The sequence below is a fragment of the Ranitomeya imitator genome, chromosome 2 (assembly GCF_032444005.1).
Source record: "Ranitomeya imitator isolate aRanImi1 chromosome 2, aRanImi1.pri, whole genome shotgun sequence".
In the NCBI taxonomy this organism is placed as follows: domain Eukaryota; kingdom Metazoa; phylum Chordata; class Amphibia; order Anura; family Dendrobatidae; genus Ranitomeya; species Ranitomeya imitator.
In genome coordinates, this window is record NC_091283.1 from 802,058,130 (window position 1) to 802,202,308 (window position 144,179).

General features: G+C 44.1%; 1 protein-coding gene and 1 long non-coding RNA gene across 2 annotated transcripts; both read right to left on the reverse strand.

The window, feature by feature from the left end:
- Positions 1-9,293: 9,293 nt before the first annotated feature.
- On the reverse strand, positions 9,294-67,938 carry LOC138665858 (alpha-tectorin-like). The gene is made up of 7 exons (XM_069753761.1): positions 67,777-67,938; positions 24,390-24,637; positions 22,395-22,678; positions 22,002-22,279; positions 18,593-18,760; positions 17,460-17,549; positions 9,294-9,565 (listed from the first exon to the last, which is right to left on the reverse strand). Exons 2-7 carry the CDS (start codon positions 24,567-24,569, stop codon positions 9,540-9,542), a joined length of 1,026 nt encoding a protein of 341 aa, XP_069609862.1. The 5' UTR covers positions 24,570-24,637; positions 67,777-67,938; the 3' UTR covers positions 9,294-9,539.
- A 57,183-nt stretch (positions 67,939-125,121) lies between these two features.
- On the reverse strand, positions 125,122-125,702 carry LOC138665859 (uncharacterized). Its single transcript, XR_011318532.1, has 2 exons — positions 125,541-125,702; positions 125,122-125,425 (listed from the first exon to the last, which is right to left on the reverse strand). It is a non-coding gene; the product is annotated as an uncharacterized lncRNA (long non-coding RNA).
- Between the last annotated feature and the right edge of the window lie 18,477 nt (positions 125,703-144,179).

Genomic DNA, 144,179 nt, shown 5'->3' on the forward strand with positions numbered 1-144,179 from the left:
CCAGGCCATGAAACGCCGCAGCCATCTTTGTTGTGGTCGTGCAATGATTTCTTTGGCCGCACAGCATCATCCCGAGTATAAGAGACCTGGCGCCGCCCTGCTCGCCGCATTCTGCTCCGGCTTCAGCGAGAGTAGGGAGAGCTGCTGCCGAGAGGGTCAGAATCATGGTTTTCATAGTTCGTGTAGGTCTTCAACTGTAAATTCCACAACTCCGGAGAAACCAACAGTCCTTTTTAGGGCTAATCCGTGGGTCCTGATATTGCAGTGATAGGTAGGCAGGGGACAGCATATCCACATCAGTGCAAGGCCTGCAGGCACTGTATGGGAGTCCATTGCTCCCACTGCATCCCTCCCAAAGCTCCATAACTGTCTGCTGCTGCTTATTTACTTTTTACCTAGTTGCAGTTCTCTTTTTTTTTTTTTTCCAAAAATTCACAACCCCCAAAAAATATACAGTCTGTTATATTAGACTGAGGCCTGGTGCATCTGTTTAAAAATCATAGTTTGTCAGGCATTCGTAGCATTGTTGTGTGTGTTAGGCTAGGGTCACATTGCTTTATGTGACCGCATTTAACGGACTACATTACAGCATAACGCGGTGTAACGTAGTCCGTTAACACCGCCATAGCCTGTAATCGCGAATGCATCGCTAGCGCACGCCCACATTGGGCGTGCGCTAGAGATGTGCCATCATTTGAGTGACGGACCGCAAACGCTGCTTGCAGCATTCGCGGTCTATTCCTCACTAGCGCATATCGGTAGATCTGCGCTAGCGGTATCAGCTAACGTGATCCCTTTTGGAACATTGCGTTAGCGCTGTCCGTAGTGCTATGCGCTAAACGGACTGCCCTAACGCAATGTGCCCCTAGCCTAAGCCTTGTTCTACTATTTTTTTTTTTTTTTAATATAAATTCACCCAAAAGCCGAAAAAAAAAATTAATACAGTCTGGTATGTCAGGACGAGGGCTAGTGTTTCATTTGCTGAAAAATCGTATTTCCTCAGGCATACGTATTTGAAGGGAAGAAGGGAGACACAAAGCGCAAATATGGTCTTATCTCACAAAAGAATGGAGGAATCACCAAGAAAATCACTCACCTGGTGAAGCTAAAAGCAGGCATGTAAAGATTTCGGCTGCCGCAGATCCACAAGCCGGTCACCGACCATATGAAGCAGTGTACTATGGGAAGTGTGGATTAAATCCGCACTGCCGTAAATAATGATGAGGTTTCAGTTGGTAGTAGACTTAAAACAGTGGTTTATTCAACGCGTTTCAGGGCTCTTGTACTTGGACAATGTACTGGCAATGTTTACGTATATGTCAGATTCAAAAAACGGCGCCAAGCAATCAAATGACGTCTAATGTCAAAGTTCATGGAAAACAGACGATTAACAAATTTTTACACCAGGGAAATTCACCTATAATCAATCATATATTAAAAATTACTACATTAGTTACAAATCGGTTCTTCTTTTTCAGGGATTTAAGAAAAAGAAAACAATATAGAAATAAAAAATGAACAAAAAACAACTAGAGCTGAAAGAATTTCGTCAAGAACCTATGGAGCAGAGTGTTCATATACCAGAGTCGGCTACGAAGAGCTCAGGCTATTGGGTCCAACCATACATTTTCTGGGATTTGTTAGGTGATTAGTGTTTCCTTGTTAGGTTGAACTACCACTGTGAACTATAATTAAAATATCCTTTTTATTATTTGTCTTAAAAAATATATTATTAAAATGTTATTAAATGATTTAATTGTGTGCATTATTTAATTAACCAGTTCAACAAATTTAAAACACTATTATACCTATCAGGGGTGAGGAAGGGTGGACTTATTCCATTCATTACTGAAAGTCGAGGCATGATAACCCACCAGTATAATCTCTCAGCTGAAAAACCAGCAACACAGTGGAAACGAGTAGGGTTGAGCGAAACGGGTCGAAAATTTTCAAAAGTTGCCGACTTTTGGCAAGGTCGGGTTTCATGAAACCCGACCCGACCCCTGTGTGGGGTCGGCCATGAAGTCGGCGATCTTTTGAATCTAGAATCGGAATTCCGATACCGATTCCCGATATGTTTAAGATATCGGGAATTGGTATCGGAATTCAGATTTAAGTGTAAAATAAAGAATTAAAATAAAAAATATCGCAATACTTACCCTCTGACGCGCCCTGGTACTAACCGGGAACCTTCCTTCCTTAGAATCAGCCTTCCAGGACCTTGCGGTGATGTCACGAGACATCGCGGCTTGTGATTGGCCGCGCGGCCGCCCATGTGACCGCTGGCGCGACGAATCACAAGCCGCGACGTCACCGCGACGTCACCGAAGGTCCTGGAAGGGCTGATTCTTAGGAAGGAAGGCTGCCGGAAAGAAGCAGGGCGCGTCCGAGGGTGAGTATATACCTAATAGGAATACACTCACCCTCGGACGCGCCCTGCTTCTTTCCGGCAGCCTTCCTTCCTAAGAATCAGCCCTTCCAGGGCTGCGCGGCCGCCCATGTGACCGCTCGCGCGACCAATCACAAGCCGCGACGTCACCGAAGGTCCTGGAAGGGCTGATTCTTAGGAAGGAAGGCTGCCGAAAAGAAGCAGGGCGCGACCGAGGGTGAGTATATACCTAATAGGAATACACTCACCCTCGGACGCGCCCTGCTTCTTTCCGGCAGCCTTCCTTCCTAAGAATCAGCCCTTCCAGGACCTTCGGTGACGTCGCGGTGACGTCGCGGCTTGTGATTGGTCTCGCGAGCGGTCACATGGGCGACCGCGCGGCCAATCACAAGCCGCGACGTCACCGCAAGGTCCTGGAAGGCTGATTCTAAGGAAGGAAGGTTCCCGGTTAGTACCAGGGCGCGTCAGAGGGTAAGTATTGTGATATTTTTTATTTTAATTCTTTATTTTACACTAAAATATGGATCGCAGGGCCTGAAGGAGAGTTTCCGCTCCTTCAGACCCTGGGAACCATGGAAACCCAATGCACTGCATTGGGTTTCAGGTTTCGGCCGACCCCGACTTTTTTATAGGATCGGCCGATTTCACTCGACCCGACTTTTGAAAAAGTCGGGTTTCGTGAAACCCGACCCGATCCTATAAAAGTAAAGGTCGCTCAACACTAGAAACGAGTTCCGAAATGAGCACATTGCCACTCAGTGCAGAAAAAAGGCAAACCAGAGGGGAGGAAAAAAGGAAAGATAATTTATCCATAGTAAATACCCACATATACAGAGAACAATCTATATGGGGACATCATTCATAGATCACATCACTCTCCTGTTTTTTGAGATTAAAATATTTCGGATGGAATTTTACACCCTGAAAGAAAATATTTATTTATATACATATATATGCATATACATACACTCATATACACATATATATATATATATATATACACCCACGCATACATTTGCACCTTCGCTGTAGAAGTCAATAATTAATAAACAATAAGCCATCAAAAGTATTAATTTAGAGGAAAAAACAAGGGAAAAAGGTATATTCTTTTACCTTTCAGTGATTGAGGATCCAAAACAGCGTTTAAAACTGTAGTAACTTAAAATCAGTTTGTTTTTTTTAAACGAGAAAAAAGAAGATCCATCTATCTACGGAAAAGACAGAAGCATTTCTGTCTGCAAGAGGAAGAGCCAAAGCCGAAAGCCGACACACCGCTCAAAGAAGGCAGCCTCAGAAGAAAGGCAGGTTCGTAACCAGGGCAGGCAAGGGGTGACGGCCCGGGGAGAGAATAAATCAGCACTTACAAAAATAAATTCAAAGCTTAATCCTCAGTAGTATCTGAAAGGAGTGGGGCAGATGTCAAATAAATCCCAATAGCAGAGTTTTTTAGGGTTTTTTTCGTGTTTTTTCACGATAAAAACGCTATAAAAACTCATTAAAAACGCATACGTTATATGCATCCTATCATTTAGAATGCATTCTGCTATTTTTTTGTGCACATGATGCGTTTTTTTCCGCAAAAAAAGATGCATCGCGGTAAAAAAAAAAAGCAACATGTTCATTAATTTTGCGGGGTTTTTCGCGTTTTTCCCGCTATTCTATGCATTTGGAAAAAACACAAAAAAGCGCAAAAAAACGCATCAAAACCATAAAAAAAAAACGCATGCGGATTTCTGGCAGAAATGTCCGTTTCTTTGTCAGCAAAATTTCTGCCAGAAATCCTGACGTGTGTGCTAGACTTCAGCCGGCCCAGATAGACATTTACACATCATATGAAGCAAGACTTTTAGTATTCTTATTAAAAACAAAGTACAGTAATAAGATGTATTAAAATGTAGATCTATGAATATATAAATAAATAAAAATATCAATATGTAGCTATTTAGCACTTTTCGTGAAGGGACTGCACACATTAAATTCAGTGAATTCATAAATATAAGGATACCAGAATATAAAATAATTCTATACAGAGAAACTGCCAAGTTTAAATAAATACTTCGGTGATTTCATTCAGACCTTGCGGTTTCCGACTCCCTAATTTATATATCCAATACACCTCTTTTCTATTCAATTTCATGGATCTATTAGGAACCTTAGCTGATCGGTAAGGCTAATTTTTAGAGAACTGAAACATTTGTTATGTACTAAAGTATAGTGTCCAGATAAACCATGAGTTAGAAGTCCTTTTTTAATATTGTGTTGATGTGCGTTTAGTCGTAAATGTAATGGCTGGGTCGTTCTTTCAACGTACTGCTTACCACACGGACATTCAATAACGTAGATCACATAATCAGAATTGCAGTTCAGAAAAAAAGGAATCAAACATTTTTCTTTAGTAGAAAATGATGTGATGCTGTCTGCTCTATGATTTATGCTTTGACAGCAAAGACAATTTCTTGAGCCGCATTTATAAATGCCTTTGACTGAATTAGTGACATGGTTGTTAATTAAATTTGTACAGGGCTTCAATCGACTAGGAGCTATCAAGTTTCTAATGGTAGGGGCTCTCCGGAAAGTAAGCGCAGGGTTTCTGGGCAGAATTTTACTCAATACAGGATCATTCAGCAAAATGTGCCAGTTCTTCTGCAAAATATCCCGTATCTCTCTGTGCTCATTACTGAACTGTGTTATAAAGTTCAACATGGATTTTTTATCAGCAGGAGTTTTGATTCTACTTTCTAATAATGTCTTCTGATTTAATGACATAGAGTTTTTGAAGGCTTGTCTGACTAAATACAGGTCCTTTTCAAAAAATTAGCATATAGTGTTAAACTTCATTATTTACCATAATGTAATGATTACAATTAAACTTTCATATATTATAGATTCATTATCCACCAACTGAAATTTGTCAGGTCTTTTATTGTTTTAATACTGATGATTTTGGCATACAACTCCTGATAACCCAAAAAACCTGTCTCAATAAATTAGCATATTTCACCCATCCAATCAAATAAAAGTGTTTTTTAATAACAAACAAAAAAACCAACAAATAATAATGTTCAGTTATGCACTCAATACTTGGTCGGGAATCCTTTGGCAGAAATGACTGCTTCAATGCGGCGTGGCATGGAGGCAATCAGCCTGTGACACTGCTGAGATGTTATGGAGGCCCAGGATGCTTCAATAGCGGCCTTAAGCTCATCCAGAGTGTTGGGTCTTGCGTCTCTCAACTTTCTCTTCACAATATCCCACAGATTCTCTATGGGGTTCAGGTCAGGAGAGTTGGCAGGCCAATTGAGCACAGTAATACCATGGTCAGTAAACCATTTACCAGTGGTTTTGGCACTGTGAGCAGGTGCCAGGTCGTGCTGAAAAATGAAATCTTCATCTCCATAAAGCATTTCAGCCGATGGAAGCATGAAGTGCTCCAAAATCTCCTGATAGCTAGCTGCATTGACCCTGCCCTTGATGAAACACAGTGGACCAACACCAGCAGCTGACATGGCACCCCACACCATCACTGACTGTGGGTACTTGACACTGGACTTCAGGCATTTTGGCATTTCCTTCTCCCCAGTCTTCCTCCAGACTCTGGCACCTTGATTTCCGAATGACATGCAAAATTTGCTTTCATCAGAAAAAAGTACTTGGGACCACTTAGCAACAGTCCAGTGCTGCTTCTCTGTAGCCCAGGTCAGGCGCCTCTGCTGCTGTTTATGGTTCAAAAGTGGCTTTACCTGGGGAATGCGGCACCTGTAGCCCATTTCCTGCACACGCCTGTGCACGGTGGCTCTGGATGTTTCCACACCAGACTCAGTCCACTGCTTCCTCAGGTTCCCCAAGGTCTGGAATCGGTCCTTCTCCACAATCTTCCTCAGGGTCCGGTCTCCTCTTCTCGTTGTACAGCGTTTTCTGCCACATTGTTTCCTTCCAACAGACTTACCATTGAGGTGCCTTGATACAGCACTCTGGGAACAGCCTATTTGTTGAGAAATTTCTTTCTGGGTCTTACCCTCTTGCTTGAGGGTGTCAATGATGGCATTCTTGACATCTGTCAGGTCGCTAGTCTTACCCATGATGGGGGTTTTGAGTAATGAACCAGGCAGGGAGTTTATAAAAGCCTCAGGTATCTTTTGCATGTGTTTAGAGTTAATTAGTTGATTCAGAAGATTAGGGTAATAGGTCGTTTAGAGAACCTTTTCTTGATATGCTAATTTATTGAGACAGGTTTTTTGGGTTATCAGGAGTTGTATGCCAAAATCATCAGTATTAAAACAATAAAAGACCTGACAAATTTCAGTTGGTGGATAATGAATCTATAATATATGAAAGTTTAATTGTAATCATTACATTATGGTAAATAATGAAATTTAACACTATATGCTAATTTTTTGAGAAGGACCTGTAGGTGAGATAATTTTGGGCAGAAAACTTTTTTTCTTAAAACATCAGATTGTTCTTTATAATCGGAATCAGTTGTACAATTTTTTCTGATGCGACGAAATTGGTTATTAGGAATGTTTTTTAACCATTTTGAACAATGTCCACTGCTATAAAGTATATAGCCATTAGTGTTGACTTCTTTAAAAAATGTTTTACTGGAAATGTTTTCGTTTTTAATATATAGAGTAACATCCAACAAATTAATAGAAGTTTCATTATAAAGGATGTAAAAGGAAAGACCCCAGTTGTTAGAATTTAACTGTTGGATAAAATTCTCAATATTGTGGTCAGTATTGTCCCATATGAAAATCAGATCATCTATAAATCTTCTATAAAAAATAATATATTTCTGCCAATTATCATCACAACAAATGGGTAGAATCCCGCAGATGACTGTTTAGGTCAAAAACATGTGTTAGGCTAGGGCCACATTGCATTCGGGCAGTCCGTTTAGCGCATAGCGCTACGGACTGCGCTAACGCAATGTCCCAAAAGGATCGCATTAACCGATCCCGCTAGCGCAGATCCCCAATCTGCGCTAGCGAGGAACGGACCGCGAACGCTGCAAGAAAGCACTCAAATGGCGGCACATCGCTAACACACGCCCAATGTGGGCGTGCACTAGCGATGCGTTCGCCATTACAGGCAATGGCGGCATTAACAGACTATGTTACACCGCGTTATGCCGCGGTGTAACGTAGTCCGTTAAACGCGGTCACATAACGCAATGTGACCCTAGCCTAAGCATAATTCTGTCAATATATTGTGCCAGATTAGAAGTCAGTGAATTAACACCCGCAATAATGGCTCTGCCCGGAGGGTTCTGAATATGTTTATGTATTTTCGGGAGATGGTAGAAAAATGGAATACTGGGATTTTTTATACTCCAAAAGTTTTTTTCTTTATTATTAAAAATATTTGAGGCCAAGCCTTCTGCAATCCAGTCCCTTCACGAAAAGTGATAAATAACTACATATTGATATTTATAATTATTTATAAATTTATAGATCTACATTTTAATACATCTTATTACTGTACTTTTTTTTAATAAGAATACTAAAAGTCTTGCTTCAAATGATGTTTAAATGTCTATCTGGGCCAGCTGAAGTCTAAAAAACTCCGCTATAGTGATTTATTTGACATCTGCCCGACTCCTTTCAAATACTACTGAGGATTAGGCTTTGAATTTATTTTTGTAAGTGCTGTGTTTATTTTTATATGCAAATTGCCTCTTCTGAGAAAAAGAGGACTCTATAGCGCCACCTGTTGGAAGTAGCGATCCTGCAAGTCACAATCAACCCTTTAACGAGTCGTGCAATATGACTTAGGATTAAAGCCAAATCAGAATCTCAATTCCCAGACAGTGTTTCGGGCTGTTGGCCCTCATCAGTGCGAAGCATGAGAACTGATTTGGCTAGGTGAGAGGCTCTGGACTGGGGTCTAAGGGGTATCATTTCTCCTTATGGAGAGTGACATACCATCTCTGGCTTGTCAAGGTAAGGAGGCTTATTCGCCATGCAATGCTCCTCTGGGAAATATAATATGCAAATTGCCTCTTCTGAGAAAAAGAGGACTTAACTCTATAGCGCCACCTGTTGGAAGTAGCGATCCTACAAGTCACAATCAACCCTTTAACGAGTCGTGCAATATGACTTAGTGTTTATTTTTGTAAGTGCTGATTTATTCTCTCCCCGTCACCCCTTGCCTGCCCTGGTTACGAACCTGCCTTTCTTCTGAGGCTGCCTTCTTTGAGCGGTGTGTCGGCTTTCGGCTTCGGCTCTTCCTCTTGCAGACAGAAATGCTTCTGTCTTTTCCGTAGATAGATGGATCTTCTTTTTTCGTGTTTAAAAAAAAACTGATTTTAAGTTACTACAGTTTTAAACGCTGTTTTGGATCTTCAATCACTGAAAGGTAAAAGAATATACCTTTTTCCCTTGTTTTTTCCTCTAAATTAATACTTTTGATGGCTTATTGTTTATTAATTATTGACTTCTACAGCGAAGGCGCAAATGTATGCGTGGGTGTATGTATATATATGTGTATATGAGTGTATGTATATGCATATATATATGTATATAAATAGATATTTTCTTTCAGGGTGTAAAATTCCACTTGAATTATGTTAATCTCAAAAAACAGGAAAGTGATGTGATCTATGAATGATGTCCCCACATAGATTGTTCTCTGTATATGTGGGTATTTACTATGGATAAATTATCTTTCCTTTTTTCCTCCCCTCTGGTTTGCCTTTTTTTCTGCACTGAGTGGCAATGTGCTCATTTCGGAACTCGTTTCCACTGTGTTGCTGGTTTTTCAGCTGAGAGATTGGTACTGGTGGGTTATCATGCCTCGACTTTCAGTAATGAATGGAATAAGTCCACCCTTCCTCACCCCTGATAGGTATAATAGTGTTTTAAATTTGTTGAACTGATTAATTAAATGATGCACACAATTTAATCATTTAATAACATTTTAATAATATATTTTCTAAGACGATTAATTAAAAGGATATTTTAATTATAGTTCACAGTGGTAGTTCAACCTAACAAGGAAACACTAATCACCTAACAAATCCCAGAAAACTTATGGTTGGACCCAGTAGCCTGAGCTCTTCGTAGCCGACTCTGGTATATGAACACTCTGCTCCATAGGTTCTTGACGAAATTCTTTCAGCTCTAGTTGTTTTTTTGTTCACTTTTTATTTCTATATTGTTTTCTTTTTCTTAAATCCTGAAAAAGAAGAACAGATTTGTAACTAATGTAGTAATTTTTAATATATGATTGATTATATGTGAATTTCCCTGGTGTAAAGATTTGTTAATCGTCTGTTTTCCATGAACTTTGACATTAGACGTCATTTGATTGCTTGGCGCTGTTTTTTGAATCTGACATATACTTAAACATTGCCAGTACATTGTCCAAGTACAAGAGCCCTGAAACGCGTTGAATGAACCACTGTTTTAAGTCTACTACCAAATGAAACCTCATCATTATTTACGGCAGCGCGGATTTAATCCACACTTCCTATAGTACACTGCCTCAGGCATACGTAGCATAGTTCTCTGTGCCAGCCTTGGTCAAATTTTGTTCGTTTGCATTCACCAAAAAGCAAAAAACACATTAATACAGTCTGTTAGGTCAGACTGAGTCCTGGTGTATCTGTTTTTGGAAAATCAAATTTCCGCAGTAGCATAGTTCTGTGTGGTAGCCTTGTGCCACTCTTTTTTTGGGGGGGTTTAAATTCATCAAAAAAAAAAGCTTCATATATCTGCGTGCTCCAAATTTGGGCATTTTCGGCCGATTTTCCACTGTTTTGGTGTCTGTTACTCTACTTATATATAGCACTATTTTGCATAAAAAAATACAGGCCATATATTTGGCAGTGTGGTATTTCTGTGACAGGCCTCATATATCCGCGTGCTCCAAGTTTGGGCATTTTAGGGCATTAGTCCATTTTTTTCCTTTCTGTGACTACTTATATACAGCACTATTTTGCATTTAAAAAAAATACAGGCCATATATTTGGCAGTGTGGTATTTCCGTGACAGGCCTCATATATCCGCGTGCTCCAAGTTTGGGCATTTTAGGGCATTAGTCCATTTTTTTCCTGTCTGTGACTACTTATATACAGCACTATTTTGCATTTAAAAAAAATACAGGCCACATATTTGGCAGTGTGGTATTTCTGTGACAGGCCTCATATATCTGCGTGCTCCAAGTTTGGACATTTTAGGGCGGTTTTCCACTGTTTTTGCTATCTGTAACTCTACTTATATACAGCACTACTTTGCATTTAAAAAATACAGGCCACATACTTGTCAGTGTGGTATTTCCGTGACTGGCCTCATATATCTGCGTGCTCCACGTTTGGGCATTTTAGGCCAGTTTTCCAATGCTTTTGCTGTCTGTTACTCTACTTATATGCAGCACTATTTTGCATAAAAAAATAAAAAATACAGGCCACATATGGAACAGTGTGGTATTTCTGGAAAAATACTTCTCTTTCAAGTTGCTATGGCTGCTTCATGACTGTCTTAAATGCTCCAATTACTGCTACCACCATCATCATCTTCTGCCTAGAGGCAATCACCACTCACATAGAAAGTCTGGGGAGCAGAGTGTGAATGCTTGGGCAGTGTTGTACTCTGTCTCTGTATTATGAAGGCTTTTCTCCTGTCAATAAAAGCGGTACTGCCATAAAGCGAGGAGCCATGTGCCCAATGACCGCCAGAGAGCGAGTCACCGTGCGCTCCATGAACGTGAGTACAGCGCACGTGCACATTAGAGATAGACAGTTCATGCTCCGTGTTCAGCTTTGCTAAACAATTATTAAGGGGAACAGAGGAAGTTGGTACGGTCAGCAAGGTACTCTCTCTGAATTTTCCCAAACTTTGCACTCTTTGCCCTTTAGACAGACATGCATCTTTGGCAACATATTTTTGACAGGCTATTTTTAGGCCGAGTCTAACACTCACATCTGTTACACAGATCTTCTGACACGCATGAAACACATTCTGGTAATTGGTGGTGTCTAAATGACTAATCATTGCAGGCTGTATCCTGGATCTCATACCTCCCATAGCCACCGCTGTTATTAATCATGTACGTTCCCCTTCCTGTCATCACCATGCCCCTTTTCCTGATCACTTCATCCAACGATTCGTCCACCATATTTTTAGTAAAATCCGGCACCTTCCCAGCAGCAACTGTGCAGGAAACCACTTTACAGTTTTGCAAGGTGTTTATGATGCCCAATAACAATTTTTTTTTAAAAATGAACCCCCCCATGGGGAAATGTTTGACGGCCCATGCACTTAGTGTATGGGCATTACAAGTGTAGGAGACCCGCTCCTTTAAATTGGGAATACATTTTAATGAGGCCTTCCTGCACCTCTCATCGTTCTCCACCACTAGATCACCAGGGTTCACGTGTTCCATGCAGCTACAGACAGTCAATTTTTGGGCAAGGGTGTCTATGATCACCATGAAATAGGTTTTAAAAATTAACCCCCCATGAGCAAATGCTTGTCAGGCCATGCCCTCCATTTCAAGTCTCAGAGACCCACACCCCTACATTGGGCCTACTTCTTATCTCGGTTTCCTGCAATATCTCTTCCTGATCTCCAACTACATGACCTGGGTGAACGTGTTCTGTACTTACATAGGCCGGTGAATGTTGGGCAAGAGGGGCTGTAATGGCAATAGTATATTTTTAAAAAAGGTACCCCCATTGGGGAATTGTTTGTCAGCTCATGCCCTCCATTACAAGTCTCAGAGACCCACACCCCTACATTGGGCCTACTTCTTAACTCTGTTTCCTACAATGTCTCTTCCTTATCTCCGACGACATGACCTGGGTGAACGTGTTCTGTACTGTTATAGGCCACAGAGTTTTGAGCAAGGGGGGCTGTGATGGCAATAGTATATTTTTAAAAAAGGTACTCCCCATTGGTGAAACCACATCTTTGTTGGCAAAGACTTCATAACATTTGTGTACCTTAAAGAGCTCACTTGAAAAGCTCCTTTTTGTGTTGCCTGGTTGCTCGCATTTGTCAAAATAAACTTTATATAAATTTGATAAAGCAATGCCGTTAGTTTGGCTCAGTAGTTCATTACAAATATTTCTTTGTCCACTATATTAGTTTCTCTCCTTGAGAGCCATAATTTTGGCTGCATCAAATGTACAAATGGTGAATATACAAATGGCGATTTGGAATCCAGAAAAATACTGTATACCGAATGCATTCAAACAATTACATAGCCGCATTTGTTGTAAAACATTTACATAGTGACACAATCTTGAGAAATGTTTGTTTATTCACTTCACAAACAGTTCTAAGCCTCTGTATGTTTGCTGTCATTGTAAAATATTAAAGTTTACTGAAACTCTGCCTGTAGTGGTTTGATCTAAATCCTTGTGGCTTTTAACTTCTAGGGGTTTATGGCCCCTCGTCTGATGACTCCATGATATCTCAGTTTCATAAAACCTTGAAAGCTGGCCACTTGAAGGGCTGGGTGCGCTTGCGCGGGGCGAAGGGGCGGAGCGCCCAGGGACAGACGGCGGAAGGTGGGTATGTAGTGTTTGTTTTTTTTTACTTTTACGCTGGTAATCAGGGTGAACATCGGGTTGCTAAGCGCGGCCCTGCGCTTGGTGGCCCGATGTTTACCCTGGTTACCAGTGAAGACATCGCTGAATCGATGTCACACACGCTGATTCAGCGATGTCTGCAGGGAGTCCAGCGACGAAATAAAGTGCTGGACTTTCTGCTCCGACCAACGACATCACAGCAGGATTCTGATCGCTGCTGCCTGTCAAACTAAGCGATATCGCTAGCCAGGACGCTGCAACGTCACGGATCGCTAGCGATATCGTTCAGTGTAAAGGTACCTTTACACTATGGCTGGTCCGAATAACTATAGCAATTGTTACCATCCACCTCTCGTGGTGTCTCCCCTTTTCCTCATAGTTTGTAAGCTTGCGAGCAGGGCCCTCATTCCTCCTGGTATCTGTTTTGAACTGTATTTCTGTTATGTTGTAACGTCTATTGTCTGTGCAAGTCCCCTCTATAATTTGTAAAGCGCTGCGGAATATGTTGGCGCTATATAAATAAAAATTATTATTATTTATTATTATAGAGTTGCTACATAGTGTAAATCACTACATAAGACCAGAGAAACATGACTAAGACAGATGCCAAAACTGAAGTACCTGTACACGTACGGTGTGTTCATACGTGCATAATTGGGGACGCCCATGCAGTGTAGGTAATCTCCCAGGGGTCCTCTGTCTTGGTGTTGCTTCTCTGATATTCCAGATGGATGATGTTAAAAAGACTATTGTTGATGATTTAAGTATACTGTATGTAGTTAATCATACAGTAATCATTATATGTATTTAATCCTTTGTATGTTAAGTACATATTCAAAAGTGTACGCACTCATACTATTCAATCATACTATTCCTTGAATTTTGTACATTGCAAAAAAATTGCGTAGTATTGCAAGTATTAGCCTTCTTTAAAGCTGTATCTGAACTTTAGTCTTAAAAATATGGCAAATAAAATAGCCAAATTCTCCTGTAAATAATTCTGCAAAGAGGGAACCATCATACCATCAAAAAATACAATTGGATTTTCATGGGTCCATCCAGTATGTGCGTTCAAAGGCATAATGGGGTGCATATGACTGACTATGCAGCAGGACTGGCCTTCCTGCCAATGTGTAAAACAAAGGAGTTTGGGCATATGGATCGCCCCCAGTGTAGGGCAATGGGGTACTCGGCACGGGTCCTGTGGTTCTGGGGATGTCACTGTGGCTGACCCGGTCCGTGGCCCTAGGGGTGCGTCTGTTGATAATTTGGGGAAAGGTCTTTAAAGGGATAGTGTTCATGACGCCACCTGTGGTATTCGGTCAGGGTGACCGACGCTGCTTAGGGGTCCGCTGGGGTGATGTTATGGCAGCTAGATGGTATACCTTCCCACAGGTGAAGTGTATCCCCAGGGCTTCCCAGAGTGTAGTTGGTAGATGGTTGATGTTGTAAGACGCAGTGAATAACGAGGACACAAGGTTGCAATCTCTTTACCTTTACTGAAGACTTCAACATCCACAGTCCAGGGCACCAGACCACAGGGTAGGCAGAGTCCGGCCGGCCTGAAGGCACATCCAGAGTCCCCTTATCCAGGTGGAATTCAGTAGCCTTCCTACTAGCGCCTGGGTGTTGTAGTACCTCCCTGCTGAGCAACTCGGTAAGGTCTTCACAATTGTTGTGGGTGTTCTAGATGTTATTTCTTTCTCTCTTTCCCTCAGATGGTGTGGATAGGACAACCCATATGACTGATGGCCTGAGGCTTGTTTATAAGGACCGAGATATGCCCCGACCCCCACAAATTGCCACCGTGTCTTCTTAGGTATTAAGGTCGGGCAGCCAACTTGGAATTGACTGTCCTGCCGGTCTCTGAAGTAAAGCGTAGAGCATATTTCTCCCTCGGTGTTCTGACCACCGGCTACGCACCTCAGAAGGAGGCAGCCTCTCTCAGGGCAGAACTCCTTTTGGTTTTCGTCTCCTTGTGCTATGACTTCGCGTCTCACTTTCTACAATACAATTCTCTTCATGTCCTTTCTTAGGATGCTGCCGCACGTGGGGCAGGCGCAGCTCCGTGTCTTTCTTTTTCCCTCTGTCTGCCTGACAGGTGTTGCCTGGGCAAAGCCCAGTCAGCTTCTCTCTAACTTTCTATCCAACCCACCAGTTTTACCCTAATGTGAGGAGTGGCCTAATAGATAAAACCTTTTGCTCCCCCTGGGGGACTGGAGTGTGAAGTGTAGTGTATGGTTTGTGATAGCTGGCAGGGTGGACTCCTTTAGTGCCATCAGACGTAATATCACTCCCCCTGGTGGAAGAACAACATTACTGCAACGAACCAGGACTCTGGGGCGCTGCACAAACAAAATGCATATCGTGAAGTGGATTTTCATGGGCCCATCCAGTATGTGGGTTCCAAGGTGTAATAGGGTGCATATGACTATGCAGCAGGGCTAGCCTTGTGGCCAATGTGTAAAACAAAGTAGTACGGGAATAAAAAATGAATATTGTGAAGTGGATTTGCATGGACCCATCCACTATGTGGGTTCAAAGGTTTAAGTGGTGCACATGAATTGGTAGCAGGTCAGGCCTTGCATTCAATGCAACATTTTTTCAGGAGGCCCTCCTGGACATCTTATGACAGGGGTATTGTGGTGCATTGTAATTCTTGGCAGCCCATCCACTCGCAGCGGGGGCTACAACAGTTTAGGAGACCCACAGTTTAATAATGCCCCTTTAAGAAGATTAATGCCGCCTGATGCACCAGTAAAAATAGGCTCTGTGACTGTAAGAGTCCCTCCTTCATAAATGAAACAAGATGGGTCTGCTTATGTGTCACACACCACATGGCCAGCTAGGGTTGTTAAATATTACAATGATATTTCCCAGTGAATGCATTTGTAGTGGTTGAAAGCAATGTTAAAGTTGAAAAACGCTGCGTCTGAACTAAGCCCAAGCGGGGGAGTAAATTTTCGGTCTGGGGTTAATTATTTGGCCTTACAGGCAAGTCACTAACCTGCAAAGGATGTGCCTTAACATATTTCCCAGCAAAATCCATTTTGGTTTTGTTTTAGTGTGCTTTTTGTGGCACCGGGAAAAATGACATGAATCTCGGAAAAAATTGTTTAAAGCTGTGAACTAGGAATCAGGAATGCTTCCAGGGGCGATCCCCATGATGTTCCTTTGTCATTAGAGCAGTGTTTCCATCGTTTTCAGAAGTTTTTAGACCTTAAAAGGACCCCCGGGATATAAAAATACTCGGGTCTCCCATAGACTTACATTGGGCTCGTTGCTCGGGTCAAATACCCGAGCATTCCAATCTGCTCGACCTGAGCAACGAGCACCCAAGCATTTTATTGTTCGCTCATCACTATTAACATGTCTATCGATCCTGTGATTTCCATTACACCACAAATTTACCCTCTTAGTTTTGCAGTTTGAAAGTTGATGAGTGCATAAGTACATTTTAAATTTTATAATAGCTCTTTAAACCATGAAGTACAAGTGAACACAATAATAAAACAATACAAGGTTCCTTACGAAAGATGAGCATATCTTTTAAATTCAAATTTGTCAGCTTTGTCAAATTTTTCAAAAAATTGTGTTTTCCAGCCAAACAATTTTCAGTAAATTACACATTTTGCAAAGCCTACAATTCCCTGTAGTTACATGTGTAGCACTCTGAAGTCTCCTGATACTGTATTAGACTATTTTTAAGCTATTTATCACATTCATAGCCTTAGTAAAGTCAAAGTGACCTCAACATATATGGTTATGGGTAAGTGGAAGCCAACCACTCGTACACAATGACCTGTTTAATATCACTGCGCACCATCAGACTTTTTATGCTTTTTAAAATGTTAAAAGGGGAGTGAAGAAGACTGCCATGCCAGAATTTATACACAGGTGATATATATATGGAGGAAGCCATGGGTGTTTTAATAGTTAAGGTCCAAATGTAATCCCTCTTTGGGGAATAGCAACAGGTTTGTTGCTTTGAAAATGAAAACGCTATAGATTTTCAACAAATCACCCTAAAATTACTACTTTTTGTTTGCTTGAATAGCTTTGCTGTTTGGAAAGTGAGCGGTCAATGGCTTTTTAAAAACATTTTTTTTTTCAGAGCTGCTTCATGTTTATAAACCCTGTGCAAGGTAGAGATGCCAAAAGAAATAGAGTAAAACTGTAGAGCTCAATAGAAAGTCAATATCTTGGACATGTCTCTCAGTGTGGGACCAGCACTGGCAATCTCAACAGCAGCAACAAAGTCATTGATAGCCCTTCCTGATTGGCTGTTCTATACTATGCAAAGTGATAGCTGCAAGGCATTATGGGGCAGCCTGAATGGTTGCATCTGATGTCATATGAAACTTCATTTGCTGATGTTAGTCTTCTACTTTGTGTTAAACAGTAGAAGGCATTTTTGGGGGCATTTCAAATATTCTGAATTGAAAATTGTTGGAATTCTTCGTATCCAGCAAATTTTCTAAAATTAAACATAAATTTGATTAACAAAAAATTGACTTGCTCATCTCTATTCCTTACCAGAAGATGACTGTGGAGGTGTTGTGCCTGGTGTTTGTGGCACTGAGGTTCCTGCAGTGTGCTTAGAAGTTGGAAACACGACGGTAGAACCTGGTGAAGTAATTGACGTGTTTTGTTAGATAATTTTCAAAATGCCAAAACTGTTTTCTTTTTTGTTGCACTTTCAATGTCGAGGAGGGTATAAGTATGTGTTTTATATTATAATAGCTCTTTAACCAAAGAGAACACAAAAACAAAAATAGTAATAAACAATTAAAGGTTCCTTACTAGTGTTGAGCGATACCGTCCGATACTTGAAAGTACCGGTATCGGATAGTATCGGCCAATACCCGAAAAGTATCGGATATCGCCGATACCGATACCCGATACCAATACAAGTCAATGGGACTCCAAGTATCGGAAGGTATCCTGATGGTTCCCAGGGTCTGAAGGAGAGGAAACTCTCCTTCAGGCCCTGGGATCCATATTAATGTGTAAAGCCGTGACGTCATTCTCAGGTCCTAAATTCCTAGAATGAGGAGTTTAGGTCCTGAGAATGACATCGCGGCTTGTGATTGGTCGCGTGGCGGTCACATGAGCGGCACGCGACCATCAGAAGCCGTGACGTCATGGAAGGCCCTAAACGCGCTCATTTTAAGCAAAGAAGGCTGCCGGTTACCAGCGGTGATGTCCAGGGGCCTCCGGAGAGGTGAGCATATCAATATTTTTTATTTTAATTTTTTATTTTACACATTAATATGGATCCGATACCGATTCCCGATACCACAAAAGTATCGGAACTCGGTATCGGAATTCTGATACCGCAAGTATCGGCCGATACCCGATACTTGCGGTATCGGACTGCTCAACACTATTCCTTACTAAAGATCAGCAGATCTTTTAAATACAAATTTGTCAGCGTTGTCGAATTTTTTAAAAACTTTATCAGCCAATCAGTTTGCCATAAATTGCAAATTTCACAAAGCCTCCAATTGACTGGAATTAAATGTGTAATGCTCAAAGGGTTCCTAAGACTATAATAAACTCATTTAAAGTTCTTTTACACATTCATGGAGTTAGTAAAGTCAGGGACCTAAACTTATATGACTATGGGTCAGGTAAATGGATGATAACGTCATCATCCCAGTACGTACATTTGTCTTCTGGAACACACTTATTGCCATATAGGACATAACCTTCATCACATATGCAGGATTCAGTACAGGGAAGAGAGCAGGTGACTGGGGCCCATGGGTTGACACAGGTAGCTGGACAGGCAGTTCCACAATGCTGAAAGTGACTGTTTGGAGGACACTTTGGTGCTGCAACCAATAAAGAATGTAGTTTATAAAACAAATTAAATCTTTAAAAATTCTAAAATAATTTACATACTTTTCATTGAACCAATAAACAGTTTCACTACTGACTCCTGAATTACTGAAGATAAATGTAGCAATTTAGAAGTTACTAACATCTTCATAGATGGACATTGTTGGATAGTGCTTGTAAAACCAGGCCATTTTACAATAATAATAGTTTTCAGCTGTTTTTGAGATATTAACATTGTTCTTTTTTATTGTTTACAGTTCGTTGTGTAGTAACATAGTAACATAGTAACATAGTTAGTAAGGCCGAAAAAAGACATTTGTCCATCCAGTTCAGCCTATATTCCATCATAATAAATACCCAGATCTACGTCCTTCTACAGAACCTAATAATTGTATGATACAATATTGTTCTGCTCCAGGAAGACATCCAGGCCTCTCTTGAACCCCTCGACTGAGTTCGCCATCACCACCTCCTCAGGCAAGCAATTCCAGATTCTCACTGCCCTAACAGTAAAGAATCCTCTTCTGTGTTGGTGGAAAAACCTTCTCTCCTCCAGACGCAAAGAATGCCCCCTTGTGCCCGTCACCTTCCTTGGTATAAACAGATCCTCAGCGAGATATTTGTATTGTCCCCTTATATACTTATACATGGTTATTAGATCGCCCCTCAGTCGTCTTTTTTCTAGACTAAATAATCCTAATTTCGCTAATCTATCTGGGTATTGTAGTTCTCCCATCCCCTTTATTAATTTTGTTGCCCTCCTTTGTACTCTCTCTAGTTCCATTATATCCTTCCTGAGCACCGGTGCCCAAAACTGGACACAGTACTCCATGTGCGGTCTAACTAGGGATTTGTACAGAGGCAGTATAATGCTCTCATCATGTGTATCCAGACCTCTTTTAATGCACCCCATGATCCTGTTTGCCTTGGCAGCTGCTGCCTGGCACTGGCTGCTCCAGGTAAGTTTATCATTAACTAGGATCCCCAAGTCCTTCTCCCTGTCAGATTTACCCAGTGGTTTCCCATTCAGTGTGTAATGGTGATATTGATTCCCTCTTCCCATGTGTATAACCTTACATTTATCATTGTTAAACCTCATCTGCCACCTTTCAGCCCAAGTTTCCAACTTATCCAGATCCATCTGTAGCAGAATACTATCTTCTCTTGTATTAACTGCTTTACATAGTTTTGTATCATCTGCAAATATCGATATTTTACTGTGTAAACCTTCTACCAGATCATTAATGAATATGTTGAAGAGAACAGGTCCCAATACTGACCCCTGCGGTACCCCACTGGTCACAGCGACCCAGTTAGAGACTATACCATTTATAACCACCCTCTGCTTTCTATCACTAAGCCAGTTACTAACCCATTTACACACATTTTCCCCCAGACCAAGCATTCTCATTTTGTGTACCAACCATTTTGTAAACCAACCATCACTCCTGCACAGCTTATAAGCATTGCGCTGAAGTAAGAAGGTAACCCCACAGTCCAGGGATCCAGGGCAGATTCACTACAGTGCAATAGAAAAGAACTTCTAAGCACTGCGCTTGTTCTGCTGCTTGGCAGGAGTACTCAGTCTCCCTGGCGAAAAATATTATACAAAAAGAGATGAAAATTATTTCAATCTCAAAAATGGCAGAAAGTGTCAATAAGCTAAAAAATGCAAATATGCTTGTGTTTACAAGCACTGTCCAAGAATACCCATTTATGAAGACAGGGTCAACCCTTTAAGTACTGGAGTAGCCATTTATCACAGATTAAATAAGAACTGAACCTTCCACTCAATTATTTAAGGATTTTTTTTATCTGTTAATCACTCATTAGATCACACTGCAAACACCATGATTTCATCATAACCATCAAGTACTGAAAAAAATCTTCAAACCGAGAAAATTCATTTTGTAGACTGTCACCAGATTTTCATAGGTATACAATGTTGGACTTCAATAAGCACACATATCGTGTGAGAGTAAAGACAATAATTATCTGTCTATTTAGCAGAAAAATCAGAATGCCTTTGGCTACCAATAAGCACTGGGAATATTTTAACCCCTTATCGACATCCGCCTACTATTACTGCGGAGGTCGGTACTCCCCACTTTGATGCGGGCTCCGGCAGTGAGCCCCCATCAAAGCCTGGACATGTCAGCTGTTTTGAACAGCTGACATGTGCCCGCAATAGCGACGGGTGAAATTGCGATTCACCCACCGCTATTAACCAGTTAAATGCCACTGTCAAATGCTGACAGCGGCATTTAACCAGCGCTTCCAGCCGCGCGGCTGGAAATGCTAGCATCGCCGACCCCGTGACATGATTGGAGGTCAGCGATGCGTCGTCATAGTAACCAGAGGTCTCCTTGAGACCTCTATGGTTACTGATGCCGGACTGCTATGAGCGCCACCCTGTGGTCGGCGCTCATAGCAAGCCTGCATCTCAGCTACATAGCAGCGATCTGATGATCGCTGCTATGTAGCAGAGCCAATCAGGCTATGCCACCTTCTAGCCTCCCATGAAGGCTATTGAAGCATGGCAAAAGTTAAAAAAAAAGTTTAAAAAAATATGAAAAATATAAAAAAAATCTAAAAGTTTTAATCACCCCCCTTTCGCCCCATTCAAAATAAAACAGTTAAAAAAATCAAACCTACACATATTTTGTATCGCCGTGTTCAGAATTGCCCGATCTATCAATAAAAAAAAGGATTAACCTGATCGCTTAACAAAGTAGTGAGAAAAAAATTCAAAAAGCCAGAATTACGTTTTTTTGGTCGACGCGACATTGCATTAAAATGCAATAACGGGCGATCAAAAGATCACCAAAATGGTATCATTAAAAATGTCAGCTCAGCACACAAAAATAATCCCTCACCCGACCCCAGATCACAAAAAGTGGAGACGCTACGGGTATCGGAAAATTTCGCAATTTTTTTTAGTTGATTTACTGACATATGAAGATTATAATAATATGTGTCCCCAAGACTTTTAGTAGTGGATGAATACTTTACCACATAGTGTGTATTTAATAATAATGGGAGTGCACATGAAGAGGTTTAAATGGGTAATAGACAGAATCTCCCCTCTCCTCTCCCCTCTGTACCGGTCTGTCACTGTAAATTTGTTTACTGTAAACGATATCTATAACTCTATATGTAACCCCTTTCTCATGTACAGCACCATGGAATTAATGGTGCTCTATAAATAAATAATAATAATAATAATCTACTTACGACAGAAAGTGTCATTTCTCCACGCTTCAATATTAACATTTTTAGACTGACAAGACACAGCATAGGATTGTAGATTATCACACAGGATCTCCCCATCCAGGTTGGTTTCACACAAATCGTATGCACAGTTATCAAAGTAAACTAGAGGATTGATAGCTTTGTGACAGTTTTTGAATGGTCCATTCTTGTCTGTAATGATTCCACAGAAGCTGTTACTGGCAATGGTTTCTTTTTCTTCATCAGTACAACTGGATGGGTGGTCAACTCCTGGAGAACAGCTTTAAAAGAAACCAATAAATTCATATCACTCATCAACACAATTAGACATAAAAAGACAGAAATGAATTTATAAGAAAAAATATACACTCAAATCAAGGATAAAAAATATGTTACCTTGTATCATTATCAACCTGCCAACTGTTTCCAAGACTATATGAGTCTGGTTCTAGTACACCATCCGGATTCAGGAAATCATCAGCAGGGTTTCCATTGAAGTTTCCACAAAGTCCACACACTTTACCAGAGTAGTATCCTGGGATAGTGACTTGGACTCTCTGGTTTCCGTCAAACCAGACTTGCAGTCCAAAGCCTGTTGTCACCAAAACATTCCAACCACTGATGCCAACATCAACATCAGGTGCCAGATGAATCGGCAGTGTCACTGTCTGTCCATCAACCTGTAAAATATCAATGTTTTAGTGAATTGTTAAAAATAATTAAATAAAAACAAGGTGAACATATTTAATTTGCCTTGGTGGCTAGTCTTTAGCTTTGACCTTTTAGAAAAATAAGACCTTTTTTAACCATTAGCAAAGCTTATCTATAGAGAGATAATTTTTTTGTATTATTCTGTTTTAACATTGCATCTCATATATGTAGCATGACTTTTTGAAACAATAGGAATAATATCTGACCACAGGTCAATAGTGATTACTTAGCTCTTCTCCTGTTTAGACTTCACCGTGCTCTCTTCAAGCAAAATGCATATAAGGGGTTGTGAGTCCCTGAAACCTTGCATGACAGAGGGTCTTGGTGTATGGTACATTCGTGATTCAAATTGCTATGAACGTTGGATATTGAATGAAAATAAATGTAGGAAAAAGTCCATCAATTTGACTGCAAGGAGTAAGTTGTAAAGTTGTAAATAATTCGGACCCAAAAAGTGTCCTGCGGACAATTTTGAGTGTTCCTGATTAATTTTTTCATGCTAATTTCAGAAATTACTTCAGAATTTTCCTCTCACGTAAGGTTTTTGAGAAATGATACGAAACATTATAATATTCTGTTATAATTCTAAAAACTCATATATGAACTTTTTCTTAAACAGTATATTCTGAATTTTCCACTGAAATAACATAACTCGCTGATCTACACATATGCAAGCATTTATTATGTGCCATGTGCCCGCAATAGGCGCGGGTGGAATTGCGATCTGCCCACGCCTATTAACTAGCTAAGTGACGCTGTCAAACTCTGACCGGCATTTAACAAGCGATTCCGGCCATCTGGCAGGAAATGCGCAAACCGGTGACCCCATCATATGATCGGGGGCCAGGGGTGCGCTGGCATAACAACCAGAGATCTCCTTGAGACCTCTATGGTTGTTGATGCCAGATTACTGTGAGCACCACCCTGTGGACGGTGCTCATAGCAATGCTGTAATTCTACTACATAGGGGCGATCTGAGCATCGCATCTATGTAGCAGAGGCAATCTAGTTGTGCCAGCTTCTAGCCTCCCATGGAGGCTAATGAAGCATGGCAAAAAAAAAGTTTTTAAAAATATGTAAAAAATATATAAAAGTTCAACCCCCCCCCCTTTTGCCCCATTCAAAATAAAACTATAAAAAGACAAACCTAAACATATTTAGTATCACCGCAATCAGAATAGCCTGATCTATCAATAAAAAAAGGACTAACCTGATCGCTAAACGGCGTAGCGAGAAAAAAAATTCAAAACGCCAGAATTACTTTTTTTGGTCGCTGCGACATTGAATTAAAATGCAATAATGGGCGATCAAAAAAAAGTATCTGCACAAAAGTGGTATCATTAAAAACATCAGCTCGTCCCGCAAAACATAAGCCCTCACACGGCCAAAATTTTCTCAGGGGGACAAGAACTTCCCTGAAATTTGTTGCACAGTGTAGGTTAGCCTTGTCCCATAAATGTTGTAAACGTTGAACTATCTATGGGATGTATTATTCCTAAAAATGTATTAATGTTATGATCTTGTATCATTTAGTCCTAAATACATTTAGGATACATTATCATACTCTATTAAGTTATACTAAAAGAACTACTATAGAAATTATTACTAAAAAACAAGCATAAAAAATAGATTGTAATAACATTACGTAACACATTAGTTAGCAAATTGTTAGGAACTGACCATAACAGCTCCATTTTTTTCCAGTGTGATGTTGTATCCATAGACATACACATTTACAGATTTGACATAGGACACTCCGGTGTTGTCTCCCCTGTGCTCATTTGCCGCTTCCACATTGAAGTATGTAAGGTATCCTTCATCTTTGCAGAGTATGGATAAGGTGTAGGTGCATGTTCCCATAAAGTGGTGAACCTGATTATCAAATGTGTAATAATGGGGATCACCACTAACTTCACAATTAGCAGAACCTGAAAGATACAACATATATTATTTATTTTCAATTCATATACTGTATGAATATTAAATGATTTATGAAATCAAACATGCAAGTAAGGTAGTTTTAGAATAAACATATAGCAAGTTCAGTAGTTCGGGAAAGTTTAGATTTTTTTAATTTCAGTTCACATTAACAATAGGCATAAGCTAAAATTTAAGGCAATGTAAGGCAAACAACAGGAATTAAAAAATAACTACTGTAAGTGAGGCAGGAATATTGACTTTGCATTTCTTAAAGCGTTTGTTTCATATTCAGGAACACAATAATAAAAGTGATTAAAAACAATGCAAAGTTCCTTATTAAAGATGAGCATATCTTTTAAATTCAAATTTGTCAGCTGTGTCGAATTTTTCAAAAAACTATGTTTACCAGACAATCAATTTACAGAAAATTGCAAATTTTGCAGGGTCTAGAATTCCCTTGAATTGCATGGGTAATACTCCGAGATCTCCTAGGACTGTTTTAAACTCTTTTTAAGCTGTTTTACACATTCACAGCTTTAGTAAAGTTAAAGTAATGTCAATACATATGGCTATAGGTAAATGGATGCTAACCTCTGGTAACCAATAAACTTTTTAATATCTCTCTGTACCATCAAACTTTTTATGCTTTTTAAAATGCTACAAGGGACAGTACTCCTTGTGGGTCATTTGCACCAAAGCTGTTCCATCCAGCATGTCCACATGGATATTCCCTCTCTGAACTCTGCTTATACAGGTACTATACAGATGATTAGGTTTTTAAATACATCAGATAGGGATTATATACATTAGTTAGGACTGCTTTATATGGGTAACATACATAGTAACATAGTTAGTAAGGCCGAAAAAAGACATTTGTCCATCCAGTTCAGCCTATATTCCATCATAATAAATACCCAGATCTACGTCCTTCTACAGAACCTAATAATTGTATGATACAATATTGTTCTGCTCCAGGAAGACATCCAGGCCTCTCTTGAACCCCTCGACTGAGTTCGCCATCACCACCTCCTCAGGCAAGCAATTCCAGATTCTCACTGCCCTAACAGTAAAGAATCCTCTTCTATGTTGGTGGAAAAACCTTCTCTCCTCCAGACGCAAAGAATGCCCCCTTGTGCCCGTCACCTTCCTTGGTATAAACAGATCCTCAGCGAGATATTTGTATTGTCCCCTTATATACTTATACATGGTTATTAGATCGCCCCTCAGTCGTCTTTTTTCTAGACTAAATAATCCTAATTTCGCTAATCTATCTGGGTATTGTAGTTCTCCCATCCCCTTTATTAATTTTGTTGCCCTCCTTTGTACTCTCTCTAGTTCCATTATATCCTTCCTGAGCACCGGTGCCCAAAACTGGACACAGTACTCCATGTGCGGTCTAACTAGGGATTTGTACAGAGGCAGTATAATGCTCTCATCATGTGTATCCAGACCTCTTTTAATGCACCCCATGATCCTGTTTGCCTTGGCAGCTGCTGCCTGGCACTGGCTGCTCCAGGTAAGTTTATCATTAACTAGGATCCCCAAGTCCTTCTCCCTGTCAGATTTACCCAGTGGTTTCCCGTTCAGTGTGTAATGGTGATATTGATTCCCTCTTCCCATGTGTATAACCTTACATTTATCATTGTTAAACCTCATCTGCCACCTTTCAGCCCAAGTTTCCAACTTATCCAGATCCATCTGTAGCAGAATACTATCTTCTCTTGTATTAACTGCTTTACATAGTTTTGTATCATCTGCAAATATCGATATTTTACTGTGTAAACCTTCTACCAGATCATTAATGAATATGTTGAAGAGAACAGGTCCCAATACTGACCCCTGCGGTACCCCACTGGTCACAGCGACCCAGTTAGAGACTATACCATTTATAACCACCCTCTGCTTTCTATCACTAAGCCAGTTACTAACCCATTTACACACATTTTCCCCCAGACCAAGCATTCTCATTTTGTGTACCAACCTCTTGTGCGGCACGGTATCAAACGCTTTGGAAAAATCGAGATATACCACGTCCAATGACTCACCGTGGTCCAGCCTATAGCTTACCTCTTCATAAAAACTGATTAGATTGGTTTGACAGGAGCGATTTCTCATAAACCCATGCTGATATGGAGTTAAACAGTTATTCTCATTGAGATAATCCAGAATAACATCCCTCAGAAACCCTTCAAATATTTTACCAACAATAGAGGTTAGACTTACTGGCCTATAATTTCCAGGTTCACTTTTAGAGCCCTTTTTGAATATTGGCACCACATTTGCTATGCGCCAATCCTGCGGAACAGACCCCGTCGCTATAGAGTCCCTAAAAATAAGAAATAATGGTTTATCTATTACATTACTTAGTTCTCTTAGTACTCGTGGGTGTATGCCATCCGGACCCGGAGATTTATCTATTTTAATCTTATTTAGCCGGTTTCGCACCTCTTCTTGGGTTAGATTGGTGACTCTTAATATAGGGTTTTCATTGTTTCTTGGGATTTCACCTAGCATTTCATTTTCCACCGTGAATACCGTGGAGAAGAAGGTGTTTAATATGTTAGCTTTTTCCTCGTCATCTACAACCATTCTTTCCTCACTATTTTTTAAGGGGCCTACATTTTCAGTTTTTATTCTTTTGCTATTGATATAGTTGAAGAACAGTTTACCTTGACGATTGGTGGAGCAGCTTAGTATACATTTTTTTTGCAAAAGAAATATCAACTAAATACCCTGTTTTTTCCATCTTTTGACTAGCACTTGCTTATTACTGTGATTTTTTTTTACAACAGAGTATTTTTGACCTCGTGCTCTTTTGTGTTTTCTAGTTTCTTGGTGGTGTGTGAACAGGTTCCTACAGACTTGTTCAATGTGCAAGTAGCCCATATGTTTCTGGTTCTATAATTGTTCTCTTGTTTCTACAAGACTGAGGAGTCCACCACTCCTTGTGGGTCATTTGCACCAAAGCTGTTCCATCCAGCATGTCCACATGGATATTCCCTCTCTGAATCCTGCTTATACAGGTACTATACAGATGATTAGGTTTTTAAATACATCAGATAGGGATGATATACATTAGTTAGGACTGCTCTATATGGGTATACCTTGACGATTGGTGGAGCAGCTTAGTATACATTTTTTTTGCAAAAAAAGTATCAACTAAATACCCTGTTTTTTCCATCTTTTGACTAGCACTTGCTTATTACTGTGATTTTTTACAACAGAGTATTTTTGACTTCATTGTGCTCTTTTGTGTCTTCAAGGGACAGTACAAGACTGCCATACCAGAATTTATACACAAGCAAACTACATGGAGGAAGCCTCGGGTGATTGCATGGCAAAGATATAAATATGATACTTGTTTGGTGGAAGAACCAAATGGTTTGTTGTTTGTTAAAAAGCTATGGCTTTTTCATTTTCCAAACCATCTAAAAATGACTACTTTTTGTGCATAGCAAGAGCTTTACAGTATGGAAAGTAAAAAAAAAAATTGGGAGCAATTTCATGTTTATAAGCTCTGCGCAGAGCAGAAATCTCAACAGAAATATAGTAAATCTGTAGAACTCAAATGACAGGCTAGCAATGTGTTGCTGCCTATTGTCAGTGGTTGCTGCATCAACTACAAAGTATACATTATTATGGGACAGACAAGCAGATCAGTCAGTGTGGGACTAGAGCTGGCAGTCTCAAAAGCAGCAAAGAAGGCTTTGATAAGTTTTATAGATTGGCTATCCTATACTATGTCAGGTGATAGCTGCCAGGCATCATGGGGAATCCTGCACTGTCACATCTGTTCTCATATAAGACTTAATTTGCTGATGTAATTTATGTTTAGTGTAAAACATTAGCAGCCTTTTTTTGACAATCCAATAATTACAAATTGAAGATTGTTGGAATTCGCCGTATCCACAAAATTTCCTGAAATTTTACACAAATTTGATTAATCAAGAATCAATTCGCTCATCTCTATTTCCTACCAGAAGATGATTGTGGAAGTGTTGTGCCTGGAGTTTGTGGTACTGAGATTTTGGCAGTGTGTTTAGTAGGTGGAAACAAAGTTGTAGAACCTGGTGAAGTAATTGACATGTTTAGATTATTTCCATAATGCCACAAATTTTCCCTTCTGTTGTTTCACTTTCAATGTTGAGGAGTGTATAAGTAAATGTTTTACTTTACAATAGCTCATAAACCATGGAATAAAAGGGAATACGATAATAAAAATAAAACAAATAATTTAACGTGCTCGCCACTACTCGTTACTAGGGTTGAGCGAAACGGGTCGAACATTTTCAAAAGTCGCCGACTTTTGACAAAGTCGGGTTTCATGAAACCCGATCCGACCCCTGTGCGGGGTCGGCCATGCGGTACGCGACTTTCGCGCCAAAGTCGCGTTTCAATGATGCGAAAAGCGCCATTTCTCAGCCAATGAAGGTAAACGCAGAGTGTGGGCAGCGTGATGACATAGGTCCTGGTCCCCACCATCTTAGAGAAGGGCATTGCAGTGATTGGCTTGCTGTCCGCGGCATCACAGGGGCTATAAAGGGGCGTTCCCGCCGACCGCCATGTTACTGCTGCTGATCTGAGCTTAGGGAGAGGTTGCTGCCACTTCGTCAGAAGCAGGGATAGCGTTAGGCAGGGTCCATTAACCACCAAACCGCTTGTGCTGTAGCGATTTCCACTGCCCAACACCACCTTCGGTGTGCAGGGACAGTGGAAGCTACATTTTTTTTTTTTTCCCCTCAGCGCTGTAGCTCATTGGGCTGCCCTAGAAGGCTCCCTGATAGCTGCATTGCTGTGTGTACGCCGCTGTGCAAACCAACTGCTTTTTTCAAAGCACAAATCCTCTTGTTCCTTCCTTTCTGCACAGCTATCTTGTTTGTTTGTCCACACTTTTTATTTAATTTGTGCATCAGTCCACTCCTTATTGCTGCCTGCCATACATGGCTGAGATTACTGCAGGGAGATAGTAATTGAAGGACAGTTCCTTTTTTTTTTTTTTTTTTTGTGGGAGATTAAGATTGGCATTTCTGCTAGAGTGCCATCCCTGTCTGTGTCATCTCTCACTCAGTGGGCCATAGAAAGCCTATTTATTTTTTTGCTTGATTTGGGTTCTAAAATCTACCTGAAAAAATCACTACATCAATCAGTGGGAGAAAAATATTGGCCTCAGGGCTTGTGTGCCACTCCTTACTCCTGTGTGTGCCATCTCTCACTCAGTGGGCCATAGAAAGCCTATTAATTTTTTTGCTTGATTTGGGTTCTAAATTCTACCTGAAAAAATCAATAAATCAATCAGTGGGAGATTAATATTGGCCTTTGGGCTTGTGTGCCAGTCCTAAGCGTGCCATCTCTCTCTCTCTCAGATAGTGGGCCATAGAAAGCCTATTTATTATTTTTTTTATTGGGTTTATAAATTTTCCTTGGAAAAAAAAAAAAAAGTGGGAGATTAATATTGGCCTCTGGGCTTGTGTGCCAGTCCTGAGCGTGCCATCTCTCTCACAAATAGTGGGCCATAGAAAGCCTATTTATTTTTTTGGTTGATTTGGGTTCTAAATTCTACCTGAAAAAATCAATAAATCAATCAGTGGGAGATAAATATTGGCCTCTGGGCTTGTGTGCCACTCCTGACTCCTGTGTGCGTCATCTCTCACTCAGTGGGCCCTAGAAAGCCTATTTTTTGTTTTATTTGTTTTCTAAAGTCTCCCTGAAAAAAAAAAAAAAAAAATCAAATCAGTGGGAGATTAATATTGCCCTTTCTGCTTGTGTGCCAGTCTTGACTCCTGGGTGTGCCATCTCTCTCTCCAATTGTGGGCCATAGAAAGCCTATTAATTTTTTTGCTTGATTTGGGTTCCAAAATCTACCTGAAAAAATCACTAAATCAATCAGTGGGAGATAAATATTGGCCTCTGGGCTTGTGTGCCACTCCTGACTCCTGTGTGCGTCCTCTCTCACTCAGTGGGCCCTACAAAGCCTATTTTTTGTTTGTTTTCTAAATTCTCCCTGAAACAATCATTTTATTTTATTTTGTTTCTAAATTCTTCCTGAAAAATTCATTTTTTTGTATTTTTTTTTCTAAAGTCTCCCTTTTAAAAAAAAAACACAAATCAGTGGGAGATTAATATTTACATTTGGGCTTCAGTGACAGTCCTGCGTGTGTGGCATCTCTCTCATTTGTTGCCACCAACAACAGAGTGTGTAACATTGTGCCTGATTTTCGTTGTGGTCTCACCCACCTGTAAAGGGGTAGCTAAATCATACTGAAGTTATAGCTCACCGTGTAAGTTGTGTGACAGCAACAAATACCGTTAGTTTGGTAACGTTTTTAAAACAATGAGGAAGTCTGGTGGAAGAGGTCGTGGCCGGGGGCGTTCATTGTCAGCTGGTAATGAGGGTAGTGGTAGTGGTGGAGCATCAGGTGGTCGTGGGAAAAAAAATATTGCACCTAAGTCTGGAGCTGTGGAGCCAGGTTCGTCGTCTGGCTACACAAGGCCTCGAACGCTCCCTTTTCTGGGAGTAGGAAAACCGCTTTTAAAGCCGGAGCAGCAAGAGCAAGTTTTGGCTTATCTTGCTGACTCAGCCTCTAGCTCTTTTGCCTCCTCTCGTGAAACTGGTAAAAGTAAAAGCAGCGCGTCGTTAGTGGATGTTCACGGTCAGGGACAAGTCGCTTCCTTGTCCTCTTCAGCAAAAACAACAACAGAGAAGAATGCAGCAGGCGACACAACGGGTTACTCCATGGAGCTCTTTACACATACCGTCCCTGGCTTAGAAAGTGAAGCAGTTAACAGTCCATGCCCATTACAAGTTGAATCTGACATGGAGTGCACTGATGCACAGCCACAGCCAGACTACTATGCTGGTCCTTTGACTCAGACCACAACATTGCCCTCGCAGGGTGCTAATCAAGAATCAGACCCTGATGAGACTATGTTGCCCCATCACGAACGCTATACCACCGACCGACACGGTGACACAGACGAAGTTGCACACGAGCTACAAGAAGAGGTAATAGATGACCCAGTTCTTGACCCCGATTGGCAGCCATTGGGGGAACAGGGTGCAGGCGGCAGCAGTTCTGAAGCGGAGGAGGAGGGGCCGCAGCAGGCATCAACATCGCAACAGGTTCCATCTGCCGGGCCCGTATCTTGCCCAAAACGCGTGGCAAAGTCAAAACCTGTTGGAGGACAGCGTGGCCATCCGGTTAAAGCTCAGTCTGCAATGCCTGAAAAGGTATCCGATGCTAGAAAGAGTGCAGTCTGGCATTTTTTTAAACAACATCCAATTGATCAGCGCAAAGTCATCTGTCAAAAATGTTCAACTACCTTAAGCAGAGGGCAGAATCTGAAAAGTCTCAATACAAGTTGCATGCATAGACATTTAACCACCATGCATTTGCAAGCTTGGACTAACTACCAAACGTCCCTTAAGGTTGTAGCACCCTCGGCCAATGAAGCTAGTCATCAACGCAACATCCCTTCCGGCAGTGTAGGGCCACCATTTTCTGCACCACCTGCAGTATCTGTGCAGGTTTCTTTGCCAGGCCAAAGAAGTCAGGGTCAGGGAATCACCAGTTTCGTAGTAGGAAACACTGCATCTAGGGCACCGGCGGCAACAATACCATCTCCCACCGTCTCTCAGTCTGCCATGTCCACCGTCACCCCCGCTAGTTCCACGATCTCCAGCTCTCCAGTCCAGCTCACCCTACATGAGACTATGGTTAGAAAAAGGAAGTACTTAGCCTCGCATCCGCGTACACAGGGTTTGAACGCCCACATAGCTAGACTAATCTCGTTAGAGATGATGCCCTACCGGTTAGTTGAAAGCGAAGCTTTCAAAGCCCTGATGGACTACGCTGTACCACGCTACGAGCTACCCAGTCGACACTTTTTTTCCAGAAAAGCCATCCCAGCCCTCCACCAGCATGTTAAAGAACGCATCGTCCATGCACTCAGGCAATCTGTGAGCACAAAGGTGCACCTGACAACAGATGCATGGACCAGTAGGCATGGCCAGGGACGTTACGTGTCCATCACGGCACACTGGGTAAATGTGGTGGATGCAGGGTCCACAGGGGACAGCAAGTTTGGGACAGTTCTGCCTAGCCCACGGTCTAGGAAACAGTTGGCTGTAGCCGTTCGCACCCCCTCCTCCTCCTCTTCGTCCTCCTGCAGAAGCGAGACCTCGTCCACAGACCGCAGTCGCACAACCACTCCATCCGCAGCTGCCACTGTTGCACACCAGGTCTCCCATTATGGGGCAGCTACTGGCAAACGTCAGCAGGCTGTATTGGCTATGAAGTGTTTGGGCGACAACAGACACACCGCTGAAGTTCTGTCCGAGTTCTTGCAGAAAGAAACGCAGTCGTGGCTGGGCACTGTAGATCTTGAGGCAGGCAAGGTAGTGAGTGATAACGGAAGGAATTTCATGGCTGCCATCTCCCTTTCCCAACTGAAACACATTCCTTGCCTGGCTCACACCTTAAACCTGGTGGTGCAGTGCTTCCTGAAAAGTTATCCGGGGTTATCCGACCTGCTCCTCAAAGTGCGTGGACTTTGCTCACATATCCGCCGTTCGCCCGTACACTCCAGCCGTATGCAGACCTATCAGCGTTCTTTGAACCTTCCCCAGCATCGCCTAATCATAGACGTTGCAACAAGGTGGAACTCAACACTGCACAAGCTTCAGAGACTGTGTGAACAGAGGCGGGCTGTTATGTTTTTGTGGGAGGATACACATACACGGGCAGGCAGTAGGATGGCAGACATGGAGTTGTCAGGTGTGCAGTGGTCGAAGATTCAAGACATGTGTCAAGTCCTTCAGTGTTTTGAGGAATGCACACGGCTGGTTAGTGCAGACAACGCCATAATAAGCATGAGCATCCCCCTAATGCGTCTGCTGATGCAAAGTTTGACGCACATAAATGATCAGGCGTCTGCAGCTGAGGAAGAGGAAAGCCTTGATGACAGTCAGCCATTGTCTGGCCAGGGCAGTGTACAGGACGAGGTAGCGGGCGAAGAGGAGGAGGAGTGTTATGGCTGGCAATCAGGCAACACAGCGTGCAGTAATCAGCGCACATACAGAGATCTGGCAATAACCAAAAACAATAAGACGAGCTCTGAGACGTGGAATCTCTGTAGACTGCAGTACCTGATCTATCCTCACACAACTATAAGCAGCAGTGGATTGCGCCTATCACTACCTATGCAACTCGGCACTGCCTGAGGAGCTGACTAGCCTGAAGATAGAAATACAAGCCTGACTTACCTCAGAGAAATACCCCAAAGGAATAGGCAGCCCCCCACATATAATGACTGTTAGCAAGATGAAAAGACAAACGTAGGAATGAAATAGATTCAGCAAAGTGAGGCCCGATATTCTAGACAGAGCGAGGATAGCAAAGAGAACTATGCAGTCTACAAAAAACCCTAAAACGAAAACCACGCAAAGGGGCAAAAAGACCCACCGTGCCGAACTAACAGCACGGCGGTGCACCCCTTTGCTTCTCAGAGCTTCCAGCAAAAGTTAATAGCAAGCTGGACAGAAAAAACAGAAAACAAACTAGAAGCACTTATCTAGCAGAGCAGCAGGCCCAAGGAAAGATGCAGTAGCTCAGATCCAACACTGGAACATTGACAAGGAGCAAGGAAGACAGACTCAGGTGGAGCTAAATAGCAAGGCAGCCAACGAGCTCACCAAAACACCTGAGGGAGGAAGCCCAGAGACTGCAATACCACTTGTGACCACAGAAGTGAACTCAGCCACAGAATTCACAACAGAGGAGGACGAGGAGGATGATGGGGATGATTATATTTTTAATGAGGAAGCTTTTCCGGGGCCAGTGGAAATTGTTGGCGCGGCAAGGCCGGGTTCTGGTTTTTGGAGGGACACAAGTGACGTGGATTTGCCTGAAACTGCCCCTCAACCAAGCACAACCACAGATTTGAGAACTGGAACTTTGGCCCACATGGCGGATTATGCCTTACGTATCCTCAAAAGGGACACACGCATAACAAAAATGATGAACGATGACGATTACTGGTTGGCCTGCCTCCTTGATCCTCGCTATAAAGGCAAATTGCAAAATATAATGCCACATGAGAACTTGGAACTAATATTAGCAACCAAACAATCAACTCTTATTGACCGTTTGCTTCTGGCATTCCCTGCACACAGCGCCCGTGATCGTTCTAACACGAGCTGCAGGGGTCAGCAGACCAGAGGAGTTAGAGGGGCAGAAATCAGAAGTGGCGTTGGCCAGAGGGGTTTTCTGACCAGGTTGTGGAGTGATTTTGCTATGACCGCAGACAGGACAGGTACTGCAGCATCAATTCAAAGTGACAGGAGACAACATTTGTCCAGTATGGTTACTAACTATTTTTCATCCCTTATCGACGTTCTCCCTCAACCGTCATTCCCATTTGATTACTGGGCATCAAAATTAGACACCTGGCCAGAATTGGCAGAATATGCATTGCAGGAGCTTGCTTGCCCGGCAGCTAGTGTCCTATCAGAAAGAGTATTCAGTGCTGCAGGTTCAATACTAACAGAAAAAAGGACTCGTCTGGCTACCCAAAATGTAGATGATCTAACCTTCAATAAAATGAACCACAACTGGATTTCGAAATCTTTTGCCCCACCTTGCCCGGCTGACACCTAGCTTTCCTATGTAAAGGTCTTGCCTGTGGACTATTCTGAACGACTTTTCCAATCTCGTAATTTGCAGCACCTGATTGTCCAGCATCCGACATGTTAACACCTCCCTAAATGGCCAAAGTCCCCACACGGGCCGTGGTATCGCCACTTGGCGCCAGCACCCGTGAGAGTACTGTTTGTCTGAAGAGGTGGGTGTGCCCGCTTTTGGTCGACGGCACTGCCACTAGGTCCCTCATAGTACAATAAAGTGTCTGGCGGTGGTGGTGCGCACCCAAGCACCCAACGTCAGACACACCGTTGTAATATGAGGGGCCCTGGGCCTGTACCGCCGGCCACAAGACAATCCCCCCCCCAGCTCAAACAGTACTCTACCACTTGCAAAATTTTCTCTCACAGCTCCACCAATGTTTAGTCTATGCGCTGACATCCTTCAATGCCTGGCACTGTCAATACCATTGTATTGACATTTTTGTTATGTTAGGCCTTCGAAGCCTGTCTGCGGCCTGTTCTTTCCACTACTACTACACTGACCAGGCCACTGCTGCCCGTGTTCCCCTGGAACCAATTTTAAATTGCCTACAGCCAGCCCAATTTATTATGTTAGGGCTTCGCAGCCTGTCTGCGGTCCCTCCTTCCACTAGGCCTCCACTGACCTGTCTACTGCTGCCCGTGTTCCCCTGGAACCAATTTTAAATTGCCTACAGCCCAATTTTTGTTTTGTTATGTTAGGCCTTTGAAGCCTGTCTGCGGCCCGTTCTTTCCACTACTACTACACTGACCAGGCCACTGCTGCCCGTGTTCCCCTGGAACCAATTTTAACCCTCCGTCACATACAATATTCGGACTAACGAGTTCACATACAATGTGCCTGTCAGGCGCCTGCTGGAAAAATACCTATAATATCTAATGTTTGCAATTTCAGTGCTCTAAAAGTGATCAGTGACCTTCATAGGGATGTAATAAAAGAGACTACACATAATCAGTTGCAAAAAAAAAACATTTACTTAACATAAAACTAATAACTATGAAATACAAACTTTTCAAAACTCCCGCCAAATAGTCCCCAGTTCGACTCTCTCAAAAAAATGTACAAAGAAAATTTTTGAACACAAACTTAATTTTAAGGTACCTTAAGTACTATTAAAAACATATTCAATCAGAAGTAGATGCTGAGGTTTCCCCAGAAAAGTCACACTTGCAGAGCAAATAGCAAGAATTACACACCATTTTTGCATGTGTCAGGCAAATTGCTTTATGACATTTGAGACATTCATAATTTGAAAGCCTTCTGGTTCCGCTTTCCGATTGGCAGGTGGTGCATCTCCTTCTTTTGTGAGGTGGTGCAGATGGTGACTTTTCACCATCATCTTCTGGGCGGAACCTTTTGAGCTGAACTTGAACCTTTATAATGTCTATATATTGGTTGGTATATGTGACAATAGAGTCCAGAATGTCATCTGTAAATATACTGTTCCAGCATTCAACTGCAGTTTTTGCATTACGTGCAGTTCCTATTACTGCAGGAAGGTGAGTAATAATGTTTAGAGGTTCCCTACGTTTTTTCTGGAATGGCTTCTTGTTCCATTTAGTATTTTTATCTTTTCCAATATAATATGATCCAACTTCTTCATCCTCACCACTGTCACCATCTTGCTCTGTTTCAGAATCCAGGACACATTCTTCCACCTCATCATGAGAATCAATCTCACTTTCCTCTCCTAAATCCTCATTCAGTGTGAGGTCTCTATCATCTAACAGCATGTTTGTTACTTCCTCAACATCAAGTTGTTTGGATAAATTGTACATTTTCCTCTCCATTTCAGCAGATAATCTGAAGCAAGAGAAGGAATATGTTAGGGAACTACTGTATATGCTTGAGCAGCACACTTTCTTTTATAAAATCTCCCTTATTTCTATGAAATATCCTCACATTTTGTGCTATACATTCATAAAACAAGCTAAATAAACTATTGTGATGAATAAAAACATAAAATACCAACCTTACTGAATGTGACGTATTCACATACAATGAGCCTGAGAGATCTGTGCAGCTATATCCTCTCCCCTGAAGCTCTGAAATCCAACTGTGAAATCAGGTTTCACAGACCTTCAAGAGACAGGAGACTACCTGGAGGGAGGGGGTTTCCTCACACTCTGGTGAGGAAGGAGAAATGAAAGTAAAAGAGAAGCGCCTGTCAGATCAGTTGTATGTGACGGAGGGTTAAATTGCCTACAGCCAGCCCAATTTATTATGTTAGGGCTTCGAAGCCTGTCTGCGGTCCCTCCTTCCACTAGGCCTCCACTGACCTGTCTACTGCTACCCGTGTTCCCCTGGAACCAATTTTAAATTGCCTACAGCCCAATTTTTGTTATGTTAGGCCTTCGAAGCCTGTCTGCGGCCCGTTCTTTCCACTACTACTACTACACTGACCAGGCCACTGCTGCCCGTGTTCCCCTGGAACCAATTTTAAATTGCCTACAGCCAGCCCAATTTATTATGTTAGGCCTTCGAAGCCTGTCTGCGGTCCCTCCTTCCACTAGGCCTCCACTGACCTGTCTACTGCTGCCCGTGTACCCCTTGAACCAACATCAGAAAATATAAAAATAAGTATTTTGCTTATAAAAAAGAAAATACTGGAGAGATATCAAATGCAGACATTTTAACATTAAAAACAAACACATACAACAAAAAACTGGTACAGTACTAAAAATGGCCACCAGCTACAATAACTTTCTCCTGCAAGTAGTTAACTGAAAGTTTTTTTCAACTTAAAACACAGATATGGCATCCACCGAGTGTTGTCCTGTCGCGTCTTCTTTATATTATTGCCAAGAAGATGCAAAACAATGAAAATAATAAAATCATTATTTACCAAAAAAATAGAGTAAGTCAAAACCACATTGCAAATAAACATTCATTACAAATAAAGAAGCAGGGCGCGTCCGAGGGTGAGTATATACCTAATAAGAATATAATCACCCTCGGACGCGCCCTGCTTCTTTCCGACAGCCTTCCTTCCTAAGAATCAGCCCTTCCGTGGTGTAGAGAGAGGGTGTGTTACACTCCAAGGTGTTCCCCAGGTTGCCTTTCCTGAGCTTCGATCTTCATGCTCTCGTTTAGTAGATGTCGGAAAGTAGGCTGCATTAGGCCTACAAATTGGGTATGGGGTGGAGAGAGATGGTGTGTTACACTCCAAGGTGTTCCCCAGGTTTCCTTGCCATTGCTTCGGTCTTCCGACTCTCGTTTAGTAGTTGTAGAAAACTACACTGCATTAGGCCTACAAAATGGGTATGGGGTGGAGAGAGATGGTGTGTTACACTCCAAGGTGTTCTCCAGGTTTCCTCGCCATTGCTTCGATCTTCCGACTCTCGTTTAGTAGTTGTAGAAAACTACACTGCATTAGGCCTACAAAATGGGTATCGGGTGGAGAGAGATGGTGTGTTACACTCCAAGGTGTTCCCCAGGTTTCCTTGCCATTGCTTCGGTCTTCAGACTCTCGTTTAGTAGTTGTAGAAAACTACACTGCATTAGGCCTACAAAATGGGTATCAGGTGGAGAGAGATGGTGTGTTACACTCCAAGGTGTTCCCCAGGTTTCCTTGCCATTGCTTCGGTCTTCAGACTCTCATTTAGTAGTTGTAGAAAACTACACTGCATTAGGCCTACAAAATGGGTATCGGGTGGAGAGAGATGGTGTGTTACACTCCAAGGTGTTCTCCAGGTTGCCTTTCCAGAGCTTCGATCTTAATACTCTCGTTTAGTAGTTGTTGGAAACTACACTGCATTAGGCCTCCAAATTGGCTATGGGGTGGAGAGAGATGGTGTGTTACACTCCAAGGTGTTCTCCAGGTTTCCTCGCCATTGCTTCGATCTTCCGACTCTCGTTTAGTAGTTGTAGAAAACTACACTGCATTAGGCCTACAAAATGGGTATCGGGTGGAGAGAGATGGTGTGTTCCACTCCAAGGTGTTCTCCAGGTTGCCTTTCCTGAGCTTCTATCTTCAGGCTCTCGTTAAATTGTGGTTAAATGGAACAACTGCATTTGGCGTACTAGTTGGTTTGGGGCCTACTAACAGTGTCTGCCGCTCCTTGCTGTTCTCCTGGTTTCCTGTCCTGAAATTCCGTTTTCAGGCGCTCGTTAAGTAGTTGTTAATGTTAGACTGCATTTGGCCTACTAGTTGGGTTGGGGCCTACTATCGGTGTCTGCCACTCCTTGCTGTTCTCCTCCACTGAACAAAGCTGTGCCGCCTGTTTACTACGGTTGCCAATTTTGAACTGCATTTCGACTACTTACTGATTTGGGCCTACTCTCTGTGTCAGCCTCTCATTCCAGTTGTCCTCCACTGCAATGCCCCCTGGTTATTCCTGTGTTACCAATTTTGAACTGCATTTAGCCCACTTTATTCTTTGGGCCTATATCTGTGTTTCCTCCTCATCCTGCCCATTGCCCAGCCAGTGATAGATGAGTCTGCTGGTACATTGACCCATAACGCAACATTCCCCGTGCACGCTACACAACAACATTGTGACCCTGCTGAAAGTCAGGTTGCTCTTCCCGCATACCATACCACCTTACACGGGGACAAAGAGGAAGGTGCAGATGAAAGTGCAGGTTCCTTCATCAGGTGGGGGGAGGAATACTAGTTGGCGACGTCACTGGCACAGGGCCTCTCATAGTACGCAAAAGTGTTGCTGCCGGTGGGAGGCGCCCCCGCCGTGCAAACACACCGCTGTACTTTGAGGGGCCCTGTGCCAGTGCCAATGCCAACGAGTGGGCCCCCCCTGCTTGCTCAGGTTCACAGCACTTGCAAAGTTGAAATACTTACCTCTCCCTGCTCCACTGCCGTGACGTGGTCCAGATTTCCTGGGCCCACTAATTACTTGAACCAGCCCTACCCACCACAACTTTAGCCAAATGACCCCCAATTTCAAATGCCTTCCAATTATTATAAGGTAAATTACGCTTGACAAGCTTCATTAAGAAGAATGGATGGTTTTGACATTAAAATGGGCACTCTAGGTGTTTTCCTGGCCCCCACTCACTGCCGACTATGCTGCCCCATTGACTTGCATTGGGTTTCGTGTTTCGGTCGATCCCGACTTTACGTCATAATCGGCCGATTTCACTCGACCCGACTTTTGAGATAGTCGGGTTTCGCGAAACCCGGCTCGACTCTAAAAAGGTCAAGGTCGCTCAACTCTACTCGTTACTAGTGTTGAGCATTCCGATACCGCAAGTATCGGGTATCGGCCGATACTTGCGGTATCGGAATTCCGATACCGAATTCCGATACTTCCCGCGTATCGGATACCGGAATCGGAAGTTCCCGGAATTCAAACTGCACGCAGCAGCCAATGAGGAATGAATGGAAGTGTGGGCATATCCTGTTTAGCATGGTGGGCATGTAACTACTGGCAAGGCTGTGATTGGATGCTGAACTGATGTCATCATGCACTATAAAAAAACCCTGCCGCCATATTGCGCTCACTCTGCTGTGATTTCAGTTAGGGACAGGACGCTGTGTTCTAACTGAGGGCCAGTTGAGATAGCTAATTGCTTTATTTTCTTTTCCCAAGGCTAATTTAGCAAAACACTGTGTTCTTCACTGTTCACCTTGCTCTTGCCTTGCAGCGCTGTTTTAACAGCGTTCTGCAAGGTCTCTCTGTGTGTGTGTGTGTGTGCAGCTCAATCTGTAGTCTGTGTGCAGCCATATACCCGGTTGTATTCAGCTCAGGGGGGGTTCACACTGCCTCACACAGTTGTCCTTTTTTGCTCATAGTGCAGCCTGCTGCACATTTTTTCTCAAATTTCCTATTAGTGTTTTTCCACCCGTCTCCAGCTAAATTGTGGAAAAACACTACATAGGATAACCTAGAGGGGGGTTTTTGGGCCTTGCAGCGCTGTTTACGGCTGTCTGCACGGTCTCGGTGTGAGCGCAGCTCGCCCTGTAGTCTGTGTGCAGCCATAGCCGGTTGGATTCAGCTCAGGGTTCGTTACTGCCTCATACCTTGAAAAATTTTTTCCTGTTTTTCAAATAGAGCAGCCTGTTTAAAATTTAAAAAAATATTTCCTATTAGTGTCTTTCCACCCGTCTCCAGCTAAATAGTGGAAAAACACTACATAGGATAACCTAGAGGGGTGTTTTTGGGCCTTGCAGCGCCGTTTACGGCTGTCTGCACGGTCTCCGTGTGAGCGCAGCTCGCCCTGTAGTCTGTGTGCAGCCATAGCCGTTTGGATTCAGCTCAGGGTTCGTTACTGCCTCATACCTTGAAAAAAATTTTCCTTTTTTTCAAATAGAGCAGCCTGTTTAAAATTTAAAAAAAAATTTCCTATTAGTGTCTTTCCACCCGTCTCCAGCTAAATAGTGGAAAAACACTACATAGGATAACCTAGAGGAGGGTTTTTGGGCCTTGCAGCGCCGTTTACGGCTGTCTGCACGGTCCCCGTGTGAGTTAAACTTGCTCTGTAGTCCGATTTGCAGAAAAAAAAAAAAGTAAAGTTCACCAAACACAACTTAACACTTGTGTAGGCCACATTTGAAAAATAATAAAGTTTAGTCCACACTTTACAACATTAGTGTTTCTTACACCTGTTAGGAGGAGCATTTCAGGAATAAGCACACTAAGGCCTTAGTACTTTTCTGCTTATCTTTATCTGTCAACCAAGATGAAGAGGGCAGGGAGCAAGGCACGTGGGCGTGGGCGCGGAGCAGGGAGAGGAGCAGGGAGAGGACGTGGTGATTCTGTGCCTGCTGCGGGCACCGGTGACCCGTCGTCACTCAGTTTCAGCAGGGAACAGTCCTTCATGCGCAGCTTTGTCGGAGAGCGCCATGCACCGCTGCTGCGTGAAGATCAAATTGAAGCCGTTGTCGGGTGGATGGCAGCTAACGCCTCGGCATCGACTTCAGTTAGTGCCACATCCTCTCAGGCACAGAGCACTGGAGAGCAGCCATCTGTCTCTTCACCACCTGCCAAATTGGCCAGGCAGTCAGAGAGCCCAGGACAGGAGCCGTCTCTACTTCTGTTCTCTGAATCTCTTGGCTTGGAAACAGGGGGCCAGCCAAGCAGCATTGGAGAAATGGAAGAAGAGGCAGTGTGCAGTGATGCCCAACAGCTTTGTCTCTCTGACTCTGAAGAGGCGGGTGGGCCAGTGCCTGCGGTGACCACAGCGCAGTACGCATCTGATGATGAAACTCAGGTGCCGCTTTCTGGTGCGTAGTGTGCTGCCGAGACTACCCAGGAGGAGCAGTTGGTGGCAGAGGGTAGTGGAGATGATGAGGTCCTTGACCCATCGTGGCGTGAGGAACAGGAAGGTGGTGGGAGCAGCTCAGAGGAAGAGATTCCCCTTACGGGCCAAAGAGGGAGAGGGAGGGGGAAGACTGCGGAGCCTGTAGCCTCCATTTTTGCACCCGTTAGGAGCCTGTCTCTTTCCAAAGCCAAAAAGGGCGCTCCCAAGACTTGCAGTGCCTGGTCCTTTTTTGACACAGTTGCAGATGACATTTGTTTTGTCAAATGCAAGCTGTGTCATCAGAAAGTCAAAAGAGGTAAAAGTGTCAGCAACCTCAATACCACAAATATGTGGAAACATGTGCGGACCAGGCACGCGGTGGAGTTACAGAAACACACTGAAGATGTAGGCCAACCAACAGTGGCAGCTACCACCTCTTCAGCTCGTGTTGCCTCTTCCTCCAGCTCACGCACAGCTGGTTTGGCTTCCTCCCAGGATCGCCATGGAAGAACCTCTGGCACTGTTGTCCAGAGACCTTGTGTAATTCCACCCACAGCACCACCTTCCCAGTCATCCTCACACTCCCAGCCTAGTCTACAGCCATCGGTAGTACAGGCATGGGAGAAAAGGCGGGCATTCTCGGCCAACCACCCCCGAGCACAGGCTCTGAATGCAGGCATTGCCAAACTGTTGTCCCTGGAAATGCTCTCATTCAGGCTGGTGGAGACTGACAGCTTCCGTGACTTGATGGCATTGGCAGTCCCACAGTACAAGGTGCCCAGCCGCTTTTACTTCAGCAGGCAAGCTGTCCCTGCCCTGCACAGGCATGTTGAGGGAAACATAAAACATGCGCTACTGAACGCCGTCAGTAGCAAGGTCCACCTCACCACCGATGCGTGGACCAGTCAGCATGGACAGGGGCGATACGTTTCCCTCACTGCCCATTGGGTTAATGTTGTTGAGCCAGGTACAGATCGTGCGAGTGGCGCAGGACGTGTCCTGCCCACTCCAAGGATTGCAGGAATCCAGTCTGTACGCATTGACTCCTCCTCTTACACAAGTTCCTCAGAATCATCTCTGCAGGAGCCGTCACAGTCCACCTCCACATGGACCCGTGAACGTTTACCTATGACCGACATGAGCACAGCCGTGGCCAAACGTCAGCAGGCCGTCTTGAAACTAGTTTCATTGGGGAATCGAAGCCACACAGCGCAGGAGCTCTGGAATGCCATCAAGCAGGAGAGCGATGTGTGGTTACTGCCAGCGAATCTCCAGCCAGGCATGGTAGTGTGTGACAATGGCCGGAATCTGGTGGCAGCTTTGGCCCTTGGCAACCTCACTCACATCCCATGTCTGGCACATGTGCTCAATTTGGTTGTGCAGAGTTTTCTGAGGGACTATCCGGATCTTGATGCACTGCTGCACAAGGTCCGCCTAGAGTGTGCTCACTTGCGGCGTTCCAGCTTGGCAAGATCCCGCATTGCTGCTCTGCAGCGCCGATTCTGCCTTCCGGAACACCGCATCATATGTGACCTACCTACCAGGTGGAATTCCACGTTACATATGTTGGAGCGGTTGTGTGAGCAGCAGCAAGCAGTTATGGAGTACCAGCTGCATCAGGCGCAAAGAAGTCGCAGTCAGTGCCGATCAGACTTCACAACCACAGAGTGGGCCACTATGAAGGACGTCTGCCTGGTTTTGCGTCCTTTTGATTATTCCACGCGGATGGCAAGTGCAGATGATGCACTAGTCAGCATGACTGTCCCCTTTATCTGCCTGCTTCAGCAAACTTTGCAAGGGTTAAGGGATGATGTTGTGGAAGAGGTGGAGGATGAGGAGTCACCTTTTCCATCAGCTTCTGGAGAGTCAGCGCCACGTGGTTCCTCACAAAGGGGTACGTAGGGGCCACTTTGTGAGGAGGATGAGGAGGAGTCAATGGAGGAGGAAGAGCTCCGTCCAGAGGAGGGAGCGACACAATTGTCCAGTGGTCAGTGTGTACAGCGAGGGTGGGGTGATGACGAGCGGGCAGAGATCATGTCTCAAGCAGGGGACAGCGTTTCTGGGCCAGTTGGCAGTCTGCAGCACATGGTGGATTTCATGCTGCAGTGCCTGAGAAACGACCGCCGCATCGACCACATTCTCAACATGCCTGATTATTGGGTGTTCACCCTCCTCGATCCTCGCTACCGGGACAACGTCCAAAACCTCATCCCAGCGTTGACCCGGGAGCGTAAATTGCGGGAGTACCACGACACACTGGTGAATTCCATCATCTTCTCCAGTCCAACTGAGAGGAGTGCTGCTAGTGCTTTACAAAGCAGCTCAGTGCGTCGAGGCAGTGGGGGAGGCTCTGCCCAAAGAGGGAGCAGAAGCAGTGCCTCTGCCCAAGGCAAGCCCAGTATGGCACAACTCTGGCACACTTTTGTGTGCCCGCCCCAAATGTCTGCACCATCACCGGCGGCTCCAGTCAGCAGGAGGCAACGGTTCCGTCAGATGGTGACAGACTACATGGCTTGCCCTCTTACTGTACTTCCAGACGGCTCTTCCCCGTTCAAGTTTTGGGTCTCTAAGCTGGATACATGGCCAGAGCTAAGCCAGTATGCATTGGAGGTGCTGGCTTGCCCTGCGGCTAGTGTCTTATCGGAACGTGTCTTTAGTGCCGCAGGTGGTGTACTAACAGACCGTCGCATGCGACTATCCTCCGATAACGTTGACCGGCTTCCTTTCCTGAAAATGAACCAGGCCTGGATCTCGCAGGAATTTGCCACTCCTCTGCCTGATTAAGTAATTGGGTGTCATCCAGGTCTCCTGCTGTGTTCATCTTTCTACCACCTGAACTGCTATTCCTGGGCTCCAACACCGCCAGTTGTGGCTCAGAAGTGCAGGCTGCACAGTAAAAACATACGACCCAGTGTTATTGGGTTTCAGTAACGTCAGCTGATCCCCAGCTGTGTAGCCGGCAATGTGTCCTGCGACCGCCACGCTGGCACAACAACCTAAATGTAAGGGAACCTGTCCCCCCTCCCCGTCGTTTGTTACTGAAAGAGCCACCTTGTGCAGCAGTAATGCTGCACAAGGAAAAGGTAGCTCTTTTAGTTTAGCTCCTTGCACACGCAGAACTTAACACTTATAAAATGTGTTCACTGATACCATTATACTGTCCCGGAGCTGGGACTTTCCTTCGTAATGTGACGCAGCACAGCCGTCATTCCTACCCCCATGCTGCCATGCGCTGCCTCCTCAGCGTTGTTTTAAGCTGTCACGGAGCCTGCGCTGTTCTGTTATCCCTTGGCCATGCCCTATTTGCACTGCCTGTCTTCTGACATAATTTGGTGTCAGGCTGGCTGCGCCTGTGCGGCCGCGCTGCCCGAGATCCCGCCTCGCAGTGTCTTCTGATTGAATCACACTGCGGGCCTGGGATCCATGGGCATGCGCAGTGCATATCTTCCCCTCGGGCTCTCGCTCATCTCCCTCCGCCTTCTTTAGACTGTGCGCTGTCAGCTGATCCCTAATAGCATGCCACGACCGTGACACCGCACAGTCTGAAGAAGAGGGAAAGAGGGGAGTGAGAGTCGAGGATATGCACTGTGCATGCCCATGGATCCAAGGCCCGCAGTGGGATTACGTTAGATGACTTCGAGGTGGGATCTGGAGCAGCGTGGACGCACAGGCACTGACAGCCTGACACCAAATTATGTCAGAAGACAGGCAGCGCTAATTGGACATGGCCAAGGGATAACAGAACAGCGCAGGCTCCGTGACAGCTTAAAACAACGCTGAGGAGGCAGCGCACGGCACCAACGGGATAGGAATGACAGCTGTGCTGCGTCCCATTACGAAGGAAATTCGCACCTCCGGGACGGTTTTACGGTATAAGGGGACACATTTTTAGTGTTTACTTCTGTGTTTGCAAGGAGCATAATTAAAAGAGCAACCTTTTCCTTTTGCATCTTGCTGCACAAGATGGCTCTTTCAGCTACAAACGTCTTGGGGGGGGTTAAAGGTTCCCTTTCAACTTGCTCCAATCAGGCTTCGGCCTACACTCTGTTCCTCTGCTCCTCCTGCTGTCCCTGGGCTCTAACACCGCCAGTTGGTGCCTGGAAGTGCTGTCTGCACAGTCAACAGTCCCTCCTCTGTTATTGGTGTTCAGTAACGTCAGCTGATCCCCAGCTGTGTGTGCGGCTATACCTCCAATCTGCTCCTCCTGCTGTCCCTGGGCTCTAACACCGCCAGTTGGTGCCTGGAAGTGCTGTCTGCACAGTCAACAGTCCCTCCTCTGTTATTGGGGTTCAGTAACGTCAGCTGATCCCCAGCTGTGTGTGCGGCAATACCTCCAATCTGCTCCTCCTGCTGTCCCTGGGCTCTAACACCGCCAGTTGGTGCCTGGAAGTGCTGTCTGCACAGTCAACAGTCCCTCCTCTGTTATTGGGGTTCAGTAACGTCAGCTGATCCCCAGCTGTGTGTGCGGCAATACCTCCAATCTGCTCCTCCTGCTGTCCCTGGGCTCTAACACCGCCAGTTGGTGCCTGGAAGTGCTGTCTGCACAGTCAACAGTCCCTCCTCTGTTATTGGGGGTCAGTAACGTCAGCTGATCCCCAGCTGTGTGTGCGGCAATACCTCCAATCTGCTCCTCCTGCTGTCCCTGGGCTCTAACACCGCCAGTTGATGCCTGGAAGTGCTGTCTGCACAGTCAACAGTCGCTCCTCTGTTATTGGGGTTCAGTAACGTCAGCTGATCCCCAGCTGTGTATCCGGCAACGTGTCATGCGACCACCACGCTGGCACAACTAAAATGTAAGGGGACCTGTCCCCCCCCCCCTAGGCGTTTGTTACTGAAAGAGCCACCTTGTGCAGCACTAATATTGCACAAGGAAAAGGTCGCTCTTGAAATTAGGCTCCTTGGAAACGCTGAACTACACACTCATGTAAGGTGTCCCCTCACACCGTCCAATCATCTCGGAGGTGGGACTTTCCTTTGTAATGTGACGCAGCACAGCTGTCATTCCTACCCCCTTGGCTCCGTGCGCCGCCTCCTTAGCGTTGTTTGATTCCGTCATGGAGCCTGCGCTGTTATGTTATCCCTTGGCCATGCACAGTTTGCGCTGCCCGTCCTCTGACATCATTTGTTGTCGTCCTGGCTGCGCCTGTGCGTCCACGCTGCCCGAAATCCCACCTCGCAGTGTCGTCTAATGTGATCCCACAGTGGGCCTGGTATCCATGGCCATGCGCAGTGCATATACTAGCCTCTCACTCCCCTTCTTCACGCTTCTTCAGACTAGGCGGCGTCAGCTGATCCCTAATAGCATGCCACGGCCGTGACGCCGCACAGTCTGAAGAAGCAGGAAGGAGGGAAGTGAGAGGCGATGATATGCACTGCGCATGCCCATGGATCCCAGGCCCGCAGTGGGATTACATTAGATGACACTGCGAGGTTGGATCTCGGGCAGCTTGGACGCACAGGCACTGCCAGCCTGACACCTAAATGATGTCAGAAGACGGGCACCGCTAACTGTGCATGGCCAAGGGATAACATTACAGAGCGGGCTCCGTGACAGAACCAAACAACGTTGAGGAGGTGGCGCATGGCACCAAGGGGGTTGGAATGACGGCTGTGCCGTGTCACATTACAAAGGTAAGTCCCACTTCCGGGACAGTTTAACGGTGTGAGGGGACACATTGTATGAGTGTGTACTTCAGCGTATGCAAGGAGCATAATTTTAGGAGCCACCATTTTCCAAGTGCAGTATTACTGCTGTACAAGATGGCTCTTTCAGCAACAAATGCCTGGGGGGGGGGGTTAAAGGTTCCCTTTCAACTTGCTCCACTGCAGGCTTCGGCCTACACTCTGCTCCTCTTTGATTCCCTGGGTTTCAACACTGTCAGTTGCCACCTGGAAGTGTTGTCTACACAGAAAAAACACTCGCTGATGTGTCAGTGGGGTTCAGCACCGCCAGCTGTTCCCCTGCTGTGTAGTCGGCAACGTGTCCAGCACAAGCCACGCTGGCACAACAGAACAAAGGCTGCCACCAGTGTAGGCTTCGGCCTACACTCTGCTCCTCCTGCTGACCAAAAAAAAAGGGAAGAAGCCAGCACTGCTTATGGTCAGAACGCAATAACTGAAGTGCAATTGCACATAAATTCTAACTGTATTTCAAATATGAGACATTTAGCAAACAATTGATCAATTCTTTGAGCTACCCCGCCACTTCACGGCAATCTCATAATGGGGCAGTCCTAATCTTCGTATTTTATTTACGTTGTGCCATTATGGCTTCCTGAATGTATAAAAAAAAAAAAAAAAAAAAAGGACCACATTAAATGCGAACTGTACCTGGAGCATTTTCAGAATCACTCCCTTGGTGCCAGGAAAGGCAAGCGCAGGTAAAGGCCGATCAGGTCCAGTGCGGACATTTCAGATCTGGCTTCCACACTGCCAAACCCGCACCAAAGATGAAGGGTGAGGCAGGCTGAGACACAGGTGCACAATTAACTTGAGCCTGAGGCAGGGCAGGGCTGCTGTGTGTCATCTTTGGTGCGGGTTTGGCAGTGTGGAAGATTAGGACTGCCCCATTATGAGATTGCCGTGAAGTGGCGGGGTAGCTCAAAGAATTGATCAATTGTTTGCTAAATGTCTCATATTTGAAATACAGTTAGAATTTATGTGCAATTGCACTTCAGTTATTGCGTTCTGACCATAAGCAGTGCTGGCTTCTTCCCTTTTTTTTTGCTTTGCATTGGTATGTGGCTGACCACCACTGTTGCCGTGCACGCTGGGTTATGTGCGCCATTCTTTCTGTGTTCACTGTGATTGATAGGCTGCTGTGCACACACACAGCAGCCCTGCCCCGCCTCAGGCTCAAGTTAATTGAGCACCTGTGTCTCAGCCTGTCTCACCCTTCATCTTTGGTGCGGGTTTGGCAGTGTGGAAGCCAGATCTGAAATGTCCGCACTGGACCTGATCGGCCTTTACCTGCGCTTGCCTTTCCTGGCACCAAGGGAGTGATTCTGAAAATGCTCCAGGTACAGTTCGCATTTAATGTGGTCCTTTTTTTTTTTTTATACATTCAGGAAGCCATAATGGCACAACGTAAATAAAATACGAAGATTAGGACTGCCCCATTATGAGATTGCCGTGAAGTGGCGGGGTAGCTCAAAGAATTGATCAATTGTTTGCTAAATGTCTCATATTTGAAATACAGTTAGAATTTATGTGCAATTGCACTTCAGTTATTGCGTTCTGACCATAAGCAGTGCTGGCTTCTTCCCTTTTTTTTTTGCTTTGCATTGGTATGTGGCTGACCACCACTGTTGCCGCGCACGCTGGGTTATGTGCGCCATTCTTTCTGTGTTCACTGTGATTGATAGGCTGCTGTGCACACACACAGCAGCCCTGCCCCGCCTCAGGCTCAAGTTAATTGTGCACCTGTGTCTCAGCCTATCTCACCCTTCATCTTTGGTGCGGGTTTGGCAGTGTGGAAGCCAGATCTGAAATGTCCGCACTGGACCTGATCGGCCTTTACCTGCGCTTGCCTTTCCTGGCACCAAGGGAGTGATTCTGAAAATGCTCCAGGTACAGTTCGCATTTAATGTGGTCCTTTTTTTTTTTTTATACATTCAGGAAGCCATAATGGCACAACGTAAATAAAATACGAAGATTAGGACTGCCCCATTATGAGATTGCCGTGAAGTGGCGGGGTAGCTCAAAGAATTGATCAATTGTTTGCTAAATGTCTCATATTTGAAATACAGTTAGAATTTATGTGCAATTGCACTTCAGTTATTGCGTTCTGACCATAAGCAGTGCTGGCTTCTTCCCTTTTTTTTTTGCTTTGCATTGGTATGTGGCTGACCACCACTGTTGCCGCGCACGCTGGGTTATGTGCGCCATTCTTTCTGTGTTCACTGTGATTGATAGGCTGCTGTGCACACACACAGCAGCCCTGCCCCGCCTCAGGCTCAAGTTAATTGTGCACCTGTGTCTCAGCCTGTATCACCCTTCATCTTTGGTGCGGGTTTGGCAGTGTGGAAGCCAGATCTGAAATGTCCGCACTGGACCTGATCGGCCTTTACCTGCGCTTGCCTTTCCTGGCACCAAGGGAGTGATTCTGAAAATGCTCCAGGTACAGTTCGCATTTAATGTGGTCCTTTTTTTTTTTTTTATACATTCAGGAAGCCATAATGGCACAACGTAAATAAAATACGAAGATTAGGACTGCCCCATTATGAGATTGCCGTGAAGTGGCGGGGTAGCTCAAAGAATTGATCAATTGTTTGCTAAATGTCTCATATTTGAAATACAGTTAGAATTTATGTGCAATTGCACTTCAGTTATTGCGTTCTGACCATAAGCAGTGCTGGCTTCTTACCTTTTTTTTTTCCTCCTGCTGACCCTGGGCTCTAACACCGCCAGTTTTTGCCCGGACGTGCTAGTTGCACAGAGAAAAACACCCGCCAATGTGTTAGTGGGGTTCAGCACCGCCAGCTGTTCCCCTGCTGTGTAGCTGGCAACGTGTCCTGCAAACGCCATGCAGGCACCTGAACTGAAATTAAAGGGACCCTGGCCCCCCCCAGGTGTTTCTATGTATAACAGCCACCTTGTACAGCAGTAATGCTGCATTTGTACAAGGTGGCTGACGTTTTCTCCTTGCCCACGTGGAACTCAACACGTACAAAATGTGTCTCATTAGAGTCCATTACACTGCCCCTGAGGTGAGACTTTCCTTACTAATGATACGCAGCACCCCCCTTGGTAGCGCTGCCCGTCTTCTGACATCATTGGTTGGCTGGCTGTGCCTGTGCGTCTGCCCTGCCCGACACAACCCCCCTCGTTGTCTCATGTATTTTGACTGCGAGGGTGTGATTGATGGGCATGTGCAGTGCATATGTTCGCCTGTCTTAACTCATCTCCTTCCGCCTTCTTCAGACTGTGCGGCCTCATGGCCGTGGCAGGCGATAAGGGCTCAGATGAGGCCGCCCAGTCTGAAGCAGGTGTAAGGACATGAGTGAGCGGCGAACATATTTACTGCACAAGGCCAGGAATCCCAGACCCGCAGTGTGACTTTTAGAAATCACACTGTGGGTCTGGGATTCATGGCCATCGCTAACCGCACCGGCCAACATGAAATGAGGTCAGAAGACGGGCAGCGCTCACAGGGTATTGCCAAGGGATAACACAAGAGCGCAAACTCCTGTACAGCAAATAACAACGTTCAGGAGGATGCGCACAGCACCTAGTTGTACATTTTGACACCTGTGTGTTATGCTAGGCAATTCAGGAACACAATGTGCATAGCGATCAGAGCCACACAGTGATCTGACAACAACCCAAAATAACAGAACGAGCTCTGAGACGTGGGAACTCTGTAGACCGCAATTCCTAATCCTCTCCAAACACAACTAGAGGCAGCCGTGGATTGCGCCTAAAGCTCCCTATGCAACTCAACACAGCCTGAGAAACTAACTAGCCTGAAGATAGAAAAATAAGCCTACCTTGCCTCAGAGAAATACCCCAAAGGAAAAGGCAGCCCCCCACATATAATGACTGTGAGTAAGATGAAAAGACAAACGTAGAGATGAAATAGATTCAGCAAAGTGAGGCCCGATATTCTAGACAGAACGAGGATAGGAAAGATAACTTTGCGGTCTACACAAAACCCTAAAGAAAACCACGCAAAGGGGGCAAAAAGACCCTCCGTACCGAACTAACGGCACGGAGGTACACCCCTTGCGTCCCAGAGCTTCCAGCAAAACAAATAGACAAGCTGGACAGAAAAAATAGCAACAAATAGCAAAGAAACACTTAGCTATGCAGAGCAGCAGGCCACAGGAATGATCCAGAGAAACACAAGTCCAACACTGGAACATTGACAGGAAGCATGAATCAAAGCATTAGGTGGAGTTAAGTAGAGAAGCAGCTAACGACCTCACCAGATCACCTGAGGGAGGAAACTCAGAAGCTGCAGTACCACTTTCCTCCACAAACGGAAGCTCCCAGAGAGAATCAGCCGAAGTACCACTTGTGACCACAGGAGTGAACTCTGCCACAGAATTCACAACAGTACCCCCCCCTTGAGGAGGGGTCACCGAACCCCCACCAGAGCCCCCAGGCCGACCAGGATGAGCCACATGAAAGGCACGAACAAGATCGGGAGCATGGACATCAGAGGCAAAAACCCAGGAATTATCTTCCTGAGCATAACCCTTCCATTTAACCAGATACTGGAGTTTCCGTCTTGAAACACGAGAATCCAAAATCTTCTCCACAATATACTCCAACTCCCCCTCCACCAAAACCGGGGCAGGAGGATCAACAGATGGAACCATAGGTGCCACGTATCTCCGCAACAATGACCTATGGAATACGTTATGTATGGAAAAAGAATCTGGGAGGGTCAGACGAAAAGACACAGGATTAAGAACCTCAGAAATCCTATACGGACCAATAAAACGAGGTTTAAACTTAGGAGAGGAAACCTTCATAGGAATATGACGAGAAGATAACCAAACCAGATCCCCAACACGAAGTCGGGGACCCACACGGCGTCTGCGATTAGCGAAAAGTTGAGCCTTCTCCTGGGACAAGGTCAAATTGTCCACTACCTGAGTCCAAATCTGCTGCAACCTGTCCACCACAGTATCCACACCAGGACAGTCCGAAGACTCAACCTGTCCTGAAGAGAAACGAGGATGGAACCCAGAATTGCAGAAAAACGGTGAAACCAGGGTAGCCGAGCTGGCCCGATTATTAAGGGCGAACTCAGCCAAAGGCAAAAAGGACACCCAGTCATCCTGATCAGCAGAAACAAAGCATCTCAGATAAGTTTCCAAGGTCTGATTAGTTCGTTCGGTCTGGCCATTAGTCTGAGGGTGGAAAGCCGAGGAAAAAGACAAGTCAATGCCCATCCTACCACAAAAGGCTCGCCAAAACCTCGAAACAAACTGGGAACCTCTGTCAGAAACAATATTCTCTGGAATGCCATGCAAACGAACCACATGCTGGAAGAACAAAGGCACCAAATCAGAGGAGGAAGGCAATTTAGACAAGGGTACCAGATGGACCATCTTAGAAAAGCGATCACAGACCACCCAAATGACTGACATCTTTTGAGAAACGGGAAGGTCAGAAATAAAATCCATAGAGATATGTGTCCAAGGCCTCTTCGGGACCGGCAAGGGCAAAAGCAACCCACTGGCACGAGAACAGCAGGGCTTAGCCCGAGCACAAATCCCACAGGACTGCACAAAAGTACGCACATCCCGCGACAGAGACGGCCACCAAAAGGATCTAGCCACTAACTCTCTGGTACCAAAGATTCCAGGATGACCAGCCAACACCGAACAATGAAGTTCAGAGATAACTCTATTCGTCCACCTATCAGGGACAAACAGTTTCTCCGCTGGGCAACGATCAGGTTTATTAGCCTGAAATTTTTGCAGCACCCGCCGCAAATCAGGGGAGATGGCAGACACAATTACTCCTTCCTTGAGGATACCCGCCGGCCCAGATAAACCCGGAGAGTCGGGCACAAAACTCCTAGACAGAGCATCCGCCTTCACATTTTTAGAGCCCGGAAGGTACGAAATCACAAAGTCAAAACGGGCAAAAAACAATGACCAACGAGCTTGTCTAGGATTCAAGCGCTTGGCAGACTCGAGATAAGTCAAGTTCTTATGATCAGTCAATACCACCACGCGATGCTTAGCTCCTTCAAGCTAATGACGCCACTCCTCGAATGCCCACTTCATGGCCAGCAACTCTCGGTTGCCCACATCATAATTTCGCTCAGCAGGCGAAAACTTCCTGGAAAAGAAAGCGCATGGTTTCATCACTGAGCAATCAGAACCTCTCTGCGACAAAACAGTCCCTGCTCCAATCTCAGAAGCATCATTCTCGACCTGGAACGGAAGAGAAACATCTGGTTGACACAACACAGGGGCAGAAGAAAAACGACGCTTCAACTCTTGAAAAGCTTCCACAGCAGCAGAAGACCAATTGACCAAATCAGCACCCTTCTTGGTCAAATCGGACAATGGTTTAGCAATACTAGAGAAATTGCAGATGAAGCGACGATAAAAATTAGCAAAGCCCAGGAACTTTTGCAGACTTTTCAGAGATGTCGGCTGAGTCCAAACATGGATGGCCTGGACCTTAACAGGATCCATCTCGATAATAGAAGGGGAAAAGATGAACCCCAAAAATGAAACCTTCTGCACACCAAAGAGACACTTTGATCCCTTCACAAACAAAGAATTAGCACGCAGGACCTGAAAAACCGTTCTGACCTGCTTCACATGAGACTCCCAATCATCCGAGAAGATCAAAATGTCATCCAAGTACACAATCAGGAATTTATCCAGGTACTCTCAGAAGATGTCATGCATAAAGGACTGAAACACTGATGGAGCATTGGCAAGTCCGAACGGCATCACTAGATACTCAAAATGACCCTCGGGCGTATTAAATGCAGTTTTCCATTCATCGCCTTGCTTAATTCGCACCAGATTATACGCACCACGAAGATCTATCTTTGTGAACCAACTAGCCCCCTTAATCCGAGCAAACAGGTCAGATAACAATGGCAAGGGGTACTGAAATTTAACCGTGATGTTATTAAGAAGGCGGTAATCTATACAAGGTCTCAGCGAACCATCCTTCTTGGCTACAAAAAAGAACCCTGCTCCTAATGGCGACGATGACGGGCGAATATGCCCCTTCTCCAGGGATTCCTTCACATAACTGCGCATAGCGGTGTGCTCAGGTACGGATAAATTAAACAATCGACCTTTTGGGAATTTACTACCAGGAATCAAATTGATAGCACAATCACAATCCCTATGCGGAGGTAGGGTATCAGACTTGGGCTCATCAAATACATCCCGGTAATCAGACAAGAACTCTGGGACCTCAGAAGGGGTGGATGACGAAATTGACAGAAATGGAACATCACCATGTACCCCCTGACAACCCCAGCTGGACACCGACATGGATTTCCAATCTAATACTGGATTATGGACTTGTAGCCATGGCAACCCCAACACGACCACATCATGCAGATTATGCAACACCAGAAAGCGAATATCCTCCTGATGTGCAGGAGCCATGCACATGGTCAGCTGGGTCCAGTACTGAGGCTTATTCTTGGCCAAAGGTGTAGCATCAATTCCTCTTAATGGAATAGGACACTGCAAGGGCTCCAAGAAAAACCCACAACGCTTAGCGTAATCCAAGTCCATCAAATTCAGGGCAGCGCCCGAATCCACAAACGCCATGACAGAATATGATGACAAAGAGCATATCAAGGTAACGGACAGAAGAAATTTTGACTGTACAGTACCAATGGTAGCAAACCTAGCGAACCGTTTAGAGCGCTTAGGACAATCAGAAATGGCATGAGTGGAATCACCACAGTAGAAACACAGACCATTCAGACGTCTGTGTTCATGCCGTTCAACTCTGGACAAAGTCCTATCGCACTGCATAGGATTCGGTTTAATCTCAGGTAATCCCGCCAAATGGTGCACAGCTTTACGCTCACGCAAGCGTCGACCGATCTGAATGGCCAAAGACATAGATTCATTCAGACCATCAGGCATAGGAAATCCCACCATGACATCTTTAAGGGCTTCAGAGAGACCCTTTCTGAAAATCGCTGCGAGCGCAGCTTCATTCCATTGAGTGAGTACAGACCACTTATCCATGTCCACACCTGTGTCCTGAACCACCCAAATGTCTAGGGGAAAAAAAAGACAAAACACAGTGCAAAGGAAAAAAAATGGTCTCAGAACTTCTTTTTTCCCTCTAATGAGAAACATTAGTACTTTTGGCTTCCTGTACTGTTATGCTAGGCAATTCAGGAACACAATGTGCATAGCGATCAGAGCACACACAGTGATCTGACAACAACCCAAAATAACAGAACGAGCCCTGAGATGTGGGAACTCTGTAGACCGCAATTCCTAATCCTCGCCAAACACAACTAGAGGCAGCCGTGGATTGCGCCTAAAGCTCCCTATGCAACTCGGCACAGCCTGAGAAACTAACTAGCCTGAAGATAGAAAAATAAGCCTACCTTGCCTCAGAGAAATACCCCAAAGGAAAAGGCAGCCCCCCACATATAATGACTGTGAGTAAGATGAAAAGACAAACGTAGAGATGAAATAGATTCAGCAAAGTGAGGCCCGATATTCTAGACAGAACGAGGATAGGAAAGATAACTTCGCGGTCTACACAAAACCCTAAAGAAAACCACGCAAAGGGGGCAAAAAGACCCTCCGTACCGAACTAACGGCACGGAGGTACACCCCTTGCGTCCCAGAGCTTCCAGCAAAACAAATAGACAAGCTGGACAGAAAAAATAGCAACAAATAGCAAAGAAGCACTTATCTATGCAGAGCAGCAGGCCACAGGAATGATCCAGAGAAACACAAGTCCAACACTGGAACATTGACAGGAAGCATGAATCAAAGCATTAGGTGGAGTTAAGTAGAGAAGCAGCTAACGACCTCACCAGATCACCTGAGGGAGGAAACTCAGAAGCTGCAGTACCACTTTCCTCCACAAACGGAAGCTCCCAGAGAGAATCAGCCGAAGTACCACTTGTGACCACAGGAGTGAACTCTGCCACAGAATTCACAACACCTGTGCTGCGTCTCCTTAAAAAGAAAAGTCACTCACGACTCCACAACAGTTTGACTGTATACTGGGCTAAATTGTGTACGTGTTTCATTCAGCGTGTGCAAGTTGAAAAATTCATAGAGCAACCATTGACTTGTGCAGCATTAATGCTGCACAAGTTGTGGCTCTTATACTTTGTAACACCTGAGGGGGGGGTTAAAGGTGACCTTTGAAATTGGTTCAACTAGGCTTCGGCCTAAACTCTGCTCCTCTCCTCCTCCTGCTGACCCTGGGCTCTAACACCGCCAGTTTGAGCCCCGAAGTGCTAGTTGCACAGAGAAAAACACCCGCCAATGTGTTAGTGGGGTTCAGCACCGCCAGCTGTTCCCCTGCTGTGTAGCCGGCATCATGTCCAGCACAAGCCACGCTGGCACAACAGATCAAAAGCTGCCACCAGTGCAGGCTTCGGCCTACACTCTGCTCCTCTCCTCCTCCTGCTGACCCTGGGCTCTAACACCGCCAGTTGGGGCCCGGATGTGCTAGCTGCACAGAGAAAAACACCAGCCAATGTGTTAGTGGGGTTCAGCACCACCAGCTGTTCCCCTGCTGTGTAGCCGGCAACATGACCTGCAAATGCCACGCAGGCACCTGAACTGAAATTAAAGGGACCCTGGCCCCCCCCCAGGTGTTTCTATGTATAACAGCCACCTTGTACAGCAGTAATGCTCCATTTGTACAAGGTGGCTGACTTTTTCTCCTTGCCCACGTGGAACTCAACACGTACAAAATGTGTCTCATTAGAGTCCATTACACTGCCCCTGAGGTGTGACTTTCCTTACTAATGATATGCAGCACCCCCCCTTGGTAGCGCTGCCCGTGTTCTGACATCATTGGTTGGCTGGCTGTGCCTGTGCGTCTGCCCTGCCCGACACAACGCCCCTCGTTGTCTGATATATTTGGACTGCGAGGGTGTGATTGATGGGCACAAGCAGTGCATATCTTCGCCTGTCTTCACTCCCCTCCTTCCTCCTTCTTCAAACTGTGCGGCCTCATGGCCTGCGGCATGCGATAAGGGATCAGCTGAGGCCGCCCAGTCTGAAGCAGTAAGGACATGTGTGAGCGGCGAAGATATTTACTGCACAAGGCCACGAATCCCAGCCCCGCACTGTGACTTTATTAAAAGACACTGTGGGTCTGGGATTCATGGCCATCGTTAACCGCACCAGCCAACATGAAATGAGGTCATAAGACAGGTAGCGCTCACAGCGCATGGCCAAGGGCTAACAAGACCGCAGACTCCTGTACAGCAAATAACAACGCTCAGGAGGCTGCGCCCAGCACCAAGGCGTTTTTTTTGTGCACCTGTGCTGCGTCTCCTTTAAATCAAAAATCACGCCTCCAATACAGTCTTACTGTATAATGGGCAAAATTGTGTACGTCTTTCATTCTGCGTGTGCAATGAGCAAAATTCATAGAGCAACCTCTGACTTGTGCAGCATTAGTGCTGCACAAGGTGTGGCTCTTGTACTTTGCAACACCTGAGGGGGGGTTAAAGGTTACCTTTGAAATTGGTTCTACTAGTCTTCGGCCTACACTCTGCTCCTCTCCTCCTCCTCCTGCTGACCATGGGCTCTAACACCACCAGTTGGGGCCCGGACGTGCTAGCTGCACAGAGAAAAACACCCGCCAATGTGTTAGTGGGGTTCAGTACCGCCAGCTGTTCCCCTGCTGTGTAGCCGGCATCGTGTCCAGCACAAGCCACGCTGGCACAACAGACCAAAAGCTGCCACCAGTGCAGGCTTCGGCCTACACTCTGCTCCTCTCCTCCTCCTGCTGACCCTGGGCTCTAACACCACCAGTTGGGGCCCGGACGTGCTAGCTGCACAGAGAAAAACACCCGCCAATGTGTTAGTGGGGTTCAGTACCGCCAGCTGTTCCCCTGCTGTGTAGCCGGCAACGTGACCTGCAAACGCCATGCAGGCACCTGAACTGAAATTAAAGGGACCCTGACCCCCACCCCCAGGTGTTTCTATGTATAACAGCCACCTTGTACAGCAGTACTGCTGCATTTGTACAAGGTGGCTGACTTTTTCTCCTTGCCCACGTGGAACTCAACACGTACAAAATGTGTCTCAATAGAGTCCATTACACTGCCCCTGAGGTGTGACTTTCCTTACTAATGATACGCAGCACCCCCCTTGGTAGCGCTGCCCGTGTTCTGACATCATTGGTTGGCTGGCTGTGCCTGTGCGTCCGCCCTGCCCGACACAACGCCCCTCGTTGTCTCATTTATTTTGACAGCGAGGGTGTGCTTGATGGGCACAAGCAGTGCATATATTCGCCTGTCTTCATTCCCCTCCTTCCGCCTTCTTCAGACTGTGCGGCCTCATGGCCGCGGCATGCGATAAGGGATCAGCTGAGGCCGCCCAGTCTGAGGCAGGTGTAAGGACATGAGTGAGCGGCGAACATATTTACTGCACAAGGCCAGGAATCCCAGACCCGCAGTGTGAATTTTAGAAATCACACTGTGGGTCTGGGATTGATGGCCATCGCTAACCGCACCGGCCAACATGAAATGAGGTCAGAAGACGGGTAGCGCTCACAGGGCATTGCCAAGGGATAACACAAGAGCGCAGACTCCTGTACAGCAAATAACAACGCTCAGGAGGATGCGCCCAGCACCAAGGCGTTATTTTTGGACACCTGTGCCGCGTCTCCTTAAAAAGACAAGTCATGCCTCCAATACAGTTCTACTGTACAATGGGCAAAATTGTGTACGTCTTTCATTCTGCGTGTGCAATGAGCAAAATGTAAAGAGCAACCTTTCACTTGTGTAGCATTACTGTTGCACAAGATGTGGCTCTTCTAAATTGTAACACCTAAGGGGGGGTTAAAGGTGACCTTTGAAATTGGTTCAACTAGGCTTCGGCCTAAACTCTGCTCCTCTCCTCCTCCTGCTGACCCTGGGCTCTAACACCGCCAGTTTGAGCCCCGAAGTGCTAGCACAAGCCACGCTGGCACAACAGACCAAAAGCTGCCACCAGTGCAGGCTTCGGCCTACACTCTGCTCCTCTCCTCCTCCTGCTGACCCTGGGCTCTAACACCGCCAGTTGGGGCCCGGACGTGCTAGCTGCACAGAGAAAAACACCCGCCAATGTGTTAGTGGGGTTCAGTACCGCCAGCTGTTCCCCTGCTGTGTAGCCGGCAACATGACCTGCAAATGCCACGCAGGCACCTGAACTGAAATTAAAGGGACCCTGGCCCCCCCCCCAGGTGTTTCTATGTATAACAGCCACCTTGTACAGCAGTAATGCTCCATTTGTACAAGGTGGCTGACTTTTTCTCCTTGCCCACGTGGAACTCAACACGTACAAAATGTGTCTCATTAGAGTCCATTACACTGCCCCTGAGGTGTGACTTTCCTTACTAATGATATGCAGCACCCCCCCTTGGTAGCGCTGCCCGTGTTCTGACATCATTGGTTGGCTGGCTGTGCCTGTGCGTCTGCCCTGCCCGACACAACGCCCCTCGTTGTCTGATATATTTGGACTGCGAGGGTGTGATTGATGGGCACAAGCAGTGCATATCTTCGCCTGTCTTCACTCCCCTCCTTCCTCCTTCTTCAAACTGTGCGGCCTCATGGCCTGCGGCATGCGATAAGGGATCAGCTGAGGCCGCCCAGTCTGAAGCAGTAAGGACATGTGTGAGCGGCGAAGATATTTACTGCACAAGGCCACGAATCCCAGCCCCGCACTGTGACTTTATTAAAAGACACTGTGGGTCTGGGATTCATGGCCATCGTTAACCGCACCAGCCAACATGAAATGAGGTCATAAGACAGGTAGCGCTCACAGCGCATGGCCAAGGGCTAACAAGACCGCAGACTCCTGTACAGCAAATAACAACGCTCAGGAGGCTGCGCCCAGCACCAAGGCGTTTTTTTTGTGCACCTGTGCTGCGTCTCCTTTAAATCAAAAATCACGCCTCCAATACAGTCTTACTGTATAATGGGCAAAATTGTGTACGTCTTTCATTCTGCGTGTGCAATGAGCAAAATTCATAGAGCAACCTCTGACTTGTGCAGCATTAGTGCTGCACAAGGTGTGGCTCTTGTACTTTGCAACACCTGAGGGGGGGTTAAAGGTTACCTTTGAAATTGGTTCTACTAGTCTTCGGCCTACACTCTGCTCCTCTCCTCCTCCTCCTGCTGACCATGGGCTCTAACACCACCAGTTGGGGCCCGGACGTGCTAGCTGCACAGAGAAAAACACCCGCCAATGTGTTAGTGGGGTTCAGTACCGCCAGCTGTTCCCCTGCTGTGTAGCCGGCATCGTGTCCAGCACAAGCCACGCTGGCACAACAGACCAAAAGCTGCCACCAGTGCAGGCTTCGGCCTACACTCTGCTCCTCTCCTCCTCCTGCTGACCCTGGGCTCTAACACCACCAGTTGGGGCCCGGACGTGCTAGCTGCACAGAGAAAAACACCCGCCAATGTGTTAGTGGGGTTCAGTACCGCCAGCTGTTCCCCTGCTGTGTAGCCGGCAACGTGACCTGCAAACGCCATGCAGGCACCTGAACTGAAATTAAAGGGACCCTGACCCCCACCCCCAGGTGTTTCTATGTATAACAGCCACCTTGTACAGCAGTACTGCTGCATTTGTACAAGGTGGCTGACTTTTTCTCCTTGCCCACGTGGAACTCAACACGTACAAAATGTGTCTCAATAGAGTCCATTACACTGCCCCTGAGGTGTGACTTTCCTTACTAATGATACGCAGCACCCCCCTTGGTAGCGCTGCCCGTGTTCTGACATCATTGGTTGGCTGGCTGTGCCTGTGCGTCCGCCCTGCCCGACACAACGCCCCTCGTTGTCTCATTTATTTTGACAGCGAGGGTGTGCTTGATGGGCACAAGCAGTGCATATATTCGCCTGTCTTCATTCCCCTCCTTCCGCCTTCTTCAGACTGTGCGGCCTCATGGCCGCGGCATGCGATAAGGGATCAGCTGAGGCCGCCCAGTCTGAGGCAGGTGTAAGGACATGAGTGAGCGGCGAACATATTTACTGCACAAGGCCAGGAATCCCAGACCCGCAGTGTGAATTTTAGAAATCACACTGTGGGTCTGGGATTGATGGCCATCGCTAACCGCACCGGCCAACATGAAATGAGGTCAGAAGACGGGTAGCGCTCACAGGGCATTGCCAAGGGATAACACAAGAGCGCAGACTCCTGTACAGCAAATAACAACGCTCAGGAGGATGCGCCCAGCACCAAGGCGTTATTTTTGGACACCTGTGCCGCGTCTCCTTAAAAAGACAAGTCATGCCTCCAATACAGTTCTACTGTACAATGGGCAAAATTGTGTACGTCTTTCATTCTGCGTGTGCAATGAGCAAAATGTAAAGAGCAACCTTTCACTTGTGTAGCATTACTGTTGCACAAGATGTGGCTCTTCTAAATTGTAACACCTAAGGGGGGGTTAAAGGTGACCTTTGAAATTGGTTCAACTAGGCTTCGGCCTAAACTCTGCTCCTCTCCTCCTCCTGCTGACCCTGGGCTCTAACACCGCCAGTTTGAGCCCCGAAGTGCTAGCACAAGCCACGCTGGCACAACAGACCAAAAGCTGCCACCAGTGCAGGCTTCGGCCTACACTCTGCTCCTCTCCTCCTCCTGCTGACCCTGGGCTCTAACACTGCCAGTTGGGGCCCGGATGTGCTAGCTGCACAGAGAAAAACACCAGCCAATGTGTTAGTGGGGTTCAGCACCACCAGCTGTTCCCCTGCTGTGTATCCAGCAACGTGACCTGCAAACGCCACGCAGGCACCTGAACTGAAATTAAAGGGACCCTGGCCCCCCCCCCCCCCAGGTGTTTCTATGTATAACAGCCACCTTGTACAGCAGTAATGCTGCATTTGTACAAGGTGGCTGACTTTTTCTCCTTGCCCACGTGGAACTCAACACGTACAAAATGTGTCTCATTAGAGTCCATTACACTGCCCCTGAGGTGTGACTTTCCTTACTAATGATACGCAGCACCCCCCTTGGTAGCGCAGCCCGTCTTCTGACATCATTGGTTGGCTGGCTGTGCCTGTGCGTCCGACCTGCCCAAAACAACGCCCCTCGTTGTCTCATTTCGTTTGACAGCGAGGGTGTGCTTGATGGGCACTAGCAGTGCATATCTTCGCCTGTCTTCACTCCCCTCCTTCCGCCTTCTTCAGACTGTGCGGCCTCATGGCCGCGGCATGCGATAAGGGATCAGTTGAGGCCGCCCAGTCTGAGGCAGGTGTAAGGACATGAGTGAGCGGCGAACATATTTACTGCACAAGGCCAGGAATCCCAGACCCGCAGTCTGAATTTTAGAAATCACACTGGGGGTCTGGGATTCATGGCCATCGCTAACCGCACCGGCCAACATGAAATGAGGTCAGAAGACGGGCAGCGCTCACAGGGCATTGCCAAGGGATAACACAAGAGCGCAGACTCCTGTACAGCAAATAACAACAATGGGCAAAATTGTGTACATCTTTCATTCTGCGTGTGCAATGAGCAAAATTTAAAGAGCAACCTATCACTTATGGAGCATTACTGCTGCACAAGGTGTGGCTCTTCTACATTGTAACACTTGAGGGTGGGTTAAAGATTACCTTTGAAATTGGTTCAATTAGGCTGCGGCCTACACTCTGCTCCTCTCCTCCTACTGCTGCTGACCCTGGGCTCTAACACCGCCAGTTTTTGCCCGGAAGTGCTAGCTGCACAGATAAAAACACCAGCCAATGTGTCAGTGGGGTTCAGCAACGCCAGCTCTTCCCCCGCTGTGTAGCCGGCAACGTGTCCTGCAAACGCAAAGCAGACACAAAGCTGCCTCCAGTGCAGGATTCGGCCTACACTCTGCTCCCCCTGCTTACCCTTTGCTCCAACACCGCTAGTTGGGGCTCTAGGAAGACAATCTTGAATAGGCAACGCATCCGGGTTCCAGCACCGTCAGCTGGTTCTCGGTGCCATTGGCTCTTGCACGCTGGGACGACGCATCCGGGTTCCAGCACCGCCAGCTGGTTCCCGGCAGTGTTTTTGTCACGGGTACTCCCTCGTGCCCAGCCTGGTACCAGCACCGTCAGCTGTTTCCGGGTCCTGTCAAACTCACTGAGACACCTATGCGTTGCCCCGTCGTGTTGCGGTCGGGTTAGCCAACTCCAGGGTGCCTCCAGTTTAGGAGCTTCCTATGTGGGCTGCGTGAATTGGTAGTCAAGGCTGGTTCTGTAGTGCCAGTAGGCCAAGCTCCCGCTGTAGGACTGTTGGGGTTCGGTAACTGCGGCTGCCTCGCGGCCTAGCTGTACTCTCCTCTCCTGTGGACCTTCGGGTCCACCGCCTGGTTCCAGCACCGTCAGCTGGTTCCCGGCAGAGCCTTTGTCTTAGGTGCCTCCTCCTGGGTATCCGAGTTCTGCCAACGCCAGGCGGTCCTCGGTAGTGCTTTTAAGCGCGGGCACCTACAGCTTAGTAACCGGGTTCCAGCACCATCAGCTGGTCCTCGGTGCCACTGGCTCTTGCACACTGGGGCGACGCATCCGGGTTCCAGCACCGCCAGCTGGTTTCCGGCAGTGTTTTTGTCACGGGTACTCCCTCGTGCCCAGCCTGGTTCCAGCACCGTCAGCTGTTTCCGGGTCCTGTCAAACTCACTGAGACACCTATGCGTTGCCCCGTCGTGTTGCGGTCGGGTTAGCCAACTCCAGGGTGCCTCCAGTTTAGGAGCTTCCTATGTGGGCTGCGTGAATTGGTAGTCAAGGCTGGTTCTGTAGTGCCAGTAGGCCAAGCTCCCGCTGTAGGACTGTTGGGGTTCGGTAACTGCGGCTGCCTCGCGGCCTAGCTGTTCTCTCCTCTCCTGTGGACTTTCGGGTCCACCGCCTGGTTCCAGCACCGTCAGCTGGTTCCGGGCAGAGCCTTTGGCTTAGGTGCCTCCTCCTGGGTATCCAAGTTCCGCCAATGCCAGGCGGTCCTTGGTAGTGCTTTTAAGCGCGGGCACCTACAGCTTAGTAACCGGGTTCCAGCACCGTCAGCTGGTCCTCGGTGCCATTGGCTCTTGCACACTGGGGCGACGCATCCGGGTTCCAGCACCACCAGCTGGTTCCCGGCAGTGTTTTTGTCACGGGTACTCCCTCGTGCCCAGCCTGGTTCCAGCACCGTCAGCTGTTTCCGGGTCCTGTCAAACTCACTGAGACACCTATGCGTTGCCCCGTCGTGTTGCGGTCGAGTTAGCCAACTCCAGGGTGCCTCCAGTTTAGGAGCTTCCTATGTGGGCTGCGTGAATTGGTAGTCAAGGCTGGTTCTGTAGTGCCAGTAGGCCAAGCTCCCGCTGTAGGACTGTTGGGGTTCGGTAACTGCGGCTGCCTCGCAGCCTAGCTGTTCTGTCCTGTGGACCTTCGGGTCCACCACCTGGTTCCAGCACCGTCAGCTAGTTCCGGGCAGAGCCTTTGGCTTAGGTGCCTCCTCCTGGGTATCCGAGTTCCGCCAACGCCAGGCGGTCCTTGGTAGTGCTTTTAAGTGCGGGCACCTACAGCTTTTTAACCGGGTTACAGCACCGTCAGCTGTTCCCCAGTCGTGCCATTGGCTCTTGCACAGTTGGCCAACGCATCCGGGTTCCAGTACCGTCAGGTGGTCCTTGGTAGTGCTTTCAGGCACGGGTACCTCCTGCTTAGTAACCGGGTTCCAGTAACGTCAGCTGGTCCTCGGTAGTTCCATTGGCTCTTGGACCTTCGGCTTCCCATCCGGGTTCCAGTACCGTCAGCTGGTTCTCGGCAGTGTCTTTTGCTCTTGTACCTTCTGCTCCCCATCCTGGTTCCAGTAACGTCAGCTTGTTCCGGGCAGAGCCTTTGGCTTAGGTGCCTCCTTCTGGGTATCCGAGTTCCGCCAACGTCAGGCGGTCCTTGGTAGTGCTTTTTAGCACGGGTACCTCCTGCTTAGTAACCGGGTTCCAGTAACGTCAGCTGGTCCTCGGTAGTTCCATTGGCTCTTGGACCTTCGGGTAGCCATCCGAGTTCCAGTTCCATCAGCTGGTTCTCGGCATTTTCTCAGCCTTCTTGTACCTTCTGCTACATTTCCAAGTTGAAGACCCTAAAGACGACGACCCGGAAGACCACCCCTAAGATGACGACGACAACCACTGAGATGACGACGACCCTGGAGATGACGACCCTGAAGACCACCCCGATGACGACGACGACGGCGGAGATGACGACGGCGGAGACGACGACGGCGGAGACGACGACGGCGGAGACGACGACGGCGGAGACGACGACCCTGGAGACAACGACATGGAAGACCGAGAAGCAGAAGAACAAGAGGCTGCAGAACAAAGAGCAGAAGAACATTAAGCATAACACTTAATATCAGAGCAAAAGATATTATCTAAATTATATGCAGAAGAAGACTAAGCAGTGTATGGGGGTGAGTCCGTTCCTCCTCGTGGTGCCCCTGGATAAAGCCTGATGCTGCAGGCCAAACTGAACGCGGACAAATGTAACTTTTGTGACTGGCAGAACGGAAGGTGTAATCTTCAAACTTTTATAGATAACAACTATGGGAATGCCTGTCACAAATGTGAATATGATGAAAAAGTAGAATAGGAAGAATAATAATAGTTGGATAAAATGAATATGAAGAATGTAATAAAAAAAAAATAGATAGAAGATTTAGAAGAAGATGAATAAGGTGAAGAAGTTGATGTCAAAGATGCTGATGATAAGGAAGATGAAAGTGTGGGAAAAGTAAAAAAAAAAAAAAAGGGGAAGGGCGTGGAATAGTGAAACATCAATATTTAAAAAAAATTAAAAAAAATAAATGTCTTTTAAAAAAATATATATATAATGCTATTCTATTTGATTGGGCTACGCCTCTATGACTTTAATGTCTCCACCACCTCCCCAAATACATCCTGCATTATTCTTAGTTGTTTTCCTTCATGTAGAATGAACCTACAAGGAAAGAAAGGGTTTATTTTAATTCCGATATTTTCGTCCCATTGACTTGCATTGGGATCGGGTATCGGTATCGGCGATATCTGATATTTTTTGAATATCGGCCGATCCAATCCGATACCGATACTTTCCGATATCGGAAGGTATCGCTCAACACTACTCGTTACTCGCCCTTGTATCAGTCTACCCCACGAGTATCGAGCATTTCCCAGATTATTCGGCGGTAACTGGTATCTCCACCCAGCATATTTGGTGGACTTTAGAGATCCAATGCAGGGATTGTCTGCCAGGCCATGAAACGCCGCAGCCATCTTTGTTGTGGTCGTGCAGTGATTGGCTTGGCTGCACAGCATCATCCCGAGTATAAGAGACCAGGAGCCGCCCTGCTCATCGGATTCAGCGCGAGTAGGTAGAGCTGCTGCCGAGATAGGGTCAGAATCATCAGCCTTGTCGAATTTTTTTAAAAACTATTTATCAGCCAATCAGTTTGCCATAATTTGCATATTTCACAAAGCCTCCAATTGACTGGAATTACAGTAAATGTGTAATGCTCAAAGAATTCCTAAGACTATAATAAACTCATTTAAAGTTATTTTACAAATTCATAGACTTAGTAAAGTCAGGGACCTAAACTTATATGACTATGGGTAAGGTAAATGGATGATAATATCATCATTTCAGTACGTACATTTGTCTTCTGGAACACACTTATTGCCATATAGGACATAACCTTCATCACATATGCAGGATTCAGTACAGGGAAGAGAGCAGGTGACTGGGGCCCATGGGTTGACACAGGTAGCTGGACAGGCAGGTCCACAATGCTGAAAGTGACTGTTTGGAGGACACTTAGGTGCTGCAACCAATAAAGAATGTAGTTTATAACACAAGTTAAATCTTTCAAAATTATAAAATAATTTACATACTTTTCATTGAACCAATAAACAGTTTCACTACTGACTAATGAATTACTGAAGATAAATGTAGCAATTTAGAAGTTACTAACTGTTAGGGCTAGCGGAACGCACCAAATAATTAGAGAGATGGTATAAGGTATGTTCGCAGCCCGGGGTCCACCGTGCAGAGATGGAACCTGCTGCTGAGTAATGACGGACTATATGGCGGTATAATGTGGACACACACACACGGGTTAACTTCACCCTGTGTGAAGGAAGCAAACTCTGTTGCATCGCAGGGCCGTGGTACCGCACCAAGAGCGCAAGCAAAGGATCTCAGGACTCTATCCCAAGACACAGGATTAGAGTACGTACAGACCACTTACGCTCGACACCTCAACTGGGGTGTCAGAGTAACTGCAAAATAACTTAAATGAACAAGAGTGCGTGCAGTGCCGCTCTGGCGGACGCCACTAACCACCCAGATTTGGGATAGGAAAGCGCTCTAATAGCGCACGGTGCCGCACTGGTGGTCACAGCAATTAGACGCTGTTTCGTGTGTTTATTGCTGATAGCTCAGCAGGGAGCTAGATAGCAGACATCCACCTTACGCGAGCAGTCGAACACAAGGGAGGGGATAATTAATGAACGACTTTCACTCATCAACACACACACGATTTCAAGAATACACTAGCGCATGGCAGAGCGACCATGCAAACCTTTTATAGCGGCAGTGCTACAAGACCTTCCAGATGGACCAATAGGAGCTGCAACAGGACCTGAGCATGTGACCCCCGACCTCCAATGGAAGGTCATCCTGTGAGCATGTTCAGTATGGGAAAAGCAGGACTTAGTCCCAGAAAGACCTGCTCGCTGCTGATCTTTGCTGGCTACAAAGACAGAGCCTGGAAGGGCAGTAGTAACCAGTCATCCAGTATCAGCCTGAGCTAGACGCTGGGACCGACGTTTCCGCTGAGCAGACTCCACTGTGGCTGGAGAAGAATGGGAGACCACAGGGAAGATGGTTAGAGATTCCCCTGTGAAAAGGTGGGAACTCAAAACCTAAAGGTACCGTCTCACAGTTGCACTTTGGTCGCTACGACGGCACGATCCGTGACCCTCCAGCATCGCTCCAATATCGCTCCAGCGTTGTAGACTGCGGTCACACTTTGCAATGCACGACGCTGGAGCGATAACTTCAACACGTATTTGTGATGTAGAAGCTGTTGGTTACTATGCGCACATCGTATACAATATCGTGCACACCTTTGTTACACCATGCGATCATGCCGCCACAGCGGGACACTAGACGACGAAAGAAAGTTTCAAACGATCTGCTACGACGTACGATTCTCAGCGGGGTCCCTGATCGCAGGAGCGTGTCAGACACAGCGAGATCGTAAGTATATCGCTGGAACGTCACAAATCTTGCCGTCGTAGCGATCAAAATGCCACTGTGTGACGGTACCCTAACACTAATACCTTCATAGATAGACATTGTTGGATAGTGCTTGTAAAACCAGGCCATTTTACAATAATAATAGTTTTCAGCTGTTTTTGAGATATTAACATTGTTCTTTTTTTATTGTTTATAGTTCGTTGTGTAGTAAACCGACCATCACTCCTGCACAGCTTATAAGCATTGCGATGAAATAAGAAGGTAACCCCACAGTCCAGGTATCCAGGGCAGATTCACTACAGTGCAATAGAAAAGAACTTCTAAGCACTGCGCTTGTTCTGCTGCTTGGCAGGAGTACTCAGTCTCCCTGGCGAAAAATGTTATACAAAAAGAGATGAAAATTATTTCAATCTCAAAAATGGCAGAAAGTGTCAATAAGCTAAAAAATGCAAATATGCTTGTGTTTACAAGCACTGTCCAAGAATACCCATTTATGAAGACAGGAACAACCCTTTAAGTACTGGAGTAGCCATTTATCACAGATTAAATAAGAGCTGAACCTTCTACTCCATTATTTAAGGATTTTTTTTTATCTGTTAATCACTCAGAAGATCACACTGCAAACACCATGATTTCATCATAACCATCAAGTACTGAAAAAAAATCAAACCGAGAAAATTCATTTTGTAGACTGTCACCAGATTTTCATAGGTATACAATGTTGGACTTCAATAAACACACATATCGTGTGAGAGTAAAGACAATAATTATCTGTCTATTTAGCAGAAAAATCAGAATGCCTTTGGCTACAAATAGGCACTGGGAATATTTTAATGAAATTTTTTTTTTAGTTGATATACTGACATATGAAGATTATAATAATACGTGTTCCCAAGACTTTTAGTAGTGGATGAATACTTTACCACATAGTGTGTATTTAATAATAATGGGAGTGCATATGAAGAGGTTTAAATGGGTAATAGACAGAATCTACTTACTACAGAAAGTGTCATTTCTCCACTCTTCAATATTAACATTTTGAGACTGACAAGACTCAGCATAGGATTGTAGACTATAACACAGGATCTCCCGATCCAGGTTGGTTTCACACAAATCGTATGCGCAGTTGTTAAAATAAACTAGAGGATTGATAACATTGTGACAGTTTTTGAATGGTCCATTCTCGTCTGTAATGATTCCACAAAAGCTATTACTGGCAATGATTTCTTTTTCTTCATCAGTACAACTGGATGGATGGTCAACTCCTGGAGAACAGCTTTAAAAGAAACCAATAAATGCATATCACTCATCAACACAATTAAGGCATGTTTCCACGTTCAGGAAACGCTGCGTTTTTGATGCTGTGTTGAGCCGCAGCGTCAAAAACGCAGCATCCAGATGTTACAGCCTAGTGGAGGGGATTTAATGAAATCCCGTCTCCACTATGCATTAAAAGACGCATGCGGCATACCCACGGAAACAGACATGCGGCGCGTTTTTTAAGAATGCAGCATGTCCTTACGTTGCTGAAACAATGCAAGGTGACCTGCCAGTGACCTCAGGTGAAGATTTGGTCAGGATTTTACCTGCATAAAATCCTGACCAAATCCTGATACAATCCTGAACGTGGACACATACCCTTAGACATAAAAAAACAGAAATAAATTTATAAGAAAAAATACACACTCAAACCAAGGATAAAAAATGTTACCTTGGATCATTATCAACCTGCCAACTGTTTCCAAGACTATTTGAGTCTGGTTCTAGTACACCATCCGGATTCAGGAAATCATCAGCAGGGTTTCCATTGAAGTTTCCACAAAGTCCACACACTTTACCAGAGTAGTATCCTGGGATATTTATTACGACTCTCTGGTTTCCGTCAAACCTGACTTGCAGTCCAAAGCCTGTTGTCACCAAAACATTCCAACCACTGATGAATACATCAACATCAGGTGCCGGCTGAATCGGCAGTGTCACTGTTTGTCCTTCAACCTGTAAAATATCAATGTTTTAGAGAATTGTTAAAAATGATTTAATAAAAACAAGGTGAACATATTTAATTTGCCTTGGTGGCTAGTCTTTAGCTTTGACCTTTTAGAAAAATAAGACCTTTTTTTACCATTAGCAAAGCTTATCTATAGAGACATTTTTTGTATTATTCTGTTTTAACATTGCATCTCAAATATGTAGCATGACTTTTTTTAAACATTAGGAATAATATCTGACCACAGATCAATAGTGATTAGCTCTTCTCCTGTTTAGACTTCACTGTGCTCTCTTCAAACAAAACGAATATAAAGGGTGGTGAGTCCCTGAAACCTTGCATGACAGAGGGTCTTGGTGTATGGTACATTCGTGATTCAAATTGCTATGAATATTGGATAGTGAATGAAAATAAATGTAGGAAAAAGTCCATCAATTTGACTGCAAGGTGTAAGTTGTAAATTTGTGAATAATTCAGACCCAAAAAGTGTCCTGTGGATGAATATGTGTTGTATGGCTTTTTATATTTGCGTTACTGTAGCTCTACAATATCTGATTGTTGGTGAGGCGGTAGCTTCGATAGTGATGAGGCGGCAGCGGTGTCAGTGCAGGCTGTAGGCTTTCCTGAAGAGATGAGTTTTCAGGTTCCGTCTGAAGGATCCGACTGTGGTTGATAGTCGGATGTGTTGGGGCAGAGAGTTCCAGAGGATGGGGGATATTCGGGAGAAGTCTTGGAGGCGATTGGATGAGGAGCGAATAAGTGTGGAGGACAGAAGGAGGTCTTGGGAGGACCGGAGATCACGTGAGGGAAGATATCGGGAGATTAGTTCAGAGATATATGGAGGAGACAGGTTATGGATGGCTTTGTAGGTCAGTATTAGTAATTTGAACTGGATACGCTGAGGGAATGGGAGCCAGTGAAGAGATTTGCAGAGGGGGGAAGCAGAGGAGTAGCGAGGAGAGAGATTGAATTGTCGGGCAGCAGAGTTAAGCATAGACTGGAGAGGTGCAAGGGTGTTAGCAGGGAGGCCACAGAAAAGGATGTTGCAGTAGTCAAGGCGGGAGATGATGAGGGCGTGCACAAGCATTTTAGTAGATTGGGGGTTGAGGTAAGGACGAATTCTGGAGATATTTTTGAGCTGGAGGCGACAGGAGGTGGAAAGAGCTTGGATGTGTGGTTTGAAGGACAGGGCAGAGTCGAAGGTTACTCCGAGGCAGCGGACTTTGTGTATGGGGGAAAGCATGATGTCATTGACTGCAATAGATAGGTCAGGTAAGGAAGATTTGTGGGATGGAGGAAAGATGATGAGTTCAGATTTGTCCACATTGAGTTTGAGGAAGCGAGAGGAGAAGAAGGAGGATATGGCTGATAGGCACTCTGGGATTCTGGACAGCAGAGCGGTGACGTCTGGGCCAGAGAGGTAGATCTGAGTGTCATCAGCATAGAAGTGGTACTGGAATCCATGGGACTTTATGAGTTGTCCCAAGCCAAGTGTATAGATTGAGAAGAGTAGGGGTCCTAGAACAGAGCCTTGGGGGACTCCAACAGAGAGAGGGTGGGATGAGGAGGTAGTATGGGAGTGGGAGACGCTGAATGTGCGGTTGGAAAGGTACGAGGCGATCCAGGATAGGGCGAGGTCTTTGATGCCAAAGGAGGAGAGGATCTGTAGTAGGAGGCAGTGGTAACTGTGTCGAAATCAGAGGACAGATCTAGAAGGAGGAGTACAGAGTATTGTCCAGTAGCTTTGGCGGTAAGTAGGTCGTTAGTGATTTTGGTCAGGGCAGTCTCAGTTGAGTGATGGGGGCGGAAACCAGATTGTAGATTGTCGAACAACAAGTTAGATGAGAGGTGGGAGGAGAGTTCAGCATGGACGTGCTGCTCCAGGAGTTTGGAAGCGAATGGGAGCAGCGATATTGGGCGATAGCTGGACATAGCAGTTGGATCGAGGGTTGGCTTTTTAAGGATAGGCGTGATTGTGGCATATTTGAACGCAGAGGGGAAGGTGCCAGAAGTTAGTAATAGGTTACAAAGGTTTTGTCCCTCGGACAATTTTGAGTGTTCAGAATTTGAATATGAACTTTTTCTGAAACAGTATATTCTGAATTTTCCACTGAAATAACATAACTCGCTGATCTATACATATGCAAGCACTTATTATGTGCCATGTGCCCGCAATAGGCACGAGTGGAATCGTGATCTGCCCGCGCCTATTAACTAGTTAAATGCGCTGTCAAACTCTGACAGCGGCATTTAACAAGCGCTTTCGGCCATCTGGCCGGAAATGCGCGCATTGGTGTCCCCATCACATGATCGGGGGTCTGCTGTGCGTTGGCATAACCAGAGACCTCTATGGTTGTTGATGCCAGATTACTTTGAGCACCACCCTGTGGACGGTGCTCATAGCAATGCTGTAATTCTATTACATAGGGGCGATCTGAGTATCACCTCTTTGTAGCAGAGGCAATCAAGTTGCGCCAGCTTCTAGCCTCCCATGGAGGCTATTGAAGCATGGCAAAAAAAAATTTTTTTTTTTAAAAATAGGTAAAAAATATATAAAAGTACAAATCATCCCCCTTTCGCCCCATTCAAATTAAAACAATAAAAAAAGACCCTAAACATATTTGGTATTACCGCAATCAGAATAGCCTGATCTATCAATAAAAAAAGGACTAACCTGATCGCTAAACGGCATAGCGAGAAAAAAATTCAAAACGCCAGAATTACTTTTTTTGGTCGCCGCGACATTGAATTAAAATGCAATAATGGGCGATCGAAAAAAAGTATCTGCACAAAAGTGGTATCATTAAAAACATCAGCTCGTCCCGCAAAACATAAGCCCTCACACGGCCAAAATTTTATCAGGGGGACAAGAACTTCCCTGAAATTTGTTGCACAGTGTAGGTTAGCCTTGTCCCATAAATGTTGTAAACATTGAACTATCTATGGGATGTATTAATCCTAAAAATGTATTAATGTTATGATCTTGTATCATTTAGTCCTAAATACATTTAGGATAAATTCTCATTCTCTATTAAGTTATACTAAAAGAACTACTATAGAAATAATTACTAAAAAACAAGCATAAAAAATAGATTCTAATAACATTATGTAATACATTAGTTAGCAAATTGTTAGGAACTGACCTTAACAACTCCATTCTTTTCCAGTGTGATCTTGTATCCATAGACATACACATTTACAGATTTGACATAGGACACTCCGGTGTTGTCTCCCCTGTTCTCATTTGCCGCTTCCACATTGAAGTATGTAATGTTTCCTTCATCTTTGCAGAGTATGGATAAGGTGTAGGTGCATGTTCCCATAAAGTGGTGAACCTGATTATCAAATGTGTAATAATGGGGATCACCACTAACTTCACAAGTACCTGTCAAAAGTAAAATGTATCATATGTTAATTTAAATAAATGCCAATTTTTATAACACCAAACACACAAGTACTTTGATGAAAAAAATTCAATGAATAAAATATTTTTTTCACATTTTTTTTTTCTACATTCTATTCTATCCAAGGTGAACTTGGAAACTTAACTCCATGAAATGCTGGAAAGAATGCTTCCATGCTACAACACACCATGTGTCACTATATAAGATTTCACAACAGATCTTATGCAAATCTTAGCTAATTATTTACATACATGTTAATGACTTGCATTAAAAGCAAACAGATCAACACTGTAATGTTGTAAAATGACGCTATTGTTCTTTTCTATACAATTCATCACATTTTTATTGTACTATAATACACAATCACCAAACTAAGCCTCTGAGTTAGCATTAGCAGAATATATATGTATATATATTGATTATTAGTTATCTAATCGTTAAAATACTGGTTATGTTAAATTACTCTGGAAACATACCAGAATCTGGTGGTACGAAAGGTGTTGTGGAAAATGTTGATTGAGTAGAACCTGAAAGATACAACATGTATAATTTATTTTCAATTCATATACTGTATGAATATGAAATGATTTATGAAATGAAACATGCAAGTAAGGTAGTTTTAGAATAAACATATAGCAAGTACCGTAGTTCGGGAAAGTTTAGATTTTTTTAATTTCAGTTCACAGTAACAATAGGCATAAGCTAAAATTTAAGACAATGTAAGGCAAACAACAGGAAATAAAAAAATAACTAAGTGATGCAGGAATATTGACTTTGCATTTCTTAAAGCGTTTGTTTCATATTCAGGAACACAATAATAAAAGGGATTAAAAACAATGTAAAGTTCCTTATTAGAGATTATATCTTTTAAATTAAAATTTGTCGGCTTTGTCGAATTTTTCAAAAAACTATGTTTACCAGTCAATCAATTTGCAGAAAATTGCAAATTTTGCAGGGTCTAGAATTCCCTTGAATTGCATGGGTAATACTCCGAGATCTCCTAGGACTGTTTTAAACTCTTTTTAAGCTGTTTTACATATTCACAGCTTTGGTAACGTCAAAGTAATGTCAATACATATGGCTGTAGGTAAATGGATGCTAACCTATGGTAACCAATAGACTTTTTAAAATCTCTCTGTACCATCAAACTTTTTATGCTTTTTAAAATGCTGCAAGGGACAGTACAAGACTGCCATACCAGAATTTATACACAAGCAAAGTACATGGAGGAAGCCTCGAGTGATTGCATGGCAAAGATACAAATATGATACTTCTTTGGGGAAGAACCAAATGGTTTGTTGTTTGGAAAATGAAAAAAACATAGGTTTTTAACAAACCATCTAAAAATGACTACTTTTTGTGCACAGTAATAGCTTTACTGTATGGAAAGTAAAGGATCAATGGCTTTTAAAAAAAAAAATTGGGAGCAATTTCATGTTTATAAATTCCGTGCAGAGCAGAGATCTGAACAGAAATACAGTAAATCTGTAGAACTCAATGGACAGGCTAGCAATGTGTTGCTGCCTATTGTCAGTGGTTGCTGCATCAACTACAAAGTATACATTATTATGGGACAGACAAGCACATCAGTCACTGTTGCATCTGTTCTCATATAAGACTGAGTGTATGTGCACACGTTGCGGATTCTCTGCGGATCAGCAGCATTTTTTGCAGTGCAGAAACGCTGCAGATCCGCAATTGATTTACAGTACAATGTTAATGAGAAAAAGAAATGCTGTGCACACTTTGCGGAAAATTAACGCCTTAAGCCCCAAGGGTGGTTTGCACGTTAATGACCGGGCCAATTTTTGGAATTCTGACCACTGTCCCTTTATGAGGTTATAACTCTGGAATGCTTCAATGGATCTTGGCGATTCTGACAATGCTTTCTCGTGACATGTTGTACTTCATGAATGTGACAAAATTTCTTCGATATAACTTGCGTTTATTTGTGAAAAAAACGGACAATTTTGAAAATTTTGCAATTTTCCAACTTTGAATTTTTATGCCCTTAAATCACAGAGATATGTCATGTAAAATACTTAAAAAGTAACATTTCCCACATGTCTACTTTACATCAGCACAATTTTGGAAACCAAAAACTTTTTTTGTTAGGGAGTTATAAGGGTTAAAAGTTGACCAGTAATTTCTCGTTTTTACAACACCAATATTTTTTAGGGACCACATCACATTTGAAGTCATTTTGAGGGGTCTATATGATAGAAAATAACCAAGTGTGACACCATTCTAAAAACTGCACCCCTCAAGGTGCTCAAAACCACATTCAAGAAGTTTATTAACCCTTCAGGTGTTCTACAGGAATTTTTGGAATGTTTAAAAAAAAATAACATTTAACTTTTTTAACAAAAAAATTACTTCAGCTCCAATTTGTTTTATTTTCCCAAGGGTAAGAGAAGAAATTTGACCCCAATAGTTGTTGTGCCATTTGTTCTGAGTATGCCGATACCTCACATGTGGGGGTAAACCACTGTTTGGGCGCATGGCAGAGCTCGGAAGGGAAGGAGCGCCGTTTGACTTTTCAATGCAAAATTGACTGGAATTGAGATGGGATGCCATTTGCGTTTGGAGAGCCCCTGATGTGCCTAAACATTGAAACCCCCCACAAGTGACACCATTTTGGAAAGTAGAGCCCCTAAGAAACTTATCTAGATGTGTGGTGAGCACTTTAACCCACCAAGTGCTTCACAGAAGTTTATAATGCAGAGCCGTAAAAATAAAAAATCATATTTTTTCACAAATATGATCTTTTCACCCCCAATTTTTTATTTTCCCAAGGGTAAGAGAAGAAATTGGACCCCAAAAGTTGTTGTGTCATTTGTTCTGAGTACGTCGATACCCCACATGTGGGCGTAAACCACTGTTTGGGCGCATGGCAGAGCTCGGAAGGAAAGGAGTGCTGTTTGACTTTTCAATGCAGAATTGACTGGTATTGATATGGGACACCATGTCACGTTTGGAGAGCACCTGATGGGCCTAAACATTGAAACCCCCCACAAGTGACACCATTTTGGAAAGTAGACCCCCAAGGAACTTATCTAGCTGTGTTTTTACAGCTTTGAACCCCCAAGTGTTTCACTACATTTTATAATGCAGAGCCGTGAAAATGAAAAAAAAACATTTTTCACAAAAATTATATTTTAGCCCCCAGTTTTGTATTATCCCAAGGGTAACAGGAGAAATTCGACCCCAAAAGTTGTTATCCAATTTGTCCTGAGTACGCTGATACCCCATATGTGGGGGGAACCACCATTTGTGCACATGGCAGAGCTCGGAAGGGAAGGAGTGCCATTTGGAATGCAGCCTTAGATGGATTGTCTGCAGGCATCACGTTGCATTTCCAAAGCCCCTGATGCACTTAAACAGTAGAAACCCCCCAGAAGTGCACCATTTTGGAAAGTAGACCCTCAAGGAACTTATCTAGATGTGTTTTGACAGCTTTGAACCCGCAAGTGTTTCACTACAGTTTATAATGCAGAGTCGTGAAAATAAAAATTATTTTTTTTCCCACAAAAATGTTATTTAGCCCCCCAAAATTTTATTTTCCCAAGGGTAACAAAAGAAATTGGACCCCAAAGGTTGTTGTCCAATTTGTCCTGAGTACGCTGATACCCCATATGTAGGGGGAACACCATTTGGGCGCATGGCAGAGCGAGGAAGGGAAGGAGCGCCATTTGGAATGCAGACTTAGATGGATTGGTCTGCAGGCGTCACGTTGCATTTGCAGAGCCCCTGATGCACCTAAACAGTAGAAACCTCGCACAAGTGACACCATTTTGGAAACTAGACCCCCAAGGAACTTATCTAGATGTGTTTTGACAGCTTTGAACCCCCAAGTGTTTCACTACAGTTTATAACGCAGAGTCGTGAAAATAAAAATTAATTTTTTTCCCACAAAAATGTTTTTTAGCCCCCAAATTTTTATTTTCCCAAGGGTAACAAGAGAAATTGGACCCCAATAGTTGTTGTCCAATTTGTCCTGAGTATGCTGATACCCCATATGTTGGGGTAAACCCGGAAGGGAAGGAGTACTGTTTTACTTTTTCAACACAGAATTGGCTGGAATTGAGATCGGACTCCATGTCACGTTTGGAGAGCCATGATGTGCTTAAACAGTGGAAACCCCCAATTCGAACTGAAACCCTATCCCAAACACACCCCTAACCCTAATCCCAACCATAACCCTAACCACACCCCTAATCCTGACACACCCCTAACCCTAATCCCAACCGTAAATGTAATCCAAACCCTAACCCTAACTTTAGCCCCAACCCTAACCCTAACTTTAGCTCCAACCCAAACTGTAACTTTAGCCCAAACCCTAACTTTAGCCCAACCCTTACCCTAACTTTAGCCCCAACCCTAACTTTAGCCCCAAACCTAACTTTAGCCCCAACCCTAACCCTAACTTTAGCCCTAACCCTAACTCTAACTTTAGCCCCAGCCCTAACCCTAACTTTAGCCCCAGCCCTAACCCTAACTTTAGCCCCAACCCTAACCCTAACTTTAGCCCCAGCCCTAACCCGAACTTTAGCCCCAACCCTAACTCTAACTCTAACTTTAGTCCCAACACTAACTTTAGCCCTGACCCTAACCCTAAATTCAGCCCAAACCCTAACTGTAACCCTAACCCAAGCCCCAACCCTAGCCCCAACCCTAACCCTAGCCCCAACCCTAACCCCAACCCTAGCCCAAACCCTAGCCCTAACCCTAGCCCCAACCCTAAACCTAACCCTAGCCCTAACCCTAACCCGAGCCCTAACCCTAACCCTAATGGGAAAATGGAAATAAATACATTTAAAAAAAAAATGTTTATGTTTCCCTAAATAAGGGGGTGATTAAGGGGGGTTTGATTTATTTTTATAGTGGATTTTCTAGTGGATTTTTATGATTGGCAGCCGTCACACACTAAAAGATACTTTTTATTGCAAAAATATTTTTTGCGTTACCACATTTTGAGACCTATAATTTTTTCCTTTTTTGGTCCACAGAGTCATGTGAGGTCTTGTTTTTTATGGGACGAGATGACATTTTTATTGGTAACATTTTCGGGCATGTGACATTTTTTGATCACTTTTTATTCTGATTTTTGTGAGGCAGAATGACCAAAAACCAGCTATTCCTGAATTTCTTTTTTTTTGGGGGGGGGGCGTTTATACCGTTGCGCGTTTGGTAAAATGGATAAAGCAGTTTTATTATTCGGGTCAGTACGTTTACAGCGATACCTCATTTACATCATTTTTTATGTTTTGGCGCTTTTTATACGATAAAAACTATTTTATATAAAAAATAATTATTTTTGCATCGCTTTATTCTGAGGACTGTAACTTTTTTATTTTTTTGCTGATGGGGCTGTATCATGGCTTGTTTTTTGCGGGACAAGATGACGTTTTCAGCGGTACCATGGTTATTTATATCTGTCTTTTTGATCGCGTGTTATTCCACTTTTTGTTCGGTGGTATGATAATAAAGCATTTTTTTGCCTCTTTTTTTACGGTGCTCACTGAAGGGGTTAACTAGTGGGATAGTTTTATAGGTCGGGTCTAGTGTTGAGCATTCCGATACCGCAAGTATCGGGTATCGGCCGATACTTGCGGTATCGGAATTCCGATACCGAGATCCGATATTTTTGTGATATCGGGTATCGGTATCGGAAGTGTAAAATAAAGAATTAAAATAAAAAATATTGTTATATTCACCTCTCCGGCGGCCCCTGGACATCAGCGGGAGGATCCGGCGTCCGGCACGGCTTCTTTCTTCAAAATGCGCGCCTTCAGGACCTGTGGAATGACGTCCCGGCTTCTGATTGGTCGCGTGCCGCCCATGTGACCGCCACGCGACCAATCAGAAGCCGCGACGTCATTCCTCAGCTAAAGTCCTAGAATGAGCGCCTTCTAGGACCTGAGGAATGACGTCGCGGCTTCTGATTGGTCGCGTGGCGGTCACATGGGCGGCACGCGACCAATCAGAAGCCGGGACGTCATTCCACAGGTCCTGAAGGCGCGCATTTTGAAGAAAGAAGCCGTGCCGGACGCCGGATCCTCCCGCTGATGTCCAGGGGCCGCCGGAGAGGTGAATATAACAATATTTTTTATTTTAATTCTTTATTTTACACTTTAATATGGATCCCAGGGCCTGAAGGAGAGTTTCCTCTCCTTCAGACCCTGGGATCCATGAGGATACATTCCGATACTTGATGTCCCATTGACTTGTATTGGTATCGGATATCGGTATCGGCGATATCCGATATTTTTCGGGTATCGGCCGATACTATCCGATACCGATACTTTCAAGTATCGGACGGTATCGCTCAACACTAGTCGGGTCGTTACGGACGCGGCGATACTAAATGTGTGTCATTTTATTGTTTTTTTTTATTATTTAGATAAAAAAATGTATTTATGGGAACAATATATATATTTTTTTTCTTTATTTAGGAATTTTTTTTATACATCTAAAAAAATTTTTTTTACTTTGTCCCAGGGGGGACATCACTGTATAGTGACAGATCGCTGATCTGACACTTTGCAGAGCACTGTGTCAAATCAGCGATCTGGCGTGCCCTGCTTCTTTACCAGAGCCTGCTCTGGACCCAGAAGCAGTCCCTGCAGGACCCGGAAGTAGCCCCGCGGCCATTTTGGATCCGGGGCCTGCAGGGACGAGATGCTCGGTACAAGGTGAGTAGGTCACCTTGTACCAATCATCTCAGGGAAGACCGCAGGGAGCCCCCTCCCTGCGCGATGCTTCCCTATACCGCCGGCACACTGCGATCATGTTTGATCGCGGTGTGCCGGGGGTTAATGTGCCGGGAGCGGTCCGTGACCGCTCCTGGCACATAGTGCCGGATGTCAGCTGCAATAGTCAGCTGACACCCGGCCGCGATGGGCCGCGATCGGCCACGCTCCCCCCGTGAGCGCGGCCGATCGCATATGACATACTATCCCGTCACTGGGAATTAAGTCCCAGGTCACCTTGACCGGATAGTACGTCATATGGGATTAAGGGGTTAAAAGAAGTAGCATGTCACTTTTTTGTGAATCTGCAGCGTTTTTTGTACTCATTCCATTATAGAAAACCGCAGGGGTAAAAAACGCAGCAAATCTGCAAGAAAACCGCAGCAAAAACGCACAAATAATGCTGCGGAACCGCACAAAAAACACGAAAAATCCGCAGGTGCGTTTTCTGCCAGGAGAGGCAGAATCCACACCAGAAATTCCTAAGCCTAATCCGCAACGTGTGCACAAAGCCTTAATTTGCTGGTGTAATTTATGTTTAGTGTAAAACATTAGCAGCTTTTTTTTGACAATCCAATAATTACAAATTGAAGATTGTTGGAAATCACCGTATCCACCAAATTTCCTTAAATTCGACACAAATTTGATTCACCAAGAATCAATTTACTCATCTCTGTTTCCTACCAGAAGATGATTGTGGAAGTGTTGTGCCTGGAGTTTGTGGCACTGAGATTTCAGCAGTTTGTTTAGTAGGTGGAAACAAAGTGGTAGAGCCACATCCCTCCCAAAGCTCCATAACGGTCTGCCGCTGCTTATTTACTATATATATTTGCAGTCTTCCTTTTTCTTTTTTCTTTTCTTCAAAATTCAACCCCCCCCCCCCAAAAAAAAATAAAAAATACAGTCTGTTATGTCAGACTGAGGCCTGGTGCATCTGTTTAAAAATCATAGTTTGTCAGGCATACGTAGCATAGTTGTGTGTGCTAGCCTTGTTCTACTATTTTTTTATATATATAAATTCACCCAAAAGCCCAAAAAAAATTAATACAGTCTGGTATGTCAGGCTGAGGGCTGGTGTTTCATTTTTTGAAAAATCGTATTTCCGCAGGCATATGTAGCATAGTTCTGTGTGCTAGCCTTGGTCAAATTTTTTTCGTTTACATTAACCAAAAAGCAAGAAACTCATTAATACAGTCTGTTAAGTCAGACTGAGTCCTGGTATATCTGTTTTTGAAAAATCAAATTTCCGCAGTAGCATAGTTCTGTGTGGTAGCCTTGTGCCACTTTTTTTTTTGTTTTAAATTCACCAAAAAACAAAAAAAGGCTTCATATATCTGCATGCTCCAAGTTTGGGCATTTTAGTCCAGTTTTCCACTGTTTTGGTGTCTGTTACTCTACTTATATACAGCACAATTTTGCATAAAAAAATACAGGCCACATATTTGGCAGTGTGGTATTTCCGTGACAGGCCTCATATATCTGCGCTAGGCATTTTTAGGCCGAGTCTAACAGTCGCATCTGTTACACAGATCTTCAGACTGGCATGAAACTTCGTGCTCCAAGTTTGGGCATTTTAGTCCGGTTTTCTACTGTTTTTGCTGTCTGTTACTGTACTTATATACGGCACTATTTTGCATAAAAAAAATAAAAAATACAGGCCACATATGGAACAATGTGGTATTTCTGGAAAAATACTTCTCTTTCAAGTTGTTATGGCTGCTTCATGACTGTCTTAAAGGGAACCTGTCACCCCGTTTTTTGAGATTGAGATATAAATACTGTTAAATAGGGCCTGCGCTGTGTGTTACTATAGTGTATGTAGTGTACCCCGATTCCCCACCTATGCTGAGAAATAACTTACCAAAGTCGCCGTTTTCGCCTGTCAATCAGGCTGGTCAGGTCGGGTGGGCGTGGTGACATCGCTGGTTCTTCCTCAGCTTTACGTTGGTGGCGTAGTGGTGTGCGCATGTCCAAGTGCCGAATCCACTGTGGGCACGTGAACAAGCAGCGCGCGATCTGCGCTGTCATCCCTTTCGTCGGTGGGGGCAGCCATCTTCCTGGGGCCGCGCGTGCGCAGATCGAGTGCTCTGCTGCACGGGGCTTCAGGAAAATGGCCGCGGGATGCCGCGCGTGCGCATTAGAGATCGCGGCGGGTATTTTCCCAAAGCCGAGTTTGCATCTCGGCTTTGGGAAAATGGCCGCCGCGATCTCTAATGCGCACGCGCGGCATCCCGCGGCCATTTTCCTGAAGCCCCGTGCAGCAGAGCACTCGATCTGCGCACGCGCGGCCCCAGGAAGATGGCTGCCCCCACCGACGAAAGGGATGACAGCGCAGATCGCGCGCTGCTTGTTCACGTGCCCAGAGTGGATTAGTCACTTCAACAGGCGCACACCACTACGCCACCAACGTAAAGCTGAGGAAGAACCAGCGCTGTGAACACGCCCTCCCGACCTGACCAGCCTGATTGACAGGCGAAAACGGCGACTTTGGTAAGTTATTTCTCAGCATAGGTGGGGAATCGGGGTACACTACATACACTATAGTAACACACAGCGCAGGCCCTATTTAACAGTATTTATATCTCAATCTCAAAAAACGGGGTGACAGGTTCCCTTTAAATGCTCCAACTACTACTACCACCATCATCATCTTCTGTCAAGATGCAGTCACTGCGCACATAGAAAGTCTGAGGAGCAGAGTGTGAATGCTTGGGCGGTGTTGTACTCTGTCTCTGTATTATGAAGGCGTTTTCTCCTGCCAGTAAAAGCGGTACTACCATAAAGCTTGGAGCCATGTGCCCAATGACCGCCAGAGAGCGAGGCACCGTGCGCTCCATGAATGTGAGTACATCGCACGTGCGCAGTAGAGAGAGACAGTTCACGCTTCGTGTTCAGCTTTGCTAAACACTAATTAAAGGGCACAGAGGACTTTGGTATGGTCAGGAAGGTACTCCCTTGGCATTTTCCCAAACTTTACACTCCTTGTGAGAGTCCACCATGCCTCAGGGCCAGGGCAATGGGAGGGTCTGAGAAAACTCTCCCGAACTTTGTCACTGTTCCATTGCCTCTACTGGATTGGAGTTGTGTCTCTCTCACCTGTGCTCCTTACTTGGCCAACGAACTTTGACCTCTTCTGCCAGCGTTTTCAGATGGGAATTTTTAAAATAATTCAGCAAGAAGGGCCCTATGGTCCTCCAACATTGTAGTACACCTGTCTGCCTCTGGAATAAGAGATCCAAAGTTCTCCTTGTAGCGTGGGTCTAGAAGTGTCAACAACAATCAGTATTGCCTGTCACCCAAAATTTTGAGAACTTGAGGGTGACGGGAAAGGCAGTGTAACATAAACTCAGCTATGCGTGCAAGACTGCAAACAGTCGATACTTCCATGTCCTCACCAAGAGGACAACTGACCATGGTCTCCCCCTCCTCCTTGTCATCAGGCCTCCATGACTTTCAACAAACCTCAGTAATATCATTGTAAATACATCATTTTAAATACATTCCCCTGTAGTTTTTATCTCCCCGACCTCATTGTAGATTGTAAGTTGTCACGAGCAGGATGGGGGTTTTTTCGGTTTAATTATTGTTATCGTTATTACTTAGTGTAGATTGTAAGCTGTCACAAGCAGGGTAGTTTTATTTCTGTTTAATTATTGTATTATTGCTATCATTGTTAATTAGAACTGTTGTGTTTGAAACTGTAACTATGTTGACGCTATATAAATAACTATAAATATTAATATTAGAACACAGAGAAGCCGAATGAAGATGGTAATTATGGTGTCATTGACGCTCACCATCTTGGTGAGTTACTCAAAGTTTTGGAGGTTGGTACATATGTCTGACATCCACGTCCACTCCTGAGATCTTATGTGTGAAGTCAGAACTGAATACTGATGGCCTAGTTAATGCTGGTAGTCAACAACTGACCTCTTCTGCTCACAAATCCTTTCCAAAAGATGCAGTGTAGAGTTCCAATGCATGGGGAGGACATCACACACCAGTCAGGGAGCCAGAAGCTGCAAGTGCTGCAAAAGCACGTCAAGGACGGATGAAGCTCTAGCTGACTTTCTAAAATGCGTATGCAGAGCCTGTACTTTTCCTAGCAAATCTGGCACCTCTGTGTCGCTTTTCAGAAAATGTTGATCAATGAGATTAAGCACATGGGCCAGGCATGGCACGTGTGTGAGCTCGCCTCGACACAGAACAGCCACCAGGTTCCAGCCATTGTCACACACGACCATGGCTGGCTGTAGGTTCAGCAGTGTCAGCCACAGATCTGCCTGCTCTTTCAGAACTGTCCACAAATCTTCATCATTGTACAGCTTGTCACCTAAGCATATTAGCTTCAGCACAGCCTTTTCTGCAATGTCTCTTCCTTATCTCAGACTACATGTCCTGGGTGAACGTGTTCTGTACGGATATAGGCCGGTGAATGTTGGGCAAGAGGGGCTGTAATGGCAATAGTATATTTTTAAAAAAGGTACCCCCATTGGGGAATTGTTTTTCAGCTCATGCCCTCCATTACAAGTCTCAGAGACCCACACCCCTATATTGGGCCTACTTCTTATCTCTGTTTCCTGCAATGTCTCTTCCTTATCTCCGATGACATGACCTGGGTGAACGTGTTCTGTACTGTTATAGGCCAAAGAATTTTGAGCAAGGGGGGCAATAGTAAATTTTTTAAAAAGGTAACCCCCCATTGGTGAAACCACATCCTTGTTGGCAAAGACTTCATAACATTTGTGTACCTTAAAGAGCTCACTTGAAAAGCTCCTTTTAATGTTACCTGGTTGCTCACATTGGACACAATACACTTTATATACATTTGATAAAGCAGTGCTGTTAGTCGGGCTCAGTAGTTCATTACAAATAAATCTTTGTCCACTATATTAGTTTCTCTCCTTGACAGCCATAACTTTGCCTGCATCAAATGTACAAATGGCGAATATACAAATGGCGATTTGGAATCCAGATTAAAATACTGTATACCGAATGCATTTAGGCAATTATATAGTTGCATTTCTTGTAAAACATTTACAGATGTGACAGACAATGCTCATAGTAACACAATCTTGAGAAATGTTTGTTTATTCACTTCACAAACAGTTCTTAGCCTCTATATGTTTTCTGTTTGTCATTGTAAAGCATTAAGGTTTACTGAAATTCTGCCTGTGGTGGTTTGATCTAAATCCTTGTGGCTTTTATATTCTAGGGGTTTATGGCCCCTCGTCTGATGACTCCATGATATCTCAGTTTCATACAACCTTGAAAGCTGGCCACTAGAAGGGCTGGGTGAAACTAGAGTTACTACATAGTGTAAATCACTATATAAGACCAGAGGAACATGACTAAGACAGATGCCAAAACTGGGGTACCTGTACATGTACAGTGTGCTCATATCTGCACAACTGGGGATGCCCATGCACTGTAGGTAATATCCCAGGGGTTCTCTGATATTCCAGCCGGATGATATTTAAAAGCTTCTTGTTGATGATGTAAGTATACTGTATGTAGTTAATCTTTACAAATATGTAATCATTATATGTATTTAATCCTTATATGTACTTACTAGCTAAGAGCCCGGCATTGCCTGGGCATAGTAAATATCTGTGGTTAGTTATAGCACCTCACGTCTCTTATTTTCCCATCACGCCTCTCATTTTCCCAATCACATCTTTTATTTTCCCCCTCACATCTCTCATTTTCTCCCTCACACCTCTCATTTTCTCCCTCACTCCTCTCATTCCCCCCTAACACTTGTCATTTCAACCTCATATCTGTCATTTTCTGATCACTCCACTATTTTTCCTCACTCCTCTCATTTTGCACTCACACCTTTTCATTTTCACCTCATCACCTCAGTATATACATGTTTGTCATCTCCCTTATATATAGTATACATCTGTATGTCATCTCCTGTATATAGTATATACCTGTATGTCATCTCCCCTGTATATAGTATATACCTGCTGTGTGTCATCTCCCCTATATATAGTATATACCTGAATGTCATCTCCTTCTATATATAGTATATACCTATATGTCATCTCCTCCTGTATATAGTATATACCTGTGTGTCATCTCCCCTGTATATAGTATATATCTGTGTGTCATCTCCTCCTGTATATAGTATATACCTGCATGTCATCTTCTATATATAGCATATACCTGTATGTCATCTCCTCCTGTATATAGTATATACCTGTAGGTCATCTGCTCCTGTATATTGTATATACCTGTGTGTCATCTCCTCCTGTATATAGTATATACCTGTATGTCATCTCCTCCTGTATATATATGTACCTGTATGTCATCTCCTCCTCTATATAGTATATACCTGTGTGTCATCTCCCCTGTATATAGGATATACCTGTGTGTCATCTCCTCCTGTATTAGACCTCGCTCACACGTTATTTGCTCAGTATTTTTACCTCAGTATTTGTAAGCTAAATTGGCAGCCTGATAAATCCCCAGCCAACAGGAAGCCCTCCCCCTGGCAGTATATATTAGCTCACACAAACACATAATAGACAGGTCATGTGACTGACAGCTGCCGTATTTGCTATATGGTACATTTGTTGTAGTTTGTCTGCTTATTAATCAGATTTTTATTTTTGAAGGATAATACCAGACTTGTGTGTGTTTTAGGGCGAGTTTCGTTTGTCAAGTTGTGTGTGTTGAGTTGCGTGTGGCGACATGCATGTAGCGACTTTTGTGAGATGAGTTTTGTGTATCGAGTTGCATGTGACAGGGTAGTGTAGCAAGTTGTGTGCAGCAAGTTTTGCGCATGGCGAGTTTTGCGCGTGGCGAGTTTTATGTGTGGTGCCTTTTGAGTATGTGCAAGTTTTGTGTGAGACAACTTTTGCATGTGTTGCAACTTTTGTTGCAAGTTTTGCATGTGGCGAGTTTTCCATAAGGTGAATTTTGCACTTGTGGCGAGTTTTGCAAGAGCCTAGTTTTTGCATGTGGCGAGTTCTGCGCGTGGCGAGTTTTGAGTGGTGACTTTTGTGTTTCGACTTTTATGTGGCGAGGTTGGTGTATTTGTGGTGAAATGTGTGCTGAGGGTAATATGTGTTCAAGCACGTGGTAGTGTGTGGCGCATTTTGTGTGTGTTCATATCCCCGTGTGTGGTGAGTATCCCATGTCGGGGCCCCACCTTAGCAAATGTACGGTATATACTCTTTGGCGCCATCGCTCTCATTCTTTAACCCCTTTCTGCCATTAGACGTACTATTCCGTCCATGTGGGGTGGGCTTTACTTCCCAAGGACGGAATAGTACGTCATAGGCGATCGGCCGCGCTCACGGGGGGAGCGCGGCCGATTGCGGCCGGGTGTCAGCTGCTTATCGCAGCTGACATCCGGCACTATGTGCCAGGAGCGGTCACGGACCGCCCCCGGCACATTAACCCCCAGCACACCGCGATCAAACATGATCGCGATGTGCCGGCGGTGCAGGGAAGCATCGCGCAGGGGGGGGGGCTCCCTGCGTGCTTCCCTGAGACCCCCGGAGCAACGCGATGTGATCTCGTTGCTCCAGGGGTCTCTTACCTCCCTCCCTGCAGAAAGTCCCGGATCCAAGATGGCCGCGGATCCGAGTCCTGCAGGGAGGGAGGTGGCTTACCAAGTGCCTGCTCAGAGCAGGCACTTGGTAACGCTGCACTGCTCTCGGTGATCTGTCAGAGTGCTGTGCAAACTGGCAGATCACCGATCTGTATTGTCCCCCCCTGGGACAAAGTAAAAAAGTTAAAAAAAAAATTTTACAAGTGTGTAAAAAAAAAAAAAAAAAATCCTAAATAATGAAAAAAAAATATATATATTATTCCCATAAATACATTTCTTTATCTAAATAAAAAAAACAAACAATAAAAGTACACATATTTAGTATCGCCGCGTCCGTAACGACCCGACCTATAAAACTGTTCCAATAGTTAACCCCTTCAGTAAACACCGTAAGAAAAAAAAAAAAAACGAGACAAAAAACAATGCTTTATTATCATACCGCCGAACAAAAAGTGGAATAACACGCGATCAAAAAGACAGATATAAATAACCATGGTACCGCTGAAAGCGTCATCTTGTCCCGCAAAAAACGAGCCGCCATACAGCAACATCAGTAAAAAAAGTAAAAAAGTTATTGTCCTCAGAATAAAGCGATGCAAAAATAATTATTTTTTCTATAAAATAGTTTTTATCGTATAAAAGCGCCAAAACATAAAAAAAATGATATAAATGAGGTGTCGCTGTAATCGTACTGACCCGAAGAATAAAACTGCTTTATCAATTTTACCAAACGCGGAACGGTATAAACGCCTCCCCCAAAAGAAATTCATGAATAGCTGGTTTTTGGTAATTCCGCCTCACAAAAATCGGAATAAAAAGCGATCAAAAAATGTCACGTGCCCGAAAATGTTACCAATAAAAACGTCAACTCGTCCCACAAAAAACAAGACCTCACATGACTCTGTGGACCAAAATCTGGAAAAATTATAGCTCTCAAAATGTGGTAACGCAAAAAATATTTTTTGCAATAAAAAGCGTCTTTCAGTGTGTGACGGCTGCCAATCATAAAAATCCGCTAAAAAACCCGCTATAAAAGTAAATCAAACCCCCCCTCATCACCCCCTTAGTTAGGGAAAAATAAAAAAAAATAAAAAAATGTATTTATTTCCATTTTCCCATTAGGGTTAGGGCTAGGGTTAGGGCTAGGGCTAGGGTTAGGGCTAGGGTTAGGGCTAGGGTTAGGGCTAGGGTTAGGGCTAGGGTTAGGGTTAGGGTTAGGGCTAGGGTTAGGGCTAGGGTTAAGGCTACAGTTAGGGTTAAGGCTACAGTTAGGGTTGGGGCTAAAGTTAGGGTTAGGGTTTGGATTACATTTGCGGTTGGGAATAGGGTTGGGATTAGGGTTAGGGGTGTGTCTGGGTTAGAGGTGTGGTTAGGGATACCGTTGGAACTAGGGTTAGGGGTGTGTTTGGATTAGGGTTTCAGTTATAATTGGGGGGTTTCCACTGTTTAGACACATCAGGGGCTCTCCAAACGCGACATGGCGTCCGATCTCAATTCCAGCCAATTCTGCGTTGAAAAAGTAAAACAGTGCTCCTTCCCTTCCAAGCTCTCCCGTGTGTCCAAACAGGAGTTTACCCCAACATATGGGGTATCAGCGTACTCAGGACAAATTGGACAACAACTTTTGGGGTCCAATTTCTCCTGTTACCCTTGGGAAAATACAAAACTGGGGGCTAAAAAATAATTTTTGTGGGAAAAAAAAAGATTTTTTATTTTCACGGCTCTGCGTTATAAACTGTAGTGAAACACTTGGGGGCTCAAAGTTCTCACAACACATCTAGATAAGTTCGTGGGGGGGTCTAGTTTCCAATATGGGGTCACTTGTGGGGGGTTTCTACTGTTTAGGTACATTAGGGGCTCTGCAAACGCAATGTGACACCTGCAGACCATTCCATCTAAGTCTGTATTCCAAATGGTATCAGCGCAGTCAGGACAAATTGCACAACAACTTTTGGGGTCCAATTTCTCCTGTTACCCTCGGGAAAATACAAAACTGGGGACTAAAAAATAATTTTTGTGGGAAAAAATTTTTGTTTTATTTTTACGGCTCTGCATTATAAACTTCTGTGAAGCTCTTGGTGGGTCAAAGTGCTCACCACACATCTAGATAAGTTCCTTAGGGGGTCTACTTTCCAAAATGGTGTCACTTGTGGGGGGTTTCAATGTTTAGGCACATCAGTGGCTCTCCAAACGCAACATGGCGTCTCATCTCAATTCCTGTGAATTTTGCATTGAAAAGTCAAACGGCGCTCCTTCCTTTCCGAGTTCTCCCATGCGCCCAAACAGTGGTTTACCCCCACATATGGGGTATCAGAGTACTCAGGACAAATTGTGCAACAACTTTTTGGTTCCAATTTCTTCTCTCACCATTGGGAAAATAAAAAATTGGGGCGAAAAGATAATTTTTGTGAAAAAAAATGATTTTTTATTTTTACGGTTCTGCATTATAAACTTCTGTGAAGCACTTGGTGGGTCAAAGTGCTCACCACACCTCTAGATAAGTTCCTTAGGGGGTCTACTTTCCAAAATGGTGTCACTTGTGGGGGGTTTCAATGTTTAGGCACATCAGTGGCTCTCCAAACGCAACATGGCGTCCCATCTCAATTCCAGTCAATTTTGCATTTAAAAGTCAAATGGCGCTCCTTCGCTTCCAAGCTCTGTCATGCGCCCAAACAGTGGTTTACCTCCACTTATGGGGTATCCGTGTACTCAGGACAAATTGTACAACAACTTTTGGGGTCCATTTTCTCCTGTAACCCTTGGTAAAATAAAACAAATTGAAGCTGAAATAAATTTTTTGTGACAAAAAGTTAAATGTTAATTTTTATTTAAACATTCCAAAAATTCCTGTGAAACACCTGAAGGGTTAATAAACTTCTTGCATGTGGTTTTGAGCACCTTGAGGGGTGCAGTTTTTAGAATGGTGTCACACTTGGGTATTTTCTATCATATACACCCCTCAAAATGACTTCAAATGAGATGTGGTCCCTAAAATAAAATGGTGTTGTAAAAATGAGAAATTGCTGGTCAACTTTTAACCCTTATAACTCCCTAACAAAAAAAAATTTTGTTTCCAAAATTGTGCTGATGTAAAGTAGACATGTGGGAAATGTTACTTATTAAGTATTTTGTGTGACATATCTCTGTGATTTAATTGCATAAAAATTCAAAGTTGGAAAATTGCAAAATTTTCAAAATTTTCGCCATATTTCCGTTTTTTTCACAAATAAATGCAGGTAATATCAAAGAAATTTTACCACTATCATGAAGTACAATACGTCACGAGAAAACAGTGTCAGAATCACTGTGATCCGTTGAAGCGTTCCAGAGTTATAACCTCATAAAGGGACAGTGGTCAGAATTGTAAAAATTGCCCCGGTCATTAACGTGCAAACCACCCTTGGGGGTAAAGGGGTTAAGTCCCCCTTGTTCACATCTGGCAGCTGTCAATTTGCCTCCTACACTTTTCCTTTCATTTTTTCCCATTATGTAGATAGGGGCAAAATTGTTTGATGAATTGGAACGCGCGGGGTTAAAATTTCGCCTCACAACATAGCCTATGACGCTCTCGGGGTCCAGACGTGTGAAAAATTTTGTGGCTGTAGCTGCGACGGTGCAGATGCCAATCCCGGATATACATACACACACACACACATTCAGCTTTATATATTAGATTAACCTTTGAATGTTAAGTACATATACAAAGTGTATGCACTCATACTATTCAATCATATTATTTCTTGAATTTTGTACTTTGCAATAAAATTGCGTAGTATTGCAAGTATTAGCCTTCTTTAAAGCCGTATCTGAACCTTCGTGTTAAAACATGGCAAATAAAATTGCCAAATTCTCCTGTAAATAATTCTGCAAAGAGGGAACCATCATACCATTAAAAAATACAAGTGGATTTTCATAGGCCCATCCAGTATGTGGGTTCCATGGTGTAATAGGGTGCATAAGACTGACTATGCAGCAGGGCTGGCCTTGCTGCCAATGTGTAAAACAAAGGAGTTCGGGCATTCAAAATTCATACTGTGAAGTGGATTTTCATGATCCCATCCAGTATGTGGGTTCCAAGGTGTAATAGGGTGCATATGACTGACTATGCAGCAGGGTTGACCTGGCTGCCAATGTGTAAAACAAAGGAGTACGGGAGTACAAAATGCATATTGTGAAGTGGATTTTCATGGGCCCATCCAGTATGTGGGTTCAAAGGCTTATCGGGGTGCATATAAATTGGTAGCAGGGCAGGCCTTGCATTCAATGCAACATTTTTTCAGGAGTCCCCCCTGGACATCTTATGACAGGGGTATTGTGGTGCGTTGTAATTCTTGGCAGCTCATCCACTCACAGCATAGGTTACAACAGTTTAGGAGACCCACAGTTTGATAATGGCCCTTTAAGAAGATTAATGCCGCCTGATGCACCAGTAAAAATAGGCTCTGTGACTGTGAGAGTCCCTCCTTCGTAAATGAAACAAGATGGGTCACTTATGTGTCACACACCACATGGCCCGCTAGGGTTGTTAAATGTTACAATGACACTTCCCAGTGAATGCATTTGCAGTGGTTGAAAGCAATGTTAAAGTTGAAAAACGCTTCAAAAACGCTGCGTCTGAACTAAGCCTAAGTGGGAGAAGAAATTTTCAGTCTGGGGTTAAATATTTGGCCTTACAGGCAAGTCAGGAACCTGCAAAGGATGAACCTTGACATATTTCCAAGCAAAACCCATTTTGGTTTCGTTTTAGTGGGTTTTTTGTGGCACCAGAAAAAATGGCATGAATCTAGGAAAAAATTCTTTAAAGCTGTGAACTAGGAGTCAGGAATGCATCCAGGGGCGATCCCCATGATGTCCCTGTGTCATTTGAGCAGTGTTTCCATCATTTTCGGATGTTTTTAGACCTTAAAAGGACCCCTGGGGGGATCGTGGTAAAAATACTTGGGTTCCCCATAGACTTACATTGGGCTCGTTGCTCGGGTCGAGTACCCGAGTATTCCAATCTGCTCGACCTGAGCAACGAGCACACGGGCATTTTAGTGATCGCTCATCACTATGGCTTATATCTGCATAAATTTAACAGAAATATATTATCACTAGAAAACTAGTAAATCTGCTGCCATGTAACCCTCCATATTCATGAGTGCATTTTGTATAACCCCGCACCAACTTTTGATTAACAGCTTTCTGCCTATGCACAGTGTACACAGACAGTTGCCAGTCAGAGGTGGGGGCAGGGTTACACAGAGCTCAGCATTCAGGGAACTGGTAGATCTGCAGCAGATAAAACAAGGATTTCACAAAACTGCAGCAAGCAATCCAGTAAGGGATACACCATTGGAATCAGGGTCCCTGCCCCTATATCAAATGTAGTAGTAAAATCTTGGTAAACAGATTTCCTGTTCTGACACAGATTAAAAGAAGGAAAATAAAAACTTAGCTACTTAGAGTTTAGAAATCATAATTCTGACTACAATAAAATACTGTATAATACATTATATAAATGCTTTAATACAGTACAGTTAGAAGTTAATACTTCATTATAACTTACTAGTGGTAGTGGTAGTAGTAGTAGGTGCTGGATAAAACAGGAGGAAAATAGAGCAGAAAAAAGGAAAATCATTATTTGTCATTTTTGAAAGCACATTATTAAACATGAAGAAAACAGTACATACAGTGGGGGAAATAAGTATTTGATCTCTTGCTGATTTTGTATGTTTGCCCACTGACAAAGACATTAACAGTCTATAATTTTAAGGGTAGGTTAATTTTAACATTAAGAGATAGAATATCAAAATAAAATCCAGAAAATCACATTGTATAAATTTTATATCAATTTGTTTGCATTTTGCAGTGAGAAATTAGGATTTGATCCCTCTGGCAAACAAGACTTAATAGTTGGTGGCAAAACCCTTGTTGGCAAGCACAGCAGTCAGACGTTTTTTTCAGTTGATGATGAGGTTTGCCCACATGTCAGGAGGAATTTTGGTCCACTCTTCTTTGCAGATCATATCTAAATCATTAAGATTTTGAGGCTGTCACTTGGCAACTATCCTATTTATACGGGATTATGGTCTGGAGACTGGCTAGGCCACTCCATGACCTTCTTTTTGAGCCATTCCTTTGTTGCCTTGACTATATGTTTTGGGTCATTGTCTTACTGGAAGACCCAGCCACGATCCATTTTTATTGTCCTGGCGGAGGGAAGGAGGTTGTCACTCAGGATTTTACGGTACATGGCTCCATCCATTCTCCCATTGATGCAGTGAAGTAGTACTGTGCCCTTAGCAGAGAAACACCCCCAAAACATACAATTTCCACCTCCATGCTTGACAGTGGGGATGGTGTTCTTTGGGCCATAGACTGCATTTCTCTTCCTCCAAACATGGTGAGTTGAGTTAATGCCAAAGACCTCAATTTTTGTCTCCTCTGATCACAGCACCTTCTCCCAATCACAGAATCATCCAGATGTTCATTGGCAAACTTCAGATGGGCCTACACATGTGTCATCTTGAGCAGGGGGACCAGATTGATGTTGATTGACAGTAATTTTGTATTTCTTCCATTTTCTTATGATTGCACCAACAGTTGTCTCCTTCTCACCCAGCGTCTTACTTATGGTTTTGCAGCCCATTCCAGCTTTGTGCAGGTCTAAGATATTGTCCCTGACATCCTTATAAAGCTCTTTGGTCTTGCCCATGTTGTAGAGGTTAAAGTCTGACTGATTAATTGAGTCTGTGGACAGGAATCTTTTATAAAGGTGACAGCTGTCTTTAATGCAGGTAACGAGTTGATTAGGAGCGTCTAACTGGTCTGCAAGAGCCAGAACTCTTAATGGTTGGTAGGGGATCAAATACTTATTTCTCAATGCAAAATGCAAATAAATTTATATGATTTATAGAATGTGATTTTCTAGATTTTATTTTTGATATTTTATCTCTCAATGTTAAAATTAACCTTACCTTAAAATTATAGACTGTTCATGTCTTTGTCAGTGGGCAAACTTACAAAATCAGCCGGGAATCAAATACTTATTTCCCCCACTGTAAGAAGTCAAAGTTTTCCTCTGCACTGTGAGCTCGGCTCCACACGCTGATATTAGAAGCCGATCCTTCCTGTGTATCATAATCATTGTCTGCTGGTTTTGGGCTCAGTCTCTGATATTGCTCCATATATTCACTTCTGACTTGCACCGTACATGTACAGCAGATGCTGGGAAGGAATTAACAGTGTTGCCCATCTTCAGTGCCATTATATTTTTAACTTAAAAACAAGGAGTTTCAAATCTTTTAGCAATTGAGTTCAATTAAAAATTTTGCACTGTTTTGTTTTTGTACATGATTTGTTTTCATGCACATTCAACTTGTATGTGGTCTGTGGTCATAAATCAGCTGAGCGGAGGTCAGTAAGGCTATGTGCACACGCTGCGGATTTTGCTGCGGATCCGCAGCGGATTTGACGCTGCAGATCCGCAGCAGTTTTCCATGAGGTGTACAATACCATGTATACCTATGGAAAACAAAATCCGTAGTGCACATGCTGTAGAAAAAAACGTGCGGAAACGTAGCGTTGTTTATTCTGCAGCATGTCAATTCTTTGTGTGGATTCTGCAGCAGTTTACACCTGCTCCACAATGGACATCCGCAGGTGGAATCCGCACAAAAACTGCTGAAAACCCACGGTAAATCCGTGGTAATTCCGCAGAGCGGTTTACCTGCGGATTTTCCAAAAATAGTGCGGTAAAACCCGCACATCATTCTGCAGCATGTGCACATAGCCTTAGACAATAGACAATAAAAAAGCTACAAGAGAGTCAGCGTGTCCTGATTAACGAATTCTCAGTTAATTTATTCTGCAGTCAATAATAAAACAGTGCAATTAAATTGCCAAAGGCAAATAATCCCTAACTTAAGACTTCTAAAATATGACTTTTAATTGTGCTGTTAAAAAGAAGTACTATTAAAAAAACGCACACTCTCCAGTGTGTATTAATTTAGGACATATATATATTAGTTTATAGCATTATTCATGGGTATGGAGCAAGGTGCCGCCGCTACCTATAACCCTATAAGAACCCACTATACGATCACTGGCTGGTTCTTATTAACATTTGCTCCTAAAGCCTCCCCGACATGTTTCGCCAGTCAACTGGCATCATCAGGGGTTTGAGGCTGTAATGAGCGGACAATGAGATGGCCGGACTTTAAAAAAAAAAAAATCCTAGGTTTTGGATAATTTTTGAATCATGTTTTCTATTTTTTAATAATGTTCTCTGTCTAAATAAAAATTATTTATTTTATTATTGCCTTCTGAAGTTATGTTATGTTGGATAAATAGTTTATTATAACTTACCAGTGGTAGTGGTGGCTAAATTAAAGAAAAAAGAAAAAATGGAAAAGAAAGAAAAGGAAAATATTTACTTTAAATTTTGGAAAGCAGAAGATCTAGAAAATATAGAATGCAAATAAAATCTAAAAATCCTGCAAAACATAACACATATATACATCAGTATGAAACAAGCAAAAAAGATATTTGATAAAAACTGCCGTGGTTCTTAAAGGGAACCTGTCACCTGAATTTGGCAGGACAGGTTTGCGGTCATATGGGCGGGGTTTTCGGGTGTTTGATTCACCCTTTCCTTACCCACTGGCTGCATGCTGGCCGCAATAATGGGTTGAAGTTCATGCTGTGTCCTCCGAAGTACATGCCTGCGCAAGGCAATCTTTTTTCACAAAAAATTTACTTCAGATCCAATTTGTTTTATTTTACCAAGGGTAACAGGAGAAATTGGACCACAACAGTTGTTGTACAATTTGTCCTGAGTACACCGATACCCCATATGTGGGGGTAAGCCACTGTTTGGGCGCATGGCAGAGCGTGGAAGGGAAGGAGCGCCATTTGACTTTTCAATGCAAAATTGGCTGGAATTGAGATAGGACGCCATGTGTTGTTTGGAGAGCCCCTGATGTGCCTAAACAGTAGAAACCCCCCACAAGTGACCCCGTATTGGAAACTAGACCCTTCAAGGAACTTATCTAGATGTGTTGTGAGAACTTTGAACCCCCAAGTGCTTCACAGAAGTTTATAATGAAGAGCCGTGGAAATTAAAAAATCATTTTTTTCCACAAAAATGATATTTTAGCCCCCAATTTTGTATTTTCACAAGGGTATCTGGAGAAATTGGACCTCAGAAGTTGTTGTCCACTTTGTCCTGAGTACGCTGATACCCCATATGTGGGGGTAAACCACTATTTGGGCGAACGGCAGAGCTCGGAAGGGAAGGAGCACCATTTTACTTTTACAAATGCAGAATTGGATGGAATTGAGATCATAGTAACATAGTAACATAGTAACATAGTTAGTAAGGCCGAAAAAAGACATTTGTCCATCCAGTTCAGCCTATATTCCATCATAATAAATACCCAGATCTACGTCCTTCTACAGAACCTAATAATTGTATGATACAATATTGTTCTGCTCCAGGAAGACATCCAGGCCTCTCTTGAACCCCTCGACTGAGTTCGCCATCACCACCTCCTCAGGCAAGCAATTCCAGATTCTCACTGCCCTAACAGTAAAGAATCCTCTTCTATGTTGGTGGAAAAACCTTCTCTCCTCCAGACGCAAAGAATGCCCCCTTGTGCCCGTCACCTTCCTTGGTATAAACAGATCCTCAGCGAGATATTTGTATTGTCCCCTTATATACTTATACATGGTTATTAGATCGCCCCTCAGTCGTCTTTTTTCTAGACTAAATAATCCTAATTTCGCTAATCTATCTGGGTATTGTAGTTTTCCCATCCCCTTTATTAATTTTGTTGCCCTCCTTTGTACTCTCTCTAGTTCCATTATATCCTTCCTGAGCACCGGTGCCCAAAACTGGACACAGTACTCCATGTGCGGTCTAACTAGGGATTTGTACAGAGGCAGTATAATGCTCTCATCATGTGTATCCAGACCTCTTTTAATGCACCCCATGATCCTGTTTGCCTTGGCAGCTGCTGCCTGGCACTGGCTGCTCCAGGTAAGTTTATCATTAACTAGGATCCCCAAGTCCTTCTCCCTGTCAGATTTACCCAGTGGTTTCCCGTTCAGTGTGTAATGGTGATATTGATTCCCTCTTCCCATGTGTATAACCTTACATTTATCATTGTTAAACCTCATCTGCCACCTTTCAGCCCAAGTTTCCAACTTATCCAGATCCATCTGTAGCAGAATACTATCTTCTCTTGTATTAACTGCTTTACATAGTTTTGTATCATCTGCAAATATCGATATTTTACTGTGTAAACCTTCTACCAGATCATTAATGAATATGTTGAAGAGAACAGGTCCCAATACTGACCCCTGCGGTACCCCACTGGTCACAACGACCCAGTTAGAGACTATACCATTTATAACCACCCTCTGCTTTCTATCACTAAGCCAGTTACTAACCCATTTACACACGTTTTCCCCCAGACCAAGCATTCTCATTTTGTGTACCAACCTCTTGTGCGGCACGGTATCAAACGCTTTGGAAAAATCGAGATATACCACGTCCAATGGTCATGTTGCGTTTGCAGAGTTCCTGGTGTGCCTAAACAGTGGAAACCATCCAATTCTAACTCCAACCCTCACTCCAACACACCCCTAACCCTAATCCCAACCCTAACGACACCCCTAACCCCAACACACCCCTAACCTGAACACACCCCTAACCCTAATCCCAACAATAACGACACCCCTAACCCCAACACACCCCTAACCTGAACAAACCCCTAACCCTAATCCCAACCCGAACACACACCTAGCCATAACACACCCCTAACCCTAATCCCAACCCTAACCATATCCCTAACCCTGACACACTCCTAACCCAACCGTAAATGTAATCCAAACTCCAACCCCAACTCTAGCCCCAACCCTAACATTATCCCCAACCCTAACTTTAGCCCCAACCCTAACTTTAGCCCCAACCCTAACCCTAACCATAATGGGAAAATGGAAATAAATATATTTTTTAAATTTTATTATTTTTCCCTAACTAAGGGGGTGATAAAGGGGGGTTTGATTTACTATTTATAGTGGGTTTTTATGTTTGGCAGCTGTCACACACTAAAAGACGCTTTTTATTGCTAAAAATATTTTTTACGTTACCACATTCTGAGAGCTATAATTTTTCCATATTTTGGTCCACAGAGTCATGTGAAGTCTTGCTTTTTGCGGGTTGAGTTGACTTTTTTTTGTATTGGTACCATTTTCGGGCACATGACATATTTTGATCGCTTTTTATTCGATTTTTGTTAGGCAGAATGAACAAAAACCAGCAATTCGTGAATTTCTTTTCGGGGGACGTTTATATCATTCCGCATTTGGTAAAATTGATACAGTAGTTTTATTCTTCGGGTCAGTACGATTACAGCGATACCTCATTTATATAATTTTTTTATGTTTTGGCCCTTTTATACAATAAAAACTATTTTATAGAAAAAATAATTATTTTTGCATCGCTTTATTCTGAGGGCTATAACTTTTTTATGATGATGCTGTATGGCAGCTCGTTTTTTGCGGGACAAAGTGCCATTTTCGGCGGTACCATGTTTATTTATATCCTTCTTTTTGATCGAGTGTTATTCCACTTTTTGTTCGGCGGTATGATGATAAAGCATTGTTTTTGCCGCGCTTTTTTTTTTTTTACAGTGTTCACTAAAGGGGTTAACTAGTGGGACAATTTTATAGGTCGGGTCGTTACGGATGTGGCGATACTAAATATATGTACTTTTATTGTTTTTTTTATTTACATAAAGAAATGTATTTATTGGAACAATATATACTTTTGTAATTTAGGGTTTTTTTTTATTACTCATGTAAATATTTTTTTTTTACTTTTTTACTTTGTCTCAGGGTGGGACATCATGGTATAGTGTCACATCGCTGATTTGACACTTTGCACAGCACTGTGTCAGATCAGCGATCTGACAGGCAGTGCTGCGGGCTTGCCGGTGCCTGCTCTCAGCAGGCGCTTGCAAGCCACCTCCCTGCAGGACCCCGGAAGGCCCCCCGCAGCCATCTTGGATCCGGGGCCTGCAGGGAGGAGGATGGAGGAGACGCTCGGAAGAATGCGATCATATCGTGTTGTTCCGAGGGTCTCAGGGAACAACGCAGGGAGACCCCTCCCTGCGTGATGCTTCCCTATGTAACCGGAATGCTGTGATCATGTTTGATTGCAGTGTTCCAAAGGTTAATGTTCCGAGAGCGGTTCATGACTGCTCCTGGCACATAGTGCCGGATGTCAGCTGTAGTAATCAGCTGACACCAGGCCGCGATCGGCCGCGTTTCCCCCGTGAGTGCAGCCGATCGGCTCAGACATACTATCCTGTCCCTGGGAATTAAGTCCCAGGTCACCTCAATGGTATGGTACGTCTAATGGCAGAAAGGGGTTAAATAAGCAGCAGTAGACAGTAATGGAGCTTATGGAGGGATGCAGTGAGAGCTATGTACCCACATACAGTGCCTGCAGCCCTTGCACTGATGTGGATATGCTGTGCCCTGCCTGCCTAGTGCGGCAAACTCGGGACCCCTAAATTAGCCCTAAAAAGGACTGTTGGTTTCTCCGGAGTTGTGGACTGAACAGTTGCAGACCTGCACTAACTATTAAAAGCGCGATTCTGACCCTCTCTCAGCAGCAGCTCTCCCTACTCTCGCTAAGCGGGGCAGGGTGACGCCAGGTTTCTTACAGACCTGATGACGCTGTGCGGCCAGCCAATCACTGCAATACCACAACAAAGATGGCTGCGGCATTACAGAGCATGGGAGACAATCCCTGCATTGTCATTGGCGCTCTAAAGAGCACCAGAATTGCAGGGCGGAGACCCGAGCTCCCGCCGAATAATCAAGAAAATATTCGTACTCGCCGAGTACACCGAGCATAGTGATATTCGGGCAAGTACTGAGTGGTGGCGGGCACATTCGCTCATCACTAATCACTAGAAAACTAGTAAATCTGCTGCCATGTAACCCTCCATATTCATGTGTGAGTTTTGTATAACTCCGCACCAACATTTGATTAACAGCTTTCTGCCTATGCACAGTATACACAAATAGTTGCCAATCGGAGGTGGGGGCAGGGTTACACAGAGCTCAGCATTCAGGGAACTGGTAGATCTGCAGCAGATAAAACAAGGATTTTACAAAACTGCAGCAAGCAATCCAGTAAGGGATACAGCATTGGAATCAGGGTCCCTGCCCCTATATCAAATGTAGTAGTAAAATTTTGTTAAAAAGATTTTCTGTTCTAATACAGATTAAAAGAAGGAAAATAAAAACTTAGCTACTTAGAGTTTAGAAATAGTGTTGAGCATTCCGATACCACAAGTATCGGGTATCGGCCGATATTTGCGGTATCGGAATTCCGATCCCGAGTTCCGATATTTTTGCGATATCGGGAATCGGGATCAGGATGAATATTCATGTGTAAAATAAAGAATAAAAATAAAAAATATGGATATACTCACCCTCGGACGCGCCCTGGTTGTAACCGCTGCAACCGGCAGCCTCCGTTCCTAAGAATGAGCGAGTGAAGGACCTGCGATGACGTGGCGGCTTGTGATTGGTCGCGTGAGCGGTCACATGAGCGGTCATGCGACCAATCACAAGCCGCGACATCATCGAAGGTCCTTCACCCGCTCATTCTTAGGAACGGAGGCTGCCGGTTGCACCGCTAAGGTCCAGGGTCCGCCGGAGGGGTGAGTATATCCATATTTTTTATTTTTATTCTTTATTTTTTACATGAATATGGATCCCAGGGCCTGAAGGAGAGTTTCCTCTCCTTCAGACCCTGGGAACCATTCCAGGATACATTCCGATACTTGTGTCCCATTGACTTGTATTGGTATCGGGTATCGGTATCGGCGATATCCGATATTTTTCGGATATCGGCCGATACAATCCGATACCGATACTTTCAAGTATCGGACGGTATCGCTCAACACTATTTAGAAATCATAATTCTGACTATAATAAAATAGAGAAACATTATATAAATGCTTTAATACAGAACAGTTAGAAGTTAATACTTCATTATAACTTACTAGTAGTAGTAGTAGTAGGCTCTGGATAAAACAGGAGGAAAATAGAGCAGAAAAAAGGAAAATCATAATTATTTATCATTTTGGAAAGCACATTATTAAGCATGAAGAAAACAGTACATACAGTGGGGGAAATAAGTATTTGATCCCTTGCTGATTTTGTAAGTTTGCCCACTGACAAATACATGAACAGTCTATAGTTTTAAGGGTAGGTTAATTTTAACATTAAGAGAATGAATATCAAAAATAAAATCCAGAAAATCACATTGTATAAATTTTATATAAATTTCTTTGCGTTTTGCAGTGAGAAATTAGTATTTCATCCCTCTGGCAAACAGACTTATTACTTGGTGGCAAAACCCTTGTTGGCAAGCACAGCAGTCAGACGTTTTTTGTAGTTGATGATGAGGTTTGCCCACATGTCAGGAGGAATTTTGGTCCACTCCTCTTTGCAGATCATCTCTAAATCATTAAGATTTTGAGTCTGTCGCTTATCAACTCGGAGCTTCAACTCCCTCCATAAGTTTTTTATGGGATTAAGGTCTGGAGACTGGCTAGGCCACTCCATGACCTTAATGTGCTTCTTTTTGTGCCTTTCCTATGTTGCCTTGGCTGTATATTTTGGGTCATTGTCTTACTGGAAGACCAAGTCATGACCCATTTTTAATGTCCTGGCGGAGGGAAGGAGGTTGTCACTCAGGATTTTACAGTACATGCCTCCATCCATTCTCCCATTGATGCAGTGAAGTAGTCATGTGCCCTTAGCAGAGAAACACCCCTAAAACATAATGTTTCCACCTCCATGCTTGACAGTGGGGATGGTGCTCTTTGAGTCATAAACAACATTTCTCTTCCTCCAAACACTGCAACATTAGTTAATGCCAAATAACTAAATTTTTGTCTCATTTGACCACAGCACTTTCTCCCAATCACTCACAGAATCATCCGGGTGTTAATTGGCAAACTGCAGACGGGCCTGCACATGTGCCTTCTTGAGCGGGGGGACCTTGCGGGCACTGCAAGATTTTAAACCTTGACGGCGTAATGTGTTACCAATGGTTTTCTTGGTGACTGAGGTCCCAGCTGCCTTGACATTATTAACAAGTTCCCCCCGTGAAGATTAATGCTGATCTCTCACCTTCCTCATGATCAAGGATAACCTATGAGGTGAGATTTTGCATGGCGCCCCAGATTTATGTTGATTGACAGTCATATAGTATTTCTTCCATTTTCTTACTATTGCACCAACAGTTGTCTCCTTCTCACCCAGCGTCTTACTTATGGTTTGCAGCCCATTCCAGCTTTGTGCAGGTCTAAGATATTGTCCCTGACATCCTTATAAAGCTCTTTGGTCTTGCCCATGTTGTAGAGGTTAAAGTCTGACTGATTAATTGAGTCTGTGGACAGGAATCTTTTATGAGGGTATGTGCACACGTCAGGATTTTTTCCTGACAAAATCCTGAGAATTCTGCCAGAAATCCGCATTTTTTTTTTTTGCGCGGATTTCTCGCGGAATTTGCGCGGATTTTGCACTGATTTTTTGCGGAATTTTTGCAGATTTTTTTTTTCTGGAATGTCCTTTTTGCTTAGAAATCCGCAAAAAATCCACAAAAAGATAGAGCATGTCCGGATTTTTTGCGGTATGCGTTTTTTTTGCGGAAAAAAACGCATACATCTGCACAAAAAATGCGGAATGCATTCTAAATAATAGGATGCATCATTTTAGCATTTTTTATGCGGATTTATAGCGTTTTTATAGCGAAATTCCACACAAAAAACGCTAAAAATCCTGACGTGTGCACATACCCTAAAGGTGACTATGTAGCACAGCTGTCTTTCATGCAGGTAACCAGTTGATTAGGAGCGTCTAACTGTTCTGTAAGAGCCAGAACTCTTAATGGTTGGTAGGGGATCAAATACTTATTTCTCAATGCAAAATGCAAATAAATTTATAAAATTTATACAATGTGATTTTCTGGATTTTATTTTTGTTATTTTATCTCTCAATGTTAAAATTAACCTACCCTTAAAATTATAGATTGTTTATGTCTTTGTCAGTGGGTAAGCTTACTATATCAGCAAGGGATCAAATACTTATTTCCCCCACTGTAAGGCTGCCGTCACACTATCAGTATTTGGTCAGTATTTTACATCAGTATTTCTCAGCCAAAACCAGGAGTGGTCTGTGGTCATAAATCAGCTGATTGGAGCTCAGTAAAGGTACCTTCACACTAAACGACGCTGCAGCATCGTTGTTTGGTCGCTGGAGAGCTGTCACACAGACCGCTCTCCAGCGACCAACGATGCCGGTAACCAGGGTAAACATCGGGTTACTAAGCGCAGGGCCGCGCTTAGTAACCCGATGTTTACCCTGGTTACCAGCGTAAAAGTTAAAAAAACAAACACTACATACTTACCTACCGCTGTCTGTCCCCGGCGCTGTGCTTCTCTGCTCTGGCTGTGAGCACCGGGCAGCCGGAAAGCACAGCGGTGACGTCACCGCTCTGCTTTCCGGCCGCTGTGCTCACAGCCAGAGCAGAGAAGCACAGCGCCGGGGACAGACAGCGGTAGGTAAGTATGTAGTGTTTGTTTTTTTAACTTTTACGCTGGTAACCAGGGTAAACATCGGGTTACTAAGCGCGGCCCTGCGCTTAGTAACCCGATGTTTACCCTGGTTACCAGCGAAGACATCGCTGAATCGGCGTCACACAAGCCGATTCAGCGATGTCAGCAGGACGTCCAGCGACGAAATAAAGTTCTGGCCTTCTAGCCCCGACCAGCGACATCACAGCAGGATCCTGATCGCTGCTGCGTGTCAAACTGAACGATATCGCTAGCCAGGACGCTGCAACGTCACGGATCGCTAGCGATATCGTTTAGTGTGAAGGTACTTTAAGACAATAGACAATGAAAGAGCTACAAGAGAGTCAGCGTGTCCTGATTAACGAATTCTCAGTTATTATTGACTGCAGAATAAATTAAAACAATGCAATTAACAAATTGCCAAAGGCAAATAATCCCTAACTAAAGACTTCTAAAATATAACTTTTATTTGTGCTGTTAAAAAGAAGTACTATTAAAAAATGCACTATCCAGTGTGTACTAATTTAGGACATATATATATATATTACTTTAGAGCAGTATTCATGGGTATGGAGCAAGGGGCCGCCGCTACCTATAACCCTATAAGAACCCACTATACGATCACTGGCTGGTTCTTATTAACATTTGCTCCTAAAGCCTCCGACATGTTTCGCTAGTCAACTGGCATCATCAGGGGGTTGAGGCTGTAATGAGCTGACCATGCGGTGGCCGGACTTTAAAAAAAAAAATCCTAGGTTTTAAAAAGTCCGGCCACCTTATAGTCATCTTATTACAGCCTCAGCCCTCTAATGGTGATACGGGGCGTCTGCGGTGTCACGGACGGACGCCTTATAGCAGTATGGGCAAGATGCAACTTGCATTTCTTTTCCATTAGGCCAGGCTATACTGTGCTGTGTGCAGTTGCTTTTTGATTACTATATTATTGGTTATGGGTTTATATTTTTTTGTATGATTGCCTCTATACATCTGCAGCTTTACCCCTGACTGCATCACCACTTTTGTGGGACTTGTTCTTTTTTCTTTTGATACCTCACACATGGTTCATGGATAATTTTTGAATCATATTTTCTATTTTTTAATAATGTTCTCTGTCTAAATAAAAATTATTTATTTTATTATTGCCTTCTGAAGTTATGTTATGTTGGATAAATAGTTTATTAGAACTTACCAGTGGTAGTGGTAACTAAATTAAATAAAAATGAAAAAATGGAAAAGAAAGAAAAGGAAAATATTTACTTAAATTTTGGAAAAGCAGAAGATCTAGAAAATATAGTATGCAAATAAAATCTAAAAATCCTGCCAAACATAACACATATGTACAGCTGTATGAAACAATCAACAAAGATATTTGATAAAAACTGCTGTGGTTCTTAAGAGGTTAAAAATTTTAGAATAATATATCATTATCTTATTATGACTCACCAGTGGTACGAGTTGCTGAATTAAATATAAATGAAAAGGAAAAAAAAACAAACATTTTATTACTTTGAATTTTGGATAGCAAAATACTGACAAAACATAGTACATTAGAAATAAAACCTTTACTCCATTTTTGGATTTTGGCAGTTGATTATAAAGTCTCTCATCTAAGAAAATCGGGACCTTTATGCAAATGAAAATCCTATCAAACACTGTGAGCATAATGTGATCCAATTCTCTTGGATGAGGAGAAGATTAAAAAAAAAAATCTGCATTCTGCCACTGCATGGAAATCAAACTGCACTCAGATGTCATCCGAGTGCAGTCCGAATTTCCCATGCACTCATTGACTTGCATGGCTGAGTTCGGTCCAAATATTGTATCAAACTCAGGCAAGCAGCGATCAGACATGTGCGCAGCCCCATGGACTAATATTGGTCCAAGTGCGATCTGATGTTTTGTCGGATCAGTTTCGGACTGAAAATACGTTCATCTGCCCCTGCCCTTATGAGGATAATCAATCTGTAGATTTTATGTGCAGTACTTTACATTTCAAATGTATTTCTATAAAATGAGAAACTTGCATTGTGTATACATTATGTTCATAAGCCTAAGCCTGTTCTCCCCAATACACTTTAGGCTAAAGTTGGGCAAACCAACCACTTGTTACAACATCTGCTAAACCATCAAATGTATATGAAGGCTTCCTACCTCTCCCTGACAGATTATACTGGAGCAGAGAAGAATTGGGAATTGTGATTTTGGAGGCCCAATTGTTTTGTCACCAAGGGAGATAACTCCTCAAAAATGTGATGTGATGCCCGCACATGTAAGGAGGTGAAGCACAATGAGAGTCTGGGGGCGGTTACCTTCTCAGCTCTGTGCATGGAACCATTGAGCTGTGCTGCAGGTTCCCCAGGGGACAGACTTAGAGACTGGGACAGGAAGAAAGCCAGGCAGAGAGCGGGAAAGGCACGCAGGCAAGACACAGAGCAGAGTGAGCAGAGATCAGAGCAGGGTGCAGCTGCGCTCCAGGAGAGAGAGAAATCTCCCGGTCAGAGGACAAATACAGGGAGATTGCCCAGAAAGACCGCATCTTGTGAGTGCCTGAAAGCGGACTCTGCTGTGACTGGTGAGGGGCGCTTTGAGACCCATGTAGAGACATTGGCCCATATAGAGACTGCGACCCCCTGGTGCCCGCGGTATCAGTACAGAGACTGTGATTCCTGGTACAGAGACTTAACAGTGCAGAGCCCCTGATTCCTGCTGTGCTGTAAAGGCTAAAGACTCAGAACTTGTGCATATCTCATTAACTCCTGAAACCCCAGGCAGCAGGCCCCTAGAGACTATTCAGCCCACGGAGAACAGAGGAACGACAAGTGCCGCTGTTTCTCGGCACCTACGTTGGAGAAGACAACCCTTCAAGCAAGTCCTCATCAGACTGATAAGTGTTCTTTTCTCAAGAAAATCCTGCTTAATTCTGTTACACTGTTTGACTCCCATATTTTTGCACTGTTTTATTGCTAGTTATTTTCCATTGCTTCCTCCCTGCGAGGAGAACCTTATTACTGTTATTAAACCCCTCAACTGTTGGTCTGTCTGCTCCGTGGTGACATACTCAGTACCTGCATCCTATTACACACACACCTTAGATATGGCGGACAAGCAACAGTCCGACTGGCAGCTCTCCCGCCCAGCTCTCCCACACACAGGAGAGCTCACTCTGCCATGTGCTCCTGTGTTCTTTATGAGAGAGCCACTATTAAGGTACCGTCACATTAAGCGACGCTGCAGCGATCCAGACAACGATGCCGATCGCTGCAGCGTCGCTGTGTGGTCGCTGGAGAGCTGTCACAGAGACAGCTCTCCAGCGACCAACGATGCCTGTCCCCGGGTAACCAGGGTAAACATCGGGTTACTAAGCGCAGGGCCGCGCTTAGTAACCCGATGTTTACCCTGGTTACCAGCATAAACGTAAAAAAAACCAAACACTACATACTTACCTTCCGCTGTCTGTCCCCCGGCGCTGTGCTTCTCTGCACTGACTGTGAGCGCCAGCCGGAAAGCACAGCGGTGACGTCTGCTTTCCGGCTGGCCGGCACTCACAGTGCAGAGAAGCACAGCGCCGGAGGACAGACAGCGGAAGGTAAGTATGTAGTGTTTTTTTTTTTTTACGTTTATGCTGGAAACCAGGGTAAACATCGGGTTACTAAGCACGGCCCTGCGCTTAGTAACCCGATGTTTACCCTGTTTACCAGTGAAGACATCACTGAATCGGCGTCACACACGCCGATTCAGCGATGTCTGCAGGGAGTCCAGCGACGAAATAAAGTTCTGGACTTTCTGCACCGACCAACGATGGCACAGCAGGATCCTGATCGCTGCTGCGTGTCAAACTGAACGATATCGCTAGCCAGGACGCTGCAACGTCACGGATCGCTAGCGATATCATTGAGTGTGAAGGTACCTTAAGACATCCCTGGTGCTGGATCATCTCAAGGAGAACAAAGGATCTGCAGTCTGAACTCGACCATTCCAGCTCCTCATCCCCCCTCCATTTATCCTTGGTTTCGGACCTTTATCTCTACTCACACTTTTTCTTGGCCACGTCACTTAATTTCTTTATTTCCAATTTTTATTTCTAATTTTGGCTTATCTTTAACATCTTCATTCCATATATCTTATTTTCCAACCTTATCCTATTATCCTTATAAATGCACCTATCCTCTTTACAATAGGAGGGTTCTTAAGCTCCTCAAGCGTAATTTTACTACACGGCACACTGTTGCCGCCCTAGATGAAGCGTTGTGCCATGGCCGTTCCTATAACTGAGTGAACCCAGTTGTTAAGTGGAATCTTTTACCCCCTTGGATGTACCAAATGTAACGACCGTTATGCCGGTCGCTGCTCGAGAACAGAATATGGCGCTTCTATGAATGACTCAGGGCACAATATGATATTAAACCAACTTTTCTTTACAACTTATGCAAGAAATGACAGAATTTTCTCTCCCAACACAATATGGGCCACAACAGCCACAACTCACAGAATGCAAGTTATGCAGCCTGAGAGACCCCAAGTGCCGGCTTCACAGACAGGAATCAGACTACCTCACAACTATACCACTCCCTCCCTTACCTGTAATGGGCCTACACAGGGTCATACTGTGCATGTGACACGTGGTCCTCTCAGGAATACAATCTTACACCCGCCTCCCGCCTAATTTACAATAGATCACTTGTACCCGGTTTTTCCCAACATATATATATCACAGTATATACTCAATGTATACGCAGTGCACCTTCTTATTGTTAAGTGCTCAGAGTGTACTCTTTCACAATATATGCTTCAACGGTAAATAACTGAATTTGTTATACAGATGTCCAGCAGCGGATTAAATAGGTATTTGAGCCACGAAATCTTCTGATGCAGATCCAGATAAAGTTCACAAATAATTCAAGGAATATCCCACAGCCAGAATCGTGAAGCGCAGGAATCCACACAGTGTCTATTAGTTATCAGGCAGTTCTTAATACAAGACTGTCCTTAACCCCTTTCTGACATTAGACGTACTATCCCGTCGAGGTGGGGTGGGCCCATATGACCACCGACGGGATAGTACGTCATACGCGATCGGCCGCGCTCACAGGGGGAAGCGGCCGATCGCGGCTGGGTGTCAGCTGACATCCGGCACTATGTTCCAGGAGCGGTCACGGACAGCCCCCGGCACACAAACATGATCACGGTGTGTCGGCGGTATAGGGAAGCATCGCGCAGGGAGGGGGCTCCCTGTGGGCTTCCCTGAGACCCCCGCAGCAACGCGATGTGATCGCGTTGCTGCGAGGGTCTCCTTACCTCCGTCCCTGTAGCAGGCCCGGATCCAAGATGGCCACGGGGGCATCCGGGTACTGCAGCGAGGGAGGTGGCTTACCAAGTGCCTGCTCAGAGCAGGCGCTTGGTAAGCCTGCAGTATTCTAACTCAGATCGCTGATCTGACAGAGTGCTGTGCAATCTGTCAGATCAACGATCTGTGATGTCCCCCCGGGACAAAGTAAAAAAGTTAAAAAAAAAAATTCCAAATGTGTAAAAAAAAAATAAAAAAATTCCTAAATAATGAAAAAAATTTTTTTTTCCCATATATACATTTCTTTATCTAAATAAAAAAAAAACAAACAATAAAAGTACACATATTTAGTATTAACGGCCCTACCTATAAAACTGGCCCACTAGTTAACCCCGTAAGAAAAAAAAAAAGAGGCAAAAAACAACGCTTTATTATCATACCGCCGAACAAAAAGTGGAATAACACGCGATCAAAAAGACAGATATAAATAACCATGGTACCGCTGAAAATGTCATCTTGTCCCGCAAAAAACGAGCCGCCACACAGCATTATCAGCAAAAAAATAAAAAATTTAGAGTCCGGAGAATAAAGCGATGCAAAAATAATTATTTTTTCTATAAAATAGTTTTTATCATATAAAAGCGCCAAAACATAAAAAAGATATAAATGAGGTGTTGCTGTAATCATACTGACCCGAAGATTAAAACTGCTTTATCAATTTTACCAAACCCGGAATGGTATAAACGCCTCCCCCAAAAGAAATTCATGAATAGCTGGTTTTTGGTCATTTTGCCTCACAAAAATCAGAATAGAAAGCGATCAAAAAATGTCACATGCCCGAAAATGTTACCAATAAAAACGTCAACTCGTCCTGCAAAAAACAAGACCTCACATGACTCTGTGGACCAAAATATGGAAAAATTATAGCTCTCAAAATGTGGTCATGCAAAAAATATTTTTTGCAATAAAAAGTGTCTTTCAGGGTGTGACGGCTGCCAATCATAAAAATCCACTGAAAATCCCGCTATAAAAGTAAATCAAACCCCCCTTCATCACCCCCTTAGTTAGGGAAAAATTAAAAAAATGTATTTATTTCCATTTTCCCATTAGGGCTAGGTTTAGGGCTAGGGTGTTATGAACAGGTGATTCAGAACCACAATGGACCTGGTGGTTACGAGCACAGAAAATGACCTGATAGTTGCTAATCACATAGGACGAGCTCTGAGACGTGGGAACTCTGCTGACCGCAATTCCTAATCCTATCATACCACACTAAAGGTAGCCGTGGAGCGTTCCTGACCAGACCTAGACGCCTCGGGCACAGCCTGAGAAACTAGCTAGCCCTGAAGATAGAAAAATAAGCCTACCTTGCCTCAGAGAAATTTCCCAAAGGAAAAGGTAGCCCCCCACATATAATGACTGTGAGTTAAGATGAAAATACAAACACAGGGATGAAATAGATTTTAGGAAAGTGAGGCCTGACTTACTAAATAGACCGAGGATAGGAAAGATAGCTTTGCGGTCAGCACAAAAACCTACAAACAACCACGCAGAGGGGGCAAAAAGACCCTCCGCACCGACTAACGGTATGAAGGTGCTCCCTCTGCGTCTCAGAGCTTCCAGCAAGCAAGAAAAACCAATATAGCAAGCTGGACAGAAAAAATAGCAAACAAAAGTAACACAAGCAGAACTTAGCTTATGCAGGGCAGACAGGCCACAAGAACGATCCAGGAGAAAACAAGACCAATACTGGAACATTGACTGGAGGCCAGGAACAAAGAACTAGGTGGAGTTAAATAGAGCAGCATCTAACGACTTAACCTCGTCACCTGAGGAAGGAAACTCAGAAGCCGCAGCCCCACTCACATCCACCAGAGGAAGCTCATAGACAGAACCAGCCGAAGTACCACTCATGACCACAGGAGGGAGCTTGACCACAGAATTCACAACAGTACCCCCCCTTGAGGAGGGGTCACCGAACCCTCACCAGAGCCCCCAGGCCGACCAGGATGAGCCAAATGAAAGGCACGAACCAGATCGGCCGCATGAACATCAGAGGAAAAGACCCAGGAATTATCTTCCTGACATACTATGTTGTGCATAAATATGTGATTCTTCAGAATTTGTTTTAGTCTTTGCCTGATGAAGAGACCTGTGTAGTCTCGAAAGCTTGCAATTTGTTACCATCTTTTCAGTTAGCCATTAAAAGGTATCAACCACTGAGGACTCTCAATTCTAAATATTTTTCTCGCACATCCTGTGACAGAGACGGCCACCAAAAGGATCTAGCCACCAAATCTCTGGTACCAAAGATTCCAGGATGACCAGCCAACACCGAACAATGAACCTCAGAGATAACTCTACTCGTCCATTTATCAGGGACAAACAGTTTCTCCGCTGGGCAACGGTCAGGTCTATTAGCCTGAAATTTTTGCAGCACCCGCCGCAAATCAGGGGAGATGGCAGACAAAATTACCCCCTCTTTGAGAATACCCGCCGGCTCAGACAAACCCGGAGAGTCGGGCACAAAACTCCTAGACAGGGCATCCGCCTTCACATTTTTAGAGCCCAGAAGGTACGAAACCACAAAGTCAAAACGGGAGAAAAACAGCGACCAACGAGCCTGTCTAGGATTCAACCGTTTGGCAGACTCAAGATAAGTCAAGTTCTTGTGATCAGTCAAGACCACCACGCGATGCTTAGCTCCTTCAAGCCAATGACGCCACTCCTCGAATGCCCACTTCATGGCCAGCAACTCTCGATTGCCAACATCATAATTACGCTCAGCAGGCGAAAACTTCCTGGAAAAGAAGGCGCATGGTTTCATCACCGAGCCATCAGAACTTCTTTGCGACAAAACAGCCCCTGCTCCAATCTCAGAAGCATCAACCTCGACCTGGAACGGGAGCGAAACATCTGGTTGGCACAACACAGGGGCAGAAGAAAAACGACGCTTCAACTCTTGAAAAGCTTCCACAGCAGCAGAAGGCCAATTGACCACATCAGCACCCTTCTTGGTTAAATCAGTCAACGGTTTAGCAATACTAGAAAAATAATTGATGAAGCGACAATAAAAATTAGCAAAGCCCAGGAACTTTTGCAGACTCTTCAGAGATGTCGGCTGAGTCCAATCATAAATGGCCTGAACTTTAACAGGGTCCATCTCGATAGTAGAAGGGGAAAAAATGAAACCCAAAAACGAAACCTTCTGAACACCAAAGAGACACTTTGACCCCTTCACAAACAAAGAATTCGCACGCAGGACCTGGAACACCATTCTGACCTGCTTCACGTGAGACTCCCAATCATCCGAGAAGACCAAAATATCATCCAAGTATACAATCAGGAATTTATCCAGGTACTTTCGGAAGATGTCATGCATAAAGGACTGAAACACCGATGGAGCATTAGAAAGCCCGAATGGCATAACCAGGTACTCAAAATGGCCCTCGGGCATATTAAATGCTGTTTTCCATTCATCGCCCTGTTTAATACGCACAAGATTATACGCACCACGAAGATCTATCTTGGTGAACCAACTAGCCCCCTTAATCCGAGCAAACAAATCAGACAGCAGCGGCAAGGGGTACTGAAATTTGACCGTGATTTTATTTAGAAGGCGGTAATCAATACACGGTCTCAGCGAACCATCCTTCTTGGCCACAAAAAAGAACCCTGCTCCCAATGGCGACGACGACGGGCGAATATGACCCTTCTCCAAGGATTCTTTTACGTAACTCCGCATAGCGGCGTGCTCAGGCACAGACAAATTAAACAGTCGACCTTTAGGAAACTTACTACCAGGAATCAAATCGATAGCACAATCACAATCCCTATGCGGAGGTAGGGCACTGGACTAGGGCTCATCAAATACATCCCAGTAATCCGACAAGAACTCTGGGACCTCAGAAGGGGTGGATGATGAAATAGACAGAAATGGAACATCACCATGTACCCCCTGACAACCCCAGCTGGACACAGACATAGATTTCCAATCCAATACTGGGTTATGGACTTGTAGCCATGGCAACCCCAACACGACCACATCATGCAGATTATGCAACACCAAAAAGCGAATATCCTCCTGATGCGCAGGAGCCATGCACATGGTCAGCTGGGTCCAGTACTGAGGCTTATTCTTGGCCAAAGGTGTAGCATCAATTCCTCTCAATGGAATAGGATACTGCAAGGGCTCCAAGAAAAACCCACAGCGCCTAGCATACTCCAAGTCCATCAAATTCAGGGCAGCGCCTGAATCCACAAATGCCATGACAGAATAGGACGACAAAGAGCAGATCAAAGTAACGGACAAAAGAAATTTCGACTGTACCGTACCAATGGTGGCAGACCTAGCGAACCGCTTAGTGCGCTTAGGACAATCGGAGATAGCATGAGTGGAATCACCACAGTAAAAACACAGCCCATTCTGACGTCTGTGTTCTTGCCGTTCAGCTCTGGTCAAAGTCCTATCGCACTGCATAGGCTCAGGTTTATGCTCAGGTAATACCGCCAAATGGTGCACAGTTTTACGCTCACGCAAGCGTCGATCGATCTGAATGGCCAAAGACATAGACTCATTCAGACCAGCAGGCATAGGAAATCCCACCATGACATCCTTAAGGGCTTCAGAGAGACCCTTTATGAAAATTGCTGCCAGAGCACATTCATTCCATTGAGTGAGCACAGACCACTTCCTAAATTTCTGACAATATATCTCTACCTCATCCTGACCCTGACACAGAGCCAGCAAGATTTTCTCTGCCTGATCCACTGAATTAGGTTCATCATAAAGCAACCCGAGCGCCAGAAAAAACGCATCAATATCACATAATGCAGGATCTCCTGGCGCAAGGGAAAATGCCCAGTCTTGAGGGTCGCCACGTAATAAAGAAATAATGATCTTAACTTGTTGAACTGGGTCACCAGAGGAGCGGGGTTTCAAAGCCAGAAATAGTTTACAATTATTTTTGAAATTCAGAAACTTAGCTCTATCCCCAGAAAATAACTCAGGAATAGGAATTCTAGGCTCTAACATAGGATTCTGAACCACTAAATCTTGAATGTTCTGTACACTTATAGCGAGATTATCCATCAAAGAGGACAGACCTTGAATGTCCATGTCTACACCTGTGTTCTGAACCACCCTGATGTAAAAGGGAAAAGAAAGACAAAACACAGTGCAAAGAAAAAAAAATGGTCTCAGAACTTCTCTTTTCCCTCTATTGAGAAGCATTAGTACTTTGGGCCTCCAGTACTGTTATGAACAGGTGATTCAGAACCACAATGGACCTGGTGGTTACGAGCACAGAAAATGACCTGATAGTTGCTAATCACATAGGACGAGCTCTGAGATGTGGGGACTCTGCTGACCGCAATTCCTAATCCTATCATACCACACTAAAGGTAGCCGTGGAGCGTTCCTGACCAGACCTAGATGCCTCGGGCACAGCCTGAGAAACTAGCTAGCCCTGAAGATAGAAAAATAAGCCTACCTTGCCTCAGAGAAATTCCCCAAAGGAAAAGGTAGCCCCCCACATATAATGACTGTGAGTTAAGATGAAAATACAAACACAGGGATGAAATAGATTTTAGCAAAGTGAGGCCCGACTTACTGAATAGACCGAGGATAGGAAAGATAGCTTTGCGGTCAGCACAAAAACCTACAAACAACCACGCAGAGGGAGCAAAAAGACCCTCCGCGCCGACTAACGGTACGAAGGTGCTCCCTCTGCGTCTCAGAGCTTCCAGCAAGCAAGAAAAACCAATATAGCAAGCTGGACAGAAAAAATAGCAAACAAAAGTAACACAAGCAGAACTTAGCTTATGCAGGGCAGACAGGCCACAAGAACGATCCAGGAGAGGTGTGGTTAGGGTTACTGTTGGGATTAGGGTTAGGGGTGTGTTTGCATTAGAGTTTCAGTTATAATTGGGGGGTTTCCACTGTTTAGGCACATCAGGGGCTCTCCAAACACGACATGGCATCCGATCTCAATTCCAGCCAATTCGGCGTTGAAAAAGTAAAACAGTGCTCCTTCCCTTCTGAGCTCTCCCGTGTGCCCAAACAGGGGTTTACACCAACATATAGGGTATCAGCGTACTCAGGACAAATTGGACAACAACTTTTGGGGTCCAATTTCTCCTGTTACCCTTGGAAAAATACAAAACTGGGGGCTAAAAAATAATATTTGTGGGAAAAAAAAAGATTTTTTAATTTCACGGATCTGCATTATAAACTGTAGTGAAACACTTGGGGGCTCAAAGTTCTCACAACACATCTAGATAAGTTCCTTGGGGGGGTCTATTTTCCAATATGGGGTCACTTGTGGGGGGTTTCTACTGTTTAGGTACATTAGGGGCTCTGCAAACGCAATGTGACACCTGAAGACATTCCATCTAAGTCTGCATTCCAAATGGCGCTCCTTCCCTTCCGAGCCCTCCCATGCGTCCAAACAGTGGTTCCCCCCGACATATGGTATATCATCGCACTCAGGACAAATTGGACAACAAATTTTGGGGGTCAATTTCTCCTGTTACCCTCGGGAAAATACAAAACTGGGGGCTAAAAAAATAATTTTTGTGGGAAAAAATTTTTGTTTTATTTTCACGGCTCTGCATTATAAACTTCTGTGAAGCCCATGGTGGGTCAAAGCGCTCACCACTCATCTAGATAAGTTCCTTAGGGGGTCTACTTTCCAAAATGGTGTCACTTGTGGGGGGTTTCAATGTTTAGGCACATCAGTGGCTCTCCAAACGCAACATGGCGTCCCATCTCAATTCCTGTTAATTTTGCACTGAAAAGTCAAATGGCGCTCCTTCGCTTCCGAGCTCTGTCATGCGCCCAAACAGTGGTTTACCCTCGCATATGGGGTATCGGTGTTTTCAGGACAAATTGAAAAACAACTTTTGGGGTCCAATTTCTCCTGTTACCCTTGGTAAAATAAAACAAATTGGAGCTGAAGTAAATTTTTTGTGAAAAAAAGTTAAATGTTCATTTTTATTTAAACATTCCAAAACTTCCTGTGAAGCACCAGAAGGGTTAATAAACTTCTTGAATATGTTTTTGAGCACCTTGAGGGGTGCAGTTTTTAGAATGGTGTCACACTTGGGTATTGTCTATCATATAGACCCCTCAAAATGACTTCAAATGAGATGTGGTCCCTAAAATAAAATGGTGTTGTAAAAATGAGAAATTGCTGGTCAACTTTTAACCCTTATAACTCCCTAACAAAAAAAATTTTGGATCCAAAATTGTGCTGATATAAAGTAGACATGTGGGAAATATTACTTATTAAGTATTTTGTGTGACATATCTCTGTGATTTAATTGCATAAAAATTCAAAGTTGGAAAATTGTGAAATTTTCAAAATTTTCGCCAAATTTCCATTTTTTTCACAAATAAATGCAGGTAATATCAAATAATTTTACCACTATCATGAAGTACAATATGTCTCGAGAAAACAGTGTCAGAATCACTGGGATCCGTTGAAGCGTTCCAGAGTTATAACCTCATAAATGGACAGTGGTCAGAATTGTAAAAATTGGCCCGGTCATTAACGTGCAAACCACCCTTGAGGGTAAAGGGGTTAATTAGGCTGTGATTCCTATCTAGCTATCCCTAGCTAACTACACAGTCGGTGACCGGTCACACTTCTCTGTTTACTCACAAGAATAGCTTTCTTGAAGTCACACAGTCCCAAAACAGGAATGCCTCAAGATCTGGATTCTCCACTTTCCATCACCGCGCTGCTTCTTCTCAAACACCCAGAAACTCTCTCTGAGGTAACTGTCCTGTTTCCAGAATCTTCTTGTCTTTAACTCATGGGTGACCTCCGGTGGCTGAACAAAATTACTGCAACAACATTGTAATTATCCTGTCTATTACTCAAGGGTGACCTCCTGTGGCTGAACACAGTTACTGTATCAACACTGTTTATGATAGAAAAAAGACATCACCACTTTACTATCCACCCCACTTTCAATTTGACGTCCCGATAAATGGCTTCTCACAACTCACAAGCAACACATACTCATCAGGATTATATCGTATCGGAGGAATTCCAGCTGTTCTCTCTGACCTCCATAAGCCAGTACCTGTCGGGTTCAACAAAACATTTGTAGTATCTGGTGGAACAGTAACATCAGTGAGCATATCTGGAGTTTGCACTGTCGGACTCTGCATTTCTGGGAGATCGCCATCACAGTCATTGCAACAGTAACACTCAACATTGCTCGGTTGCACCATCGTTGGATCGGATGACTCAGGGGAACAGACAGGTGCGTCGGATATACACCGCTTTAGCCAATTTCGATGCATCATGCGACGAGGTCCGATAAACCCCTCAGGGATCACCGTGTACACACTTCCTCCTGGGAACACCTTTTCCACTACTGTGTAAGGCGTATCCTCCCACCTGTCACTCAACTTCCCCTCTGGACGTGTAACCCACACTAGCACCCTGTCACCCACCTGGAACTCATCCCCGTGCACTGGTTTTCGATCTCGGTGTGGATGATCCCATACACGTTCTTTCCTTATCTGATGGATCTCTCGCAGTTTTCTCCAGTGATCCTGGACCCACTCACTGGCTATACGATACTGCGGCTCATCCGCTACCGTCAGACTCAGCTCCCCGACTTCTCATCCAGGCCGGCCGAACATCATTGCATACGGCGTGAACCCTGTAGTGTTATGGACTCTGTTATTATAAGCCCACATAAGTTCAGGGAGAAACTCAGGCCATCGACCCTTTTGCCTTTGTTCCAGCGTTCTCAGCATCTGGAGCAGCGTTCGGTTGAATCGCTCACAAGCTCCATTTCCCTGCGGGTGATAGGGCATCGTCCGTGAGTGCTGAATCCCATAGACCTTCAGCAACTCAGTCATGAGCTGACCCTGAAAACAGGTACCTTGGTCTGAATGCACTCTTTGGGGACACCCATACACCGGAATGAAATGTTTACAGATCGCCTCTGCTGCAGACTTAGCAGTCTGATCTTTAGTGGGAACGGCCACAGCAAATTTTGTGAAATGATCGGTCATGGCCAGGCATGAATGATGACCGCTGCTGGAGTACCCAATGGACATATAACCCACCATTAATACTTCCAGCGGGGCAGACGTCACCATTGTTTGAACAGGAGCTCTCTGTTCTGGGGACTTATTCAATTCATAGGGCCAGCACTTAGCACACACCTCTCTCACGACTTCTTCCAAGCCAGGTGTGTACACAAATCGGTGCAACCATCTATAAGTCTTTTCAGGTCCAAAATGTGCACCCTGCGTATGAGCCTCTCGGGCAATGTCCGGAGCCATTGAGGCTGGGATCACAACCTTCCAACGGTACCCCAGCTCTGCCGCTATGTAGATCCAGCGATACAGTACCCCTTCCGTTATGGCTAATCAATCCCACTGCCGTAGCAGTTTCTGCCCCTCTGCACCCAGCCGAGCTCTCGCCCTTCCGTTGGGCCAGGACTTTTGACTCAGCCACTTCTTTACTCGTGACAGCTCGGAGTCCGCATCCTGTAAATCGGCCCACTCCTGACGAGTCTTTCCCAGCAACGTGGCGACTCGTGTCGCCACCCCACTTAACCGTGCCGCATCAATGAACACAGGTAATCGTCTCAGGCCAGGAATCTCTGTATCCTCAAGTTCTTCGTCCACAACATGCCTGGGAGTACCACAAGTCACTCGTAGCAGTGTGTCAGCATTGGAGTTCTCTTTACCAGAACGGAACCGAATCCGGTAATTAAACTTGGACATCCGCGCTACCCACCTCTGCTCTAGGGCTCCCAGACTGGCATTCTCCAGGTGTGCCAGCGGATTATTGTCAGTCATCACAAAAATCTCAGAGCCAGCAAGGTACTCTGCAAGTTTCTCAGTCATAGCCCACACCAAGACCAACATCTCCAACTTAAACGAGCTATAATTATCTGGGTTTCGCTCTGTGTCTCATAGAGACCAACTGGCATATGCAATAACGTGTTTACACCCCTCCTGCTCTTGGGCTAACACAGCTCCCAGGCCATGGAGGCTCCCGACAGTGTACAGAATGAAAGGTCGGTCAAAACGTGCATACGCCAATAAAAGTGCCTGCACAAGGGCATCCCGGATCCGATTAAATGCCTGTTGTTGTTGATCTGTCCATTGGATGGGTTGGTTCTTGGGGCCTCGCGCTGTCCCTCTCAACAGCTCATTCAGTGGCTCAGCCACTTTAGCAAAGTCTTTTACAAATCGGCGATAGTATCCGGCTAGACTGAGAAATGCCTGAACTTCTCTCCGGGTCTTGGGTCTGGGCCACCCTTGAATGGCCTCAATTTTACTCGGTGCCGGACGCACACCCTCAGCCGACACTACATGCCCCAGATACTCAATCTGCATCCGGAACAGTTGACATTTTTTTGGCTTGATCTTAAGTCCATTGTCTCTCAGTTGGTGCAACACTTGCCGCAGCTATTTCAGGTGATCATCAAATGAATTTCCGAATACGATTACATCATCCAGATAGATCAACACAGATTCAAAATTGTAATCACCCAAGCAATACTCCATCAATCGCTGAAATGTTCTTGGGGCATTACTCAGTCCAAAGGGCATCCGGTTAAACTCGAAGAGACCCATCGGCAAGATGAATGCTGTGTTCTGCCGATCTTGAGCCGCCACGGGCACCTGCCAGTAGCCACTGGCTAAGTCAAGCGTAGAGAAATACTTAGCGTTCCCTAGTGTGGACAAGGATTCCTCGATTCTTGGTAACAGATAAGAATCACATACAGTATGTGCATTCAGCTTGTGGTAATCAACACAAAACCGTATGGACCCATCCTTCTTCTGTACCAACACGACTGGAGCGGCCCAAGGACTCTGACTCTGGCGGATCACCCCATTGTCTAGCATTTGCGCTATCATCCCCTTAACCTCCTGATAGAGGTTCGGCGGGATCTGACGATATCTCTCTCGAATCGGAGGGGTATCTCCTGTGGGTATTTCATGTTCCACTGCCTTTGTGCAACCAAAGTCTTCATCATCCCTGGAGAAAGCAGCCTGATATTCCCACAGTGTATCTTCCAGCCTGCGCGCCTGCTCGAATGTTAACTGGAACTCATCCACCCCCATAATCTCCATGATCTTCCTACCATTTCATGCAGGTGTGGGGGACTCCACGCTTGTCATCTGCTTTGACAGGGTCCAGGCAGTCCTGCGGTCTGCTCTCAGTGTAAAATGACTTTTGGGAATGACTCTCTCGCCGCACAGATATACATCAGCCAGCTTGGTGCCTGCCGCCGGAGTCATCTCATGATCTTGCAGATTCAAGCACCTTATTGGTACACTTCCATCTCGTACAACGGCCACTGTCCGGGCTACCATTAGACTGTCCGTGTCTTCTGACCGACTGGTCGGTTCCAGAATCACCTCCACACCATTCAGTTTTCTGTGTGTCCCTACCGGCATCAATACAAGCTTCTCTTGACCCGGACCAATCACAACAGCAGACCCACTCCCACTGCTCTTCCTCCTGCCAAACTCTTCTGAATGCCGCAGTGACTTTGTGGGGTGTCGCCCACTTCCAATAACGTGGACCATCATGTTCAAACAGAAGGGAATCCAGCTCTCTCAGGATGTTCATTTCCAGAACCACCGGAAGGTTTGGTCTCGCCTGCGTCTTCGCGAGCACCACTCCCTTGGTCCCCAACTCCTGACCACACAGCTGTACCTTCATCCACGCAATGCCAACCACTGGGATTTCCTCATTATTGGCGGCCTTCAGTTTTAATAGATGTCCCAACTCCGTTTTGACAGTCCCTTCGAAGTGTGCCTTAAAAAACTTAATTGGCATCGTAGTCACCTGCGACCCGGTATCCACCAGGCACGCCACCTTCTTGTCTGCAAACTGCACCTCCAAAATGGGACTGTCCTCAATCAGATCCTCAGAACAGACATTGGGCACTGATTTTCGTTCCTGCCCCGCCGTATGCCCAACTACAGCGAGGGCCTCTCTTTTACTGATGACGAGTCTTCATCTCCCAGCTTCCTCTGGCAGTCTCGCTGCAAATGACCAAATTCCCTGCATCGCCAGCATTGCACCGGTCTTCTTGCCCGACCTCTGGATGGCCAGGGTCTTATAGCAGTCGACCTTTCCCTTGAGGTATGGGGTAACCGCCCATACAACGGAATAGAGAAGTTAGGCGGTGCCGTGTACATCAGAGGCGTTTCCCGAACCTGCATCTGCCTCATCTGCTCTGCCAGGCTTTCCACGGTTTTCTGTAAAGCCGCCAGCTGTGTCTGGATGGGATCTGGCCCCAGCCCTCGTGTATCAGCCACTTGCAGGTTACTCCTCTGCAGAACGGGCTTCACTTCTAAGGTCCGTGCTACTGCTTCTTCCTGAATTTCAGCATATGTAATACCAGGAATACTTTGTGCTTTCAGTAACAATTCACTCCTTAGTGTCTCACTTTGGATCCCCTCAATGAACTGATCCCGAAGAATGCTGTCAACCTCAGCCTCAGTACCCACAGTCACAGGTGACTTCCTTTTAACCTCCTGATGCAGCTCCTCCAACGCTATAGCATACTGAATCAGACTTTCTCCGTCTCTCTGGGTCCGAGCGAAAAACTGTATTCGCAGTTGCCCTGCCGCCGCCACGTGATCAAATGCTTTTTTCAATATCCGAATGATGTCATCAACTGTTCTTCGCTTATCCTCGGATTTCAACAAGACAACTTTGCGGACATCCCCCTCCAAAGCATTCAGCGCGACTTCTGGCTGCAGTCGGGGGCTAACACAGAGCAAGGCACTGGCATTCTTTAACCTACCTTCCCAATCACTGAGCAGCAGATTGTATCCATCAAACTTGGCCAGGTGATTAAACAGCGCTCCAGTGGCAGAGCAACCCACTAATCCATCTCTACCAGAAACAATGGGGGAAGGGGGGTTAATAACTACAGCAGGAGCGACAGCGCCTTCTGTTCCATCAGTAACATCCATAGCGAGCACCGTATCCTGCCGACTACGCCAAAATGTAGCGACCATTATGCTCGAGAACAGAATACGGCGCTGCTATGAATGACTCAGGGCACAATATGATATTAAACCAACTTTTCTTTATAACTTATGCAAAAAATGACAGAATTTTCTCTCCCAACACAATATGGGCCACAACAGCCACAACTCACAGAAAACAAGTTATGCAGACTGAGAGACCCCAAGTGCCGGCTTCACAGACAGGAATTCGACTACCCCACAACTATACCACTCCCTCACTTACCTGTAATGGGCCTACACAGGGTCATACTGTGCCTGTGACACGTGGTCCTCTCAGGAATACAATCTTACACCCGCCTCCCGCCTAATTTACAATAGATCACGGGTACCCAGTTTTTCCCAACATACAGTTAGGGCCAGAAATATTTGGACAGTGACACAAGTTTTGTTATTTTAGCTGTTTACAAAAACATGTTCAGAAATAAAATTATATATGTAATATGGGCTGAAAGTGCACACTCCCAGCTGCAATATGATAGTTTCCACATCCAAATCGGAGAAAGGGTTTAGGAATCATAGCTCTGTAATGCATAGCGTCCTCTTTTTCAAGGGACCAAAAGTAATTGGACAATGAACTCTAAGGGCTGCAATTAACTCTGAAGGCGTCTCCCTCGTTAACCTGTAATCAATGAAGTAGTTAAAAGGTCAGGGGTGGATTCCAGGTGTGTGGTTTTGCATTTGGAAGCTGTTGCTGTGAGCAGACAACATGCGGTCAAAGGAACTCTCAATTGAGGTGAAGCAGAACATCCTGAGGCTGAAAAAAAAGAAAAAATCCATCAGAGAGATAGCAGACATGCTTGGAGTAGCAAAATCAACAGTTGGGTACATTCTGAGAAAAAAGGAATTGACTGGTGAGCTTGGGAACTCAAAAAGGCCTGGGCGTCCACGGATGACAACAGTGGTGGATGATCGCCGCATACTTAATTTGGTGAAGAAGAACCCGTTCACAACATCAACTGAAGTCCAGAACACTCTCAGTGAAGTAGGTGTATCTGTCTCTAAGTCAACAGTAAAGAGAAAACTCCATGACAGTAAATACAAAGGTGAATAAAACTTGGCACTCAATTTGAGAAGAAAAGCTTCTTAGTTTATTGATGCATCCAGACAAACAAAAGTGCTAAACGTTTTCGGTCCACACCGGACCTTCGTCAGAGCGTTTCTTTGACATTGACTATGAAACATATAAATGAATACAGTGTCACATGATGCGGAAATATACGTCATATAATGCAAAAAACGAAAAAGAGATCTAATGGTGAAAAAACGAAAATCTACGTGATGCTCCATCTGGTTCAGGGAGACATGTGCCAGAGAGATGAGTCTATCCAGAACAATAGGTGCTCCGTGCGAGGTGTAGATATAGTCCGTGCTGAGATGCTGGATAAGGGAAGTAACAATAGTGCTGGAGATGGAAGGACGCTGGTAATAGTGCGACCTCAGGCCGAGAGGGTCTAGCTCAGTGAGGAGAGTAAACAAAAGGATACATAGCAGAAATGCACTCTACAGATACTAGAAACGCAGACATGAGATACAGAATACGCCTCCAGTGAAGCTATATGGAATAGCATAGTGGATGGTCTAACGTGAGGACCTAGAAGAATAAGAGATACGTGAGTCTGTGCACATAACTGTAACTGGGCATCCCAGAAAACAGGGAAAAAAAATGGAAATTGCATTATATGACGTATATTTCCGCATCATGTGACACTGTATTCATTTATATGTTTCATAGTCAATGTCAAAGAAACGCTCTGACGAAGGTCCGGTGTGGACCGAAAACGTTTAGCACTTTTGTTTGTCTGGATGCATCAATAAACTAAGAAGCTTTTCTTCTCAAATTGAGTGCCAAGTTTTATTCATCTGTTATCTATGGGGTGGACACCCTACTAGAGCACCGCCAATCCTCATATTTACTGAGTGCCGTGTTCTCTAATCGTAGTAAATACAAAGGGTTCACATCTAGATGCAAACCATTCATCAATACCAAAAATAGACAGGCCAGAGTTAAATTTGCAGAAACACACCTCAAGAAGCCAGCTCAGTTCTGGAAAAGTATTCTATGGACAGATGAGACAAAGATCAACCTGTACCAGAATGATGGGAAGAAAAAAGTTTGGAGAAGAAAGGGAACGGCACATGATCCAAGGCACACCACATCCTCTGTAAAACATGGTGGAGGCAACGTGATGGCATGGGCATGCATGGCTTTCAATGGCACTGGGTCACTTGTGTTTATTGATGACATAAGAGCAGACAAGAGTAGCCGGATGAATTCTGAAGTGTACCGGGATATACTTTCAGCCCAGATTCAGCCAAATGCTGCAAAGTTGATTGGACGGCGCTTCATAGTACAGATGGACAATGACCCCAAGCATACAGCCAAAGCTACCCAGGAGTTCATGAGTGCCAAAAAGTGGAACATTCTGCAATGGACAAGTCAATCTCCAGATCTAAACCCAATTGAGCATGCATTTCACTTGCTCAAATCCAGACTTAAGACGCAAAGACCCATAAACAAGCAAGACCTGAAGGCTGCGGCTGTAAAGGCCTGGCAAAGCATTAAGAAGGAGGAAACCCAGCGTTTGGTGATGTTCATGGGTTCCAGACTTAAGGCACTGATTGCCTCCAAAGGATTTGCAACAAAATATTGAAAATAAAAATATTTTGTTTGGGTTATGTTTATTTGTCCAATTACTTTTGACCTCCTAAAATGTGGAGTGTTTGTAAAGAAATGTGTACAATTCCTACATTCTCTATCAGATATTTTTGTTCAACCCTTCAAATTAAACGTTACAATCTGCACTTGAATTCTGTTGTAGAGGTTTCATTTCAAATCCAATGTGGTGGCATGCAGAGCCCAACTCGCGAAAATTGTGTCACTGTCCAAATATTTCTGGCCCTAACTGTATATATATATATATAATCACAGTATATACTCAATGTATACACAGTGCACCTTCTTATTGTTAAGTGCTCAGAGTGTACTCTTTCACAATATATGCTTCAACGGTAAATAACTGAATTTGTTATACGGATGTCCAGCAGTGGATTAAATAGGTATTTGAGCCACGAAATCTTCTGATGCAGATCCAGATAAAGTTCGCAAATAATTCCAGGAATATCCCACAGCCAGAATCGTGAAGCTATCATTCTTAATACAAGAGCATCCTTAATTAGGCTGTGATTCCTATTTAGCTATCCCTAGCTAACTACACAGTTGGTGACCGGTCACACTTCTCTGTTTACTCACAAGAGATGCTTTCTTGAAGTCACACAGTCCCAAAACAGGAATGCCTCAAGATCTGGATTCTCCACTCTCCATCACTGTGCTGCTTCTTCTCAAACACCCAGAAACTCTCTGAGGTAACTGTCCTCATTCAAGAATCTTCTTGTCTTTAACTCATGGGTGACCTCCGGTGGCTGAACAAAATTACTGCAACAACATTGTAATTATCCTATCTATTACTCAAGGGTGACCTCCGGTGGCTGAACACAGTTACTGTATCAACACTGTTTATGATAGAAAAAAGATATCACCACTTTACACTAAGCTATTAATATAGGCATACAGGTACTAGAAGACTTAAAATAGTCATTCTTATATACCTGTTAGTTTGCATTCATCTCTATATCAAGATACTAGCATGGATTTTCTTTATGCTTGCATTTCCTCTTGCTCACAGCTACAACCTAACTCTGCTCTGTAATTTTACCCATTATTGATAATAACTATATGTATATATACCGTGTGTATATATATATATATATATATATATGTATATATATATATACATATATATATATATATATATATATACCGTGTATATATATATATATATATATATATAATCGATTGGACCCGGTTTGACACTCTTTACAGAGCCAATGAAAATGCTGGGATTGTCTGCCACACACTGTAATGCCACAGCCATGTTGGTTGTGGCATTACAGTGATTGGCTGGCCGCACAGCGTCATCAGGTTTATATCAGACCTGGCGCCGCCCTGCTCATCACAGTCAGCTCCTGAATCACACAATGTAGGGAGAGTTGCTATGTCAGGCCTTAGCCCTAACTTTAGCCCCAACTGTAACTCTAACTTTAGCCCCAACCCTAACCCAAACTTTATCCCCAACCCCAACCCTAAACCTAACCATAATGGGAAAATAACAATAAATACATTTTTTTAATTTTATTATTTTTCCCTAACTAAGGCGGTGATAAAGGGGGGGGTTGATATACTATTTATAGGGGGTTTTTATGTTTGGCAGCTGTCACACACTAAAAGACGCTTTTTATTGCTAAAAATATTTTTTTACGTTACCACATTCTGAGAGCTATAATTTTTCCATATTTTGGTCCACAGAGTCATGTGAAGTCTTGCTTTTTGCGGGACGAGTTGACGTTTTTATTGGTACCATTTTCGGGGACATGTCATTTTTTGATTGCTTTTTATTCGATTTTTGTTAGGCAGAATGAACAAAAACCAGCAATTCGTGAATTTCTTTTCGGGGGGTGTTTATACCGTTCCGCATTTGGTAAAATTGATACAGTAGTTTTATTCTTCGGGTCAGTATGAATACAGCGATTCCTCATTTATATAATTTTTTAATGTTTTGGCGCTTTTATACAATGAAAAATATTTTATAGAAAAAATAATTATTTTTGCATCGCCATGCCATTCATCTGACAGGCAGTGCTGCAGGCTTGCCGGCGCCTGCTCCCAGCAGGCGCTTGCAAGCCACCTCCCTGCAGGACCCGGAAGGCCCCCCGCGGACATCTTGGATCCGGGGCCTGCAGGGAGGAGGATGGAGGAGACGCTCAGAAGAACGCGATCATATTGTGTTGTTCCGAGGGTCTCAGGGAACCAAGCAGGGAGACCCCTCCCTGCGCGATGCTTCCCTATGCCACTGGAATGCTGTGATCATGTTTGATCGCAGTGTTGCGGGGGTTAATGTTCTGGGAGCGGTCCATGACTTCTCCTGGCACAAAGTGCTGGATGTCAGCTGTAATAGCTGACACCAGGCCGCGATCGGCCGCGCTCCCCCCGTGAGTGCGGCCGATCGCCTAAGACATACTATCCTGTCCCTGGGAATTAAGTGCCAGGTCACCTCGATGGTATAGTATGTCTAATAATAATAATAATAATAATAATTTTTATTTATATAGCGCCAACATATTCCGCAGCGCTTTACAAATTATAGAGGGGACTTGCACAGACAATAGACATTACAGCATAACAGAAATACAGTTCAAAACAGATACCAGGAGGAGTGAGGGCCCTGCTCGCAAGCTTACAAACTATGGGGAAAAGGGGAGACACGAGAGGTGGATGGTAACAATTGCTTTAGTTATTCGGACCAGCTATAGTGTAAGGCTCAGGTGTTCATGTAAAGCTGCATGAACCAGTATGTAGCAGTACAGACACAGAGGGCTAATACTGCATAAAGTGTATGAGAACATGATGCGAGGAACCTTTTTTTTTTTTTATAAATAGGCCACACAGGGATCGTTAGGTTAATGCATTGAGGCGGTAGGCCAGTCTGAACAAATGAGTTTTTAGGGTACGCTTAAAACTGTGGGGATTGGGGATTAATCGTATTAACCTAGGTAGTGCATTCCAAAGAATCGGCGCAGCACATGTAAAGTCTTGGAGATGGGAGTGGGAGGTTCTGATTATTGAGGATGCTAACCTGAGGTCATTAGCAGAGCGGAGGGAACGGGTAGGGTGGTAGACTGATACCAGGGAGGAGATGTAGGGTGGTGCTGAGCCATGGAGTGCTTTGTGGATGAGGGTAGTAGTTTTGTACTGGATTCTGGAGTGGATGGGTAGCCAGTGTAATGACTGGCACAGGGTAGAGGCATCAGTGTAACGGTTGGTGAGGAATATGATCCTGGCTGCAGCATTCAGGACAGATTGGAGTGGGGAGAGTTTTGCAAGAGGGAGGCCGATTAGTAGAGAGTTACAATAGTCCAGACGAGAATGAATAAGTGAAACAGTCAGAGTTTTTGCAGAGTCGAAAGTAAGAAAAGTGCGAATTCTAGAAATGTTTTTGAGATGCAGGTAAGAAGAGCGAGCCAGTGATCGGATGTAGGGGGTGAATGAAAGGTCAGAATCAAGGATGACCCCAAGGCAGCGGGCATGTTGCTTTGGAGTAATGGTGGAACCGCACACGGAGATGGCAATGTCAGGCAAAGGTAGGTTAGTAGAGGGAGAGAACACGAGGAGTTCAGTTTTTGACAGGTTTAGTTTCAGATAGAGGGAGGACATGATGTTAGAGACAGCGGTAAGACAATCACTGGTGTTTTCTAAAAAGGTCAGTGTGATATCAGGAGCAGAAGTGTATAATTGGGTGTCGTCAGCATAGAGATGGTACTGGAAACCAAATCTACTGATTGTTAGTCCAATAGGGGCAGTATACAACGAGAAGAGGAGGGGGCCTAGGACTGATCCTTGAGGAACCCCAACAGTAAGGGGAAGGTGAGAGGAGGAGGAACCAGCAAAACATACAGTGAAGGATCGGTCAGAGAGATAGGAGGAGAACCAAGAGAGAACGGTGTCCTTGAGGCCGATGGAGCGGAGCATAGTGAGGAGGAGCTGATGATCCACAGCCATCACAGCTGATGATCCTGCCACCTAATGGCAGAAAGGGGTTAAATAAGCAGCAGCAGACTGTAATGGAGCTTATGGAGGTAAGCAGTGAGAACTATGTACTCACATACAGTGCCTGCAGCCCTTGCACTGATGTGGATATGCTGTGCCCTGCCTACCTAGCACTGCAATCTCGGGACCCCTAAATTAGCCCTAAAAAGGACTGTTGGTTTCTCCAGAGTTGTGGACTGAACAGTTGCAGACCTGCACTAACTATTAAAAGCGCAATTCTGACCCTATCTCAGCAGCAGCTCTCCCTACTCTCGCTAAGCGGGGCAGGGTGACGCCAGGTTTCTTACAGACCTGATGACGCTGTGCGGCCAGCCAATCACTATAATACCACAACAAAGATGGCTGCGGCATTACAGAGCATGGGAGACAATCCCTGCATTGTCATTGGCGCTCTAAAGAGCACCAGAATTGCAGGGCGGAGACCCGAGCTCCCGCCGAATAATCACGAAAATACTCGTGCTCGCCGAGTACGCCGAGCATAGTGATATTCGGGCAAGTACTGAGTGGTGGCGACCACATTTGCTCATCACTAATCACTAGAAAACTAGTAAATCTGCTGCCATGTAACCCTCCATATTCATGTGTGAGTTTTGTATAACTCCGCACCAACATTTGATTAACAGCTTTCTGCCTATGCACAGTGTACACAGACAGTTGCCAATCAGAGGTGGGGGCAGGGTTACACAGAGCTCAGCATTCAGGGAACTGGTAGATCTGCAGCAGATAAAACAAGGATTTTACAAAACTGCAGCAAGAAATCCAGTAAGGGATACAGCATTGGAATTAGGTTCCCTGCCCCTACATCAAATGTAGTAGTAAAATCTTGGTAACAGATTTCCTGTTCTAACATAGATTAAAAGAAGGAAAATAAAAACTTAGCTACCGTATATACTCGAGTATAAGCCGACCCCCATAATTTTGCCACAAAAAACTGGGAAAACTTAATGACTCGAGTATAAGCCTAGGGTGGAAAATGCAGCAGCTACCGGTAAATTTCAAAAGTAAAAATAGATACCAATAAAAGTAAAATTAATTGAGACATCAATAGGTTAAGTGTTTTTGAATATCCATATTGAAAAGTTTGATGGGCCCCATTAGATGCTCCATATTAAAATATGCCCCATATAATCCTGCATAAAGGGTAATAAGGGCCCCATAAGATGCTCCATAGAGATATTTGCCCTATATAGTGTTACACAAGCGTTATGGCCCCATAAGATGCTCCATACAGTGACTTGCCCCTTATAGTGCTGCACAAGTGTTATGGCCCCATAAGACGCTCTGTACAGTCACTTGCCCCATATAGTGCTGCACAAGCGTTATGGCGCCATAAGATGCTCCGTACAGTCACTTGCCCCATTATAGTGCTGCACAAGTGTTATGGCCCCATAAGATGCTGCATACAGTGACTTGCCCCATATAGTGCTGCACAAGCGTTATGGCGCCATAAGATGCTCCGTACAGTCACTTGCCCCATATAGTGCTGCACAAGCGTTATGGCGCCATAAGATGCTCCGTACAGTCACTTGCCCCATTATAGTGCTGCACAAGTGTTATGGCCCCATAAGATGCTCCGTACAGTCACTTGCCCCATTATAGTGCTGCACAAGTGTTATGGCCCCATAAGATGCTCCATACAGTCACTTGCCCCTTATAGTGCTGCACAAGTGTTATGGCCCCATAAGATGCTCCGTACAGTCACTTGCCCCTTATAGTGCTGCACAAGTGTTATGGCCCCATAAGATGCTCCGTACAGTCACTTGCCCCATATAGTGCTGCACAAACGTTATGGCCCCATAAGATGCTCCATACAGTCACTTGCCCCTTATAGTGCTGCACAAGTGTTATGGCCCCATAAGATGCTCCGTACAGTCACTTGCCCCTTATAGTGCTGCACAAGTGTTATGGCCCCATAAGATGCTCCGTACAGTCACTTGCCCCTTATAGTGCTGCACAAGTGTTATGGCCCCATAAGATGCTCCGTACAGTCACTTGCCCCATATAGTGCTGCACAAGCGTTATGGCGCCATAAGATGCTCCATACAGTCACTTGCCCCATATAGTGCTGCACAATCGTTATGGCCCCATAAGATGCTCCATACAGTCACTTGCCCCTTATAGTGCTGCACAAGTGTTATGGCCCCATAAGATGCTCCGTACAGTCACTTGCCCCTTATAGTGCTGCATAAGTGTTATGGCCCCATAAGATGCTCCGTACAGTCACTTGCCCCTTATAGTGCTGCACAAGTGTTATGGCCCCATAAGATGCTCCGTACAGTCACTTGCCCCTTATAGTGCTGCATAAGTGTTATGGCCCCATAAGATGCTCCGTACAGTCACTTGCCCCTTATAGTGCTGCACAAGTGTTATGGCCCCATAAGATGCTCCGTACAGTCACTTGCCCCATATAGTGCTGCACAAGCGTTATGGCGCCATAAGATGCTCCATACAGTCACTTGCCCCATATAGTGCTGCACAATCGTTATGGCCCCATAAGATGCTCCATACAGTCTCTTGCCCCATTTAGTGCTGCACAATCGTTATGACCCCATAAGATGCTTCGTATAGTCATTTGCCCCATATGCTTTTGCTGCGATAAAAAAAAAAATCACATACTCACTTCTCTTTGCTCAGGACCCCCGCCACTTTCAATATTTACCTGCTCCTCGTGCAGCTCCGTCTTCAGCACTGACGTTCAGCAGAGGGCGCGCACTGACTACGTCACCGCGCCCTCTGACCTGAGTGTCACTGCTGAAGACAGAGCGACGCCCGGAACGAGGAGCGGTAAATATCGCTCACCTACTGCTGGCGCTGTGCAGTCCCTGCTTCTCCCGACGCTGCAGCTTCTTCCTGTATTGAGCAGTCACAGTTACCGCTCACTACAGTAATGAATATGCGGCTCCACCTCTATGGGACGGTACCATGTGACCGCTCAGTACAGGAAGAATCTGCAGCGTTGGAAGAAGCAGGGACGTGCAGGGACCGCGCCAGCTGTAGGTAAGTATAATTAGATAGCCCCCGCCCCCCCTCCCCTGCCGACCGGGTATGACTCGAGTATAAGCCGAGATGGGGACTTTCAGCCCAAAAAAATGGGCTGAAAATCTCGGCTTATACTCGAGTATATACGGTACTTAGAGTTTAGAAATCATAATTCTGACTATAATAAAATAGAGTACATTATATAAATGCTTTAATACAGTACAGTTAGACGTTAATACTTCATTATAACTTACTAGTGGTAGTAGGCGCTGGATAAAACAGGAGGAAAATAGAGCAGAAAAAAGAAAAATCATAATTATTTGTCATTTTTGAAAGCACATTATTAAACATGAAGAAAACAGTACATACAGTGGGGGAAATAAGTATTTGATCTCTTGCTGATTTTGTAAGTTTGCCCACTGACATAGACATAAGCAGTCTATATTTTTAAGGGTAGGTTAATTTTAACATTAAGAGAATGAATATCAAAAATAAAATCCAGAAAATCACATTGTATAAATTTTATATAAATTTCTTTGCGTTTTGCAGTGAGAAATTAGTATTTGATCCCTCTGGCAAACAAGACTTAATACTTGGTTGGAAAACCCTTGTTGGCAAGCACAGCAGTCAGAGGTTTTTTGTAGTTGAGGACGAGGTTTGCGCACATGTCAGGAGGAATTTTGGTCCACTGCTCTTTGCAGATCATCTCTAAATCATTAAGATTTTGAGTCTGTCGCTTGGCAACTCGGGGCTTCAACTCCCTCCATAAGTTTTCTATGGGATTAAGGTCCAGAGACTGGCTAGGCCACTCCATGACCTTAATGTGCTTCTTTTTGTGCCTTTCCTTTGTTGCCTTGGCTGTATGTTTTGGGTCATTGTCTTACTGGAAGACTCAGCCATGACCCATTTTTAATGTCCTTGCGGAGGGAGGAGGTTGTCACTCAGGATTTTACAGTACATGGCTCCATCCATTCTCCCATTGATGCGGTGAAGTAGTCATGTGCCCTTAGCAGAGAAACACCCCTAAAACATAATGTTTCCACCTCCATGCTTGACAGTCGGGATGGTGTTCTTTGAGTCGTAGGCAATATTTCTCTTCCTTCAAACATGGCGAGTTTAGTTAATGCCAAATACCTAAATTTTTGTCTCATTTGACCACAGCACCTTCTCCCAATCACTCACAGAATCATCCGGGTGTTAATTGGCAAACTGCAGATGGGTCTGCACATGTGCCTTCTTGAGCGGGGGGACCTTGCGGGCACTGCAGGATTTTAAACCTTTACGGCGTAATGTGTTACCAATGGTTTTCTTGGTGACTGTGGTCCCAGCTGCCTTGACATTATTAACAAGTTCCCCCCGTGAAGTTTAATGCTGATCTCTCACCTTCCTCGTGATCAAGGATAACCTATGAGGTGAGATTTTGCATGGCTCCCCAGATTGATGTTGATTGACAGTCATATTGTATTTCTTCCATTTTCTTACTATTGTACCAACAGTTGTCTCCTTCTCACCCAGCGTCTTACTTATGGTGTTATAGCCCATTCCAGCTTTAGAATCATGTTTTCTATTTTTTAATAATGTACTCTGTCTAAATAAAAATTATTTATTTTATTATTGCCTTCTGAAGTTATGTTATGTTGGATAAATAGTTTATTAGAACTTACCAGTGGTAGTGGTGGCTAAATTAAATAAAAATGAAAAAATGGAAAAGAAAGAAAAGCAAAATATTTACTTTCAATTTTGGAAAGCAGAAGATCTACAAAATATAAAATGCAAATAAAATCTAAAAATCCTGCAAAACATAACACATATATACAGCTGTATGAAACAATCAACAAAGATATTTGATAAAAACTGCTGTGGTTCTTAAGAGGGTAAAAATTTTAGAATAATATATCATTATTTTATTATGACTCACCAGTGGTAGAAGTTGCTGAATTAAATATAAATGAAAAGGAAAAAAAAAATTATTACTTTGAATTTTGGATAGCAAAATATTGACAAAACATAGTACATTAGAAACAAAACCTTTACTCCATTTTAGGACTTTGGCAGTTGACTATAAAGTCTCTCATCTAAGATAATCGGGACCTTTATGCAAATGAAAATCCTATCAAACTCTGTGAGCATAATGTGATCCAATTCTCTTGGATGAGGAGAAGATTCAGAAAAAAAAAGTCTCCATTCTGCCAGTGCATGGAAATCAGACTGCACTCAGATGTCATCCGAGAGCAGTCCGAAGTTTCCCATGCACTCATTGACTTGCATGGCTGAGTTTGGTCCAAATATTGTATCAAACTCAAGTAAGCAGCGATCAGACGTGTGCACAGCCCCATGGACTAATGCTGGTCCAAGTGCAATCTGATGTTTTGTCGGATCAGTTTCGGACTGAAAATACGTTGATCCGCAGCTGCCCTTATGAGGATAATCAGTAGATTTTAAGTGCGGTATTTTACATTTCAAGTCTATTTATATAAAATGAGAAACTTGCATTGTGTATACATTATGTTCATAAGCCTAAGCATGTTCTCCCCAATACACTTTAGGCTAAAGTTGGGCAAACCAACCACTTTTTGCAATATCTGCTAAACCATCAAATGTATATGAAGGCTTCCTACCTCTCCCTGGCAGATTATACTGGAGCAGAGAAGAATTGGGAATTGTGATTTTGGAGACTGTTGTGCAATTCAGGGACAACCACCAGAGGGCGAGGAAGGAAGGTAACAGGAGCTCACCTCAAGCGAAGACCTGCAGAGCTGAGCAAACTCTGCTAGGGGGCAGTAGAGAGGTTGTACACGCCAAATCAGCAACAGCCAGGAACGCAGAGTCAGAGGGGAAAGCAGGAGCAAGGTCTGAAGCATGCCAGAGGACAAAAGCCAGTCCGGAGAGCGGTGACAAGATTACAAGACGAAAGCAGAGCCAGAAACACGCCAAAGGTCAGAGCCAGACAGAACAATCCACAACAGGAATGGAACAGGAATGGGCAGATCAGAAGTCAAGCAGACAAAGTTAACCCCTGCCTGACCAGGTCGGAAAGCAGAAAGCAAACCCTGACCTGGATCATTACAGGTAAGGCCTTAATACTAAGGCTATGTGCCCACGTTGCGGATTTGTGTGCGGATTTTTCCGCACCGTTTTTGAAAAATCTGCAGGTAAAACGCTCTGCGTTTTACCTATAGATTACCCGAGGATTTATCATAGATTTTGTGAGTTCTTGTTCTGATTTCACCTGCGGTTTTACACCTGTGGATTCTGAGGAGCAGGTGTAAAGCAGCATTTCTGTGCAGTATTTTCCGCACCATGGGCACAGCGGATTTGGTTTTCCATAGGTTTACATGGTACTGTAAACTTGATGGAAAACTGCTGCGAATCCACTGTGGATCCGAAGGCAAATACGCAACGTATGCACATAGCCAAAAGGTTAGGACCTTCCCGATTGGGTACACCGTGGTACTGGTGGGATGGCTTTTACTATTTCTATAATGAAAAACAGTGTTTACTAAGAACCCTGTGATAATTATACGCACCATTGCTTTTTACTTTCTTACAGCTGAGTATACGTTCATTTTTTTTCTATCTTAGATTATATATACAGTATATTTAATGCACAGTGGGTCTGGACAGTATTCAGAACCCTTTACATTTTTCACTCTTTCATTGCAGCCATTTGGTAAATTCAAAAAAGTTCATTTTTTTTTCTTATTAATGTACACTCTGCACCCCATCTTGACTGAAAAAAAACAAATGTAGAAATTTTAGCAAATTTATCAAAAAATAAAAACTGAAATATCACATGGTCATAAGTATTCAGACCTTTTGCTCAGACACTCATATTTAAGTCCCATGCTATCCATTTCCTTGTGATCCTCCTTGAGATGGTTCTACTCCTTCATTGGAGTCCAGCGGTGTGTAATTAAACTGATAGGACTTGATTTGGAAAGGCGCACACCTGTCTATATAAGACCTCACAGCTCACAGTGCATGTCAGACCAAATGAGAATCATGAGGTCAAAGGAACTGGCCAAGGAGCTCAGAGACAGAATTGTGGCAAGGCACAGATCTGGCCAAGGTTACAACAGAATGTCTGCAGTACTCAAGGTTCCTAAGAGCACAGTGGCCTCCATAATCCTTAAATGGAAGAAGTTTGGGACCACCAGAAGTCTTCCTAGACCTGGCCATCTGGCCAAACTGAGCAATCGTGGGAGAAGAGCCTTGGTGAGAGAGGTAAAGAAGACCCCCAAGATCACTGTGGCTGAGCTCCAGAAATTCAGTATGGAGATGGGAGAAAGTTATACAGGGCTCAGCAGTCAGAGAGCTGGTAGATCTGCAGCAGATAAAACAGGGATTTTATCAAAACTGCAGCAAACAGTCCAGTAAGTGACACAATGCTGGGATCAGGGTCTCTGCCCCTGTATTAGATGTAGTAGCAAAATTTGGGTGACAGATTCACTGGTCTTACATAGATTAAAAGAAGAATAACAAAATAAGAAACTAATACTTCATTATAACTTACTAGTGGTAGTAGGTGCTGGATAAAAGAGAAGGAAAATAGAGCAGAGAAAAATGAAAATCTTAATTAATTGTCAGTTTGGAAAGCACATGATTAAATATGAAAAAAACATTACACAATCCATAATCCACTTCTGACTTGTATCGCACATGTACAGCAGATGCCGGGAAGGAGTTAAAGAGGTGTTGTCCTCCTTCATTGACTTTTTTTGCTTTTTTTCTTAACTACATTTAAAAAAAAACAAACTTTTTGCAATTGAGGTATGCTACTCTATAAAAACAAATTAACTCAGTTTCCCCAAATCAGCAACTTTGTTAGGAGTTATAGGGCTGTTTTGTTTTTTTACAGGATTTGTTTTCATGCACATTCATATTGTATAGTCTGTGGACATAAATCAGCTGAGTGGAGTTAAGTAAAAAAAAATATAAAAGAGCTACAAGAGTGTCAGCGTGTCCTAACTAATTCTGCAGTCACAGTGCAACACAAAGGCTATAGAAGACGAACCGTGCAAAATTTTCAATTAAAACTAATGTAAAAAATTATTTTACCAACAATTATATGCAATAAACTAAGAAAAAAAAGTCCTTAAAGATGGACAACCCCTCAAGTGTCCCAACATTTTATGTATTCATCTATTTATTTATTTATTGATTGATTTTTATTTTTCTTTCATTGTCACAGTTCAGAAGCCATAACCTTTTCTGCTTTCTTGCCTTCATAACTCTATAAGGTGATGCTTTTTGTATTTTTTTTTTTACTCATTTTATTTTTGCATTCTCTGTGCACGGTAAACATATAGTTTTATAATATGGGTCAACACGATCACAGTCAGACCCAATTTCTAACTTTTTTTTCGTGTTTTACTACCTTTGCCCAAGAAAATAAAAAATTGCATCATATTCTAAAGTTATAACTTTCATAGTTATTATGTGCAGACTAGAGTTGTATGCGGATTTGCTTTTTGTGTTAGGAGATGTGATTTTTTTTTTTCTTGGTAGCCTTTTGGGGTACATAATATTTTTTGATCACTTTTTATTTCATTTGTTGTGAAGCGAGATTAACATGAATAGAACTCTGGAATAAATATTTGTCTTTCTCTTTTTTTTTTTTTTTTTTGCATTATTCACTTTGTAGGATAAATCATGATATATTTTAATGCACTGCTTGTTACAGATACCGTAATATCACATATTTGCAAATTTTTTTTTACAATTAGATAAAACTAATTTTTATGCTAATAATTGCATTTTTTAAAGATTTTCTTAAACACTTTTTTTTCTAATAATTACCAATGCATCATAGATGTGAACTTTATAATCTATTAATATAAATTTGCTTCCTGCGGTTCATTCTTATAGGACAACACATGATAAGCTTTGCTCTAACTCTATTATATGCTTAGCTGGCACGTCCTGCAATACATGTCAATGTTATATGTTATTTGTGTCTCTTATGCATAAAAACAAATTAACTCCGCTTCCCCAAATAAGCAACTTTGTTAGGAGTTATGGGGCTGTAGCTTTGCTCGCATATACATTGCCTACTAATATTCTAGATTACTTGCACTTTTTCAATAATACGCAACGGAAAAAACTCACCAAAAACTCATAGTGGGAACGTGGCCTTGGTATTTATTGGCCTCCTCTGTGCTTCTAGTGCAGATTAGGCCTCAAAATGTCATCACCTTGTAAGCACTGGAAGTAGCATCATTTTCTTCTTTTTGATTATTGTATAGTACATATGCTTATTAAGTAACCATTTCAATTGATTTGTTTGCACTGAATCAATCTGGACTTTTTGTAAAATTCAAGGTTTTTATCATTTATGATATGGATGATATATGCACCAGAAGATGATACCACTTAAAAATATAATTATTCCTGCTTATGCAAGCCCTCAAATACCTATGTTTACTGTAAAACAAAATAATAATATATATATATATATATAATTCCTGTGGTGTTGGTGGGTTGGCTTTTACTATTTCTGTAATGAAATATAATATATAATGAAATATATAATTCTAATATATATATATATATATATATATATATATATATATATATATGTATGTGTGTATATATATGTATGTGTGTATATGTATATGTGTGTATATGTATATGTGTGTATATATATGTATATGTGTGTATATATATGTATATGTGTGTATATGTGTGTGTATATATATATATATATATATATATATATATATATATATATATATATATATATATATATATATATATATATATATATATATATACAGTTAGGTTCATATATATTTGGACAGAGACAACATTTTTCTAATTTTGGTCATAGACATTACCACAATGAATTTTAAACAAAACAATTCAGATGCAGTTGAAGCTCAGGCTTTCAGCTTTCATTTGAGGGTATCCACATTAAAATTGGATGAAGGGTTTAGGAGTTTCATCTCCTTAACATGTGCCACCCTGTTTTTAAAGGGACCAAAAGTAATTGGACAATTGACTCCAAGGCTATTTCATGGACACGTGTGGGCAATCCCTTCATTATGTCATTCTCAATTAAGCAGATAAAAGGCCTGGAGTTGATTTGATGTGTGGTGCTTGCATTTGGAAGGTTTTGCTGTGAAGTAAACATGTGGCCAAAGGAGCTCTCTATGCAGGTGAAACAAGCCATCCTTAAGCTGCGAAAACAGAAAAAAACCATCTGAGAAATTGCTACAATATTAGTAGTGGCAAAATCTACAGTTTGGTACATCCTGAGAAAGAAAGAAAGCACTGGTGAACTCCTCAATGCAAAAAGACCTGGGTGCCCACGGAAGACAACAGTGGTGGATGATCGCAGAATAATCTCCATGGTGAAGAGAAACCCCTTCACAACAGCCAACCAAGTGAACAACACTCTCCAGGAGGTCGGCATATCAATATCCAAATCTGCCATAGAGAGAAGACTGCATGAAAGTAAATACAGAGGGTTCAGTGCACGGTGCAAGCAACTCATAAGCATCAAGAAGAAAAAGGCTAGACTGGACTTTGCTAAAAAACATCTAAAAAAGCCGCACAGTTCTGGAAGAACATTCTTTGGACAGATGAAACCAAGATCAACCTCTACCAGAATGATGGAAAGAGAAAAGTATGGTGAAGGCGTGGTACAGCTCATGATCCAAAGCATACCACATCATCTGTAAAACACGGCGGAGGCAGTGTGATGGCTTGGGCATGCATGGCTGCCAGTGGCACTGGGTCACTAGTGTTTATTGATGATGTGACACAGGACAGAAGCAGCCGAATGAATTCTGAGGTATTCAGAGCCGCCATACTGTGTGTTCAGATCCAGCCAAATGCAGCCAAACTGATTGGTCGTCGTTTCATACTACAGATGGACAATGACCCAAAACATAAAGCCAAAGCAACCCAGGAGTTTATTAAAGCAAAGAAGTGGAATATTCTTGAATGGCCAAGTCAGTCACCTGATCTCAATTTAATTGAGCATGCATTTCACTTGTTAAAGACTAAACTTCAGACACTAAGACCCACAAACAAACAGCAACTGAAAACCACCGCAGTGAAGGCCTGGCAGAGCATCAAAAAGGAGGAAACACAGCGTCTGGTGATGTCCATGAGTTCAAGACTTCAGGCAGTCATTGCCAACAAAGGGTTTCCAACCAAGTACTAGAAATGAACATTTTATTTAAAATTATTTAATCTGTCCAATTACTTTTGGTCCCTTTAAAAACAGGGTGGCACATGTTAAGGAGCTGAAACTCCTAAACCCTTCATCCAATTTTAATGTGGATACCCTCAAATGAAAGCTGAAAGTCTGAACTTCAACTGCATCTGAATTGTTTTGTTTAAAATTCATTGTGGTAATGTCTATAACCAAAATTAGAAAAATGTTGTCTCTGTCCAAATATATATGGACCTAACTGTATGTGTGTGTGTATATATATATATATATATATATATATATATATATATATATATATATATATATATATATATATATATATATATATCCTGAGGTAGAAAAAACTGAACAGGGACTCTGCTGTAAGAAAGTAAAAAGCAATAGTGCATATAAGTAACACAGGAAAGTGTTCAGACCCCTTTAAATTTTTCACTATTTGTTTCATTGCAGCCATTTGGTAAATTCAAAAAAGTTCTTTTTTTTTCTCATTAATGTACACTCTGCACCCCATATGGAAAAAACAGAAATGTAGTAATTTTTGCAAATTTATTAAAAAAGAAAAACTGAAATATCACATGGTCATAAGTATTTAGACCCTTTGCTCATTATTAAAGGCCCCTTCACATTAAGCGACGCTGCAGCGATACCGACAACGATCCGGATCGCTGCAGCGTCGCTGTTTGGTCGCTGGAGAGCTGTCACACAGACAGCTCTCCAGCGACCAACGATCCCGAGGTCCCCGGGTAACCAGGGTAAACATCGGGTTACTAAGCGCAGGGCCGCGCTTAGTAGCCCGATGTTTACCCTGGTTACCAGCGTAAAAGTGAAAAAAACAAACAGTACAAACTTGCCTACCGCTGTCTGTCCTCGGCGCTCTGCTTCTCTGGTCTGGCTGTGAGCACAGCGGCCGGAAAGCAGAGCGGTGTCGTCACCGCTCTGCTTTCCAGCTGACCGACGCTCACAGCCAGTACAGGAGGAGTGCAGAGCACAGCGCCGGGGACAGACAGCGGTAGGTAAGTATGTAGTGTTTATTTTTTTTTACTTTTACGCTGGTAACCAGGGTAAACATCGGGTTACTAAGCGCGGCCCTGCGCTTAGTTACCCGATGTTTACCCTGGTTACCAGTGAAGACATCGCTGGATCGGTGTCACACACGCCGATCCAGCGATGTCCACGTGAGATCCAGCGACGAAATAAAGTTCTGCACTTTGTTCAGCGACCAACGATCTCCCAGCAGGGGCCTGATCGTTGGTCGCTGTCACACAGAACGATATCCTTAACGATATCGTTGCTACGTCACAAAAAGCAACGATATCGTTAACGATATCGTCTAGTGTGAAGGTACCTTTAGTAGAAGCACCTTTTAAGCTAGTACAGCCATGAGTCTTCTTGGGAATGATGCAACAAGTTTTTCACCCCTGGATTTGGGGATCCTCTGCCATTCTTCCTTGCAGATCCTCTCCAGTTCCATCAGGTTGGATGGTGAACATTGGTGGACAGCCATTTTCAGATCTCTCCAGAGATGATCAATTGGGTTTAGGTCAGGGCTCAGGCTGGGCCAGTCAAGAATGGTCACAGTTGTTCTGAAGCCACTCCTTTGTTATTTTAGCTGTGTGGTTAGGGTCATTGTCTTGTTGGATGGTGAACCTTCGGTCAAGTCTGAGGTCCAGAGCACTCTGGAAGAGGTTTTCATCCAGGATATCTCTGTACTTGGCCGCAATCATGTTTCCTTCAATGACAACCAGTCGTCCTGTCCCAACAGCTGAAAAACACCCCCATAGTATGATGCTGCCACCACCATGTTTCACTGTTAGGATTGTATTGGGCAGTTGATGAGCAGTGCCTGGTTTTCTCCACAAATATCGCTTAGAATTATCTTCGTCTCATCAGACCAGAAAATCTTATTTCTCATAATCTTGGAGTCCTTCATGTGTTTTTTAACAAACTCTATGAGGGCTTTCATGTCTTGCACTGAGGAGATGCTTCCGTCAGGCCACTCTGCCATAAAGGCCCGACTGGTGGAAGGCTGCAGTGATAGTTGACTTTGTGGAACTTTCTCCCATCTTCATACTGCATCTCTGGAGCTCAGCCACAGTGATCTTGGGGTTCTTCTTTACCTCTCTCATCAAGGCTCTTCTCCCACGATTGCTCAGTTTGGCTGGACGGCCAGATCTAGGAAGACTTCTGGTGGTCCCAAACTTCTTCCATTTAGCGATTATTGAGGCCATTGTGCTCTTAGGAACCTTGAGTACTTCAGAAATTATTTTGTAACCTTGGCCAGATCTGTGCCTTGCCACAATT

Excerpts from the sequence above, each read along its gene's own strand:
- LOC138665858 (XM_069753761.1), bottom strand. The coding sequence starts at position 24,569 with ATGGGAACATGCACCTACACCTTATCCATACTCTGCAAAGATGAAGGA. Across the intron at positions 22,679-24,389 it reads AAAAAAATGGAGCTGTTATG|GTTGATGGACAGACAGTGAC; the intron begins GTCAGTTCCTAA and ends GATATTTTACAG. Across the intron at positions 22,280-22,394 it reads CAGGTTGATAATGATACAAG|CTGTTCTCCAGGAGTTGACC; the intron begins GTAACATATTTT and ends TTTCTTTTAAAG.